Source organism: Ascaphus truei, chromosome 8 (assembly GCF_040206685.1).
Source record: "Ascaphus truei isolate aAscTru1 chromosome 8, aAscTru1.hap1, whole genome shotgun sequence".
NCBI lineage: Eukaryota > Metazoa > Chordata > Amphibia > Anura > Ascaphidae > Ascaphus > Ascaphus truei.
The window spans coordinates 50,350,800-50,486,690 of record NC_134490.1 but is presented as its reverse complement, the minus strand read 5'-3'; the positions used below and the strand labels follow the sequence as shown (position 1 = coordinate 50,486,690).

The window sequence follows — 135,891 nt, the reverse complement described above, 5'->3', positions numbered from 1 at the left end:
CGACATATCTGTGAATCAGGCTCATTTTGCTTCCTCCATTTTGTACAGATCTTTTTGTAACAGATTAAGGTATCAGATCTACCCGCAAGTTTCTTTACTGCCCTCCCCCTTTTTTACACTGATGGGGAGCAGGTCGTCCCCACTGTGTTAATTTCATCTCTGGGCACCCCCTGGTACCTGAGAAACATACTGGGAAAGGAGCCATTGGTGGAGTCCGCTCCAGTGGAAACAAAATGGCGGCTTACATCTCCCATGTTACCAACAGAAAGCTGATTGGTCCACATGACGCAGGGCTTTATATACCAGTAAGCAAACGGAACTGAAATGAAAGTGGCTCTGCTCTGGAGACCCCTTGCTCCTCCCCGCCCACTCCCTATGTAAAATAAAAAGGGAGAGCAAGGCATTGATTGCCACTGCACCGAGCCCCACGATTACAGAGGCCCTGCGCTCTTCCCCACAACAATTAAACTGATGGCGTTGCGTTGTCATGACAATGTGATGTTACACGGTGTCACAACATCACATGGCCCACGTTGCAATTACAATGTTATGCCACATGGTGCTGTGCTGCCATGACAACATGACATTGCGGTGTCACATGACGCTGCATCATCTGAGAAGGTGATGTCATGCCGGACAAGGTAAGAGGCCCTGCAAAAGCCCCAGCACGAGCCCCACAAAAGTCCCAGCTGGCCCTGCTCACTGATCTTATAAGCAAAAAAAGGCAGGCACCATCCATGCCAGTGAGATCCAGTGCACACAAATGGCTTCTAAATGTAATTAAAAAACAGTACAAATTAGCCACCTGCTTCCAATGAACATACAGTAAATAAAAATACCACTTGTGACAGGTCTGCAACCCTGCCTTTCCCCATTATCTCTTAGCATACACTACATCCACTGCAGCCAGGGATTCTGGATAATGACATGCAAATGAGCACTCTGTGTCACCTTGAACATGAACATACAGAATGACAGACATATAAACCCCAAATATAAAAGAATCAATCCTATGGGATCAAATAAATCCCAACATTTCTAAAAAGTGGGTAATGTCATTATAATTGGGAAGTATATTAAATATGGACTAATGAACCACAATATGGTCAAAACAAAACGATACTAAGCCCAAGACTGGAAAAGGCACAATATAAAGAACAACTAGAAATGGAACTTCAAAAAACAATACATTTGAGGTTAAAAGGTTCTAGCGTAACACGTATAAATAAAGGCCTGTGGATGCAATCAAGTGTAAATTGTGTAATAGACAGTTTTGAATGAACAAATAAATGTATAATACGCTGCATTTTGTCAGATAAAGAATGTAGATGAGCGGGGAAGGGCATGTAATCATATAGAAAAAGCATTTATTATTACTATTAATGGCAGGATTTATTTTCTTTGAAATTTCAAAAAAGATCCAAAAATACTTTTTAACTGAATCTTTTTAGTAAAATTGTCCAATTACGCCGGCGAATCTATTTAAAAAAATGAAATAGGTCTTATTTAAAGGCTTCATTGCTAAAAAAATAAATCTTTATTTATAGTTTTCATTAATCAATTTCTTTCCAAATATTCTACAATGAAAAAAAAACCCCCCACAATTTTCACAATGAATCAATGCCCATCTCGGAATATACAGTAGCCACTAGAACTTTCAACTACTATTCCTGCAATTTCTTCTCTAAATATGTGGGACTGCATCTTTAAGTCCTGGCACAATCTAACATTAATATAAAGCATTGCGAGAATAACAGAACGGGTTCTATAGCTTTTTACTGTAACTGCATGTTTATTTTCCTTTGTGAAGATTCCCGTCTCCGGGTGACCCGAGGCTTCTAGACAACAACACACCTTTTCATTTAATCTCTTTAAATCCCGTGAAACTGGGCCACCTTCAGTTCTTAACATTATTAAAAAAAACAATGAAGCACCAATGCCCTTCCAACAGAGAACAGTTATTGGATCGAGTCATTGAGTTTCTTCTAATAAGTAGGGGTCATTTCATCCAATCTTTTGGGCAAATCATGTTAAGCCTGCTGCTACCCTTCCATTCCAATGAGAATCCCAACATCCGTGATCAATTCACTACAATATAGCGCACTGGACTTTTGATAAGTTATTGGGCTGACTCCCTTGTGTACCTGGATAGTGGATAAGTATAGTGGATAAAGCAAACTACAGTATGCTGCAAAACAGAATTATGCGAATTGTACTTCCTCCTTCAGTGACCTAATTCTAAGACAAGGCAGCTGCAGGCTAACGTAAACCCCAGGCACTTCTAAGATATGAACAGAGTTAAGGGAATTTAGGCCTAAAACTAAAGGGAACCTTTGGATGTCTGGACATAGAGATAACCAGCGTTATTCTAAAGGGCTATGTATCTACTCACCCGAAAATAAGCAACTGTAGTCGGTTGGTTAACCGTTAAGGTACTGAATGATATTGAAACAGAACAGTGTTAGGACAATTTACAGCTGAATAAGTCATTTAAAATGGTTTAGCTTGACAGATTTCATACAGTAGCCAGTGGTTGGTGCACTTTTGTCATATCTAGCCTCTTCTCAATGCAAAGGTTCAACAACGTGCTATGAACATTCTTATTGTTTGTGCTCAATCACCATGTTCAAAGAAAAATATTTCAAGAGTTGTCAAACAAGCTTTCTTTGTGGCTCACTATAAGGAACAATGAGTTAGTCTCATTGAAACCAGAGTAAAAAAGAAAAGGCATAAGCTCAGAATTCAGTAACATCTTTATCACACAAATTAGTTCTGACCACATTCACCCTGCCTGCTGATAACCGATCTTTCTGCTGGGATCCCCCGTAGGGTGACACGTTTTTCCTGACCTTGACACAGAGCCATGATCAAGGAAATGTATATTTGAGCAGTTCTGGGCCTATCAGAGCAACTGAAAAAAAACTAGTGTACAGATGTAGTGAGACTTCATGTCCTTGGTGGCCCTGCCATGTAGAATTGATGCTGGTGGGGTCCCATTCAGAAGCGTGGACCCCCACCATAGCTCCATCGCTGCAGACACTGTCCCCAGCGCAGCTGACTTTTGCTTGTTTGTCCGCGAGGACAGTAATTCTCACTATATCTGCGGTTAATCCATTTAAGCATTTGTGATCTAGAACACGTATAATATATAATATTGATGCATAATATGGGAGCTTAACATTGTACCACCAAGGACATTAAGTCTCACTACATCTGTACACATTTGGGAAGACGTGTGTGTGTGCGTGTGCGCAATCAGTCTGATGTGATCCAAAGAAGGATTCCAGCTGCTTGGTTAACATTGCTCAGGTCTTTGTTAAGTTCAATTAAATATAATGGTGATAATTGATAAGGATGAAACTTTTTACATAAATATCTGCAAACAAAAAAACGTATGTATTTGGTCAAGGAACCCTAGAATTATATTGTGAATTTCTTAGGAATCGCAACCCTCTCTTTCCTCCCAGCATCCCTTTCTCCCCTCCGGTTGTCCCTCTTCCCTCCTTACACTCCCCCCTCTCACTCTTCCCCTCTTACACTCCCCCCCTTGCCCCCTCTCTTCCCATCTTACACTCCTCCCCTTTCCCCCCTCTCTTCCCCTCTTACACTCCACCCCTTGCCCCCCTCTCTTCCCCTCTTACACTCTACCCCTCTTACACTCCCCACCTCCCCCTCTCCTCCCCTGGTCCTGCTTATTTTTGCTACAGCACAAACATGTTCCCCATTTCGTCTTTAGCAGTGACATATTTGAAATATAAAAAGGGACTAGTTTGCCTTTCAAGAAAATAACAGAAAATCTTGAACTTTGTTATCCTACAGAACCTGAAAAGTCAATTTCCACTGTGAATGTTGTACCTGCTCTCTTTCTTGAACTCACGTGCATTATTCTACAAACCATGTTCACCTGTTAAAGGCGCAATCCATGCAATATCATGTCTTTAAAAAAAATCAGCTCTGTAGCATTAGATAAAAGGTAAAGAAAAAGGGATGTGCAGTGCTATTTAATAGTGACAAAAGTGATAAGGACTGTGCACTAAATATTGTTCACTTAACATCAAATAGTACAATGTATTATAATGGCTGCCAGACAGATGATCTGACTACCCTAGTCAGAAAATGAAACACTGTGCAAAAAATCTGATACTGTGACGGCCCCTACTAAGTACAATGTGGCAATGCAAATATAATTGAATTGAAATGTTACTAATACGACCATGTAATGTTCCGAATAGAGAATTCAGGCCACTTCAATGAGTGATTATAAACGGATGATGGTAACAGCACATAATAATAGTAATAATAATAATACATGGATGAGAACAGCATAACAAACACAGCGTGATACTGTATGATAATCACAAAAAAAGGCATGTGAGCTAGACACTACTGACCATATAACGGCTATCCAAGGTTTGAAAGACACTTTCAGCCATTTATATGGTCAATTCATATATTTTGCCGCAGATTATTTTATGTCTTTGCCAAAGATTTATACAAAGTGATGTGTTTTGTTCATCATAGGATGTAATTATCAATATATAGTAGTGTCTAATGACCCCTAGAGGTTTAGGAATCACAAGGATTAGAATGTGCACCAATGTTTTAATTGATTCACGTTTTCCCCATAAGCAATTGATTGAAGGGACTACTTAATAGAGAGACTCTCACACAAATACCAGCAAAGGTGTTTGTGAAATGCGTAGGGTTACAAATCAACAGTCCCATGCAACCGCATTTCATTCTGCACGAGTGCACAACATCCTCTTGGATACTATTCTCAGCTGACATTCGGCGAGCTGGAACTGGCTTCCACCATCACCCGTTCTCGCGAATTATGAACGGGGAGACAGCCAATCAGTGAGACGCCCGTGTGACGGGAGAAGGACACAGCAACGTTTTCGGCTATAGTGCAGGATACCTGCCTACACCAGCTGGTCTGGAACACCGTTCACCATCCAGGACTCCGGTTGCGATAGCCCTTGCCGAGAGGCTACTGCTCCCCATAAGATTTTTTTTCATTCCAAGGCGCATATCCTAACTGCATCCTGTAAATAGGATTTCAATTTCTGCCAAGCTTGTGGATTGGATGACCACCAAAGTGTATTTTTCATGTGATTGTTTTAAAATAGTTTTATTAAAGGTACTTTTTTCACTCCACTTCCTTGTATATTCCTGCCTCTGAGGCATACTCTTTTCTCTAGCTCACATGCCATTTTTGTGATTATCAAACAGTGTCACGCTATGTGTGTTATGCTCTTCTCGTTCCATGTGCTGTGACCATCATCCGTTTATAATCACGCATTGGAGTGGCCAGAATTCTCTATTCAGGTCATTACATGGTTGTATTAGAAACATTTCCATTCAATTATATGTGTATTGCCGCATTGTACTTAGTAGGCGCCATCACAGTCTCCGATTTTTTGCACATTAGATAAAACGTACTACGTTTTTTAAATTCAACTTTTAATGCCATTTTAATGAGTTTTAATATACTGAGCATTCTTTGATTTCTAGAACAAGGTTTAACACCTTTCTCCAGCAGTGCAAGTGCTTTGTAAAACTTCCCTGTTTGGGATAATTTGTTGCCAATATTCCCCGCAGTTTGATCTGCAAACTGTAACAATAGATAATGTTACCTTGGTAATTTACGGTAAGAATACATTGTAGCTGCTGAGTTACACTGACTGAAGGATTGATTGAAACTGAAAGGCGGCCATTTAGTGAACCCTGCGAAACAGCATCTTTGATGATCGATTACGGGAGAATTAATCGTGCGGCAGCTTAGGTAATTCGTTTTCTATAAAGGTAATCAAAGGCTGGAAATATTAAAACAAAAAAAGTAGTCTTTTTTTTAAAGTACCGCTTGGAATGCTCTTTAATCTGACATCAGTGGGCGAGCAACATTTTATAAATCTGATTCATAATGACTCTTACATCAGATTCAAAAGTGAATGTTTCATCAAGCTAAAATTCAGATTTAGTAGTAGTTCTGACGTTAGAGACATTTGAATAACTTTTGAGTGATACAACTTGCCCTCCCTCTGATGTCATTAGGATAGCTTAATGGAGCTTGGTTGTTACCACCTTATCCAAATAAAAAAGGAGATTTCTTTTACTGGTGCTGCCTTTTATTGCAGTAACATTATATTGAATTTCAACTGCCTCGGCATAAAACAAATCACTATTTGTTGTTTTGTAATAGCTATTGTGTAACATACATCTGTATACCATGCGAGATACCTCCCACACTCTCCCCTCGCCCAATAAAGATACCGGACACTTACTTTTTGGAAGGACAAGGCCACATCTTTATTACTTTATTAACATCAGTTGTCATGATAAGACCATTAAAATATTCAGTATTTTAATAACCCGGTAAACAAATGGTTTTGTGTTTATGTCTAAGTGGGGTTATCAGAGTGGGAACTGGTCCGGGATTGTGGGGTGAGCAAAACCATAGACCCACAACCCTTATTGACATTGGAAGGAAGCAGAGCATAGTTTTGTAATTTAAAGGGAACTTCAAAGTAATCTGGGCAGACAAAGAGGAACACAATGCCAGGATAACATTCCACATGTCTCGATTCAGGAACAGTGCCCGGGTATTTGGTGACCTAGGCGAACCTTCAGCCTTGTGACCTCCCCTCCCCAACCACACTGAACTGTCTTATTTAAAAAAAAATGTTATACCCCTATTGTCTCTCTCTCTCCCCCACCACATTCTCTCTCACACTTGCTCCTCATCCTCTCACTCACCCTACCTCTTCACCCTCCCTCTCACCCTTCCTGTTCATCTTCCCTCTCCCTCATCCTCTTTATCTGCCCTCCTTCCTCAGTCTCTATCTCAGCCTACCTCCTTACCTGGCTGTGGAGGTCCTCCCTGGCACCAGAAGTTGTCACTATATTTCAGGTCACAGAGGTCAGACATCTGGGGTGAGCTTTGCCCCCACCATCCTCTATCTCAGACCCCCTCCTCCGCACACTTCTTCCTTTGCTCTGCTTCCGTGAGTGCCACAACTGCCGCCATCACCCTACACAGCCACCCCCCAAAATATGCCATCCTAGGTCACGTAGTGGTTGCACCGGTCCCGGCTGTACAGGTTTACTAAAAATAAATATATCCTGTATCTGATATGCTTCAAAAGAATAACAACTATATCTTTGTGACAATTGCAATTAGATGGATTAAATGATACTAAAGAAACCATGTTATGAGGGTGTAAAGGGCAGATATTTGTTTGTCCCTCAACATTTTGAGTAGCCCTGGCACAACTAATCTCTACGTCTGCAGAAACTAACCTGAACGCAATAAGGCAGATTCCATCATTTTTGGAGTTATAGAAAGAAGGTTATAGGGTATTTTTTATACTCAGACATTTTCAATTAAAAAAACTATTTTCTCTCCCCAAGCCCTACAAATGTCATTAGAGAGTGATGAGGGGGAGTTAAGGATACACCCCAGAAGGTGGACTTATTCTTTTCCTAATGCAAGGGTTTTAGGATATCATGCTTTTGTGATATGAAATTAGAATTAATTAGGGTATGCTTTTGCCAATTATATATATGGATTCTCTTAGTTCCAACATCAAGTCTCTTTGAAAGAATCTGATATATTTATATGGTAATGTATTTAGACTTTCTGTTTACACTCATAAGGGGAAGGAAAATTAAATTCCTTCCTGACTCCAAATTATGGCAATCAGGACGTGACGTATGCGGAAGTGAAAGTGGCAGTGATCCAACCGGTCAAGTCTCCAGCGATCCACGGTTCTCTCCCTTGAACTTTGCTTGTTGCAAAATTTGAGTGCAATAGTTATATCTGTGAGTGTGCAATGTATCTTACTTTTATTGTATTACACTATTGTGAGCTCTCTTTTATTTCATGGAAGAAACACACACCAAGTGGCTTAAAGACATCCACCCAAAGGTACCTACCCCTGAGGGGTTATGCAAGGGCTCCCATAAGAAAGAGTTGGATGTCTGATACAGCAAGGCCCTGCTTCTCCGCGCCCCGCTTTTTGGTGATCCGCTGATACGGCAACACCAAGAAGGGGGCCACCATGTCTGCTCAGAGGTCGTGCTTGCGCAGAACGGTCTGTTGCCACCGGCGCGCATGCGCAGAATGTAGCTTGCACGCGCAGAACATAGGTCGCGCGCGCACAAGTGGGAAATTGCCGGGTTGCGCATGCGCACAAGGGGGGAAATTGCCGGGTTGCGCATGCGAACAGCTGAAAATCGCTGGTTCCGCTTTCCAGTGATTTTCACTATACAGCGGGCCCTTAGAACGGAACCCACCGTATGCCCGGGGCCCTGCTACGCCATTATTTATAGAAGAAATCTGTGAGTGAGACCAACACATTTATTTTCAAATTGTATCACATTTTATTACTGCTACACCATTATTTGTATTTTTTCATTTTTCATATATACCACGTGATTCACCAGAGCTCCCTTACCCTGGAATCAGATTACTCCCTGGATCAACATCCTTCCCATGTTTACTTATTTGGTATATCCCAAAATAACGTTCCTTTCTAAAAAGATGTCCAACCTTTTTTTGAATATATCTATTGTATCTGCCATCACAGTCTCCATGTGTAACGAATTCCACAATTTAACTGCCCTTACTGTAAAGAACCCTTTTCTTTATTCTGGGTGAAATCTCCTTTCCTCCAACCTTATCAAGGACCCCTTGTTATTTGTACTGCCCTTGGAATGAATCGTTCTTTTCAAAGCGCCTTGTACTGTCCCCGAATATATTTGTATATAGTTAGAATATCCCTCTTAGACGCCTCTATAATAATAATAATAATAATAATAATAATAACAACATGTTCATGTATAGCGCTGCAAGTTTTTTACATAGCGCTTTACAGAGACTTTTGCAGGCATAGGTCCCTGCCCTGTGGAGCTTACAATCTATGTTTTTGGTGCCTGAGGCACAGGGAGATAAAGTGACTTGCCCATGGTCACAAGGAGTCGACACCGGGAATTGAACCAGCCTCCCCTGCTTCAAACTCTCAATGCCAAATTTTACTTACTGAGCCGCACCTTCTCCACAATGTAAACAAATCTAAAATTTAGCTAGCCTCTCCTCATAAGTCAGATTTTCCATTCCCTTTATTAATTTGGTGGCTCTTCTCTGTACCTTTTCTAGTCCCATAATGTCTTTTTTATGGAGTGGTGCCCAAAATTGTACTCAATATTCAATGTGTGGTCTTACTAATACTTTGTACAGCGGCATAATTATGATTACTTCCCTTCCATCCATTGCCCCTTTAATGAAAGATAACATCTTGTTTGCCTCTCCCGCTACTGTATGCTTTGGGCACTGTTGCTAATCCTGCTGTCTACCAGCACTCCTAAATCCTTCTCCATCAAGAATTCACCTCAAATAAAGAGAACATTGAGGGACATTCACCCCTCAATAAGCCAGTGCTGCAGGGCTTTAAACCACTTAGTTAAAGAAAATACTGCTGTGTCCAGAGGGGCAGAGTATAGAGAGATTAATAACCCCTATTTGGGCTGTGGTCTGGCAGTGACTATCTGGGGATGTCTGGGGGAAGTCTGTGGACTCTCCCAGACCCCTTGAGTCTCGCACAATATGAGTCACAACACCTGGGGAACTCCGCAATGAAGTGACAAATAAAAATCAATAACTCACTGGAATCTTTAAAGTCCATCCGGTCTGCGGCGTGCTCCAAGCTGTGTAGTGGAAATTGCAGGCAAAGTATCCTCACTGGGGAGAAAAGACAGCGGTCACGGCCGCAGAGCAAATGAACAAGGCTGGACTGTGCTATAAAAATTCTTTATTATGCCATGGGAGAGTGGGAAGCACCCCCCGCAACTCTAATGCGTTTCAGCCACAAAGGGCCTTCCTCACTCTTTGAGAAAGGCCCTTTGTGGCTGAAACGCGTTAGAGTTGCGGGGGGTGCTTCCCTCTACTGTATCTCTTTTTAAATATCCATGGCATAATAAAGAATTTTTATAGCACAGTCCAGCCTTGTTCATTTGCTGCGCGGCCGTGACCGCTGTCTTTTCTCCCCGGTGAGGATACTTTGTCAAGAAGTCACCTCATTTTGCCCCATTTAATTCGCCTGTATATTCTTGTTTCTCGAATGCATGTTTTGATTCTGTTTATTTTATGAACCTGTTTGCATTTGCTATATTGTATGTTCTTGAAACGTTTAGTTTGCTGTAACTAAGCACTCTATTACTTTTGTAAATTACATTTTAGATTTAATAAGCATTGTCTTGGACTCTAATTGAATTTTGCACGTTATAAAGAGAGTAACTCCATTTTCAGACACATGTTGCTATAATAGGTTTTTGTGTGTCAATTACATTTGTTCCTAGTAAACAGGGGACCAAGGACCCCTAGAGGTAAGATCCTTTACATTTTCCTTGGTGGTGGCAGCGAGTTGAGGTATATTGTGACAGTTTGAGTGATGATATTACTAATTTTAGGGACCCTTCGGGAGATAAGTGGGTCTGCTGGATAGCTGTGTGTCACATACACAAGTCAAGTACTCACAGATGTGCCACTTGTGACATCAATATTAAATTCCTTATTCACCCCATACCAGGCTGGCTGATCAAAGTTTAGAGCTCAAAGGACAGTCACGAATTACCAACCAACCACTTTACTCCCTAGGCTCCCCAACCTGGCCGGCCAACCCCGCTGACAGCTGTGACAAATAAAATAACCAATTACAACACCCTGTAGACCATGAACTTTATGTTAATTTAGTTTCTTTTTTACATACAAACAAATAGAGAGACAATACAGCAAAACCCAACAAACGGGAAGGTGGGCATGCATGTTACTTCTCCGGAGGGGCCATGAGGTAAATCCTCACCTCACCTAAATCCCATCTCTAAGCTTATCCACTGTGAAAATTCGCTGGGTGTACCAACAGAGACGCTCGTCTGACTTCGTTGGGTGCACCAAGATGTCCACTGAATCAAAGCTAGCCTCCTCCTGGAACTGGCTGCACCTGCCCGGGAGCTGTAATAGCAGCCAGTTACTCCCAGCCTTTGCCTGAGCAAGGTATTCTACCCGTTGTACTCCCAGACTCGGTATGGTTCACTTGCTTTACATGTCTCCAGTCCTGTTCCGTTCCAGAGGAAGGGGATATGATCTAACATGCAGGAAAAAGAGCAGGGAGAGCCCAAGAGCCAGGGGTCCTGGATCATACCAATCAGCGAGTGGAACAGTTGCTAGGCAACAGGCTGAGAAGCCAACCAAGGAGTTACAAAGTTACAACATTAAACACTGGAGAGTGACAGCAGTAACAGAACAGGGAAAATACATACACGGGCCAGAACAAATAACACAAAATTCTTCTCCAGCAAAGCAACGGAATATGGACCCAGGAGAATCACGAGCTTGTTATCTAATGATGATGGATTTCTGGAATCCAATTTAACATAAAAGACATACTGAAGTCACTAGTTCTTGTTTGAAAACTCCTTCATATGTGTTTTTTTTATTTTCTGACCATGCATTGATATGAAATACTTAATTTACCATGGTGATGAGTAGTATAACAATTAGCATATTGCTCAGCTTCTGTAGCTATGTTGGATGAAGAAAAGAATACTGGCTATTCGCTTTGAGTGTTATGTACATTTCCTTTTTGCTTCCGCTATCTCTCTTCACTAATCTTCTCATGTCGGACACCTTACAAATGGCCTATTTTTTGCTTTTTGGCATTCAATTGACTCTGAAAGACATGATGTCGCTTTTAATATTTTGCCTAATAAGATTTAGACTAGCAGGGGAAGAATCCAAGTCTTTATCTCTGAGTTAAAATAATTCATGTCACTAAGAGTGTGATCAGGGATCTTGACTTAGAACCTTGCTAAGATTTATAAAGAAACCCTTACTCTGTTGTAAGGCACAAATAGTCAGAGCGCTAAAACTAATGTAGAGTAAAAAAACGCTACTATTTAATGCCAAACTATTTCCTGTCCCTTCGAGAAAGTGATCTGCTCTGCACAACTTCCTGAAGTACACTTGCTTTTCTCCGCTATTCAAAAAAAAAAACCTGTCCCTCCAACTTATTGTACTCAGAGGAATTTTGTCACCGTTTATAATCCTCAAAAGATTTTTGAAAAAGCACCCAAAGTTTCCCCGTCTTGAATAACATGATTGTTGGCAGCGAGGAATGTGCAAGTATCAGCCAAGTCTTTTGTACTAACCAGTAGTATTTTAGTCCCAGCTACACAAATATTATTACAAGATAGTTTCCAGTCAACATACAGTAGATCCTTTTTTTTGCTAAAAAGCTGGAAATAATGACAAAGCAATTAAGTGTTTCTTAATATGTCAAACAAAACAGATTTAGAAAGCAATTGGCTTTTATAGTTCCTTATGAAGAATGTCCTAGTATCAGGGTCCTCGGGAGGGGGGAGGCACCTTTGACATGGGCACCGTTTACTTCAGGAGTGGCTTACTCCAGTCTGCTAGAGTTACCAACAGGTCAGGTTTTCAGAATATCCCTGCACAGGTGGTGCAGTCTTCAACTGAGCCACTGATTGAGCCACGTGTGCTGAAGCAGGGATAATTCTGAAAACCTGACCTGTTGGTAGCTCTTGAGGATATGCATTGGCTACCCCAGGTTTTCATTGTAGGGTCCCCCAACTGGACATACTGTCCATCTTTTTTGCTTCCCTGAAATGCTTCAAGGGGTTAAGGGTTAGATTCAGATAAAAAGGAAAGCACTGGCTTTGTCAGTGCTCACTGCCAATTTTATTTATTAACCTATTCACTGAAGTCATATTGGCAGCAGTGGAGGTGCTTTTACCTTGGCGATATGCCAGCAATATTTTTAACATGGAGGATGCAAGAGAGCATAAAAATACATATAACCGGCGCCTATAATAATATAAAACCCATAAATCACCAGTGGTGAACTCTGACCAAACAAAAGTCCAGTCCAATTTGGTATCCAATCCGTATCCGGGATAGACCTTGAATGAAGTCTCACAGCACATACAAACAAATAAACACAAAGAGCAATCATAGTGTAACACTAACAAACATAGCATACTACCCCGGACACGGATTGGATATCATGGACTGGACTTTTGTTTGGTCAGAGTTCACCACTGGTGATTTATGGGTTTTATATTATTATAGGGGCCGGTTATATGTATTTTTCTGTTTAGTATTTTTTGATCTGTATCGGTCATTTTTTCCAGGCAGCCTAGTCCTTTATATAAAAGGTTTTTTGTAATCACTTTAGCATTATTATATACTAATATTATATATTTTCTAGCATTAGCGCTGTGAACACACACTTTTTCTTTTCTATGCAAGAGAGCATGCCAATGAGTAGGCAATGACAAATGACTTATTCACATGCTATTCATTAAATAAGGATATCTGGCAATACCAGACTACCATCAAAAAGTATTAACAATGAATTTCATCTACCCCAGGTTGCCATTAGGCCTATCTTACTTACAGTACATATATAATGGCCACTACAAAAATTAGAATTGATGATAAATATACATAATAATACGTTTGTAGAACATACTGTACCGGACTTTCTGGTTTCCGCGTGGAAGTCCCGGAAGTGCGCCCTGGCAGGGGGCTTTAGTATAATTGCTGGCACAAATAAAAAGGACTTATGCACCTGTAGTGGAGTTTGGAATAAACGTTATCAAAAAGGCTATTACACGGTGCCAAGTGGATGCTTGCAGATAACACATAATCTTATGGATATACTGAAAAACATCAAGAATCTTACATAAACACTTCTAAATAGATTTCATGTCCATCCCCCGGGTGCATCATTAGACTTTATTAAGGTATCAGACCTGAGACACTGACCATACGAGTCACATAAATGTATCCGTTGAGCCTTGAGTCTTTCCGTAGCATGACAAGAACTAGCTGGCCCTTCAGTAACTGCTGGAATACATAGGGAAGAATTAAGGTGTGTTGCAATAGGGCTACACATTCAATTCTGCTAGGGTATGTCACAAATTGTGTGTGCTACCCACTTGTGGAAGGACCTTCCCATGTGCCTCTTTTAAACAGTCCCAAACAACTGGGGTGTCTGACCTCCACTATCAACCAGTGTCATTCATAACATGCTTTCAGGGTAAATCAGGGAAAGGTCTTATGTGCTTGTGGCAAACCTGGTTGCTATCCTGGGCTTACTCAATTCGGTACAGCCAAAGTTGGCGGAAAAGGCCTAACTGGAACTCCAGTCTTTTAATCAGCTGTGTGTTCTCCTGTTGCACGGCTACTATTTTACTTCCTTATCATGCAACACTCTAGGCCCTTTTAGGTTCTCAAGTGCTCTCCTGTCTCCCACATCTTCTCTCTGAAAATCTTCCAGGGCTGCCTCCCCCCCAACGGCAGATGGACCATGCAATCTACCTGTTACTGGTTACATTTCAGCCACACACCCCTTCATTGCAGTGCTTTGCAGTTTGTTTCTGTCTCTCTCTCTGATGATGATGGCAGTGTGACGTCTGACAGCTTGCCAGCTTCCCTGATGACCTGGTGTTACCATGCAACCTGTCACAGTAGATTGCAATGCATTACAGCACTCACACGGTATCCAAGTTCTATTACAATATTAATATATTAACAGACCAGCCAAAGATCTAAATGTGTTTGCACATAAGCAAGCACTACATACATTCTTTAAAATAGAAGATAGAAATGCACTGACTGCTTTCGGCTTCCATAATCTTGACTGGCAGGACATAGAGAATTTGAATCAACTAAATTCACTACTAGAACATGACTGTGCACAACTAGAACCAGGTTCCTTCACTTCTCTTAAACCAAGGAGTCATTTCACTCCTAAAGACAAAGTGATAACACTGCGCACCAGATAGTGACAAATTGAGTGATAATTCAAAATATTTAGAAACAAGTGACATATAAATATAGTCTAATTCAAATGTGAATACTGGGTTGATAATATACCAACACAGACAAATACGTGAGTGTTTAAACAGGTGAAAATCAATATACTGTATAAAGAAAAGTAAACCCAGTTATGGGCACTCTCTCCCCTTACTGGGTGTATTATGACATTATTAAAAATAGCTTTATTAAATTAATCATTAAAATATATACATAGTGAAACAACAACGCAGAACTATATATCCTTCAACACCTGTTGTGGGTGTAAGGATTGTAGAATAATTGAGAATTGTAATTATTTATAAATATTTAACAGCCTGTGGTGCAATGACCAATAGTGAAAAATAGATGCCCCTTTAGTATGTATTGGGGTTTAGGATGTATGAACACCTGCCATTAACATCCTGATATATCAAATGTCAATCTAAATATATAAACCGTAGTTAAATCCAGGAGTGATATCTACGTTAGTACCAACTCCAAATAGAAGGTATTATGGTTAGACATAAAGTAGGTATAAAGTACTGTAACTTGTTATAGGTACTCGTATAATGATAGAACATATCACCTATAACATATATTTTGTATCCTGATGTATAAAACAGAGAGGAGTCATTTGTACTGAATTACAAACAAGTCTTCTTATTATGAGTCATACCCTAGTAGTCAGTAATTCAGGTAAACCACTGTGTTGCTAACACAGCTGTTACAGGGTTACTCTGGGTCAATACCCTATAGTGAGCTGGTTTAATCTCAACAGGTTCAAGACATCAGTGTAGTGCAGATAAGTTATGCATGTTATGCATGTACATCAGAGTAAATACAAACAGGCATGACATGTTATGGACATGTTACCACACTGGAAAAACAGCTGATCCCCACACCGAGTGACGGTTCCTGAGGGCTGTGACCAGGTTGGAGGTCCTAAGCATCCTCTCATTGGGCAGTCTGTTCCTGGTGTCTATCCACGCTCGAATCGGCGCCTCTTGTATCTCGAGCGCAGTGAAGGGATACTTCCACACTGACGGCCACGGCCGATTACACTTGCTAAGTTCAGGCAGCATCTAAAGCCGGCACTGGTCACGTCACTGGAATTGCGACTAACCAGCGAACAGTCAAAAGATAGATAGCTGCAAGCATAAGCAGCAGTAACAGTGTTTCTGGAGTCCCAAGTATACAGAGCTTGCCCTCAATTCCTACGCGTTTCGTAGATAGAATGTACTTCTTCAGGGAATGCTGGCTGTTCTTTTTAGTGCAATATATTTACTCTGTGGGTCCTTGCAATTGGACGAGCAAGGGGGGTGCGCTCAACCAACCACAAGAAGCAACCCGCAGCTGATTTAATCTTAGAACATGATAGTTAAAAAAATATACATTTTAATACAATAAATCTGCAAGAAATGTATACATAACATGCCACACTTGTTTGAATTTACTCCGATGTACTTGCATAACTTACCCGCTGCATATTAGCACATTATATTTGTTTTACTACACCATGAGTGTTGTGCGCTGTTTTTTGTTTTTCTTTTATTTCACTCTTAAGCTAGATATCAGCCCCTATATTGAAACCTTTGATGGCTTGGTCTCAAAATATTTTGAAGAACGGTCTAAATCACATTATAGATCTGTTGCAAACTTCACTCAAACTAACTGGAGGGCTCTAAATGAACTTAGTAATGATAGTAATGATAGCAATATAACAATTAAACCATCAGATAAAGGTGGAAATATTGTAGTGTTTAAAACTGAGGATTACTGTACCAATGAGAAAACATGAGACTCCTGGGACTGATACAGAGTTCTAACCAAAGACCCCACTTTGGAATTTATGAGAAATCTCAATAAAATCTTGAAGGAAAGACTGTCTAAAAAAGTCAAAATTTCCATAAACTGAAATCCATGACAGTAACTAACCCTACTATAACCACCTTGTATACAATTCGTAAGGTACATAAAAACACTAAGAGACCACCAGGACTTCCCATTGTCTCAGGAAGAAAATAAGCATATACCATATATCGACAAAGTACTTAGAAAGCTTGTCATTTCACTACCTTCATACGTAAGGGACACAAAGGATGTTCTGGTTAAACCAGAGGGTATCACTCTAGATGACAATACCCTGTTAGCCAGTTTAGATGCAGAGGCCCTATACACTGGGATTTAACACAAAGTAGGTATAGGAGCTGTAAATAATTATCTGCTCTCCAGAAGTCTTGATTACTGTGAACACAATTTTATCACTACTCTGCTACAGTTTATACCAACCCACAACTATTTTGTCTTTGACGGAAAATATTACCAACAAATTCAGGGTACTGCCATGGGCACAATGTGCGCTCTGATCAATGTCAATTTATACTTACGGAGGAAACTAGGGTTTTCACTAACCTTCTAAAGGAGTACACTAAATGAATTGACCTCTAGATTAGATACATCGATGACATTTTTTCAGATCTGGAGGGGGCACAAAAGACTTTTAAAATAACTTCATAAAATGACTTAACACCAATGACCACAATCTAAGATTAACATTGGAAATACAGTAAGCCATGTAACAATCAATTTTCTGGATCTGACAATTTCAAACAATACAGATGGTACCTTGGAGATCACTACCTTTTGAAAAACATCAGCCACAAACAACCATCTCCAGGCAGATAGCCACCACCCAAATCCTCTAATGAAGGGCATCCCAGTGTGTCAGTATCTCCACCGCAGACGAAACTGTTCAACAGAAATTGAATTTAAATATCAAGCAGACTAAATGCAAAAAAGATTCCTGGCACGGGGGTATAGTAGAAAGCTTCTGAAATTGCATATAAAAGAGTTGTAACTACATCTAGAGACACTCTCCTACAAACCACCAGTATCAACGCACAACCTCAGGAACAAAACATTAGATATATGGGCACATATAATGAAAGATGGAAGGAAATGAGAACAAGTCTACAGAAACCCTGGCACATCCAGCTCAACGACTAGGATCTAGCTGGCATCCTTAAAGTACATCCGTCTCTAGTATGGAAACGAGCCAGCAACGTCAAAGATCATGTGGTACAGAGCAATTCCCGTAAAAAAAAGAAACAGAAATCAAACAACAGGCTCACAAACCAGACCAAAGGACCTTTTAGACATGTAAAGCGTGCGAATACATGACAACAAGCAAAAAATTCAGCAACTGGAACAATTCTAAAACCTTCATTCAAAATCAATTCATTAACTATAAATCTACAGGCGTGCTCTACTTGACAACAGGTCGTCTCTAGCCGTGAATTATAACTGATGCTGTGCACATTACCATTTGTTGCAATTGAGACATTCAGCTGAAATTGAGCTTAAGACACTGCACAGACACATAATATAACAATTGGTCTATTTCTTCACCCGAGCCTTCACATACAGTACTGTACCTCACTCCTCCCACAAGTGAAAACGAGTCCGGCATCCTGGGTCACCTAAGCAACAGAACTCAATAAAAATCATCCTTCATAACTTTTACATGTATGTGGTCTCTACACTGGGCAGTTTGTTAAAGGGAAACTGCACTCAGTAAGGGTCCTTTGATACTCTACTTACATCTGGCATAATCATCCAGGGACTAAGCTACATCCAAATATACTGTATATGGATTCCTCAGACTTATTTCTACATCTGTGTGGTCTGTGTATGAAACAAACTGCCTAAGTGATACGGCACACAGCAAGGGCTCTTTGACACTCTAGTTACATCGGAATAATTAACCAGTGACTCCTATTAAGGGCTACTCCCTTTATCTAAAGACGTTGGCAGGGTTCAATATAGCTAGTCACTATTATTTGATAATTACATGGCGTAGCTCAACTATCGTGACCCTCATCGATATTTTATTATTCTTATACTTTTTTTTTGTATTGATGTATTATTACCCCCCCCTTTAATCACTGTAATTAGCACCTTCACTGATACTTTATATACAATGTGTATCAATTCGTAGATCTATTATGATTGTTTGGTGTTCCATACTTGCTTAGTATCAAAATTATCTAAGTGGGTTTGTCCCTATACAGATACAACAAGGTATGCACCGACCGATCCTAAAAAAAGCATATATTTTAAAGACTGTTCAGTGTTATACATTCACCTAATGCAATATTTATTTGTATGAGTTTGCTCTTTTAGAGGTAGAATTAGGAGAGCACCTATCCAAAAGGGTTTTCTCTCTTTCTCTCCACACCTTATTATTAGCTTCCACAGAAATGTAATCCTTGGGTGGCACCCTATCGGTTTAGAGCGAATTCAGTTATATATAGTACTGAGATATGTCCAAATTTCTTTTGAGAGTTAAGTGTTATGCTTCGTCAGCAGGAAAGGGGTTATTAGCAAAGACGCATGCCTTCACTCTTTTTGTACTGTTCATTTTGCCTTGCTCGCTTCAAATCTGGTATGTGGTGGTTTTTGTTAACTTTATTTTGAACCAGGAAAAAGCCCAGAAAAGAATATTTGCATGTGTGACTGAAGAAGTTTTATTTGCAAACTTATATACTAGGAATTCTGTATTTACATATCTTGATTTACCTTCATTTTTCCACTTACAGGCTCACTCAGATACCTGAATTACAGTAGCTGTACCATGTGTAGTATGTATGTGGTACTTGCATTGTGCAATGCATGCCAGAGCAAGGTTTCATTAATAAAAGCATCACCATGAGGACTTCTTCAGGTGCTACTCCGACACCATTCACGCCAGGCCAGATGCCCTAGCAGTGACTACAACTGCTTAAGTGTCACTTTGAGGAACCCAAGAAAGACTCTACAAGACCCTTCAACACTGCCATGATGGGAGACGATACTGCCTTTCAATCATGTATACCTTGATTCTCAGATAAATTAGGACAGCTGATGGGCCGCAGGAAGAGGAACCCTAAACCTTCTTGCCACTACTAGAAAACAGGTCAGCAAATCTCTGCAAACTATGGAATTGGCTGGCCCGAGGAACAGAAAGTCCCTCTGGTTATGACAGATGGGGATCATCTGAAAAGCCTTCAGTTCCTCCTTTGGAACCATTCCCAAGAGGGAAATCCTCAGACCCTGAAGTGCAGGAACCAAAAATGGACCAGCCATTCAGCTGAAAGCTAAATCCGGTTGACGATCAGTGAATTTTAAATTCCTGTCCTTAACTACACCTTTTACCTCCTTTAAGGGGATCAAGAATCACACTATAAACCTCTCCCTTAACAACACTACTACTGCCCTATCAGGGTTGCTCTCAATCCATCTAAACATCTTTCCCAAGTTCACTGGCGTCAGAGGCCCTTTCCCCCCAACTCTAAGACATTTGGTCACTGCCATTTCACCACGACCAAATGGCTGCCAATGCTTTGCCGCGACTCTCTCCGCCGCAAGCTACCGCCGGCCACTTGACCGTTGCCCGCTAAAGTATGTAAACCTCCTAAATGAAAACCCATACCCTAAAACCCTTAAATGAACCCCCTACCCTAACCAGTTATAAAACTTACCTAAGAAGCATCCGGCCGCAGAGAGAATTGGCTGTGGTGGAAGGTCCGCCTGTGCATAAGCAGCGGCAGCCATTTTGTCATGATGAAACGGCCATGGCTAAATGTCCCATTCAACTTACTTGCCAACCTCCCTTCCTCACTATACCCGGCAATCTTTTTTTCCCTAAAGAATTGGATTCTTGGTGATACCTTTAAAGTAGGAGCACTCATGCTTAAATCTGCATGTAGTGCCCCAGTGGCACTTGTCCTCATTAAAGAGTCAACACTCGACTTTACCCCAGGTGTCTGCCCAGTGCCCTGAAAGCTGCCAACGGCTGTCTGAAAGGGAGACGGCAGTTGTGGCATTATCAAAGACTACTACGTCCTTGCTCTTACATCCCCAAGACGTGACTATGGACCGCCATCCTCTCGTGGAACCCTTCTGACACACAAACCCTCAATGATGCTACCCCCTTACATCTCAGCCTGCCTATCCAAATACTCTGCTAAAAGCCCCTTCCATTATACCCATCACTTCTTTTATTATAACCGCCTCTCCTCCACTCTCATAACCTCCTCTCCCTCCCGTCTGTGTAGCACACAATCTCTGGAGTTCCCTACCACGCACCATCAAACACTTCCCCAGCTTTCAGCATTTTAAAAGCTTCCTGAATAAAAAAAGCATTTGTAACTTACACCCCCATGATATCCACACCCCTAAATTCCATTCTCAGGCCAACTCAGTCTCCCAATGAGCTGCCACTTTTTGGCTCAATTTAGCTCTTTATTTCCTCCAGATTGTAAACTGACACGAGCAGGGCCCTCATTCACTACCTGTCGCATCAGTTTGCATTCATTTCTATCAGTCTTTTTATGCCACTACTGTTCTAGCGTTGTACCGCGCTATGGAATATGTTGGTGCTTTCTAAATAAATAATAATAATCTTCATGGTGACAAAAAGGAAAAGCATAAGAATATTACTACTCTACGGACAGAAAACCTCTTTCCGTGCGATTCTATTCAAGCGGCGAGTTATTGAACAATAGCAATGTTATTTACCAAGACTTTTCTTTTGTCTGTGTTTTTCATTTATTATACACTACCAACAGGAAACAGGGAACATTTATTACTTACCTAACAGGGTGCTTTTAATGCCAAAGGAATATTTAGGCAAAGCAAGTGACAAGGAGTTATGTACAGTATATGCAAAGTCTGATTTTAATACCTGCTTTATTTCTACACAGCCTTACATACTGGTGCCCCCCCAAAACTATATGAGATGTCATCATGATTCCATTCTGACCCTACAGTATGTACCGATTTGGAGAGCAAATGTGTGACTGTCGGGGTGTCATTTTCTGCCTTAAAGTTACAGTATAAATAATCTGAAGTCGTTTTCAATTTGCAATGAGTGTTACTAGTTTACAAATAAAACAATATAGACATGATTTACAGCCACACACCCATTATTGTCCGAGATGGAGTTTCCAGCTCTCAGGCTGCCATTCTCAGACTTTTACACTTTACAAAAGGACGAACTCCACTTATTTTGTCCATTGGGAGTTTGTCAGTCCTGATGCAAACAAAATACAGAATACAGCAGAATTCCTGTTGCAAGTAATTGCTTACAAAAGACACAAGAAAAACACAGCGAGAAGTTGAAATTGACAAAAAACTGAGCATTATTCAGATCATACAACACACTGTAGATGTAATTGAACAGAAATCTATTATTATATTGCTGCCCAAGATTAGACAACATACCTTAGATATCTATGAATGTACTACAATATAACTGGCATTGTCCGTTGTGGAGCTATACTTAATACTCCAATATACGCTGATGGGTGCTTACCTCTAAAGTACATTAGGAAGTCCACCAAAATGTGCCATTTCTTGGGTCTACAATACTGTGTTGGCCCATTATTACCAAAGAGAATTCATAAATACTGGCAACTACTGCTTCCACAATGGCCACAACCATTGGAAACTTCTACCCTTCAAGTTTGAACATGTAAGGGTTTAAAGAGACAGAATCATTGCTACTGTAAGAAGAGATATAAAAGGGGATGCTTTGTGACCGAAGTAATATTTGTATTACTCCCTTTGCTTGTTCATTATAGGAGCACCTGGTGTGTTCCTTTATTTTGCATACTATGGCCTATTATACGGCTGTACTGTTGGGAATGACTTATCCATCACACAGCATATCCTATTAAAAGATAGTCGTGAAACTCCAGTCCATTTACAGGTGGTCACACCTGGTCGATCCTGGCGTCCCAAAGATGGATCCCATCTATGCATGTCAAGAAAACATATTGGAAGGGGGCACTCTAGCAGTGAGTGTAGCCAAACAGATTACTCTGTATTTATTGTAGCATCATCAGATCAGAAACATCCATGTAACGTTTCAGTACACCACGCCCTTTCTTTAGACATATGCACCCATCACCTTTACTACACTTTCTGCTCGCATGCCTCCTTCTCCTTTGGTTTCTTCACACCACACAGCATATATAGGAACAGATCACACTTCTGGTGATGGCGCTTAGTTTGTTTAAGTCAGCATCTTCATTTCTTCTTTACAGAAGGCTTTCCATGCAAGGACTTGATTTTTACAGCAAAGCATAAGTACTGGATTGTCCATCTTGAAAACGATTATAAAAGAGAATCCCTGAGCCCAGTATATAGCAGGAGCCAAGATACTTTCCTGAAAGACCACAATGATTGAGGCTTTTGGTTTTTGTCAGTTTTGGGTTTTGAGCTCCGTTTTAAGATAACATCACATTTTTACAGTCAGTCCCCATTTAACATTGTAATTAGCAAATACAACAAAAAAAAAGAGTTCCATGTGCTTTATAAATGTATGAATTGTGTAACTGTTATATAGTTAACACAAATTACATACAGAGAAGAGTTAAAATGCTAACTGGGAGTAAAGTGTCTAACAGACGCAGGCAGACGTTGTTCCAATACAGATTGGATTTATGTATTGATATATATTTCAAACTATAAGCACATAGAAGTGCCAAACACTCCCCTACCTATTCAATATGCTGTGATGCTGCTTTCCTGTGCTGGAGAAGAGTTTGGTCCATTTGAACGGAGCTGATCTATTCTCCGGCACTGGGAAGATGCTTCCCTGCATACTGAATAACAGTCTAATAAATTAGTAAAGTATAAATGAGCTGAAATATCTATACACATTCTTTCATGGGAGAATAAGCATCCAAAATGTCCTACTTTCTCAGTCACATAAGGGCTGTAACCTAGGGCCTCCCAGGTGTATTTACAGTACTTAATGATTGGCTGGGCTTTGAGGAAAAGTAATGAATAGACACAGATTTTGTCTCTTATAAAATATGAACCACAATGAAGTCATCGGTTTTCTAAGGAAAATGCACTATGTTCATTCTTGCTGCCCAAACCCCATATCCAGAGAGGCAGTGTAGTGTTAGTGTTGGATCAGGTGCTTCTTTTAGCCGAGAATGTGTTCCCTAGCCCTATTCATGTGTCATTCTCATTTAATGAGTGAGTTACTGTAACTGGTAACCTCTTCCAGCTCCACCATTTAAGACACATACTACATAATACTTTATTTGAATTTAAAAGTGTTATCACTATTCTAGCTTCAATTCAACTAAATCCATTGACTACAGTATGTACGAATACATTGCAGTGTTTAAGCTTATTGTACTGGAAGTGTCCCAATGCCCTTAGCGAGTTGTGTTCTAGCCTTTGAATTACATAAGCGGTTGTAAAGAATACGGATATTAACATCGGTTTTAATAAAACTACAAATGAGGGCTCGTGCATACCAGTTGGTATGTTTGAGATACCCCCAACATAACTCCAGCACCTGTCAACAAATCTGCAATGGACACAAGTATCAAACATCTACAACTCTAAAGAATTTGAGATTTTGTTACCTGCCTCTATATAAAAAGGTTCATGCTTCATCTTCCCTTTCATGTCAGTAAATATGATGCCCACATTACATTATATGCCCATACCTATGGTATGCCACATATCCAAAGACACAGTGATATAGGGCACAGATATGACATACACATTCATGGTGTAACATTTCAGCAGCAGTACTGCTAGGATGGACTGAGATGAGCAGCGATGTCATTTCCTGGTTTAGCCTCAATATCATTTCAACAGAACATATGTTTATGTATTTAGGGTAGATTTAGGCCTGTGTTGAAAAAGGATATCAGCTTGCCTTAAACCCCCATACACATATCTGACCTGGAATGGTCTACACAAGATACGGTTTAGAAATATAGTTCTTTTGTCAGCATGGAGACCACACATGGAATTTGCTTCTTTTCACTAAAGCAGGGGTCGTCAGACCATGATTCGAAGTCGGTGGCCACCATGTGATTTACGCGGGTCAGGATCTGCATGATCTCAAGTTGTTTCCCATGCTCGGTAAGAACATGGCAAAGAGCCTGCACAAACCAGGAGCCCCTTCCTGGATTCCTCCAAGAATAGTAACCTGCAAAGATAAAATAACTATTATTACACACTGAGCACAGTTCACGGTCTTTGTGTTTGCTTTGACACACCAAGAATACAATGCTATGATGACTTTGTATAGACGTGCATCAAAAGAGCTGTTCTTGACATGGTTTCGCCACTGGAACATTAGAACTGCTGTAGTATAAAGGGCTACCGAGTCAAATGAAACCTTCATTAACTCCTGACAGTGATTATAGTCCCTGATTTCCAGCATCTGACTAATGCCTTTAAACCTCCTAAAAATAAAAATCGCATCTTTTGCAGTAGATGATAGGATAAATGATACAACAGTGGGAGTATTTAATACAAAAAACTGAACGTGGCACAACTAGGGTGTGTTAGGGCTAACTTAATTTACATTTACTATGAGATGTAAATGGGTACCCAAAAGTGCATTCAATAGCCTTCGTCGCAGCTTTGTGCATCCTCCCTATGTGTCATCATGTTCATAGTGTCAAGGGGTCAGGGAGTGTTATCCATGGAGGAAACTATTTTACATTCAACAAGTGCAATACAATGATTTTAATACAGAAAATAACTCAAAACTGCATGGCTGTCAGTCTACAGAGGTCAACTCTTTGTGTCCGTGGGCAAGTCACTCGCTGTGCCTCAGGCACCAAAATTAGATTGTTAGCTGTTCAGGACAGGTACTCATTGAAGGTTATTCTTTAAAGTGCGATAACCATCATTCACACTTTAAAAAATAACTTCAACTGTGCCTGCAAAATACTAAGCGCAGTGCTGTGCAGATTGTTTGCATGATATGAAAAATGAAGTCGGGCAGAAATGTCTCTGAACACTATTTGCCCGGCGCCTTCCCTGCGTTGCTGAAAGTACACAACATTACCTGGCACAGTGGAATAAGCAAATAAGAAATCTGCTTCCACTGGAATCTTGTATCTGGGATTGGCATCGGTCTCCAGTGAATCATTTGCAGGTCCAGAGTCGGTCTGTATCCCTTCATCAAATTCTGAGCCTCTACAAGCCTAAAGCAATGCAAGTACTGTAGATCATTACCAGACCAACAAGGAAGTACTGTGACATTTCTCTCAGCAAACTTTAAAAGATTAGGTTGGCATGGTGTTGAATGAACACAGCAGGTTAATAAACTGTCCATGAAAATCCCATTTATTTAATGCAGGGGTGAGCAACACAAGTGTTCAAGGGCAACAAACAGGTCAGGTTTTCAGGATATCCCTGTTTCAGCACAGGTCATGCATTCTTCAACATAGCCACTGATTGAGCACCATGTTGAGGTCACCGGGATTGAGTTCACCGGTGCTGAAGCAGGGATATCCTTAAAAGTTGACCTGTTGGTGGCCCTTGAGGACTGGAGTTGCCTACCACTGCTCTCACGCATCATCAGTAATAGTTGCTCAACTAGACTATATATATTGATTAGCTGTATTGTTAAAGGGGGATTTACAAAGTAATGGGTTAAAAGGGAATTAAAACGCTTGCACATGCTTCTCGAGGAAACAAATACAATCTGGTATAATATGAACTGTCCCTTTAATTTTGTTAAATCTTACCTCAGCCACATATGCATCTACTTATAAAGTATATATTTGCATATTGTTTGATATTATCACTGCGCCAGTTATTTAGCCTGAGGCTGCAGGACAAAAATGTAAAAAATGATCAGAATTTAAATTGTGACACGAACATAAATAGGTAAGAGAATCTGTTATATAAATCCGAATTTACAGAACATATGCATTTTTCTGTTCTCTGTTTTACTACATTGCATGCCTTAAGTGTGATGGAAGTTGAAAAACCTGTTCTATGTTACAATTAGCATTGAGAATGAACCTGCAGTTGCAGTTAAAATACAAATAAATGTCCCGACTTTGATTCACAAGATAAACCAAGATATAACGATGTGGAAAATTGGCAACAAACCCTTCTACAAATTACCTGAATAAAGAACAGTTTGGGTTTCCCAACAAGGCTTTTACACTTGTCCCCCCTGAAAAACGATGTCAGTGTTTTTATAGCCATTGGCCCGTCTGTTCCATAGATGAGCCCTTCTTCGCCGTGGCTTAGAAGGATGCACGCAAAGCACGCACTATCGCTGTGGTTTTCTTGAGCCGCTGAAAAGAAAGCGAACATGCATTATACGTTCATTCATCAAGTTTAATATCTTTAACATGACCATGTGTAGGGTCACCACATGGAAATCTTTAGAACACAGGACGACGAAATCCAGTATGAAAGTGTGACATCATAATGAGGGATGAATGATTTGCGAACACTTTGCGCTGAATGGTATCTCCCGCGTGACCGCTATATTCTTTGGTTTTTATCCTCTCTGCGCTTGGCCGGGCGGGGAGAAGACGCGCAGTGAACTAGTAAGTGAACAAGTAGTGGTGGGAGAAAAAGTAACGCCTATAGGGGTGGGGGTCAGGATATTATTATGAGATGACCAGGCCGTGTCCTAACTTTATTATTTTAATCATTTAGTAAGGTAACATCTGTCGGAAAAGGGAACCATTAAACTCAGGTACAAATCTATTACGTTTTTTGTGACTGATCATTACATTAATTTTAAGGTCAGGCATTTCATGTCAAGGCGCTAACCTACGTGACAATGATGCGTCCCAACAGAGCTTTCCGGGACAACGGGACAGGTCTATGAAATGAAGAGACAATCCCGTATATACAGGATGTCTGGCAACCCTAACTTAGTGTACGATGGTTTTGGGAGGTCAACATACTGACAGGAAGCCAGCACACTGACACGGCCCCGGCACACTGACAGGGCCCCGGCACACTGACAGGGCCCCGGCACACTGACAGGGCCCCGGCACACTGACACTGCCCCGGCACACTGACAGGGCCCCGGCACACTGACAGGGCCCCGGCACACTGACAGGGCCCCGGCACACTGACAGGGCCCCGGCACACTGACAGGGCCCCGGCACACTGACAGGGCCCCGGCACACTGACACGGCATACATAGCTTTTTTTACCTCATGCCTTAATTCCACTTCCTTGAGGCAGGAAGCCAACCAATGTTCCCAGCCTATAGAACCACACTCCTAGAATTAATACAACAACCAGCCTTTGAAGGTATTATTACTGTAGTTTTGGTATGTCTATAAAAGAGTATTTGTTGTTTCAACCGTTAAACAACACTTTCCTGCTTCATCTCGTCTCGTGATCGCAGAGGTTTTTGAGTATACTAAAACTTGGAATAATATCTGTGTTATGTCTTTTTTTTTTTTTTTTAAACTTAATTTTTATTAAAAACTTTTAGGGAGAGGGGAGGAATGAAGAAAATAAAAAATGGGGGGGAGGGAAGGGTACAGAATTTTGATTGGGTAACTTTAAAAGGAATTTTGTTATTAAATAGAATCGTAACGCCTCTTTTTTTTGCTGGTGCATTCGAATGAAAAACCTGTTTGTATTGTTTATCAATGAATGAATGAAGGGATATTGTTCTTCTTAAAGTGTGTCTCTTGTAGGAGGATTACATCGCTCTTATATCTCTTATATTCTGTGGCCATTTTCCTCTTACAGGGTTCGTTAAGACCTTTGACATTATGTGATATAATTACTATTGCCATTTATACGGAAAGAGCAAATCTAACTTATTTCTCAGTGTGGTTATTAGTAAATTGGATGATTAGTGAAGAGGAATTCACTCTGTTTTGAATGTTCTGAATGTGATAGGGTAGTACCCTATTATATAGGAAAAAAAGCGGTTGGAAAGGAGAAAGAAAAAAAAAGGGGGGGGGGGAATGCAGAGCTTTTAGGACAATTATGTCCTGTAGCTCGATTGCCCTTGGATAAAATGTCTTTTTTTTTAATGTTTATTTTTTTTTTTTTTTTTTTTTAAATTGTATTGAAACAAGGGGTCTTTGGGGCTGAACCCTGTTAAATTTAGGCTACAGCGACCCCCTGCTTCTGGCGATACCTACATAGAGGGTGCCGGTAGCCAATCTGCTCGGCTAGCAGGGATCACATAATGGCCGCTTTTCAAAGCTTCCGCACCCTCCGGGCCAATAGGAAGCCGGTGACATCATCAGTGCGGCTTCCTATTGGCTCATGTGACGGGGGAGTTTTAAAAGCAGAGGGATACTGGCACCCCCTTCGGAGGTAAGTATCTCTCTAAGCAGGGAAATCTGGGGTAAGTATCTCTGTAAGCAGGAAATCAACTGCTGCAAACCTCTGGAAAAAAATAAAAACACATGACAAAAAAAAAGGCTTTGATTGCTCCTTTAAGAGAGCACCCGCTGCTTTGTGAGATATGTTAACCTTCCCTCCTCCCTCACCCCCTAATAGACAAAGAACCAAGAATATTTGACCGAAACTTCCTTCAGCAGTGAAGATGTTAAAAGATGAGCGGATTTATGGTTATATTGGGTCTGCGCAGCAGTGTTGATTTCACATTTTTAGCTTCAATATACTTTGCCTAGGAAAACGCTATGTATCCACATTGTTGCCAATTTCTCTTTGTTCTATTCCAGGGTTGGGCATTCCCATTCCTCAAGGGCCAGCAGCAGGTCAGGTTTCAGGCTATCCCTGCTTCAGTGAACAACAAACAGAGAAAAGAAACCTAGTTTGGGCATTCTAATATATCAAGTGGGTGAGGTATGGAGGATTTAATACAACTTTAATAAATCACTAAATAAAATATTGGAGATTAAAACGAGTATTAAATGCTGTGATCCTAAGGTCTGAACCTGTGATAGCAAGTTCTGGATCGGTAATGCGGATGGCAGAAACACTCAAAAAGAAGTGTCCTGCAATCAGAAAGGTGAGTAAAATACAAACACCTGTGTGAATAACCAGAGGTGTAGGACTCAACTGTTTAGGTAGGTCTCAGTGCACATATCCTGAATATATAATATATGAAAAAAAAGATATATATATATAGTAACCATACAAAAAGACCCTAGCTTGGTCTGCCGATAGCCAAGAACAGTGATTGAGGCACTGCGACTCCACAGTAGCTAGATAAATGTTACTGGAGGTAGGGTCAGTAATTGTGCGGTGTAATGATGTGTCAGGGTAATGTAGTTAGACCCAGGTTCCTAAAAGGATAATATATGTTAGGTAAATTCAAAACTGGGTATGTAGGGGTTAATATATTCCCCAGTGTAAGTAATGCACTGATACCTACTTAAAGCTGCAGTTCAGTCTTTTTTTTTTTTAATTTTTTTTTTTTACTTCAATAGTTTCATGTGTGCAATCTCTAATTACCTAAAGAACTGTATAGCTGCAGGTCAATTCGTTCTCCATGTATTGATAGGCGAAATTTGGTGACATAATTAGTGAAGGGATCTATCTTGTGAGTTTAGACAGCCAGAGTTACAACCTACTGGTTAGTGGGCTCCCTTGGACAATCCATTATAGGAGTCTTCTAACCAGTAGGTTGTAACTCTGTCTGTCTACACTCACAAGATAGTTGCACATTAGTGCACTCTACTTATGATCTTATCTTTATCTACCCTCATTAGCACTGACCCTTTATTGATCAGCTCTGACTAACAGAGCAGGTGTTGGGTCAGTGCCGTTTACCCTGGTTACCCCTATGAATTATGCTATACATTGTATTAAGTTCAAAGGTATACTTTAGATGTGAGGGTCACAGGCATACCACACATTGAGCTGTGCCTGTTGTGTTATTAGTGTAGCTTAAGTAGGTATCAGTGCCTTACTTGCCTAACATTTTTGGCTGGGGAATACATTAACCCCTACATACCCAGTTTTGAATTTACCTAAGATATATTATCCTTTTAGGAACCTGAGTCTAACTACATTACCCTGACACATCATTACACCGCACAATTACTGACCCTACCTCCATTAACATTTATCTAGCTACTGTGGAGTCGCAGTGCCTCAATCACTCTTCTTGGCTATCGGCAGACCAAGCTAGGGTCTTTTTGTATGGTTACTATATATATATATATATATATATATATATATATATATATATATATATATATATATTTTCATATATTATATATTCAGGATATGTGCACTGAGACCTACCTAAACAGTTGAGTCCTATACCTCTGGTTATTCACACAGGTGTTTGTATTTTACTCACCTTTCTGATTGCAGGACACTTCTTTTTGAGTGTTTCTGCCATCCGCATTACCGATCCAGAACTTGCTATCACAGGTTCAGACCTTAGGATCACAGCATTTAATACTCGTTTTAATCCCCAATATTTTATTTAGTGATTTATTAAAGTTGTTTTTAATCCTCCATACCTCACCCATTTGATGTATCAGAGTGCCCAAACTAGGTTTCTTTTCTCTGTTTGTTGTTCATTAATACTTACCTAGGGAGCACCTACATCACTATCACATATCTATCAACAGCTGTGGGGGTCCCCTATCTAGTATCTAATTATCCCTGCTTCAGCCCAGGTTGTTCCAGTCGAAGACTGAGTTGGGCACCCATGCGTGGGTGTCAGTGAAACTGTTTCAATGGAATGATGTGAAAAACGTTAGCCAAGTTTTTGAGACGCTTGGGCAGACCCTCACCGTTTTGCAGTAGTCTCTCCATGTCTTCGCAAGTCTTGTCGTTGTAAACGGTCACGTCAAAGTCCAAGCTTTTGAAGCATCGAAACAGATCTACAGCGTCCTTATCTGTGCCATTGCGTATACACATACCTAGCGGAGAACCAATGGAAGTAATCGAACTGTGAGATATTGCCCCAACTAATCCAATCAGAGCGTTAAACAGACGTCACATCAGTTGTACACCACTAGAATAATAGGACCATGGACAGCAAAAGGCAGACCACATGACCAGACATGAATCACATGACCAGCATGAATCACATGACCAGACATGGTTCACATGACCAGCAGGCATATTTATTTCAGGTACATTACTTTAAACAATACATAGACTCTGCTTGAATTGCACATTCATTCCTGTATGTTCCTTTGTGCTTTTAGCGAGAGTTTTAGCCATGTCTACCCTTTATGTAATACCCTGATTCATGGACTCTGACAGAAGCATTTTTCTGATGATTCTTTTAGTGTCAATCTAACAAAAAACAATTGTAAAGTTGGGGCAAATATGAAAGATGGGAGGAGGGGGAGCAGGAGAGAGGAGGGGGGGGGGGAGGAGAAAAAAGGGGAGGGCAGGAGAGAGGGGGGTGAGAAGAGAGGAGTAGGGGGAGTTGGAGGGGGTGGAGGGCAGGAGAGAGGGGGGAGAAAGAGGGCGAGGAGAAGAGAGGAAGAGGTGGAGGTTGGGGCAGGAGAGAGGGAGGGTGAGAGAAGAGGGGAGGGAGAGGAGAAGAGTGGAGGGGGACAGGAGAGAGGAGGTGGGAGTGGAAGAGAGAGAAGGATGGGAGGGTAGGAGTGAGGAGAAAGGGGAGGAGAGAGAATTGTGTACTGTGATTATGATGAAATCCCAACCTGCAAAGTATTGTGTTTGATTTGGAGAGTGGTGCCCTTATACATTACTGCTCATTCCCTTCCGGATGAAAACAAAGTTTACCTGTCTTTTGATCAAAGTTTTTGTTGTTTATGATAATGCACTTGCCAACCCTCCCATAATTCATCTTATACTGGAAAGTTGGTGTAACAATGCGGTAATGGTTACTGTTAGCCGGAGATTTCTCGGGCTGTTCCTGTCCATTCTTCTTTTTTCTGTGGCAAAAGAAACGAGGGACGTGACAACGTGAAAACGGCAAGACTGCCATTTGTTCGCAAAACAGCATTGTACAAAAATGTAAAGGCAAGACTATCCTGTTACAGCAAAACGGGAAAAGGGGCACAGCAGCCAACCACGTGAAAAACAAAGAGGGGAACAAAGGCTAACACAATTGGGACAACACCTTTATGAAACCAATATGTGTTCAGCAAATGTATCATCGCCGCATTTCTCCATGTAAGGAGCATGCAGCTGGCGAAGGGATTGGCCATACACATGTGAAAAACAGAAAGTGAATCCCTGCCCTTCTCTCTTTGGGGTAGCAATAAATGGGGAATATATATATCTATTGTAAAAATCGATACGATAAAGGAGACTTTTGGTTTACATCCATTGTGGATTCACTTTCTGTTTTTAACATGTGTTCAGGGTGCACAATTGTTGAATCCTCACAGGGTTCTTTAGAACCAAGATTCAAAAGCCTGTAAAATGTGTTCCACATGTATTGCAAAGTCTACTGTAGCATACTGTGGGGCAGGTGTATCCTGAAAACCTGACCTGTTGGTGGCCCCTGAGGACCGGAGCTGGCTACCCCTACTGCTGTGCTTCAGTGATTTCATAGCTTAGAGAATCTTCCCCTAGGTCTTTTTCTTTAATTTAAAAAGCAACCAATATGATTACCACTCACTTTATCGCTCACTTTGTCACTCACCCATGTTAAAAAGACATTCAGTACATCGGGTGCAAACACGACAATATGTTACAACATTTTTGTCCGAGCGAATTGCCAATTATTTTTTTTTGTACAGTCTGTAAATTATCGTTACGTGTATAATTCACCAAATATGAATAATGTTCTATGTCTTTTTGGTAGCAATACAGCATTCAAATGGTTGTAAAGAAAACAGAACAAGAAATACTGTACAGTATAACCAGCATAAATATGTACATGTATTACGTTCACGAGGTAGGTAAAGGTCTTCTTGATAAGGAGCGTCCAAAAGACTTTTTAAAAGAGTTCAACATTCCTAAAATAGAGTTTGAATCCAATAAACAAATATGGACCAGATCACGCACTTTGCCAAGTAAAGAGAGAAAACTGGTAGAGAAAGAACCCAAGTGCAGCACTCAGGCTCACAATCTGGTGATAAATGTAGTGGTTAAAACGTAATCTTTATTATGCAACCAAGATAAAATATTGGGTGTTAAAACGACGAGCTGAAGGTATGTGCTGGATCCAGATGCTGATAGCCGTATTGGCTCAGGATCCTTAAGTGCTAGTGCGTCAATAGGAAAATGCTAATACTACACTAGATAACAGTCCTTGTGAAGGATCTGTAGGTGAGTGGAGACGTGCAGGGAATTCTGGTGAACAAGATAGCATCAACTGTAAATCACTTAACAGACAAACTGGTAAACCATAAATAGGACGGTTGGATTTACAGTGGCCGGTATGATTCCTGTGGTATCCAGTTTATAATATATTGGATAAACCACAGTTCAACCAGCAAGTAACATGTTTGATCAGAGCTTAGCTTAATCCTCCATACGTGACTGTTTGTAATGGTGTAGGGAAATCTGCACCGTTACTATTGCTGACATGACCTCATATAACTTTTCAGGGAGTATGCAGCAATGATCTAGGTAAATCTGTATGTTACCTAGACCATCTTTGCTAGGTTTAGCTGCCGTGGTAAGTAGTATGGACCGATGGTAGTGTGTAAGGTCCTTTGGATTCAAGCCCCTGGGCATAAATTAGTATGTGGTTAGCTCTGCAGCCAGCACCAGTACTTTTGACCTCAAGTTACCTTGGGGTGACTCTTATGTTCAGAGAGTGTCCGCTATTCACCCTGTATGGTTAGAGGTGATCACATGTAGGTTCTTTAAGTGTCAAAAGAACCATACACTTATACATCATGTCAGCTAAGTAAAATTGGGTCATAGATGAGGCAGATGCTACTGATCAAAGGTAATGTACTGATAAGTAGCCCACTGACACTGCTATTGTAGAGAAACTCTTGTACTGTGGTAAGTATGCTAGCAGGAGTGTATAACATTGCAGGCTAATGAGACACAATATCTTTCAAAGCTTATCATGAGTACACAAATCTTGAGAGAATTCATGTGTCCGTCGGGGCACTTAAAAAACCTATATTGTGCAGGGGCAGAGAGCCGCACCAGCTCGCAGTGCGAGATAGTCAGGTGCGGTGGCGATCAGACTCTGCGCGTGCACGTCTGAAAACAGAGCCGACGCGCGCGTTTCACGAGAGACACTTTTTCAAGGCAGATTGGTAAGTAATGATATTTTTTATGATGGTCAGTTAATAAAAATTGTACCACAGATTTACAAGATCACTTTCACCATGCAATAATTATCCCTTTTGCATGCCAATAAATTGATCCTCAATTAAATACAAGCTATGTACGAGTATTTTTACTAAATTCACATGCTTCTTAGGTCGGTACATGCCAGCTCCACCCAGAAGTTCACCAAATCAGCGTACCGATGGAACGTAAATGGCATTACCAAGGCTGGCAAGTGTGTCAATATAAATGTTTTCGTCTTACTGGAAGAAAGCTGTGAGCAGGGTCTATATCTAAATACCTTAATGGGTATTCTTAAGAACTGTTTAAATTGAACCAAAACCCATTCTGTTTTGCCACAGTTTATGTGATTTGCACAGGTCTTGAAACACACTACAGTAGTTAGTTATGACAGTTCTCATGGAACAATAAGTTTGTTACTCATCTCGCCTGTCAGATTTGACATTTACATAATCTCGATAATCCATAGCTCACAATGGAGGAGATCTAATATTTCACATTTGTATTTAAGTTTATTCCTCTTAAAACCCGGGCAGTGTAAATGATGACGTCTTAAATGGTATGAGCTTGTTGTCTTCACTAAATTCCTGATGTCAGAAGTAGAACTACTCTTCACCTTCATGCATAATGAACCTCCTTAATGCAGTAGGGTTTAAGGTGCTATGGGCCAAAAAACACAATAGGACAATATAGAAAAAAATAATTAACATTTAGCCTAGTATGGAAGCTCTAAAACTATAACTAGTCTTGTCCACTGGTAAGAAAACTTGCCTGGTGGACACAATATGTCCATGGGTTAGACTGCCTCCGAAGTCCAAAGGAAAGCTGCCACATAATCAGGAGATGTCATTTGCGACTTTCTATTGGTGACCTGGCGCAGTATTTGAAGTTTGTCTCACACAGTGACAAAAAAAACTAAAATATTTTGGGAACAGAGGAGCCCCTGGAGGTCGGGGATCACGAATCGGCTCCCAACTCAGGTACAGTATAATAAATAAAAACGGGGACTGCAGCTGTTAAACAAGTTGACAAGTGTATGGCGTGCCTCAGTCATTGGTGGTCAATTATTGGCATGAAACGTTATATAGTGAATAGGCAGATACACACAGATATAAAGACATGTTACTTATAGTAACCTTGGAAACAGTTTTGTCCACAACCACTAATCACCAAGAAGAAAACATTAAAGCTGCACTAGGAATAAAAGCAGCAATGAAACAATTACGAGAAGGAAAACAGGAGCTCCAGGAATGGAAAACAGAGATCATACTGTATCTGGGAAGTATTATCATGCATTGGGATTGTGCTAAAATGTACGACAGAATCACTTTGTATTCAAAATATATATTTTATTCCAAAATAAAGCTGTAGGTTTTGAAGCAAGGAGAGGAACTAATGGTTCCTGTTATCACACTTCATCCAAATAAGTTCATTCTAGCATGTGCATGAAAATGTATGCATTACCATTAGATACAATTGGAAGATTCTCCATGGTTTCCATTTTGATGGTTTCCAGGGTCCTCCAGTTAGTTTGCCCACCACTGACCGAGCTGGAGACTAGTGAATGGACAGAGATTTCTTGGCATCATTGATACTCCTCTCACTCGACAGGTTAGAACATGCCCCATGAATGAGGTTTCTGAGCAAACCCATCTATTATTATAAAGCTTATTTGTCTTTGACACAAGGACATAAAAACACCATGAGCTACGTGTTAGTATTTAAAAAAAGGACTGAGCTGGATAAACATGTGTTTATAGAAATCAAATGTTGACTTTTCATAAAAGCAATATGTTGTTCTAAGGACCAAATCCACAAAGCTACGTTGAATCAGGGCTCAAACGAGACGTTGTCTAAAACAGCAATGGCCGTTATTTTCCCTGAGGTTAACGCACACCCATAATCAAAGGATATGCAAAAACAATGGCCGTTGTATATCTCATTAGCATAGGCATATGTATTATTGTAACACGACATTGCAATCTGCCGATAACGTCACATGAAGTATGTCAGCCATCCAGACCCAGGAAATAAAGGATTGAGGAGAGAGCTAAAGTACCCATTAACCTATATACCTCCCAAACACACATGGAGAGGTACTTGTGTGTATATATCATTTGTATGAACTTTACTGAAATAGGACGCTCTCCAGAAAAATCCATATTTCACAGCAGCATATTGAATAGGAGAATTATGTTAAAACACTTCTGCTCCGTCAGTGACATTTACCCAACTGTTTGTGCAGTTATCCTCTTTCTACTCTCCTACATGTCACAGTGATACTCAGTCATTTCCAATATACCTATCTATAAATATACACACAGCTAGTTCTCATAAAATGGCAGATAAAAAAATATATTCAATGGGAACGAGAGGATAAGGTCCAAGTAGCCACTTGTATAAATGCACTCAAGTGGAAAATAAGTTTTTCAAGATAAAACGTGACTTTTGATAATATATCTTTACAAAGGGGTTACCCAGGTGACAATGTACACCTATAACATATACACATAAAGAACAGAAAAAATTAAGTTGATCTTCATTAATAACACATGAAAATAATAAATCAATGTATAGTGTAAATGCTAAAGAATATATAAACAAGTGATCACTTTGTGGGCACCGGGCTGTGAGTTGGCAATTGACAAGGAAAGAAAAACAAAAAGGCTATAGAATAGTCCCTCAAATAAATTCACTTGACTGCACACCACAACAACGAAAATATAACGTTTATTTACCATATTGCTAAAACATCTATCACTAAACATAACATGTGTGAGTGGGGGTATATGGAATAAATGAGAAAGCGTCTACATTCAGTGTTACTGTATAGTCAGTAGATAATCTCTAAAAGAGTGTCTCTATATGCTCCGTAACTGTACTGTACATAGTGGTGCTTGGGTATGTCATGACATTCAAGCTAGGTGAGCTCTACAACATTAGATAGTACGCCTATATCTCGTATGGGGCCCCAACACTGGCTGTGGTTGGGAAGGAGTTAGTATGGACCTCACAGCAAGTCAATATGATAGCCCGATTTGTGAGTGAGGAACTGCAATTTCTTTTAGTGGCACCTATATCACTGCCAGAGTCATGTACTCTGAATATACCTGGCCTGCACCAAAAGGTGGAATTGATGGCTTAATCCATTATGGTCATTTGCTAATATCGTGGCATTAGTGAAGTCTTCCACTACCCTCACGGACTTAGCTAATTCCTGCTTGCTAGTCCCTAAAGTTCGGAACTCTAAATCACTGCCACTGCGATCTCAAATCAGACCCATCAACTTGTCAGAAAAGTTCGTAAAAATATCCCGACGTACGTTTCGCTCCAGCTATGGAGCTCTGTCTGGGGCAAATTGCACAGGCCTCTTAATCGGAGTTTAAATAGCGGAGCATTATAATGGCTACCAGAGACACTCCATTGTGAATCTTACACAGAATAGAGTACAGTGGCACTAATATGAGGTATTTTAAGTTGCTGGAGGTAAATTTACTGCACAGTGTGCAATAAAACCAGTGCAGTATTATAGTGGGTTGTGGATTCGTTGAACTAATGTAGTCACTTTGGGCTACACCTTGTGCGACTCACATGTCCTTTTCTGTGTTGTTCAGAACAGGACTGAATCCTTTTACTTATAGTCCCTCACGTCTGCGATTATGCATCATGATGATATGAAGAAATTGTTCCATGTGTCCACTACTCTTTCAGAGTATAAGCACTCGCACACATTTCCCGAGCCCACATCTAACGTCAGAGACTGTCTCAGCTGTTGCTTTATCTCTGAAAATGCCTTCAGTACCATACAGAAGGAAATTGAAAAACAACAATGACATTATTTGCAAGGTATGATACATTATTGAAGGAACTGGAGCAAAAAAAGCCACTGAATTATCAAAGAAAAAAAATGGATGGTTCTTTTTTTAATATAAATACTGTATGGTGCTATTATTTGCCACTGGAAGACTTGTATAAATCAATTTAGTTGGTTTTCAAGAATCCTGTGTGATACAATCTAAAGAAATAGTGATGTGTAACAATGCAACAGGAATGTGAAGGGTAATTATATCCGAAACACAGGGGTCCACAGGCTAAACATGACGTGGATCAGCTCCCGTTAAAATGTTACATTTCTGTAATAAAAATAAAATAAAAAAAACAGTAGGGGGATTGTTGCTCTAAATGACCTTGGCCCGTTTAGCTGAATACAGAGAGGACTGAAGGCATACAACTCTGAGGAGAGTCGGTGCTACCACTAGGCGACATAGGCGGTCGCCTATGGTGGCCTATTTTGGGGTGGGGGGACGGTGGAGGAAGCAGAGGAGGACGGCAGGTGGCAACGGACTGCGAGAGCAGAGCGGCACAGGAGGCGGCCGGGAAGGAGCGCACTGCTGCGGTCCAACCCAGAAGTGTTCATTGACTTTCGGTGTCTGCCACCAGTACAGTGCAGCTCCGCCCCGTCCATCATCCTGTGTCCTCCTGCAGGTTCGCCGAGGGTGGCGAAAAGCTTTGCACTGGCCATGACTCTGCTTAAGTACATTAGATGCTGCAATTAGTATGACATAAAAGGACATGTTCATACAATAACCAATTGAAGTATTGCAGCGGTTATTTTTGATATCACATAGACTGGATAAAGATACCATTATTAATTTTAAAAAATGGTTAAAGAATTAAGGAATATCTAGTGTTACTTTAGTACTGAATTTGAATACAACTAAATTCCTTCCTAACAAAACGTCACAAGTGACACTACACTGACACTGCAATATCAACATCATTCCTCCTTCTCTGGGCTTTTTTATCCCTATAGGCTAAGCCAGGGGTGGCCAACTCCAGCCCTCAAGGGCCACACACAGGTCAGGTTTTCAGGATATCCATGCCTCAGCACAGGTGGCTCAATCAGTCGCAGCTTAAGCACAGGTGACTCAATCTGTTGCTCAGTCTTCGACTGAGCCACCTATGCTGAAGCAGGGGCACGAGTGCCTCCTCCTGCACTGAAGAAGAATCGGAGTGTAATCCAGAAGTGCCAGGACGCGTGCGCACACGACCCGGTGCACCGGCGGCAAACGAAGGAGGGGAAATACAGGAAAAGACAGGAGAGGCACGGCAGAGAAAGCAGACACCAAACAACCTAAAAACAAAACGCAGAGTCCTAGTGAGGAATGCAGCACCAAAGAATGCGAGTGGGATTTACTCCCAAGGTTTATATGTTTTTTCCTTATTAAAATAATCTGCACCATAGGGGGGTGTTTGTTTGTGTTCTTCTCATTTCTACAGTGTCTCTCGGTCCCTTCTCTCTCTCTGTTAGGGGCTCTGTCCCTTTGCTCCTAATACAGGAGAGAAACAGGAATATTGCAGGATCCCAGGAAACAGCTGCATTTTCCAGCTTCCCATCTGGAGTTCAAAAGCAGGTGCAACCAATGGAAATACGCCCTTTATTAACACTTTCCCACTGCCCATTTGGCAGCAATGATTTTTGGGCTGTATATGTCAGTGACAGAGCGTATCCCATCATCTAAACCTCCAGCAGCACAAACACACGATGTTACTTTACCTGGGCTCCTGATTAAGTGGTACTCCACTCTGCATCTGGAGAGAGGGTATGCCTCCTGCACGCCGGCAGTGTTACAACTCTTCCCCAGTACTGCTAGGATCCCCACCATGCTCCGGGCTGCTGCAGAGAGAGTGTGGTCTCATGCTGTAACATTTAGCAGGCCCAAAGGACTGCCTGAGTCAGCAGTGTGCCACTCGACTTTTCTATGTGGCTATTCAATGCCTCCCCCGTCTCTGTCCTGCTGAGCTTATTCAGTCCTCACCTTTGCTGACAGAGGCGTAAAGCCAGAAACCCACCGAAAATTGGGGCAGTCCTACACTTAGTCTATATATACACACACACACACACACACACACACACACACACACACACACACACACACACACACACACACACACACACACACACACACACACACACACACACACACACACACAGTGCATCTATCAGAAAACTGCTAAATGAATAAAAAAATGATTCCATTTGTGTTTACCTGTTGCTATTCTTTTTACCACTTTTCCATGCACTAGACTCTGATTGGCATCTCCTTTATTGTGGACCATGTATTTTTCCTCCGTTCAGCACATGGTTTAGAGCAGGGGTGCGCCAACTTTACTCCTGCACCGGCTCTCCCCCCTTCTCGCACCCCTCCCCCTCCTTACCGTGTCTCCGGCATTCTCACGTCACAACGCCATGGCAATGCGGTGTCACGTGACCCCACGCAACGCATCACCAGAAGCCGCCGGAGCCAAGGTAAGGGAAGTTAGAGAGGCCTTCGCTGCTCCCCTGGCATTTAATTGAAATGCCTTCGGGAAGAGTGCAGGCCGCTGTAACCGCCACACCCCCCTCATAAAATCTCGTGCTCCCCAATTTGTGCACCCCTGGTTTAGAGGGTCATTTTATGAAGTCATGCCAGCTGTTTTTTTTATGAGATTTACATTTTTCAATTTAAAATGGTAAAAAAACGAATGTCTCACGCCTCACGCCTCACGCCCACTTGATGCACGATAGCCCCTATTCAATAGGAATGCGCCCATTTCCGGCCAGTCATGATGCGATCTGTTGCATTGGATCTTATTGAATAAGGGAAGATTGATATACAGTCTCTATAACCTGTAGTCACCTGGAAATCCTGTTTTAAAGCAGCAAATCACCTTACAATGCATCTTTTTTCTTTTCTGTTTCTAGTATTGAAGCAGGGGGTCTGCGGAGCTGAACGCCATTCATTTCAGCTCCATGGACCCCCTTCTTCCAGAGATACTTTCCTCCGTAGGGGGTGCCAGTATCTATGCAGGCAGAGAAATTGTGTGCCCAACATAATGTACCGTGTAGTGATCCGGTGCAGCTTCCTATTGATCCGTGTGAACAGGACTGTTAGACTCCGCAGGGATACCGGCACCCACTGTGTATCTCTGGAAGCAGGGGGTCCCCGGAGCTGACATTAATGGGGTTCAGCTCCGGAGACCCCTTGCTTCAATCCTAGAACAAAAAAGAAGCATGTAGCTGTGACGGTGAGGGGGTACCCAGGCCATTAATAAAGGTATTTGGCCCGGCAGGGTGCCCCTGAACCCTATGGGGGAATTGTGATTGTCAGCTCTTCAACCCAATCATGGCATGTAACTGCATGTGTAATAACGGGGTATGTGTGTTTTTACTGTTCCAGGAGTGCCAACCAGCGGAGATGTGCGGGCGTGAGTTTCAGGGGTGATTTTACGGTAACATTTTGTCAGGGTGTGTTTGGGTAGAAGGGGGACAGTGTTGCGGGTTACCCCAAAACATGTACTTAGGAATCCCCCCAGATTCCTGAGGAACACAGAACACCGGATAAAATCCTCCCTAGCAAGCAGTTTGCAGCTCACCGCCAAATCTCCCTGCTTCAGCACAGACGAGGACAGTAAGAACGGGCATGGAACTGAATTACATTACAGGTCCCGGTAGATGCCCAAACCCCAGAACCCAGTGTGGGGTTCAGTACATCTCTCACCAAGTATAAAGTGAAGAGAGTTAAAGGTGTTTTACGTTAAAGTGTAGAGTGTCAGTTCTGCGACCCAGTGATGGCTGTAATGCTGTAATTGTATTAAAAGCCGTCTGTGTGTCTCCCCCCAGGGATAAGGTGGCGAGAATCATATCATGTTTTAAATGTATGGGATATTGGAACGGTGTTTCCCTGTAAACCGCGCAAAGGGAAAAAGGGTTTTAAAAAGCAGCAGCTTACAGCACAGCGCATAGCGTTTAGCTAACTTCGGCTAGGAAGGTCCTAGATCGCTGAGTTTTGCTGTGAGTGCTGCTGGAGTAAAATTATTAAAAAGGTTATGCCGCAATTTTTATAACTGTATATAAAAACTGATGTATAAACGTCCTCAAGGGTTATGTTTTTGTAAAGTAATGTTCAGAGGAAGTCATTCAGTGTGGAAAAAACATCCATTTGCATAGGAAACAGAGGAAGCTACTCCACCCCTAAGCTTCAAAGGACCAGTTTCAAAGGCCGTCCAGGATATGAAGGTGTTAACCAAGTGCGCCAAGGGTATGGAAGTGTTAGACCCTGTGTTAGCAAGAAGGGGTGAAGGAAGAGACTTCAATAAGCCATCCTGCCAAATGGTTGCTCTGTCCAGACTTTCCGGCGCTGAGCCGCCAGGAGGTCTAGCATGACAAATGGGAAAAGATGGCGTTTGTCGCACATGCCCAGTTCCTATGCTGAAGATCCCAGTGCCAGGCTACACAGGGCTGGCAAACTCCAGGATAGGTGGGATAATTTATTCCCACGCAGAGATTGGCTGGCCAGGTTAGGTATAGGGAGTTTTAACCCTATAATAATCCGTGCAGCCCATCAGGAATCAGTTCCATCTAAGAGTCATCATGCGGTAACAGATTCACCTAAGATTTATCATGCAGTGAAAGATCCACCCTGTAATAAGACTTAACATCGTAACTAGTAACTGTATTTTTCGTTGTAATTGTAAATCAAGCTGTGTATGTTCATTCTGTAAATAAATTACAATTTATTTTATCTCTTGCTTTGGTCAATCAAAGGATCCGGGTATTTTAGTGTTAAAAGCATTGGTCTCCCGTGACAGTAGCGCAAAGTGTTTTGCTGCTTTAAATGTGAATATATAGTCATACATTGAATAATGTACATTGTTTCCATGTGTTCCTATGCTAGTTTTTGACTCCTTGGACTGATCCCAAATCCCTGCTGACTCCTCCGGAATTGATGGGATCAAGTGCTTTATATATCTGCCGTACACTGTGTTTTAGAAACTAAAAGAATATTTAAAAAAGCATGAGAGATTGAAAGAGTTACCCCAGCGGGTTGGACCTGCGGCGTTTGTCTCCTGTACAGCGTCCTGCTCCACGCAGCCTGTTTTCCTTGAGAAGTTGACTGCACCAGTTTGAGAAAGACAACTGCAGAGCTAGATGGCTGCAAATGTCTGTGTGGGTCTATGTGTGGGCTTTGCGCGTTTTGCTAACCTTGCGAAACGCATAGAGCCCACACACAGACATTTGCAGCCATTTAGCTCTGCAGCTGTGTTTTTCTCAAGCTCTGTGAAGCAGCCACTAGGCCCTCCAACACGAAAGTGACGTCATAAAGCCTGTCACGGGAGACCAGGTACTTACAATACACCTTTTTTTTTACCAGGATCATTTCATTGAGCAAAACCAAAATGTAAAATAAATCGCGTTTATTTCTTGGAAACAGACATACACACAGTTTATTACAATAATGACTGAGATGATTCTGCCTGACCAGGAGATCTGGTTCCCCCGACCAGCTCGTTAGATCTTTCTTCAGAGTTTTAATAAGGTTTGGGTAGTTCGCACTATAGATGTCCTCGTATGATCCTGTGACAAACACTCCCAAATATCTTATCATATCTGTCTTACATTTTATAGGGAATTTCGTTTTCAATTAGTTTTCTAGCTCATTGTATATATAGACTTATAGCTTCTGATTTGGTACGGTTGACTTTAAAATTTGAAAGGTTGCCGGATTCATCTAATGTATCGAACAGGCTTTTTAGGGATAATTCTGGATTAGTCAGAGAAAGTAAAATATAGTCCGCAAAAAGAGATATTTCACACATGCTTTTTTAAAGATTCTTCTGGTAATTGCATCTACTGTTGCCTACCATTATTCGCTCATATTATAAAGGTTTTTACACTATATGGGGATCCCCTTTCTGCTACACGATCCTTTGGATCACAGGAGGTTTGGAACGCCTCTCTGAAGAAAGAATCACCTACCCCTATAGTGGAACTCATTTCACCCATAAGGACTGACATCTCAGACCACAGGACTCGACTTAATTTATTTGTTTATGAAGTGTTCCTTTGTTTTAGTGCATATAGGTTCCTCTTTTCTATACCTGTACACTGTGTTTTGTTCGAAATTGGGACTTTTTCAAGCACTGGAAACAGACAGTAAGTGTTTACCTCAAACGGGGGTGGACTAAGATGAAATGATAGAGTGGGACCAACTATGTAAGGAGGAGACAAAAGACCTAAAGGACACGGATATAAAAAAACAACAACATTGAGTTCCTGTAAAAACAGCCCTTCCGTACCAATAATTTACTACAGAGGCAATTTACTAGTGTACATTGGCACCTACCCAAAGGAGCAATGACGCTGACTCTGATGACAATGATTCGGAGTGTGAAGCAGGGGAACTTGGTTTGATTCCCGGTGTCAGCTCCTTGTGACCTTGGGGAAGTCACTTTATCTCCCTGTGCCTCAGGCACCAAAATCACCAAAATCACCAAAATCATAGATTGAAAGCTCATCTGGGCAGGGGCTGTGTCTGTAACAATCCTATGTGCTGCGTACTGCGCGCTATACTGTAATATTGAAGCACTTTGCATCCTTTGTGTGAAAAGCACCATATGAAATAAATGCAAACACAGGTTGGGTAGCGCTAACTATATAAGGGAACAAACCCTATAGTGAGGGATAGCTCACATAGGGGGCTGCCTAAATACTAAAACTGACCCCCTGGTCAGATAACAAAGTGGAGAGAAAAAGAATAGTATTAAAAGGCGCCTAGTCAGGAAAGGATATATTCACCAACTGGAGGAGACCGATGTGGATTCCAGACGTACCAGATGTGCTTAAAAAGAATATAAAAGAACACAAAACATAGTGTAATACTGTATGAACATGAAACATATATGTGAACACAATAAATATATTATCAGCTGAGATCAAAATATGAGAAAAATTGACAACATTTAATAAATTGATTAAAAAACACTGGACATAAAAAACATATAAAAACAATTAATAAAATATTAAGTTGACAATTAATATTGGTATAGGACGATTAATAGGGGACTGATTCACTGCTGCACCAGATGGAGTGCCCACTTACCGGACGGAAGATAAAATCAGACGGTGGATATATCTGAGAGTATCCCCTCTCTCTTTCCAGCTCACACAGTTTTCACATCAGGATCGGAGCCAGGATGATGGTTGCACACGTTGGGCTGTGTGTGTTTTCCCTGGTCACACGCACTCATCCACAGCTATTGATAGGTGGAACGCAGTTGATGTATATAACTTTCACTGCTGTTACGCCGAGTCTGGGGCCAAGATGTCGGCTATACACGCTGAGCCGCGTGGGCCTCCCTCCTCCTGGCGTACCTTCCTCGTAGCTGTTGGTTTGCTGCGGCAGATTCGAGTTGGTTTGGGGTTGGGCTGACAGACAGCTGATTCGTCACGGCACTCGGGGGCAACTCGTGGTGTGCGGATTCAAGTCCCTGCAAGATTAACCCTACGCGTTTCGAGAGCGGGCTGCTCTCTTCCTCAGGGGTTCTAAAAATATGTCCCATAATGTCCTCTTTTATAGGTGTCCAGATAAGTCCAATAAACACCATAATTGGCTTGTTGCACATGCGCATTGCATATTGTGTGGAAAAAAGTCTATTGTTCACACATGCGCAGTGGGTCATAATAACGGAATACAAATACAAAAAATAAAATTAACGATCTCAGCTGAAAAACACAATATTACATACAAATAATTGTGAAATGTGTGTTGTGTGGGAGAGTAACCTGTATACAGCTATAAAACTATAGTGAATAAAAATGAAGAGTCTATACTAAAGCTATATAAGGAGCTGTTACTATGTGGGGAGATGTGTTATGATGTGATGTGATTTTATATATAAATGGTGAATTTGTATAAATATAGAACAAATGTGAAAAATCATGGTGTAATATAATAGTTACTAAATTAAGATGCTATATACTAATGTGCAAACATATGTTTCAAATCAATACTTAATATTAACTTAGTGTGAATTTCCAATACATGTGAATCATATATGTATATGAAAACTAAAAAAGGTGATATTTATTTCGTTAGTAAATTATTTATAAATTTATATGTGTTTCTTTAGTGATTCTACTTATTATAGGTGTGGTGTGTGACATAATGTGCCAAAAAAATATATATATATATTTCATACAATATTACATTTAAAATTTACATTAAAAAAGTTGTCTGAAATTTCATAAAGTTTAACAACCAGTACTTGCATTTCTAGAATACAATAATTTTGATACATCGTGATATATTATGTATATTGCTCCTTTAATGCAAGAATACAGAATAAGAAACAAAATGGACAAATAGTGACTTTGATTAATTTACCAAAAAGGACTTTAAGTCAAAGTCCACATTAAGGCCTAGTGGGGATAAGGTCTTTAGCTCGTATATCCAATACGACTCACGTCTCCCCAGTTGACTCACAGCGTTTCCACCTCTCCAATTTGGAGTAATGCTTTCAATAGCCGCACATTTCAAACCAGTAGGATCTTGATTGTGCACTTGTTGAAAATGATGTGATCACATCATTTTCAACAAGTGCACAATCAAGATCCTACTGGTTTGAAATGTGCGGCTATTGAAAGCATTACTCCAAATTGGAGAGGTGGAAACGCTGTGAGTCAACTGGGGAGACGTGAGTCGTATTGGATATACGAGCTAAAGACCTTATCCCCACTAGGCCTTAATGTGGACTTTGACTTAAAGTCCTTTTTGGTAAATTAATCAAAGTCACTATTTGTCCATTTTGTTTCTTATTCTGTATTCTTGCATTAAAGGAGCAATATACATAATATATCACGATGTATCAAAATTATTGTATTCTAGAAATGCAAGTACTGGTTGTTAAACTTTATGAAATTTCAGACAACTTTTTTAATGTAAATTTTAAATGTAATATTGTATGAAATATATATATATATTTTTTTGGCACATTATGTCACACACCACACCTATAATAAGTAGAATCACTAAAGAAACACATATAAATTTATAAATAATTTACTAACGAAATAAATATCACCTTTTTTAGTTTTCATATACATATATGATTCACATGTATTGGAAATTCACACTAAGTTAATATTAAGTATTGATTTGAAACATATGTTTGCACATTAGTATATAGCATCTTAATTTAGTAACTATTATATTACACCATGATTTTTCACATTTGTTCTATATTTATACAAATTCACCATTTATATATAAAATCACATCACATCATAACACATCTCCCCACATAGTAACAGCTCCTTATATAGCTTTAGTATAGACTCTTCATTTTTATTCACTATAGTTTTATAGCTGTATACAGGTTACTCTCCCACACAACACACATTTCACAATTATTTGTATGTAATATTGTGTTTTTCAGCTGAGATCGTTAATTTTATTTTTTGTATTTGTATTCCGTTATTATGACCCACTGCGCATGTGTGAACAATAGACTTTTTTCCACACAATATGCAATGCGCATGTGCAACAAGCCAATTATGGTGTTTATTGGACTTATCTGGACACCTATAAAAGAGGACATTATGGGACATATTTTTAGAACCCCTGAGGAAGAGAGCAGCCCGCTCTCGAAACGCGTAGGGTTAATCTTGCAGGGACTTGAATCCGCACACCACGAGTTGCCCCCGAGTGCCGTGACGAATCAGCTGTCTGTCAGCCCAACCCCAAACCAACTCGAATCTGCCGCAGCAAACCAACAGCTACGAGGAAGGTACGCCAGGAGGAGGGAGGCCCACGCGGCTCAGCGTGTATAGCCGACATCTTGGCCCCAGACTCGGCGTAACAGCAGTGAAAGTTATATACATCAACTGCGTTCCACCTATCAATAGCTGTGGATGAGTGCGTGTGACCAGGGAAAACACACACAGCCCAACGTGTGCAACCATCATCCTGGCTCCGATCCTGATGTGAAAACTGTGTGAGCTGGAAAGAGAGAGGGGATACTCTCAGATATATCCACCGTCTGATTTTATCTTCCGTCCGGTGAGTGGGCACTCCATCTGGTGCAGCAGTGAATCAGTCCCCTATTAATCGTCCTATACCAATATTAATTGTCAACTTAATATTTTATTAATTGTTTTTATATGTTTTTTATGTCCAGTGTTTTTTAATCAATTTATTAAATGTTGTCAATTTTTCTCATATTTTGATCTCAGCTGATAATATATTTATTGTGTTCACATATATGTTTCATGTTCATACAGTATTACACTATGTTTTGTGTTCTTTTATATTCTTTTTAAGCACATCTGGTACGTCTGGAATCCACATCGGTCTCCTCCAGTTGGTGAATATATCCTTTCCTGACTAGGCGCCTTTTAATACTATTCTTTTTCTCTCCACCATATGAAATAAAGTTATAATTATTATCCATCATTAGACGCCATTTAACTGACTAAACATTCACAACTGATAATGGCCTTTGCCCCTTAATGGGATCGCGGAGTCCCAAACTGGGCACTAGCCTTGCATGGCTAAATTGGTACTGTGAATGAATGCAGCAATTCTCACTAAATAGAAAACTAATCCCCCACCTTTTTTTTGTGCATGATTGGAACCCATCAGGTCCCCACGATACTTTACCTGTGATGTTACTTATTACTTCCTGTTTTTTAAAGGAGATTTAAATCACTGTCTAATAGGAATCTGCAACTGATGACGTTTGGATGAAGATTTTCAGCTATTTTTTCCCCTGGAGGTAGATTTAAACACGGTAACTTTGTTAGCAAGAATCTTGGGAAATATTCCCAAAATATTCCTAAAAATATTGCAACACTGAACCAGGGGACTAGGGAAGGTAGCTGCTTTAAAGTTACTTTTTAAAGGCATTCTCTTAGTGATTTTTTTTTTAAACTTTTTAAGATATTTAAGATATTTAAATGAAAAAAGATGTAATAACCCCCTCCTCACACATTGTTTCCGCTATCTGGTGCAGAACAATAAGTTGATTGACAAGAATAAGTAGAACAGGTTCTGAAATATCACATTTACTTCCTGCTCCAACGTTGTAAAAATCCCCTTGCCAAACCCGGCAATAGATTAACGCAACAAGTACAGGATTGAACTGGGGGGAGGCAGAGGTGTGGTGAGGTGGGGGGAGGGGGGGGGGGTTAGGGGGGGAAGGGGAAGAAACTGAATGTTATTTTGAGTAGGTGGGGACCCCTGGTTCCTAAGATACTTTCCAGTGAAGTTACCAGTGTATTTTTAAGCCTCAAGCAATGACATTATGGACTCCTATGGACAGAGATTTGGCAGCCATTTTGTTTTCCCTGTAGGGAGATTTAAACCTGGTTACTTCCCAGGGTTGCCATTACGGGTTTTGACTACGTATCTCCGGGCTACGGGTGTACCTAGTAAACCTTTGGGTGGCGGAGGTGGGCGGCGTCTCCTTGTATCCTCTGCGTCCTCCCGGCATCTCCCCCAGCAATTACAGCCAATATGGCAGTGCGGCATCAAAAGGTGCCGCGTTGCCATGCCAATGGGAACACCACATGACGTTACAGCATCACGTGACGCCCATTGCCATGACGAGACGCTACGTGACGGCATGCAGCGCCACATTGCCATGACGGCACGTAGCGCCTAGACACCCCGTTGTCATGGCAACTTGACGCCGCGTGATTATATATATATATATGTGTGTGTGTGTATGTGTGTTACTTCGAGGACTGGACAGCTTACAGAGACTGAGGTACAGTGCCTGTCATCTATAGCACGGATTGCTGGGACTTGTGGTCACTGGGGCCTTCCCTTCTGATTTCCTTTGGACGCTTGACATTCGGCCCCTGGACTACAACTCCCAGCAGGCAGCCAACAAACTACAATGACGTCACTTCCACTACTGCACATGTGCAGTCCCTCACTTCTGTTTCAGTTTCCATGACTTTCAGTTTCCAGACTTTTTTTCCCTATGAGATTTTGGTAGGTGCCAGTGCCAGCTAAGACATTTCACTTCAAAAATTCTCCGGGTTAGCCTTCAGTAGAAGGTGGCAACCCTGTTCCTTCCCCAATAAGTATCTTGGGAACTGAGAGGTTCTCTGAGCTGAAAATAGTAGACCCCCCCTCCTCCCCCCACACCCCAATTCCCATCCTGTAAATAAAATGAGGGGATGAAAAGAAAATAGAATAATGGGGATTCGGCTTCAGAAGGGCATTGACTGCAGCAGTGACTTCACTTGTACTTGTGAGTAGAACTAGCACCGGGTGGGAAACTCCAGTACTCAAAGGCCACTAACTGGTCAGGTTTTCAGGAAATCCCTGCTTCAGCATAGGAGGCTCAATCCGTGGCTCACTGAAGCCTGACCTGTTGGAGGCCCTGGAGTTTCCCACCCTGTGCTCGTCACACCTGCAGAAGGCAAAACAACAATACCGGCAATCAATAAATAAAGCAAAAACCTGCCATTTATCTTTACAGGTTACTGGAATAACTTAGCAGCAACCAAAGGTTTAGGCCAAGTCTGCCACCTGGTGGTATGGTTAAATAACACCGTGCTGGTTCTCCCAGAACTCACCACACTCCTGCAGTAACTGCTATTGACTTGAGTGGCAGGTAATGTGAGCTGTAATGTCAATAGCAGTTACTGCGTTTCAGTAAGGGATACGCAGTGAATCTCACCCTATCGGGGTTCCATACTAAAGTCTCCCTGCTGCAAAACGAGGGGGAAAACAATACAAAAGAACTAGAGGGAAAACTCCAATACCTTGCTATGGGATTCCTTTTCTTTTATATAGTGCTGTTTCTGCACTGGTTTTGACACCAGTTTTGCACCTGAAGACTATATAAATGGATCCCTGTAAATTAAATAGAATATCTATTGAATTATGTGCAGTGGGACACGTCTAAAATACTCCCCCCACCTACCACATTTATTTGTATGTTGAATCACTTTCATTTCTTTCTAAAATTACTTTGTCAAATTTCCTATTGTGGAGAATTGTTGATTACAGGTGTAACCCCCCTCTGGGATTACTATGCGCATTTAGGGGGTTAAGGGCCCTGAAGGGTTAATTGCATGGGTTGTTGCAGGGTAATGCCCCTCTCCCATATTAAGTTGCAAAGTGACTAGGCAGAGATCTAGCCACGCCCACCTTCTGAAAATAGATACTAAGTATACTTCTAGCCCCACCAACCTTGCAGGTGGTGCCACCTTGCAGGTGGTGCCACCTTGCAGGTGGTGCCACCTTGCAGGTGGTGCCACCTGGGTAAGGAAGACTTAGGCCGTGATTATACTAGAAATCGCTGGCGACGCCATGTAGCTTCAAAACAAAGCAATAGAATCCAATGTAAGCGCACTTACCAATCGCGACAGTAGCACCACGACGTACTGCAAAGCTTCTGTCTCTTGAAGAGATCTGAGAATTTTTTTCACAGACAACGGCCGCATCACGTGATTGCCTCGGGCCAATCACAGTGCATCTGAACAAACCAATCACACGCACACACACACACACACACAAGAAATTATCTGGCCATGTCTCCCTGCAGTAGTGCTACAAATCGCTTTGGCATGTGCACATGTAGCGCCGCTACGATGACATGACCGGATCTCTTTGCAGCTCTGCAGTTTCTGGTATAATTGAGGCCATAGGCCGTGATTATACTCCGCGTGATGGCGCTCGTAACAACAAGTTGCTGAATGCCTATGAGGCCACCCCTAGTGCACACGCACAACGGAGCGTAATGGCGCAAGCGCGTTTTGAAAAGACAACATTGTCTTTTCAAGCGACGGCCGCGTCACGTGAGCGGTTCAACCAATCATGGCGTACCAGCTTCGTGATATCATAGCCACGCCTCTGCATCGCCTGAATCACTATGTGCAGAAATCGCTTGAGCAGCACCATGCGCGTGTGCTCACGCACTCAAGCACGCACTATAATCTCAGCCTAAGCAATATCCTACCCTCTCCACTTGTATCCAGGGGGATTGTGACCTCACAGAAGGGGTATATAAGGGCCGCAGAAGCTTCTAGGCCCTTAGGTTCCTGGAGGACAAGAGGAGAGGAGACTCACTGTACATATCGTCTGTCCTTTAAATATGCTAAGTGGTTAGGAGGAGTGGTCACCTTTTATTATTTTCAGTTAGGGAAAGTGTCCCCTTCTGAAGACAGGGCCACATATGCCCAACAATGAGGATGTGCAGGATACCCATGCCAGGGGATTCCTCGAGAAGGGCCTGAGAGGATCTGTCTTAATACAGGCCCAAATAGCAGACTGGCAAGTCAAAGTAGGGACTAGGAGGAACCTGCACAGGATGATAGGATTTGGGGTCCTCCATAGAAGGTGCACCCTGCATAGAGTCCGGGTAGGCTGCTAGCAAACCTCATGCCCACATGCAAGGGATTGCTGATTATCCACCCAAATGTATGGAAAGGTGACCAGCAATATGCCTCCCTGGAGTGCTGCCTGAGCCCCCAGGGAAGAAGTATGAATGCCTACAATATTAAATAAAGAACTGTTTGTCTGAATAAGGTTCCTGGCACCCTTCATTCCATCAACTCTTACTACACCAGCCTGCACGGATACCAGTACCCTGAGAAAGGCAACCCAACCACAATGAGCACTTATGAGTGGTGTATATGTCCAATGATACAACCATTAAAGAGGAAGTATTACTCACACACCTATGGAACGACACCTGAACGAAACACTGGAATGGGACAGAAAATGAGATAGGAACACTCTCCTATTGCATCGGAGGATCGATTAAAAAAAAAAAAAATACAGATAGACTAGTCTTTGTAGAACAGTGAATCTGCCTCAGGTCACAGGAAGAGAAGGCCTTAAATATTGCTATCTACTCCACATACAGTATATACTTTATTCCAGAAATCAGCAAAGCAGACACCTACGTTTGCTTACAAGACTCTTGGGGATATTCTTGCACGGGCGGATGATTTAACTAAACATGGTTTCAATTAGTACAGCAAATGATATGCAAATGAGCGCAGCGTCACCTTTTACACCATGTCCACTTTAACATGCCGTATACGACAGGCATATGCGTATAGGGGTCCATGTTAAAGTGCTTGCAGACCTGCGAGACGTGAATGTGCTCACAAGTGGAATTTTTATTTGGTGTCCGTTTTCCGGTGGAGGGTTTTTGTCACTTTTTGACCCACCATAACTTATATAATGTGAAGTTATATAAAAATGACATGTTTTATTTGTTTTGACTTTTATGCATACAGTATGTTTTTTGATGTTGTTATTTTATTACTATTTTGTTGTGTATATGTCCTTTGGGATTTCTTTTTCAAAGGTGGTCTTTAGAACCCACATTTCTGCACGGTTATTTCACAGAAAATGGTCCTTCCACCTGGACCAACACGTTGGTAGAGATGAAATAAATCCCCAACTACAACTGTACTAGTCTCCTTCATTGCAGGTTCTATTATTTTATAAAGAGCGCAGGGACATTTGACTGTTACTTAGATTTCATAAACCCTCTCTAACACCCACAATTCCCACTGTCTATATTAACATTGATTCATCCTCACCATAAAGAAAAGGTAGCCATTGTATTGTTTATTTATTTTTTCTCCATAGGGTAGTGCCTCGAAGACAAATTGTCACCTGGATGTGGCGGTCACTGTGTGCCCATATAGTCACCTGGATGTGGCGGTCACTGTGTGCCCATATAGTCACCTGGATGTGGCGGTCACTGTGTGCCCATATAGTCACCTTGATGTGGCGGTCACTGTGTGCCCATATAGTCACCTGGATGTGGCGGTCACTGTGTGCCCATCAGTCACTTTGCTATTATTCTCCTAGCCGCTATTTACCTGGAGAATAATGAAGACCTCTGACTTCTGTCTGGCATCGCATCTACTGAATCACCAGGTTCTTCCTCATCTGAATGGTTACCTTCTATATTGGATTCAAAAACAGGATATCCCCTGCAGAGAAGGTTGAATGTGACCAATAAGAGGACCAAGTGCTATATATATCCCTCCCAAGCACACCTTTAGACAACACGTTGAGTGACACCTGTACTCAAAAAAGGGGCACACATGAGATACCTGCGAAACATACTACTGGGGGTAATTTGCATGCCATAATTCCCAGGGGTCTCAGGGGTGCACTGGTGTCTCTCCACATGTTGTTAACGAAAAGTGTGTTTGAGCGTATATATAAATAGCACTCACTCATAATGGCCACCGGCAGAATTGTATACATTCGAACAAATGTTTAAAGGCTTTTTTAAAGGTACGCGAATATTTGCATATGCCAATAAACGCCATATTATCAGTGAATTCAAATAATTTGCCCATATAGAAACCTGGATGTGGCAGTCACTGTGTGCCCATATAGTCACCTGGATGTGGCAGTCACTGTGTGCCCATGTTGTCACCTGGATGTGGCAGTCACTGTGTGCCCATGTTGTCACCTGGATGTGGCAGTCACTGTGTGTCCATATTGTCACCTGAATGTGGCTGTCACTCTGTGCCCATATTGTCACCTGATGTGGCAGTCACTGTGTGCCCATAATGTCACCTGGATGTGGCAGTCACTGTGTGTCCATATTGTCACCTGGATGTGGCAGTCACTGTGTGTCCATCTAGTAACCTGGATCTAGCGGTCACTGTGTGTCCATCTACTCACCGGGATGTGGCGATCACTGTGTGTCCATCTAGTCACCTGGATGTGGTGGTCACTGTGTGCCCATATAGTCACCTGGATGTGGCAGTCACTGTGTGCCCATGTTGTCACCTGGATGTGGCAGTCACTGTGTGCCCATATAGTCACCTGGATGTGGCAGTCACTGTGTGCCCATATTGTCACCTGGATGTGGCAGTCACTGTGTGCCCATATAGTCACCTGGATGTGGCAGTCACTGTGTGCCCATATTGTCACCTGGATGTGGCAGTCACTGTGTGTCCATATTGTCACCTGGATGTGGCGGTCACTGTGTGCCCATATAGTCACCTGGATGTGGCAGTCACTGTGTGCCCATATTGTCACCTGGATGTGGCAGTCACTGTGTGCCCATATAGTCACCTGGATGTGGCAGTCACTGTGTGCCCATATTGTCACCTGGATGTGGCAGTCACTGTGTGCCCATATTGTCACCTGGATGTGGCAGTCACTGTGTGCCCATATAGTCACCTGGATGTGGCGGTCACTGTGTGCCCATATAGTCACCTGCATGTGGCGGTCACTGTGTGCCCATATTGTCACCTGGATGTGGCAGTCACTGTGTGTCCATATTGTCACCTGGATGTGGCGGTCACTGTGTGCCCATATTGTCACCTGGATGTGGCGGTCACTGTGTGCCCATATAGTCACCTTGATGTGGCGGTCACTGTGTGCCCATATAGTCACCTGGATGTGGCGGTCACTGTGTGCCCATATAGTCACCTGGATGTGGCGGTCACTGTGTGCCCATATAGTCACCTTGATGTGGCGGTCACTGTGTGCCCATATAGTCACCTGGATGTGGCGGTCACTGTGTGCCCATATAGTCACCTGGATGTGGCGGTCACTGTGTGCCCATATAGTCACCTGGATGTGGCGGTCACTGTGTGCCCATCAGTCACTTTGCTATTATTCTCCTAGCCGCTATTTACCTGGAGAATAATGAAGACCTCTGACTTCTGTCTGGCTTCGCATCTACTGAATCACCAGGTTCTTCCTCATCTGAATGGTTACCTTCTATATTGGATTCGGGCACTAGAGCATCCTGCTGATCCGCCATCTAAAAGGAGCACAGAAACTAGCATGAAACCAGCCCACAACGTGCCATCACATATAATGGGGCCAGAAAATACAACAGTCTATTGATCTGGAACAAAATACAATACAATATGTGCATCAATACAATCTACACACTGACAAGTGATTAGTTAAGTTGCTGATCGATCCGTTCTCATGTGATCGATCGGCAAAGCTTCGTCTCGGGGCCCACTAAATGCATGTTGGGTCCTCTTCTGCTGAACTAACATCAAAAGTTCTGTGAGAAAGATCATGTGAAAAGGAAGACACTAGATTCAATTGGTTCACTGCTAGAGAAAGGGCAGGGCTCAAAAAGGTGAAGCTGTTTTGGAAGGGGAAGGGGATGTGACTTTGTAAATGGTTGCAATCGGAACAAAAATGCCTGTTACATTAGAATACATTAAAAATGTCTTTTGAATTTTTTTTTTTTAATGCAACAAGTATTTTCTCATAGTACAGAACGATTTATTTAAAAAACACACATGTAGGATATTGCTTGAACAGCAGCTTTAAGACTTAGGGGTGTATATAGTCTGCCATGTATTCACTTTGTGATGGTGAGATCATTAACTGCGAAATGTATTAAAGAATATTGAAACTGACCAAATATTACAGTTTACTAAAGAGAATAGATTCCTTTTTACTAAACGGCCTGTTAATAAAAACGGTTTAATTTCCTGAAAGACGGAGGCAGGAAACAAAGTGAACAAACAGAAAGTAACAACGTAAGCAAAGTGAGAAGTGATGAACATACACAGCAACCTCCAATATCAATTACACATGTCTGTTAACCCTCTCACTGCCAGTGGGGCCTGCTTTGCCAAGCTGCATTTCTGCTGCCCTTCCAACAGCAAAGACACTCCCACGTGGGGAGAGAATTTAGGCAGCAAATAGTCCTTACTACGGCAGTATGGGCTTTATGCATCAAAGCACAAATGTAAGCATAATGTATTTATTTAAACATGTCATGCTGAAAAATATCTACCTATTTGGGAGGGGAAGTGGCTACTACATCATGCGGCAGACACGGTGCCAGAACCCATTACATAGTAGCTACGTCCTAGGGTACTCAAAGGGTTAAAAATTCAAACAAACTTTTTTGGCCAACACACGTTTCTTAAACTCACACATTCAGTTGTGAGGCGAGGCAGCGCGACACAAACCTCAGCACCGGTGCGACTCAGGTCTCCGCGCCCATCTCATACAGACCTCTAATGAATAAATCGGGAAGCAGCTTCCTCGTGATAGAGAAGATTTTACACCAGGATTCACTAAGTTCTAATGTGGGGTTTTGCGCTGCTACCCCCTATTACCTGCCACTGGATCTCAGCACGGTGCCCAGAATCGAAACTTTGTGAATCTTCCCCTGTTCATTAGAATGGAGCAGAATTCTTCCCCAGCACTGGGAGAACGGGGTCACTGCGTATTGTATAGGGCCACTGTTTGTATTTACAGTGCAGTATGTATGTAGCACTCAGCACTTGAATTGGTTTATATAATTTACTAAAGTCTCCTGGGTGCAAACTGTGACAAAACCAGTACAAACATCCCCCCCATATTTATCACTGTAAAGGAAGTCCATTCAAAGCAATTGGCGTTTGGGGAGGACCACTTCTTGGTTTGGTTTTACATATGCTCATAAAACCGATTACTTCCTGACCTAAAGCAGCAATCTCCCACAAAACGTCATACAAAAATGGCCGCAGCGATCACTAAGACAAAGTTGCAGAACTATTGCGCCATCGTGTTCCTGGGAAAATATTCTTGTCTGGGGGATGCGAGGGTTAATTTAGCAGCATCTTTGAGGTTCATGGAAATGGGAGCAGAGTGATTGAATGACGGACGGTCCCTCCCCCCCCCCCCGAGCCATTTAAGGGGATCACAAGTACTCGCCCCAATGAATAATCATTCAGCACGTTTTGCTGCTTTAAACATTTCCATTTCCTCTTTCGTTTTCAAGAATCGAAGATTCACTTATAAGAAGATCCCGCCCCTTAATGTTTTAATAGCACAGGCATTATTTACATTTTCCTAAGTGGCGGTCCCCAGGGGTTTGTCCTAATGTCCCCAAAACATGGCATTTTCTTTAGACCGGCGCAGTACAAGTACTTTTATTAAAGGCAGGGGTGGGCAATTCCAGTCCTCAAGCGTCCCCAACAGGTCAGGTTTTCAGGATATCCCTGCTTCAGCTCAGGTGGCTCAGTCTTCGACTGCACCACCTGTGCTGAAGCAGGGATATCCTGAAAACCTGACCAGGTGGTGGTCCTTGAGGAGTGGAGTCCCCCACCTGATTTAAGGCATGTCAACCATAGGTAGCACTTAACCCCATACGGACAAACAGCAGACAGTCCATAAAGCAGCTGATCTAATGGAGCCTGAGCTATACCTTCAAGGTTTGAAGGGTTAACCCTTTCAGTGCTGAAGGGGCCATCTACACCCTCAGCACTGGAGACAATCAGGGAATAAGGCACCCAGAGTCTCCATGTAGGGTATGGTCCCTTTCTTTCCCACTAGAACCCACATTTCCTGCCACAGGAAGAGGTGCATAGTTACCATTTGTTGAGGGGTTGGCTCTTCTCTCTCAGACCTCTCGCTTGTCGAATGCTGCAAACTTTCATTTGTGAACTCCCGCCCTTCAAGGAAGCACAGAGAGGAGGCGGACGCTCCCTTTTTTCTCTCTTTCCCCCCAGCATACTTTAACAAAACCAACTTTATTGTAACTGCTGGGTAATCCCTGCGGACAAAGGAAACGCGTTATTCTCAACATGAAACAGGGTCAGGACTCAGGAGGGTGGAGCACTTATTCCCATATTATTATCTATATCAGGGGCTTTGAATTCCTAACTGTATCTGCAGCTTTAACCATTTGGCTGCCAGAGCAGAATACAGTGTGTCGCTATGCAAGGTGTTGATAGAAACTTTAGAGTGGAACTTGGCGGATTTCACCTATTTCGAATCGGCGATGATGTTTGCTTCCATACAGAAGTTTGCGTCAAATTCGATTACATAGTAGACGAGGTTGAAAAAAAAGATATGCGTCCATCAAGTTCAACCTATAATTAATGCTGTGGTGCGTTTTCAATTACTTTCACTATCAAAATTCAACTGAACTTGGAAAAAAAATTTAATTCTCAAGGCTGCTATTTTGCCCCTTTTTTTTAAAAAAAAAAAAGGCAAAATACAGACTTTTTAACAATTTGGTCCATTTTAGTAAAACATCAGGTTGCAAAAGTTAAATCTAATTTTCCACGATTTTTTCTTCAAAATTTGAACAGCTTTATCATAACTTAGGCGGCGCGAATCTCCGCAGGTTCGCTCATCTCTAGCAAACCTTTCTCCACATGACAGGTGCGGCTTCCATAGCCCGATCACACCGCCCGAGCCTCTTCTCTAGCCCATTCCCTTACCTGCTATCACCTCCGCTTGCAGTTCAGTCTGCTCATGCCAATCTCCCTCTGTTCACTCCTGCCTCTGCTTGACATGCGGGGGAGGGGTGGTGGAATGACATGGCGGTGGCGGACCCTAACGCCCGGGGGATTCTACTGTGCAGGTAAACTTGCGACTTCAGTCCCTCCACTCCACAGGCCACCAGTGCACGTGTCTGCTCTCCCCCTGCTCCGCTCGGCAAGGGGAGAGGAGGACAGGGGGGAATATTGAGTGGCACCGGCAATCAACGTGGGTCACCCAGCCATGGGATAACTACACTTGGGAACTTCTTTGTCCCTCTGGGGCACCACAATGTCTGGGGTTCTCCACAGGGGTTCATTTGGCCAGGACAGATGGCTGTCTGGAACCCCCAGCCCCTCTCCCTGCGCAGGCGCAAGTTTTTGAACCAAGGAGGTGTTCTTTGTCTCCAAGTCCTGGCTGTTAAATTGGCCCATTGATGACCCTCTTCTAATTGGCCAAGGGGTGGAGTTATGAATCACCATGGTGTGGACTGCCCTGATTGGCCTACTTCCTACTGGCAGGCTCCCTGACTGGTGCAGCCTCGCTCCATAGATTATAATGGGCTCAGAATCCCTTTAAGGAGCTTTCATAGCTCCAAAGATCAGTGTCACATTGGGAAAGACATTTCATAGTTACATAGTAGATGAGGTTAAAAAAAGACATACGTCCATCAAGTTCAACCTATGCTAAATTTAGACAAAAGATACTTTATCCTATATCTATACTTCCTTATTGATCCAGAAGAAGGCAAACAAAAAACCCCAAAGTGTCATATAATCCAATGAAATCACATAAGGGGAAAAATAAATTCCTTCCTGACTCCAAGAATTGGTAATCGGATTATTCCCTGGAACAACAGTCTTCCCATGTTTACTTATTTGGTATATCCCTGTGTAACAGGGGAGTAATCCCTGTTCAAGTAATGTGCATTTAATCTAGCAGTGTGGTGGTTAACTGCTGGTAGTCAATTAATAAACACCACCTGCCTGATTGCTTACAAAAGCCTGTCTGTTGAGACAGGAAGGGACTCCTTAGCTCTGAATGAGAGCTGACCTTTGGAGAGACAGAGGAGTGTTCTTGAGACTCCCAGGAGAGACTGACCAAGAGAACACACATCTCTGGAGCTGACCGGGCTTGAGCTCTGCCCAGCATAGCTAATTGCAAGATACCAAATAAGACTTCTAAACCTGGATGCTGATATTTTCTGTGCACACACGGGTGCGGTTCCAGGAGAGCAGAGAAGCTTACTCTATTGCAAGAAACAGATAAGACTTTCATAATTAAGAGACTGCTTATATCTGCTTATTTCATGCTATATGTTTTGGGGCTGCGAGACATGCTTGACTTAGGGCGTTGTGAATTAATTGCATGGTATTTTTACTAGAGATACTCCCAAGTGAATAGAAGCTTTGTTCCCCCTCCTGTGTTTGGATGATTTCCTGATAAAAAGGAAAAGGCACAATAAAGCCTATTATAATTTCACCTTATAAAAGCCTCCAATTGTGTACCTCTGTGAACGTCCATCTACATATGGTGTCCGAGGTGGGACAAGAGGTGTCTTTGTAGTTAAAAAGGACAAGAGATTTTTATGTGAATTTTTTAATGCTTTTTGCCTACAAGCAACTTAGAAAAAAAAACCTCATGCAGCAGAGATAAGAGTTAAAGGGACACACCACTGAAACCACACTGCACTGAAACTTACAAAACCACAGATGGACTCTTTGCCCCAATCCCTAGAGGAGAAAGACTGCTGAAGTAGCTAAATCTTATCTTGCCTATCACAAAGTGTAATATGGTAATTGAAATAGGGGTTTTGCCTTCCAGCCATAGTCAGGGTTCAAGAAGTGAGTCAGCCCTTAAAAAGGGATAGGTGTTTGTTGTTTTCAAAAGTTTCACTGAAGCAGTGAATACAGATGGTGACACATGAGTGGTACTGATTTTGCAAATAAAGGTTGCCACACTGCATAGGGCTACCAGCTGTGAATGGAGTATATGCAGAAAAGTGTGAAGATTGATACAAGACTGTGCTGAAGCAGGGGAATTTTTAGCAAACAAATGCTGAGTGTAAAATTGCCCTATAGGGGAAAAAGTGATTTCTGAACTGTGTAAAAGGTTTTTCAAAACCAATTGCTGAATGTTGAGTCACCCTGCCGGGAATGAAAGAAATAGTCCACTGCAAAGAATGTTTTTTTTTCTGCAAGTAAAAAAAAGTCTGCCTATATATATATCTTGGGAGCAAAAACAGACACCCAAAGTGTGAAGTGTGAATGCCATAATACCCAAAGATGAGACTGAAAATTACTGAACTCAGGCAGAAAACCAAATTCTGTTGCTGAAGCGGAGAGATTGCACCTAGCACGTAAATGGTGTAAAGCAAACAGAAGTTTTTCCTAGCAACTACACATTCAGTATACCTAATGAGAGTTTATACCTAGCAAGTAAATGGTGTAAAGCAAATAGACTTTTTTACCTAGCAACTACACATCTTGTATACCTGATGAGAGAAAATGCATGCACAGTACTGCTGATATTGTAAAACTTATCCAAGAAAGAAAAATTCTACAGAGATGCCTGTGAGAGCTACGACCTCTACAAGCAAAATATGCCCACCTGTAGGACTACCACAATTGGGGGTTCTAGCAAATACAGTGGCAACAGCTGCAATAGCGCCTCCTGAGGTCAGGAAGAAAATTACACCTGATAGCCTAAAAAAGGAGGACAAGATGCAGCGTTCCTGTAATGAACCCTACCCCACGGAAGAGTGACCCTTCCAGTCCAATAAAGAGGAAGACATCTCTTATGGGGAACCCGAACCGAGTCACACCCACAAAACACCCCAAGAATGTGGGGGGGGGGGGGGCCTGAACTCGGCACGAACAGAAAAGACCACTCCCTTTGATGATGAATATGATCAGCAGGAGACAGAGCGGGAGCGGCAGATCACCCAATATTTTTGTCAGCTAAAGCAACAGCAAGAAAAGCCTGGCGTATATAATGAAGCTGCTAAAATTTCAAATGAAGATGGAGACCCCAATATCCCTGAAGGGACGGTGTCATCCAAATCAAAAAGGCGGAAAAAGAAAAGCAGTTCTTCACTTACCGTGGAAGTAACAGACACGTCCGCAGATCCTGTGGAGGAAAAGGGGGACCGAGTTGCCCTGCAGCCTAGAGAAAATGGAGAATTGGTCCCGCGGTTAACTGAATATCCAGAGGGCCCAAGGCAGAAGTCATGTACCCCAAAGAAGTGTCTGTCCGGTGCCAACAGTGAGGAACCCTCAACCAGTCATCCCAGGGAAGCGGAGCCGGAACCAGTGAGTGACGATCCCTTGACAAGCCCTGAAGACGCCCTGAAAATTGCCAGGCGTGACTGTGATCTACTTCGAGAACAATTGAAACTTGAGAGAGCAGATAACACAGAGCTACAGAAAAATAACGTGAGGCAACAAAAAGATGTGCTCACAATTTACTCTTTAGCCAGGACAGAATTGGACGATCTCAAGACTGAGCTAGATACTGCAAAGGCTACTATTTCCGCCATGGATGAAAAGCAGAGCCAATCTGATAAAATAGTGGCTACGCTAAAGCGGAAGTATGAGGAGGCACTGAAGCAGATGACAGTCTTACTGTAAGAGGTTCACACTCTTCGTATAGAGCTGAATGCCTCAAAACAGGAGGTCAACAGTGTCCGGATAGAAGTGGACGTATCTCAGAAAGAGGTTCAGACACTCCGTGGACCACTTAATGCCTCACATCATGAGACCAACAGCTGCCGCACAGACCTGGAAGTTTCCAGAAAGGAACTACACAGTCTCACTGAGGAGCTGGACATTGCTAAAGAAACTATTGGTAATCTTGGTACAGCTCTCAAAGTCTCTCAGAAGGAGCTTCAGACCCTCAACCTAGAGAAGGAAGTCTCACGCCAGGAGATTGTCATTCTCAAAGCAGATGTGCGTAAATGGAAGGAGGACTGCAAAGAAGCCCTGAAGAATACAGAGACTGAAAAAGGAGAAAATTCAAGATTAATAAAAGAAAACTTAAAACTGAAAGAAGAAAATTTTCAGTTGACAGAAGAAGTCAAGGAAAAGTTTGAAGCAGAGCACGACTGCAGAACCAACTGCAAGGTCTGCGTACGCACCTCAAGAAGGCAAAGGAGAAGCAGCGAACTCTGCAGAATGACAATCTGCAGGCTGTTAAAGAAATTCAAGTGCTGCAGGAACGTCTGATGACCCAGTATGTCCCCGCAAAGCAGCATGAGAAACTGAAGGCTACCCTGAGCATCACCAAAGCAACGCTAAAAGCCAAGCTTAGAACCCAGGTGACACGACACAAAAGGGAGCACAAGAAGGTCCAGAAACTGAAACAAGTAACTGTGGCCCAAGCAAAGAAGTTCATAGTGCTTCACAATGCAATAAAAATGTGGAGGCAAGCTCAGAGAAAGCAAAGCATGCAGATAAATTCCCTGAGAAGAGACTTGTAAGACGTACTCAAAAAACAGGGATCTCTCGCGGATGAGATTACAGTCCTACAAGGACAAGTATTGACCCTGACTAAGCGTCAGTATCCCACAGCCTCAAAAACCCATGAAGACAAGGGTACAGTGAGAGCTGGGAATACCGCTCATCTGAAAGACAAGGTTGCAAAATTTGAACCACCTAAACAAGCACTAGCAAAACCTTCAGCCACCCAGCAGGCAACAAAAGAAGGTACACGTGCTGAATTAAAACCAGAAAAATCCTTAGCTGATGAAGCTGAAAAGATAGGACATTCTATGGAAGTGGGTGTGGAATTGCAACTTAATCTAAAAGGGGCTGAACTAGCAACCCCATTGAGTGGGAAAAGGGCAGAGCGACAGCTTCAAGAGCGGGAAACTCAAAGGGCTGTTTTTAAACGCTCTGCAACTGCTGCCATACAGTATGCCTACAATTAGATGAGCACTCGACGCGAGGGAAATCTCATGACCGCGCACATAGAAAAAATACTATACTTGGAGAAAGTCCTCCTTGAGTGACTGGGGGGTGCTGATCTCAAACACCTTCAGGAGGAGACACGAATAAACTGGATAAAGGGCTCCAATCCCAACAGGACTGAGGGTTCTCTTCCTCCATCCACTCTTATTCAAGTCACAGAGATATCTAGAATGAGAGTGGAAGGATGGGCTTTGGCCGTGGCAAGCCCGAGCTTCCCACAAACAGGGGATGTATGTAACAGGGGAGTAATCCCTGTTCAAGTAATGTGCCTTTAATCTAGCAGTGTGGTGGTTAACTGCTGGTAGTCAATTAATAAACACTACCTGCCTGATTGCTTACAAAAGCCTGTCTGTTGAGACAGGAAGGGACTCCTTAGCTCTGAATGAGAGCTGACCTTTGGAGAGACAGAGGAGTGTTCTTGAGACTTCCAGGAGAGACTGACCAAGAGAACACACATCTCTGGAGCTGACCGGGCTTGAGCTCTGCCCAGCATAGCTGATTGCAAGACACCAAATAAGACTTCTAAACCTGGATGCTGATATTTTCTGTGCACGCACGGGTGCGGTTCCAGGAGAGCAGAGAAGCTTACTCTACAGCAAGAAACAGATAAGACTTTCATAATTAAGAGACTGCTTATATCTGCTTATTTCATGTTATATGTTTTGGGGCTGCGAGACATGCTTGACTTAGGGAGTTGTGAATTAATTGCATGGTATTTTCACTAGAGATACTCCCATGTGAATAGAAGCTTTGTCCCCCCCCCCTGTGTTTGGATGATTTCCTGATAAAAAGGAAAAGGCACAATAAAGCCTATTATAATTTCACCTTATAAAAGCCTCCAATTGTGTACCTCTGTGAACGTCCGTGTACACCCTGTATATCTTTTCTTTCTAAAAAGATGTCCAACCTTTTTTTTTTAACAAATCTATTGTATCTGCCATTACAGTCTCCATGGGTAATGAATTCCACATTGTAACTGCCCTTACTGTAAAGAACCCTTTCCTCTGTTGCTGGTGAAATCTCCTTTCCTGCAACCTTAAGGGATGCCCCTGAGTCTTTTGTATTGCCCTTGGGATGAATAGTTCTTTTTGAAAGCTCCTTGTACTGTCCCCGAATATATTTGTATAAAGTTATCATATCCCCTCTTAGACGCCTCTTTTCTAATGTAAATAAATCTAATTTAGCTAGCCTCTCCTCATACGTTAGATTGTCCATCCCCTTTATTAATTTGGTGGCTCTTCTCTGCACTCTCTCTAGTTCATAATGTCTTTTCTAAGGAGTGGTGCCCAAAATTGTACTCAATATTCAAGGTGTGGTCTTACTAATGCTCTGTAAAGGGGCATAATTATGTTTACTTCCCTTCCATCCATTGCCTGTTTAATGCAAGATAAGATCTTGTTTGCCTTTGCAGCTACTGCATGACTTTGGGCACTATTGCTATGCCTGTTGTCTACAAGCACTCTAAAATCCTTCTCCATCAAAGATTCCCCCAATTTATCCCTGTTTAATTTGTAAGTCGCCTGTTTATTCTTGCTTCCCAAATGCATAACCTTACATTTATCTGTATTAAATCTCATCTGCCACTTACCTGCCCTAGTTTCCAGTCTCTCCAAGTCCTGGAGAGAAATTACATCCTGCTCTGATTTTATTACCTTACACAATTTAGTATCATCAGCAAAGATGGAGACTTTGCTCTCGATGCCAACCTCAATGTCATTAATAAACAAGTTAAAAAGTAGGGGTCCCAGTACCGATCCCTGAGGTACTCCACTCACAACCTTAGCCCAACCTGAAAAAGTTCCATTTATGACAACCCTTTGCTGTCTATCCTTCAACCAGTTTTCAATCTAGGTGCATATATTTTTACTGAGGGAAAAAGCCAATTTGCTTTATTTTTTTACACCAACCTCTTGTGGAACCGTATCAAAAGCCTTTGCAAAATCTAAGTAGACCACATCAAGTGCATTACCCTGGTCTAAATTCCTACTTACCTCCTCAAAGAAACAAATAAGGTTAGTTTGGCATGATCTATCCATTATAAATCCATGCTGAGTTTTACTAATAATTTTGTTTTCCATTAGGTATTACAGGTCTGTAATTCCCCGGATGTGATCTAGCTCCCTTTTTAAATATAGGCACCAATCTTGTGGTAATGAGCCTGTGCAAATTGAGTCCTTGAATATTAAATGTAATAGTTTGGCTATTACTGAATTTCACTCCTTGAGAACTCTTGAATGTATGCCATCGGGGCTAGGTGCCTTATTTACTTTAATTTTTTCAAGCTACCTATGAACTTCTTCCTCAGATAACCAATTGTTCATTAATATGGAGGTTGTGGCTTCCTCCTAGGGCACTACAATTGACATTGATTCTTCCCTGGTAAACAGAGGCAAATAATTTGGTTAATACCTCTGCTTTTCCCTTATCTCCAATAATCTGCCTGCCCATCTCACCATATAGTTTCTTTTCTAATTTTTTTGCTATTATGGTACTTAAAGAACTTTTTAGGGTTCCTCTTACTTTCTATTGCAATCCTTTTTTCATTATCAATTTTTGCTAATTTGACTGCCATTTTGCAATTTTTGTTACATTCCTTATAATTCCGATATGATGTCTCCGTCTCTTATGACTTAAAGAATCTAAACGCCTGCCTCTTCTTTTCCATTTCCTCCCCTACCTGTGTATTTAGCCACATTGGTTTTGACTTATTTCTTTTATACTTATTACCCAAGGGTATACACTGATGAGTGTTGTTTTCTAACAATGTTTTAAAGACTGCGCATTTATCTTCTACATTTTTCCCTGCAAAAAACATCATCCCAATGTATTACTTGTAGATTAGCCCTCAGTTTATTCAAATCTGCCTTTCTAAAGTTTAAGGTCTTTGTTGAACCCAAGTACTGTAATCTGTTTTTTTGATAATTTATTTCAAATGAGATCACTGTTACCCAAATGTTCCAGGTCTTAAATATTTGCTATTACTTCTACATTGGTTGATATTACCAAATTCAGTATTGCCCCCCTCATGGTTGGTTCCTCAATACTTTGGGTGATATAATTGTCTTTAAGCACCCCCATAAAACTGTTTCCTTTTGTTGTAATGCTAATCTCATTGCCCCAGTCTATGTCTAGATAATTAAAATCACCCATTATGCAGACATGACCTAGTTTTGATGCCTTCTCCATTTGCAAAAGTATTTTAGCTTCCTCAATCTCACAGATATTTGGTGGCTTATAGCATATCCCTACAAGCATTTTCTTTATACATTTACCTCCATTGCTAATTTCTATCCACACGGTCTCTACATTTTCATCATTCCCTTCATAAACATCTTCCCTTACAATAGGTTTTAGATCCGGTTTAACATACTGTATAAGCATACTCCACCTCCTCTTCTATTTGCTCGATCCTTCCGAGAAAGGGAATAACCCTCTAAATTATCTGCCCAGTTATGAGTTTCATCCCACCATGTTTCAGTTATGCCTATGATATCATACTGCTCTGCTGCAGCTATTAATTCAAGTTCCCCCATTTTATCTGTCAGGCTTCTTGAATTAGCATGCATGTATTTAAGGTTTTTTTTCAGCCTGTACTATTATCTTATCTGCTTCTTCCTTTTTGCGCCAACTTGGTTTAGTTATTAGAAGTTTTCCAGTATTATCTGTATTTACTATGAGTGTTTCGCTGCTTGTCAAACTAGCACTTGCCCCCATTCTATCTCCATAACCCCTTGTTTCCTCATCTATTCTATTTAGTTCGTTATCTGTTTCATTCCCCTCCATCCTAGTTTAAAATCTCCTCCAACCTTTTTAACATTCTCTCACCTAGCACAGAAGATCCATCTTCATTGAGGTTCAATCCATCCCTAGAATAAAGATGGCACCTCTCAGAAAAGAGTCCCAGTGCTCTAAAACCCCCAAACCCTCCATCCTACACCACTTTCTTAGCCATGCATTAACCTCCTTAATCTCTGTCTCCATGCAGTAGCGCTTGGCACTGGTAGTATTTCAGAAAATACTACCTTGGAGGTCCTTGCCTTAAGCTTTTTGCCTAGATCCCTGAAAGTATTCTTTAGGACCCTCCATCTTTCTCTAAATGTCATTGGTGCCAACATGTGCCAAGACCGCCGGGTCAATCCCAGCCCCTCCCAACAATCTCTCAAACTGTTCGGTTCATGCGTTCATGGCATCTACCTTCCTAATAATTGAGTCCCCTACCATCACAATCTGCTTTGGTATCTGAACCCTTTTGATTTCGAAGCTGTGATCTGCCTTTGGAAGCTGCTGGTTTCTGCAGTTGTCCCTGCACAAGCCCAAAGACTTTACCTGCACCCATGAACTTCTTGAAGTTTTATCAAAACCCTTTTTCTTCACCCCCCCCTCTTTTATTTGCTGTTGCTGACTGTATGTAACCTGTTTTGTGTACTGTACCCTTCTAGATTAAACCCCTTGTTTGATAGTGTCAGGACTTAGTGTTAGCCCACCTGATTTTTAGTAACTTGTGATGGACTGTATAGTGTGGTATTTGCTTAGGGTGCTTACTGGGAATTCTGTGACCCTGACAGTTTGCTTGGTTCCTATTATCCCCAGAAACCCCTGGGTAACAGTGCAGTTAGAAATGCTAGTCATTGAAGTGGGGTTGACTTATTGTGTGTCAGGGATTACCAGGAGTGGGTGGGTGTGTACCTTGGGTGGGTTCACTCATAGCCTGCTATGGTGGCAACGCTCACCCACTGGTGAGTTTAGACTAGGGCTGTTACTGTAGGTGCACTGTGGTTCGTTAACTTTCTGGGAGCTCTGGGTCTCCCTAGGTTAAGTGGAGATCAAGAAATTAAAAAAAACTTAAACCATTTGTAATAATTTCAAAATATTAAACAGAGTTAATGTAGCCATAGCATAGATACGGCCAGCGTCTCATATAAGTGGTGGATCTACAATAGTAAGATATATAATTACCTGCAACATAATTACAGTACAAAATATATTGTATTGAAGACCTGAGGAAGGTCACCAAAAAGTTGTAACTAGAGAACATTTCCAAGGTTAAAGAGGCAAATGCAACTCTACCCATTTGCAACAAATCCTTACTTCCCAGAGCTGGGGAGGAGATCAGCGCCATTCAAATGAATAGAAATCTTTACCAGTACAGGGAAGCGGATTCACAGTAAGAGATGTTTGAATGTCTTAAAATGGGCTTCGCCACATTTTTCACCGTTCTGCATTTTGAGACATTTTCTCAGGTCAGGTCACAAGTCACAGAGCACAAAATGTCACAGATTGTTACAATATTTAGGGAAAATGGCAGTATGTAAAGGGTTCAGAACATTTGGGGAGCGCAGATATCACCATGAAATGAAAAATAAAGACTACATAGTGTAATCAATTTCCTACTTATTCTTAATCTAGGATATCAGACAAATGGAAACTCGCCCTTTGCAGGATGTATTGAAGCCTTTCCCACTATATATATGTGGCATCGATATTACAGTTGAGGTAAGTATACAGAAGAAGAAAAAAGAAACCTTTTCTTCAAGAGGGTTGAGCAGCATCTTTTATCACATTATTTATCACTTAATATTGTGTTAATTATTTCACGAACACCATTATAATATGACTTATTGCACATTTTTATTTTTTATTGTATATGAGCACCGTTGCAACACTCTAAAATAAGGAGCACCGTAATACCACTTTTTTGACAGTATGTAAAGGGTGCCTGGCTCACAAACGTCAGCTAAAGTGTCACTCATCTCTGTAACAGTATATTATAAGGTACTAGGCAGAGGTGGCAAAGGTGTATCCCTACTGTACATACAGGTAGAACCAAACTTATGTGAATAATAGCTTAAAATGAGGTAGTTTGCCCATTTTTTTATTTAAAAATCAGACAAATACAAATAATTTAAATTGTTATTGAAAATCTGGGAAATGTCCATTGTTTTTACTTAAAACAGGCACCGTGACTGAATAATTAGGTTTATATAAATCACATTTCTACAGTAACTTCAGATAAATGTTTCTATAGGAAAGTGTCATAGTTTTTTTTTAATTTTTTTTAAAAACATACATTTTATTTAAAAGCTGAACTGCTGGTGGTACCGGTGGTATTAATATGTCCAGCATGTGGTTCATCACCATATTTAAGTGAATGCCATCAACACAGGGAGACCTGACACACAGATATAGTTTAAATGGTGTAGGACGTACACATCATCTCTCTGTCATTGGATAGCATGACAGTGACATAACTTAATTGCCATGCTTAATCTATTCTGTTCCTATGACATCAAGAGTTCCGGAGTCACAGTCCCTGACAGTGCAGTGGTGCTCTTAAAATAATTTGCCTGGCTTAGTTGATGATATCATAACCATTACTTTTAAAATGTTTTATTGCCATGAACAACATGACGACCCATATTTACTAAGCGGTGTTATGCCATAAAGCACCTGCATGTGCCAGAAACCTTAACCATTAGAGTGCTCACATGACATAACTGGTACATGATGGGCCCTGGCATGCCAAGGAGTTCGCCCAGTAAAAGACAAACTCAAGTCCAAAGCCTAAAATATGTTGTTTTTTTCCAGAGAAAAAGCCCTATTTCGCGGGCTGGATGTTGTTTGAATATAAATTCCCTGGTGAAATCTGCAAATATCCCTAGACGTTGGGCTAGTTTGAGCCTATTTTGCTAGAACTCGGACACGCTCCAGTGAAATCAGAACTTTATAAAGGTTATAGGGACATTTTTTAACTTATTGAAAAGGTATAGCGCAACAGGGCGAAGTGGATCTCGGCATGTGTGCCCATCTATAGCTGGGAGGTATCTTCTGGTGCTGTGTGGTGTCATCTGGTGCTGTGTGGTATCTTCTAGTGCTGGGTGGTGTCTTCTGGTGCTGATAGGTATTGTCTGGTGCTGGGAGGTTTCTTCTGGTGCTGGGAGGTTTCTTCTGGTGCTGTGTGATATCTTCTGGTGCTTGCTGGTATCTTCTGGTGCTGGGAGGTATCTGCTGGTGCTGGGTGGTATCTTCTGGTGCTTGGTGGTATCTTTTTGTGCTGGGTGGTATCTTCTGGTTCTGGGAGGTGTCTTCTGGTGCTGGGAGGTATCTTCCTGTGCTGGGAGGTGTCTTCTGGTGCTGGGAGGTGTCTTCTGGTGCTGGGTGGTATCGTCTGGAGCTGGGAGGTTTCTTCTGGTGCTGTGTGGTATCTTCTGGGTCTGTGTGATATCTTCTGGTGCTGGATGGTATCTTCTGGTGCTGAGGGTGTCTTCTGGTTTTGGGAGGTATCTTCTGGTTCTGGGTGGTATCTTCTAGTGCTGAGAGGTGTCTTCTGGTGCTGTGAGGTATCTTCTAGTGCTGGGAGGTGTCTTCTGTCTGGTGTTGTGAGGTATCTTCTACTGCGGGGAGGTGTCTTCTGGTGCTGGGTGGTATCTTCTGGTACTGGGTGGTGTCTTCTGGTTCTGGGAGGTTTCATCTGGTGCTGGGAGGTATCTTCTGGTGCTGGGAGGTGTCTTCTGGTTTTGGGTGGTATCTTCTTGTGCTGGGAGGTGTCTTCTGGTGCTGGGAGGTTTTGTTGTTGCTGGGAGATGTCTTTTGGTGCTGGGTGGTGTCTTCTGGTGCTTGCTAGTATCTTCTGGTGCTTGGAGGTATCTGCTGGTGCTGGGTGGTATCTTCTGGTGCTGGGAGGTGTCTTCTGGTGCTGGGAGGTATCTTCTGGTGCTGGCAGGTATCTTCTGGTGTTGCGTGGTCTCTTCTAGTGCTGGGAGGAGTCTTCTGGTGCTGGGAGGTGTCTTCTGGTGCTGGGAGGTGTCTTTTGGTGCTGGGTGGTGTCTTCTGGTGCTGGGTGGTATCTTTTGGTGTTGGTTGGTCTCTTCTAGTGCTGGGAGGAGTCTTCTGGTGCTGGGAGGTGTCTTCTGGTGCTGGGAGGTGTCTTCTGGTGCTGGGTGGTGTCTTCTGGTTCTGGGAGGTATCTTCTGGAGCTGGGAGGTATCTTCTGGTGCTGTGTGGTATCTTCTTTGCTGTGTGATATCGTCTGGTGCTGGATGGTATATTCTGGTGCTGGGGGTGTCTTCTGGTTCTGGGAGGTATCTTCTGGTGCTGGGATGTGTCTTCTGGTTCTGTGTGGTATCTTCTAGTGCTGGAGGTGTCTTCTGGTGCTGTGAGGTATCTTCTAGTGCTGGGAGGTGTCTTCTGTCTGGTGCTGTGAGGTATCTTCTAGTGCTGGGATGTGTCGTCTGGTGCTGGGTGGTATCGTCTGGTACTGGGTGGTATCTTCTGGTTCTGGGAGGTGTCGTCTGGTGCTGGGAGGTATCTTCTGGTGCTGGGGGTTCTCTTCTAGTGCTGGGAGGAGTCTTCTGATGCTGGGAGGTGTGTTCTGGTTTTGGGTGGTATCTTCTGGTGCTGGGAGGTGTCTTCTGGTGCTAGGTGGTATCTTCTGGTACTGGGTGGTGTCTTCTGGTTCTGGGAGGTGTCGTCTAGTGCTGGGAGGTATCTTCTGGTGCTGGGAGGTGTATTCTCGTGCTGGGTGGTGTCTTCTGGTGCAGGGTGGTGTCTTCTGGTGCTGGGTGGTGTTGTCTGGTGCAGGGAGGTATCTTCTGGTGCTGGGAGGAGTCTTCTGGTGCTTGGTGGTATTGTCTTGTGCTAAGAGGTATCGTCTGGTGCTGGGGGTATTGTTTGGTGCTGGGAGGTGTCTTCTGGTGCTGGGAGGTGTCTTCTGGTGCTGGCAGGTATCTTCTGGTGTTGGGTGGTCTCATCTAGTGCTGGGAGGAGTCTTCTGGTGCTGGGAGGTGTCTTATGGTGCTGGGAGGTGTCATTTGGTGCTGGGTGGTGTCTTCTGGTGCTGGGTGGTATCTTTTGGTGTTGGTTGGTCTCTTCTAGTGCTGGGAGGAGTCTTCTGGTGCTGGGAGGTGTCTTCTGGTGCTGGGAGGTGTCTTCTTGTGCTGGGTGGTATCTTCTGGTGCAGGGAGGTGTCTTATTACCATTATATATACACTTTTATTTCTCGTTATATCTTGCAGAAAAATCACTAAATTTCCGAGGAACCCCCCCCCCCCCCCTCCCAATTCCTGAGATGCTTACAGGTTTTTTTCCCGGTGTTCTTGCTATAAATTCAAAGATGGCCAGCAGTATGATCCAAGAGAAAGCTGCAACTTCATTACCCCAAAGGTGTTGCTGTTATTGGACAACGAGATCCACAAGATTTGTTGTCCATTTTGAATTCCCAAAAAGGAACGAAAAAACAGAAACTGAAAGTAAGTATCTGAAGAGGGGTCCCCGGAGCTAACAATAATGCGATTCAGGTCCATAGGACCCCCTGGTTTGAATTATTTCAAAATAGATTAAATAAAACAGTAGGTGGGATTGCTGCTTAAAAATCAAGGGGAGCACAAGTGATGTGAATGCAGGGGGGTCTTGGCTAAAGATTAACACAGATATTGCTATTTAGTGTATTACCTCCTTTGTTCATTATAACTAGAGATGTGCACATTGTTTCACAGCACTTTGCAAAATTGGTTTTCCGTGGAAACATTTTGCAAGCATTTTTACATTTTGCTAAAATTCACAACGACCCTGAAATCTGGCTTCACTGGAGAGGGAGAGATATTTCTGAAAATACACCTGAGATTCTTGGGTAATAAGCTAATTTGAATATGCAAATTGTATTGTTTCCCAGGCACCTCAGGTGTGTTTACACGTATCTTTCCACATGTTGTATAGAAGAGTGTTTTGGGAGGTATAAAAGTCAATGGCTACTTTGTGATAAAGTTCACGAACCACAGTTGATACAGCTTTACACATCCCCAATTATAACTAAATATTAGTGATATTACAGAAATACTAAATGACTGCACTTAAAGATGTTATTGCATGAAATTCTTTTAGGGCATTGGGTGACTTCACTCTCCTTTTTAGAAAAGCCAGTCATTGAGGAGTTCTCCGTCTGCCCTCTCCTCTCTTCCCCCCCCCCCCCCCCCGGTTCCCTTCTTCCGTCACTCCACATACACTTCCAGGATTGCAGAAATAGAAACTCTTCATAACTGGCAGCTTTAAAAGCCAATGCGATCTGACACTGGGCAGAAGGTCAGTCACAGTAGGCGAGTTGGATTTGGGATCGGGACGTTAATGTGAGCTGGTGTTTGCTGTCAACTGAACCAAGCTACTGGATCTGGATCTGCGGTTATATCAGCCTCTGTCACCTGCATAAGTTGTTGTGCCATTAACTATTGTGTGGTTGGCTTTCCTGTCCTGTTTTCAAAATGAATGTGCTACCTTGTGCCCGGTGTGGCTTTGGCGTTTACCCTGCAGAGAAGACTACCTGTATAGATCAGGTTAGTGAACAGGTCATTGGGATTTTGAGGGCTGTGTAATGTTTTTTAATTGAATTTCTTTTTTTTTTTAACATCACTGGTGTAATATTACAGATAAGTAAACATTTCTCATCGATAACATATTGTGTATGCAATGCCTTTAATTCTGAAGGGCTGTATATGTTTACTTCAGAGGCATTTATACATCCAGCTGTGGGGGTGCACATTGCTGTTGCTGTAATATGTCTGTCAGCCTACCCCCCCCCCCCCCCCCCTCACATAGGAGAAAGGAACAAAGGAACAATACAATTATAATGATACCATTACAGGTGACTTAACTGAGGTTTGGATTGCATTTACAAGCTGATGTATTAAAGACCAGCAGCATAAGAACATCAGTGTCAGCGGCTTAACCACTGTTTCCCACCTCCTCAATGGCACCAAAGTGTATCAACTGTCTTCTTTTCTATTTATCATGGAAAACGTGCAGGGAATGTCAAATCCTGAGGGTGGTCTTCTTTACGGAAACCAAGTCTTACTCTTGTGGGGATGGATACTAGATGAAGAAGATTGCCACTGTTTACTTTGGTACACAGTCGGCAAATACAATATAATGTTAAAAAAATTAATGCAGATAGCATAAAAACTGGAATTCTCCATCTTTTCTTGGTCGCTGACAACTCGGTTGGTTTATTTTAACGTAGAGATCTTCTAGATATCTCTTATCTGTCCTCCAAGGCCACCGGGCTGTGGCTGGCTGGTGATATCCAGTTCACTTGTCTTGTTTGTTTCTAGGTGAGATAACGCTCACTGCACTCTGCGATGAGCACAGTAGAAACGGAAGCAGAAGACTAACTCTTCTGTCCCCACATCGGGGAGTGCACATGTTACGGTGCTGAAAGGTTGAGGGACCTTTTTAATGTTGTGTTTTTTTAAAAGGCCCAAAGCCTACAGTATGGTGTTCAGTGTTCACCTGGCAACTGCTGCCACGTAGCTCTCTTTCTGTACTCCACCCAGCAGCTGAGAGCTGTTACCCTGGCACTGGCAGACTTCAAAGCATCTCATTAGAAAAAAGGTTGATTTTAATCTTCTCTGTTCTCTGTGGTTTACTAATATCAGGGAAAGGGGCTTAGTGCCATATTAATTTAGGTGTTGTGTTCATTGTTTTAGATTTAAAATACAGAAAAAGACAGATGAAAACTAAACAGTCACCCAAATGTATGGTATTGTGAAGAAATCTTAAAAAAATCAAAAGGGGAATGGCCGCTTTAGGATAAATAGGAAGCTCAATGGTTCAGTTTCGTCCTCACTTGTTACTAGTGGTTCGATGGCCACAATTTGAGAATCTCTAGCATAAAGAATTTAATGGAGTTGATATCATTAGTAAAATGTGCAACAATATATATGTGCTCAGATTAATTCCTTAAACTCACCTGTCAATAAACAACACATTTTGAAGACGGCCTTTGTCAGTAGTAGTTTTAAAGCTCACGTCTTTTTACCTCCACACTCTGGGGTTTATCCCTTTGCTTTGTATTTAAGAGAACTGGGAATTCCAGTATGCGCATGGTCTGAGCTAAAAAAACAGAACTGAACCGATCTGTGCTGAGAATTTGGAGTTAACTGACAAGCATGTGAGATGTTCTAGTCATTTATATACAAACTCCCTGAATAAGGAGCTTTGAGGTTAAAAAAATGTTTTTCTTTGGAATTTGCAAATCTTATGTTTATAAACACTTTTAAAGGGTTAAGTGAAAAAGATATACTATTAATGATGCATACAAATCACACTAACAAGGTATATCAGGCATTATTGCTTAACTTATTTTCCCTTCCTAGATATGGCACAAAGCTTGTTTCCACTGTGAGATTTGCAAGATGATACTTACTGTAAATAACTTTGTCAGCTACCAGAAGAAGCCGTACTGCCAGGCGTAAGTGCATATACTTCCTGCCAGTTAATGCTGTTTTCTTATTTGTTTATTCACTTCTCAAAGAAGTCTCTTACAGAGAATCCATACGTGAAATGCTTTCATATTACTGGTTCACTTGCAAACGTTATGGGAATTATTGCCAACGACAAGATGCTAAGAAAAGGATGTATAAATAAGATGACCCACGTTATATGGTGCATGACATCCTGTATGTAATAGCCATTACCATTGTGATTAGTTTACATATACAGCAGTGCTGATCATATACACTGTAACATAACATACTGTAGCTAACGTATAACAGTGCAAATATATCTTTATTCCATTCCCAATGAATGTGGTACTGATCTCCCAGAAGTCGTTTTCTATGTTTTATTCTTATGTATATTTAAGTAATAATTAATGCTTATGTCCCATAAATATTATGAATTTTCCAAGACCCGCTTTAAATCCCAAACTTGGTCACTGAAGTATTCTGTTTCTCGGTTTGGTACATCTTAAGCTCTCCATTAGCTGGTCTCCACTAGCTGGTCTATTTTTCAGGCCTATATTTGAAATCCTATTCAACATGTCCTTTTTTGTGAAATACATGTTAAAATTATATAGATTATGTTACTTGCTTTCACTTTATGGGGGGGGGGGGGGGAGGGGAGGATTCCTAAATCTCTGATAACGGGTATCAGTGCTCAATTGTTTTTAAAAACCATTCAAATAAAAGGCGGTAACCCCGATCAAGCTCCGATATTCCTTATAGGAGCTTTGTTATTCTACGTTGGGTGGAACTTGAACTTGATATGGAGGGGACAGATTATCAGTGGGGTTCTCAACATGGGGTCTGTGGTTATGATTGAAGGTATCAGACTCACTTGTATAGCTCAGTTAGGTTCTACCCAGTTTTACATGATCTGCCGCTCACTAGACTGTTGTTAAACCTTTGGCGACGCGGTAACAAACTGTATGAAAGAGAGATCCTTGTGGGAAAAAAAACTGGGATCTACTGATGTATGGTATTGTTTATTTTTCTGCACTGCAGACACAATCCCAAAAACAACACTTTTACCAGCGTTTACGAGACGCCTGTCAACATCCATGTGAAAAAACAGTCAGAAGCAGTAAGTGAGGTGAGTACTTACATTTTTCTCCATTAAATAGTGTACAGTATTTGGACCATACAGGTACAGTACAAATATAAAAAACGGTTCCAATCTCCTTTGCAATGGAACCCCTTTTAGTGTTAGAAGTACTATTATCACTGCAAAAGTACTGTGCTAATAAAATAAAAATAAAAAACACTGCATTAGGATGTTTAGAAAACAGGAATAAGACTTGTGGGCAATTCACCGTCTCAGCTTAAATAGCATAACCAAAAATGAATGTGTGGAAGTAACAGTGGAAAATCAAAGTACTGTATTTGGGGATCTCTGGGTAACTTTGGATGCTATCCAGTGATTTCTAGTGGATTTTTAATTGAATTTCTAAATATCAGGTTGAACTTGAAAGACATACTGTATGTCTTTTTTTCAACCTCATCTACTATGGAACTGAAAAAGTTTCAATACCTGTTTTTTTGTGATGACTATCAATTCACCAGTTTATCGCTGCCACAAAAGGCTGAACACCTGCCTGGTTTGAAATGGAAAATAATTTGCTCATTTGTTTTTTCCTGGGTCGGTATATAACTCTTTGCATGTCATGATATTAACTCTAATTCTGCTAAAGATCCTACTCACTCATTTAAAAAGAATCTAAATTTCTCTCGTACTAAATTCTATATAAGGTCATGGGTTCAATTCCTGACACACTACTTTTTACCTCCAGTGTACTTAGCATATTTATGCAATGGAAACGTTTAGTAAGACAATGAATTGCAAACATGTATTTAACATTAAAATGAGAGCTAGACACTTTTAGGGACTGCAGAATATACATATGTAAGTGGTTGGCTTTCTATATTTCTGAAACATGAATTAATAACAACGACCTGCATACAATGTCAGTATTTAGTACTATTAGTATTTTGACTGCCGTTATAATTACAGCCATACACCTGACTTCAAGGCCAGACACAATTTAATAAGACTTTGTGTTGAAACAATGCAGCCAGTCCCCCCTCTGGCTGGGTGAAGCCTTGTTCTGGAATGTGCCTGGGTATTACTTCACACTCTATTTCTGTTTCATGGTTGTGATTTGAGAGCTTGTTATGTGGAGGCTTAGTGACCATGTGTCTAATAATGCTTCCCTTCCACCAACAGCAGCACCTGTTCCTTTCAATCACAGGTCAGACTGAAAAGTTGACAAATAAAAATCAGATTACTTAACACAGAAGAGCTCAACTCCAGTCCTCAAGTCCCATCAACAGGTCAGGTTTTAAGGATACCCCTGCCATAGAACAGATGGCTCAATGATAATGACTGAGCCACTGATTGAGCCACCTGTTCTTATGCAGGTCTAGCTGACCTGATAGCTTAAAACCTGACCTGTTGGTGGGACTTGAGAACTGGAGTTGAGAACCACTGACTTAATATACTTATTTTGATATGTGTGCCATGTATGTACCCCTTTGTCAAAACGAATAAAACACAGAACACTTGTCAGCCATGAGTGGTACAGGAAAGAGTTAATGAACGAGTCACGTAATATTCACGTTGTCTCTTTTATTCACTTCCAATGGGTGGGACAATCAAAAAAATTTAGCAGGAGGGTTTCTCCATATATTTGCAGCTGGGAGATATTGATAAATGGGTTCCCCTTTCTCTTCCCCGAGTAACGTAGTACTCTTTCATCACCATTACATATTTAACCCTTTCACTGCTAGGGGGGACTGCCATGCAAAAGGGCTATAGGGACATAGTGACCAATATGCAAGTGTATTCTCACCTAAAAAGCAGTGGTCTGAAGATCATTACATGATCAGTCTTTATAGATGCATACACTTTGGATACTGTAGGTATGCTTGTAGAGAAGTCATGTAGCATATTCCTTTTGATTAAAGTAGTAGAGGAAGTTTAGCCTTGTAAATATATCAGTACTATTGAGTAAAGATGGGCAGAACCTGGTACATTTGTGTAATTTGTACATTCGCAGCATGAGACGATGTAAAACGTTGCAGTAAATCACCAACTGTGAGTATGTTACTTAGAGTGCCCCAACTTTCACAGATATGTAATGGAAATAAAAATGGTGATTGAATATTAACATATAATGTTGAATAGGGCAGAGAATATGAGCAAATGTTGTTAAATGTAGCAATTTGGGCAGAATTTTGTGCCTATTCACACACATATAAATGTAGGCGTGCTCAGTTTTTAATCTGTGAATCAACAAATTAAAAATTCGGCAAATTTCTATTAAAATTAGTTGGCAAAGTGAACTGAGACAGGGCCAAACATTTCTACCCATGAGTATGATCAAGTTTCAGTTGAGAAGCACAGCCATTGGGAATGAGTGGTGGCCAGTAGAGTTAGGCAATATACCAACATAACAGTAATATCCCCCCCACCCAAAAAAAAGTTGCTATTGAAATGTGTTATTATCACGGAATTGCTATCAACCATGGATTTTTTTTAAATTATGCTCTGTAAACGACATCGCTTTGTAGAGGCCAGCGGACGGATGTTCATTACGTCCTCTAGTGTTTCCACGCTTTGTAATTGTTGTCCTGCCATTGGGTTTTTGGCTAATTTTCCTGTTCTGTCGCCACGGAATCCAACACTCCCCATTTTTCATCCGGGCTTGTGACCGGCATTGGCTGGGTTATCAGCCATGGGAGTCGCTGATGGTTTACAGGCAGCTTGCAGTTTAAAGCTGCAGACCAAGCAATACTTATTTTGTTAGCTTTTAACCCTTTAACCGGCTCCTCTGGCAGTAATGGAGACCGAAATATAAATATTGTGACGTAGTGTTGTCTGATTCTGCTAAGTATTAAGAAAATATACATTCCTTTGCAGATTAAATATCGAGAAGAAGGAGAGCGATTCAAGTCTGTTTTTAATTGGGATATGACGTCCCGAGAGCTGGAGCAAGCTTGTAAAGTAGAAAAACTGATCAGCCAGGTATGCTCCTTGTGTTGAAATACCAATTGTTTATGTAAATTAGGAAAAGTTTCCCAACACAATATGTAAAAGATCATTCTCCTGTGAGTGGGACACCAATCTTTATGGAATTTCACATCATTGGGTTTATACCAGTGCTGAGCAATGTGATATACTCAAGGCATTTGCAGGCATTGAGCCTTCTAAAGGAATGTGCGTATGTATATATACGTAGGTATACTGTATATAGAGATTAAAATTGAAGAGGCTTTGCCTTTTGCCTTTTCCCTGGTGCACAGGCAGCAGGGGCATTGCTGACGCAGGTAGGAGTACCTCCCCATACCCTCCGGAAAGCTGTCTGATACGGTCCCGCTTCTCTTCTCATCCTAAGGACCTGTGATTAGCACAGGAGAGGAGCTGGGCAGTATGTAACAGCAGCTACGGGAGCAGGGAGAAGCTACAAACCACTTTTACAACATTCACACTCCCTTAGGAAAGCGGGGTTCTGGGATGTGCCGTGGTTGGGGGGGGGGGGGGTGCAGGTGAAGGAGCTTCCAGGCCTCCATTAGTTTGTACAGTATGTGCTTTATTTGCAGAAAGCTCATCAAACTGCTTATGAAGAAGGGAAATCTTGGTACTCTGATACGGTCCCAGACCCAGAGATGGTACGAGTTGCTCAGGCTCAGAAGACTCTCAGTGATGTAAGTCCATTCTTGATGATTGTTTTTTGCCTTTTCCCCCCCCCCCATGTCCAAACTCCTAGTTTCTAAGCCCATTCCTCCCTGTGGATAATCTTCTTCACTCATTGTAATCACCAGTGTAATCTTTCTCCAAAGCACTCCAGCAGTGAAAAAGTTGAGAGGCGTTAAGAACTAAAATGTGTGTCATGCCCCCTTGTCTCTTTCTAGTTGAAGTACACAGAGGAATATGAACAGCAGAAAGGCAAAGGCAGCTTCCCTGCTATGATCACACCTGCCTATCAATCGGCTAGGAAAGCCAATAACTTGGCGAGCAATGTAAGTTACTCAGTACACACGCTACTGACTGGCTGATAAAGTGAGTGCTCATGTGAAGCAGTATCCTTTGCTAAATAGAAGCACTTCACTTGACCTCTCTAGTTGTAGAGGTGCATATCCATTAATAATGCTACAGAGACCATTGTGATGGCACGTAGCTTATAGCTCTATGAAGTTAGCCTTTGAATGCCTCTCCCGTATGGAAGAAGGTAAAAAGATTAATAGTAAATCTATTACTGAAAGAGGTATGGGACAGATCTTTCAGCTCTTCATCTTTAATAGTAGTATATTCACTAGATCTGATGTAAAAGTTTCCCATGCAGTATCTTGTAACCAATCACAGTATAGACCAAGGGTGGCCAACTCCAGTCCTCAAGAGTCATCAACAGGTCAGGTTTTCAGGATATCCCTTCTTCAGCACAGGTGGCTCAATCAGTGGCTCAGTCAAAGACTGCACCACCTGTGCTGAAGCAGGGATATTCTGAAAACTTGGCCTGTAGGTAGATCTTAAGGACTGGAGTTGGCCACTCCTGCTATAGACTGTTTATGATGTGGTATTACTGGTTTAACATTTGCATTCATTACATGCCTGAGTAAAAGGGCCATAAATGGAGCACATCTTAGACTGCGTTTATAGTTAGGGCTACGGCGACGTGACCACGTGACGTCAGCCATCGCCATCCCTTTAGCATTTATAGGAGACAGGAGAGGGCGACTGGGGGGCGTGGTGGAGGCGTGGCAGTGAGTGGTTCACCCTCATTGGGTGAACCGCACACGTGCCGCAGATGTCACACGCCAATCGCTGAAGAAGTCAAAATCCTTTGACATCCAGCGACCGCGTGACATCTGCCGTCACGGTCGCGCTCACTATGGGCACCCGCGATGGACTGCATATACTGGCTACGGTGCTGCGCAATGTCGCAGTCGCCATAGCCAGTACTATACACGCAGCCTTACTGTGACCAGACATGCAAAAGCTCACACAAGTTCTCAAATCCGGCAAAATTGACTGTTTATTTGCAAACATAGATCGGGGAAAAACAATAATCAAAATATGCGAGGTTCATGGTAAATAAATGTGTGAAAGTTGTGGCATTTAGGGAAATTGAGACATTTTTATTTTACCTTATTTTCAGGACATGGTGGTAAAAAAATGTGTATCGCCCATTTTATAGCAATTGTAGCCTTTTAAAAAAAAAAATGTTACCAAAAATTACAAAGTTGCCATATAATTGCAGAACCGATTTGCGAACTATACTTGCCAACATTTGCACGTCTACCTTTTTTTTACTTTATTTGTAGTTTCTCTTGTATTTCATTTATTACCAGACACTGTATTCTTCCTGTTTAATCTCTTATCCATAGGGCAGGTTTCATGAAATTACAATTTAGTAGAAATAACAATGACTATTTTAGTAGAAATGACTTTGCCCATTACTGCTCCATCTTGATGATCAATCTGCACTTTGTACATATAACATAGCAGCACCTTGCGCACAGTGGGATAATGTGACTCACCTAATGAGACCTGTGCTTTATTCCCATCCTTCCAGGGAACACAGTCCAGTCAATCCCTTATTGTGAGATACAAGAGGAAAGCGACTGTTTATTTAACCAGGGAGTTGCTATTCTAGACACTACAGTGTTTGCCTTACCTACCTCACCTACTTCTCTTAATAGGTGGAATATAAGCGTGGACATGACGAACGTGTATCCCAGTATACCAGTGTGGTGGACACAAAAGACATTTTACATGCCAAGGCTGGCGGGCAGCTCCTGAGTGATGTAAGTATGAAGATGCCAGTGTTAGGCCGCGCTTATAGTCATGGCGATGCGACGTTGTGACGTCATCCGTTGCAGCAGCGGTTTTTTTGCCTATAGTGTAGGAGGCAATAGATGGCGACCGGGGTGTGTGGCCGTCTATTGCGGTTCACCCTCATTGGCTGAACCGCTCACGTGCCCGCTGATGTCACGCGGCGGTCGCAGAAAAATCAATTTGATTGACTTCCAGCGATCGCGACCAAGCCTTCGCACCATCGTGCTGTCATGGTCGCGCCAACAATAGGTGCACATGACGGGGTAAGTAAACTTGTTTTGACACGACGTCGCCGTCGCCAGGACTATAAGCGCGGCCTTACTTTTCCTCTGTGTCTCACATGCATTGTTCTAGAGCTAGTTCCAAAAGCCACATACCAAGACAGCACAAATTAAACATAATGTTCAGTGTGCTATATAAAATGAGCACATGGCACAGCAGTCTCTTCTGGTCACCATAGGCAGATCCCAGCTGGCACACACTGTTTTCTAGCGCCGCATAATAATGCAGATATAGACTTGCAATATTTGCACACAATAGTTGGATAACTGCATGAGATCATGTCTACAGCATACAACGTACAGACTGTAAGGAGTATTCAATTCCCAGATCGTCAAGCAAAATAATAATTTATACTCAATTTTTCTTTTAAATGGGTTGAATTTTCAGGTGAAGTACACTGGAGATTACGAGCAGCAGAGAGGAAAAGGCAGCTTTCCTGCACTGATAACTCCGGGGTATCTAATAGCCAAGAGGGCCAATGAGCTGGCTAGTGATGTAAGTGTGAATAATTATTACGGGTAATGGTGCAAGGAGGGACGTACAGCATTAAGGCGGTCTTGCTTTGCATTTAAGAAGCATTATAGAGTAATACAGCAGTGTCACAAGAATGACGTACTGTATGTAAGCTGATCCAGTACTTTTGTAATGCAAGTCCCTTCGATTTGAGATACATTTGCTTCATAAAGCGAAAGAGCTTGAACAAAATGCAATGACCATTTAATTTATTACACATTGATGAATGAGCCCGTTATACTCAGTAACATTCTTAATATGTCCATAAGAAAGCTTTCGGGTCAGGAAGGAATGATATTGTGGTCTACTGTAGGTATTGAGCTTCCTATATTTCGGGTTTGGTCCCAGCTCCAGCCACTACAACGACTCTATTCTTCTTCACCGCCTCGCTCACTCTCTCCCTTTAGAAGATTGTAGAAGTCTATGGGGAAGATGCAACAAGGTGAAAGGGCAAATAGAAGACAATTTTATGCTAGTATTTGTGTCAAATGTAAGAGTTTCCTTATGTGACTCAAGTTGTCAGCCAGAGAAGTTTACGACACATGGCAGATATTTTTTTGATGCAAATACAAGAAAGAAAAATGACACAGAGTTTAATACATCTCATTACAATCTGTGCATTATGTAATTCTTCTCTAACAATATTATTATTATCGGTTATTTGTAAAGCGCCAACATATTCCGCCGTACAATGGGGGGGCACAGAGATACATAAATAGAGTTACATACTAAATAAGGATAAACCTGCATAGACAGATACAGAAGGTAACGAGAGCCATGATCCTGAGAGCTTACAATCTAAACATTGATGCAAAGAGACGCAAGATGCAAACATCGCTCACTTTGCATCAGTTTTGCTCCAAATTTGCTTTGATATCTCCCCCTAACTGTGAAGTGTAAATTTGAATTTTAAAGACATAATATAAATATAATATAGTCTTACTGTCAATGAGGATCACTAGGAGATGCTTCTTCGCCGCTGGTCTGGGTTGGTATACTTTTTAAAAAGAGACATATTAGCAATTCTTCTAATTTTCCAAAATGAGAACTGACCAGCTGTTTATAAAGCTAGCAAATTCTGAGCCCATTTACAAAACAAAGAAGAAGAAGCAGGCACACGGTCTTACTCAAAAGGAGGTATAATATGCCATAAAGTCCAACGTTTCGGCAGTCAAATACTGCCTTTCTCACGGTGAAGGCCTTTGACTGCCGAAACGTTGGACTTTATGGCATATTAAACCTCCTTTTGAGTAAGGCCGTGTGCCTGCTTCTTCTTCTTTGTACTGGAACATTTGGGACTACAGGAGCTCCCCAGGACCAGCGCACCGGCAGCTAAGTACCCCACCTCTATTACCATTGATATTGAGTGCGTGTCTCATCCTCTGCCCATTTACAAAACAGCAGCAATAAATTCACCATGTCGAAGTCATTTCAAACTAACTGACTAAATCACCAATGTCCTATATACAGTACTGCAAAAAAAAACCAACAACACTTCCCTTAGGGCAGGACAGCTGGAAGCATGTTCTGCTAAACACCAGAATGTCACAACTGACACCGACACCACCTTGATTTAGTTGATACACATGATGGATAGATAGTTTTTTGTACGTAAACATGAAGATGAAAATGATCAGAATCTTCAATAAAGCTACAATCTGCCCCAGAAACAACATTTGACCCGTCTCATCTTTAGCCATTGGACTTTATTAGATCTTAAAGAACATCTTTTGCTGGTCCTTTTTAACCATGGTTAATGTTCCCCAGTGTTGTTCCCAAACGTATAAAAGGTGAGGAACATTGAAATACAACATATAAACTGTCACTGTTTCTACTTATCTCCGTGCCAGATAAAATACCATCAGCACTATCAAAAAGAGATCAAGGGGAAAGCCAGCCAGACAGCTGTGACAGATGCGGCTTTTAGAAAACAAAATGCAGATCCACTGGGCCAGGTATGTGACAACCACTGAGAGGGGAGCATTTCAGAGCACAGTTGCCAATCTTGTTCTGCGTTTTTGTTCCCTGTCATACTGAGAATGGCAATTCCCTTCCTGATTCTTCCCTTCATTTGCATAAATCGTAAAAACATCAAAGGGAGAAAAGTGCACCTCTGATAGCATCTTACAAGGCAAACAAAGCCTTATTGAAGGTATTTTGTGACATAAAATAATTCAACAATAATAACTTTTCCCTTAGCAACCTGTTCCTGGTAGAATTTAACCAGTACTCCACTTTCTGTAGATCCATCCATTGTCTTACAAGAAGTAATCCAAGGTCTTTGACCCTACACACATGACCTGGTCCTGGTTATTTTACCATTTTAATGCAGCCTAGACATATTGGAGTATCTGTGTTAATATATTATCTATTATACAAACATTACAGTAACCATATGTACATTTGTTGGACAATATATAAAAGGATAGGTGCTATAACTTAGCTTTATGCCCCAAATAAGCCATTTCTACCGAGAAGTATATTTGGCAGCCTGTACTAATAGTGTTCATGTGGTTTTAGTGGTTTATATCAGTGCTACAGTAGGTGCCCAAGTTGAAGGATCATAGATTGTATTGTGGTACTGTCTATTACAGATAGGGAATATTCCTTTTGCCAAACATTGCTTCGATGTATTTTACATTAGAAATATTATCAATACAAACCATTATAACTTGTGCTTATGTTATGAGATTCCAGTGATGACTTCGAATGAACAATTCTAGGTGCATGTTAACAGCATTGGCCATATCCTTGACCAGGGGTCAGACAATGTGGATTTTGCATATTTATTATATGACATCACCATTGTGTATTAACCTGTTACATTTTTTTATTTTATTTATTTATAAAATGTGTTACCAGGAAGTAATACATTGAGAGTTACCTCTCGTTTTCAAGTATGTCCTGAGCATAGAGCCAAGACAAATAATACATGGTTACAAATACAGTTACATAAATGAACAGGATACACATTATATACAAGACATTGCATGCACAGTTACAGATAATATATATTATAGGCGTATGTAACAGTTACAGACCAGATTCAAATGTGAGACAGCTTTAGTTTTGAAAGAACTTAGACTGATTGTGGCTGTGAGAGTATCCGGTTAGATTGTTCCAGTTTTGGGGTGCACAGTAAGAGAAGGAGCGGCCAGATACTTTACTGAACCTTGGAACCATGAACAGTCTTCTGGAGTCAGATCTCAGATGATAAGTGCTGCATGTGGTAGGGGTGAGGAGCTTACCCAGAAAGAATTTGAAGGCGAGACAGGAAAGATGAACTGTGCGCCTAGACTCAAGTGATGACCAATCTAGTTTTTGAGCATTTTGCAGTGGTGTGTGTTGTAGTTGCATTGGAGGACAAAATGGCATATTGAATTGTAGAGGGTATCAAGTTTGCTAAGGTGGGTTTGGGGTGCCGAGCCGTAAACTATGTCCCCATAGTCGATAATAGACATTAGTATCTGACCAGCAGACTTAGGGAGGATTTGTTCCTGTAAAGTACACCTAGTGTACTTCCCCTCTCTCCACACCTACCCCCCTTCCCCTCTCTCCTCCCTCCCCCTCTCTCCCCACACCCCTCTCTCCCCTGCTCCCCCTGCTCCCCTCCCCCTCTCTCCACCCATTCTCTCCTTCCCCCTTCTCTCCATTCTCTCCCCCCTGCACCCCTATCCTCCCCCCTTCCATCTCTCCCTCTCCCCTCCATTCTCTCATTCCCCCCTTCCCCTCTCTCCCCCATTCTCTCCTTCCACCCCTTCTCTCCATTCTCTCCCTCCTACACCCCTCTCCTCCCCCTTCCCCTCTCTCCCCCTTCCACCTCTCTCCGCTCAGCCTATACTGCCTCTCTCACTATTGGTCAGAGCAGGGTCATGTGACCTTGCTCTACGCTCCAAAATCAAATTGAACTGTCTCCCCAAGCACCAAGCTTGGGAGAGCTTACAGTATGTGCCCACGCACGAGTGCGTGAGCAGGGACATGAGGATTAATATTGCAAGAAGGTCAGCGATCGATGCAGCTGCAGCCGCTCCAAAACACTGGGACTCACCAGGTAAAAATTAAAAGCAGAGCTTTGTTGGATTACATTAAAAATGAGAACACTCAGGACAAATTAATGTAACCCAACAAAGCTCTGCTTTTAATTTTTACCTGGTGAGTCCAAGTGTTTTGGAGCGGCTGCTGCATCGATCGCTGACCTTCTTCCTGTTATTTTGGATCGTGCCCGCGCCGGGGAGTGACGTCACTTACCTTCGACCCATGTGACACGGGGAGAGGGAGTGAGAGCAACGGAGGACGGCTGCATCGTGAGTACCTGTACACTCCAGGCTGATCCCTACTACACTGCACTACATGCAACGGACCTTGGTCGGTCTCAGTTTGGCTAGCAGTTATCTCTCCAACACCCTCTCCCTCCTTACACTCCTTCATCTCCTACCATGCTCACACAGGCATACGCCATTAGGTACTTTGCCTTTGAGCTCTGCAGATGGTTTCTTCTACTTAATATTGCAAGAAGTAAACTCAGAAAGCGCCACCCACTCAGCGCTACTGTGGACGCAGCCTTAGGGTGGTGTTAGCATTGGTTCTGATCTGGAGCTCAGTCATTGCAGCTTTAAAAATGTTGCCTTTGTCCCAAATACCATTGTTACAGTCTTGTCAGTGTTTAATAACAGTTTGTTTTGGGAGATCCAATTTTCAAGTCTCAAAGTCAGACTGAAGTATGTGTTCAAGGTCGGAGAGGCTAAGGCTATGTGCATATAAGATTGTGTCATCTGCATACATGTGTATTGAAGCTCCCTTACAAGCTGTGGGAAGATCATTGATGAACACTGAGAAGAGTAGGGGCCCCAGAACAGAGACTTGCAGGACACCACAGGTGATATCCAAGGGGTTGGGGTTAGAACCTGAGATCTACACATGTTGGGATCTACCCGATAGGTAGGAATGAAACCAGTTTAAAGCATGCTTCCCTATTCCAGAGCACTGGAGTTTGTTAAGCAGGATAACATGATCAACTGTATCAAAAGCCTTTGCAGAATCTAGGAATGTTGCACCAGTGAGTTGTCCCCATTCCATTCCACACTGGATTTCATTGCAAACTTTTAGGAGAGTAGTTACAATAGCATGTTTGAGTTGAAAGCGAGATTGGAATTTGCTAGGGAAATTTGTCTTGGTATAGTAATCGCTTAGTTGGGAGTGAACACATTTTTCCATGACTTTGGATAGGATTGTGAGAAGAGAGATTGGCCTGTAGTTTGAGACAGTGTTTTTGACCCCACTTTTGAAGATTGGGACAACTCTGGCTTTTTTTCAGGTCTTAAAGATATGGCCTGCAGACAGAATAGAGTTGATTATGCAAGAATTGGTTTGGCAATGGCTGGGGCACCAAGTCTTAGGAACTTGGATTGCAGTAATTCAGGTCCACATTGGCTGCTTAGTTTTAATTTGAGGAGCGCTTGTGTAATCTCCTCTTCGGATACTGGAACAAATTGAAAATTGTGAGCAGTGTTGGTAGGGGGTGGGGCTATAGGGGTACTCACAGAGTGATGTTCATGTTTGTGGTTTGGGTTGCGTTCTGCTAACAAGTTAGTAGCACATCCCACAAAGTAATCATTGAATGCATTTGCAATGTAAGTGGGATTTGTCAGAGTAATATCCTGTTTGTGATATTACTTGGTTGTTGATGGCTAGAAGGCTGGGATATATTGTTGATAACATTTCAGATGTTAGCTGGGTTTGATCTATTCTTGTGAAGATTGTCAGAGTAATATTGTGATTTTGCAAGTCTTGTTTGCCTTGTGCACATATTCCGCAGGTATCTGGAGTAATTAAGATCCTTGGTAGTGCCAGTTACTTTGTAGCTTTCCCACAAGGCATTCCTGAAATGGTACAGTGCTTTAAGGTCAGTTGTAACCTACGGAAGGTGTCCTGCGTAATGGAGCATGGGTATCACAGAGTTTTAAGAACTCGGATTGGAAATAGTTGAGCGCAGAATCAGGGTCGGGAATTAAGTCGATTCTGTACCATGGGCAGTTGGTAAGGTCAGCCAGAAACCGTTCTGGGTTAAAGTTTCTAAATGTTTTAGTCAGGAGAACTTTAGGGCTTGATTGGAGTGGTTTAATTTTCCTTACACAGTACACTATTGCATGGTCACTGAAATTGCCAGGAAGGATGCCAGAGGATTGGATCCTGCTGGGGTTTGAGGAGAGGATCCAGTCTAGCAAGGAATGGTTGTGAGATTTCAGGTTTGTCCGTGTGGATTGGAAAATGAGTTGCGTTAGGTTAAGTGACTTGAGTTGCATCTGGATTCTGTGGTTTTTAGGGTCGAGCCAATTGTAGTTGAGATCCCCAAGAACTAGCAGCTCACTCTTCTCATGCAGAGAGGAAATGGAGCCCAGAAACTGGGTGATATCATTTAGGGACTGTAGAGGGGCTTTAGTGGGTCAGTAGATGCCAAAAACCAAGATAGGCTTAGAAAAGGGTAGGCAGATTTTGCCAACTAGGATTCAAAAGAGGGTAGGCTTGGGGGGCAATTTAACAGTGTATATTGTAAGGTGTCTGCAATATAAAATAACACCCCTCCTCCTCTCTTTGACCTATCTTTCCTAGAAATTGAATATCCCTGAATGGCGATATTTGCATCAGGGGTTTTAGGGGTTAGCCATGTTTCTGTGAGAACAATGGCTCTGGGTTTGTGCATAAGCCACCATGCCTTTAGTTCATGCAGTTTGGGCAGCAGGCTCCGGATATTTTTATGGGCGACAGATAGACCTTTTTGGAATTTGAAGGGGGTATTCTCAGGGGTATGGGACAGAGTTGAAAAGGGAGGGCCTGGGTTAAGTTCAATTTCACCTGCTAAAGAGAGTAACAGTATGAGTAGACATTTGAGTAGTTGTTTGCAAGTTGTAAATTTGTGATGTTTGCCATTAGAGTGAGCAGTGGTTGGTGTGCTGGTTTTCAGAGTTCTACACCAACATTCAGTAAATAATGCAAAGCTTTTGAGTAATCCAGGGTGTGTGGTGATGTTGGTTGTGGGCCAGGAGGGAGGAGTTTGTAAGGGATAGAGAGAGTAACATTTCCATGAGGCCACAAGAAATAAAAAAATGTTGAGGTACATACCAGGTTCATTATCACAGAGGTAGGTACTGTTGCATGGAGCTGTTGTGAGCCAAGTGAGTGTGTGCAGACTAAACAGCAGAGGTGTGCCTTTTCCTTGTCAACATGTTTTGCTGCTTTGCAAGGCTAGGGCCTATTAAGTTTTGCAGAGGGTTGAGGGGGTTGAGGGTAGTTGTGTGCAGTCAGTGTTGGGAGAGGCTGCAGTAAAATAAGATGTAAAGCCAGGGGTGGGGATGTGCAGGCTAACAAGCATCGGATCATAGTGTGGTCAGAGTAGCTCACCGTTTGTTGTCTTGTGTAGTGGAATTGCAAGAGATGCAGTCTTACTTAGTCAACCTCTAGTCTAACTATATATTCTCTCTTAAAGATGATCACTTTAAGATGCTTCTCTCTAAGATGCCAATGCATACTCTGCCAATGCATCCCTTATAGTGGTGTTACTTTTATACATCTAAGCAGTCATATGACCCCCTCCCCCCCCAATAAATCTGCCTGTTACAAGTTGGACAATTAGCAGCACACAGTTAAAAAAAAAAAAACTTTTCATATTCAAAACATAAAAGATTATTATTTATATCTTTAAGCATTGGTGTGCCACGTATATACATTCTTTATAGTATTAATAACCAGCAACACATTTTTTCAGGGAGGATATCCTTTTCCCATATCAGTCAGAGTATTCGTTTTATGGAAGTAACAACAATGTCCTATTTCTTCCCCGTAGGATTACACAGAGGAGGAGGAGTATAGGGGCAAAGGAAGTTTTCCTGCCATGATCACTCCAGCTTATCTCCATGCTAAAAAAGCCAATGACATTGCAAGTGATGTAAGTAGCCATATACTCTGTGTGTAATGTCCTGCCTAATTAAAATCCACAGTAAGCAGAACATGATTATCTCCTTGCTGCTGGAAAGGCTCATCTACACAATGCATCATACACACTTTCAGCAGGGAATTGGGTTATTGATGGATACACTGGGCTGAAGGAGTAGCTCAGTGAGTAAAGCCTCAGTGAGTAAAGGCTCAGTGAGTAAAGGCTCAGTGAGTAAAGACACTGACTGATAACAATGATACTGAGTTTTAATTACGGGAACCTGGTTCAATTCCCGGTGTTGGCTCCTTGTGACCTTGGGCAAGTCACTTTATCTCCCTGTGCAACAGGAAACAAAAACATAGATTGTAAGCTGATCTGGGCAGGAACCTGTGCCTGTAACATTCCTATGCGCTGCGTACCGCACACTATACTGTAATTGTGACGCGCTTTGAGTCCTTTGGGAGAAAAGCGCTATATGAAATAAAGTTAGCATTATTATCATCATTAGAAGCTATTTAACTGATTAAACACTCACAACTTTGAGTCCTATTGGGAGAAAAGTGCCATATGCAATAAATGTATTATTATTAATATTATTATTATTATTATTATTATTATTATTATTATTAATTGTCAGTGATGTGCTCTGAGTGGCAAATGTATCTTCTTGCAGTATATAAAGAAAACACATCAATATTAGGGATTCATATTCAGCACTTCTCCATAGCACAGAACATGCTTTAATATAAAATGGCTTACTGTACTGTACTCAAAATAAGTGGAAAGGTTTCTGACTTTATTATCATGTCTTTCAGATCAAGTATAAGAAAGATTACTTAAAAATGAAAGGAGCAGCTCACTATAACTCTCTGGCCACTGAAGACAACCTGAGCCTGAAACAAGCCCAGAGTGTTAACAAGCTGGTCAGTGAGGTAAGACTGAACTACACATGGCATGGTGATGTGAAGGACTCCCAGCAATGCCTTACTAATGCATTCACATACTCATCTATAGTTCATCTGGTAATTTTTCAACGACGTTGTCTATTTTCTTCTAACGACCAACAATATTCAGGATTCAGGAACTATTCTCTTGGGCTACTAGCATAACACCTATAATACATCAAGATTGGGATATTAGCCAAGTACAAAGCTCAGTTCAACATTTGCCCAGCACCTTATTTCACTCTAAGGGCTAAATTCTATATACGGCGAAGCAGTCATTTGGACTGTTTTCAACCATAAATCGTCATTGAAGTCTAAGAGGATTTTGTCCGAACACTGTCCCAATGGCGTCTTTGAGGTATATATAGAATTACCCCTAAAGTGGAGAAGCAGGCATATATTGACCCTATATTGATTGGTGCTTACTGCACCATTTAGTTATCCTCTTAACACACCCACCAATGAAAACCACTCTTTAGAATGTTTCATTCACACCAAGTTTTATGAACTCCATTGATTTGATATATTTTCAGTTTAATTCACATGTTTTGTTCTTAGTTTTTATTTTTCTAGATACTGATTGTACAAAAACCCTACATGTTAACTTCATTAAGTAGTGAGGCGCCAATCATTAATATCATTAACTTGCATTATTTCCTGTGCCTCAAAGTGTACTATCCTCACTGTTATTACTTTCCTTTCAATTACCAAACTCATCAAAATATAATGTACACGAATGTGGTTAAAGAACGCTATTTTTCTCATCTACATGGATGGTATTTTGAGTATCTCATGAATTCTTCATTCTGAATCAATGGCAGCATTACTTAAACTAGAAATGATAATTACCAATACATTGTGTGCAGTGTGTTGCATGAAACAAACTTTATAGTGGTAATGTCGTCATTTTTGGTCCAGTAAATAATGCCTTTAGAGGAGTTGATGTAAATGTGTCCCTAAGGGTGCTGCAATTTAATGGGTTGGGAAGCTAGTGTTGAGCCCACTAACATAGCAGAGTAGGAGAACTAGTCCTGGGACCTCTGCTACGGGGTCATTTGACACAGCCACCAGGACCACTGCTAATTCCAATAAGGGTCTCGTTCAATTTTTCTTTGACTACATTATGCAGGTGGAGTACAAGAAGGATCTGGAACACAGCAAAGGACACAGCATTAACTACTGTGAAACACCCCAGTTCAAGAATGTCAGCAACATCTCAAAATACACCAGTGATGTAAGCACCATTTGGACTCACATAACTCCCGATGCTGGGATCATTAAGGGAGTGTGTGTGTTTATTCCTGATAAGCCTGGGACCTCAGACAAGGTCCGCTCTGAGCTCTGATTAGAGCACTTTTAACAAAGCTTCCAAAGCACATTAAAAACCCTGACCATATTTTACAGAATGGCTTATGACTCGTCCCTTACGGGCCACACAACTATGGGGATTTACTTTATCTCGCATTTGCATTTCTTAATTAACGTTAAGTAATGGCACATAATCCCCGGTGACTACATTTGGGAGAATTATGGAGTTAAGTCCTCCTAATTTACTGCTTTAACACTGAAGTTCACATTTTGAAACAACTTTGTTTGCTAATTGCTGGCATTCCAAATGTGGAATAACGCGATTCGTCTGTAGTAAAATGTTAAATGCCGTTCCAACCCCAGCCCCAGCCCTGTGCTGCTCGTTGAAACCTTTCCGTGCTCAAGAGTTCTTCACAATAGTGTTAGAAGTGTCAAATATGTAGTTGCTAAAAAGTCTATTGACACACTGTTATGTGATGAGCTTTTATTAAAGGCAGCAGTGGCAATGCGATTAGCCTGAGTATTTACCACTGGTATTATTATTATTATTATTTTTCTCTACATTACTTTTCTAATGTTTTCCTTATAAAGAAGCTTTTGAAAGTATATTTGTTTAAGAGGTTAGCAACACAACACTGAGCAAGTAATTCCCACAGAGTAATCCCTTCCTGATCCCCCAACATTAAAGGGGTTAAGTTGTGACGAGTTTGACCTCTGACTGTGTCTAGAACTCACAATGCCTTGTTATTACAGCTAATCACACCGCCATTTTGAACGTATTCTAACTCAGTGCCTCGTGGTGCCTGACGGCACACATCCTTCTTCCATGGCCTGAGATGGTTTATCTGTCATGTTTAGAGGTTTTAGGAAGTCAAAATGGCCTCTCTCAAAAACTCTTGCTAGAGGCCAATCAACATCATGACTTCATTGTAATGTGACCAATGAATGCTGGTGTGGGCCAAACACCAGGCCTGTCCATTTGCTGCTTTTAAAGGCTATGTCAATCGACACATGTCTTTTGTGTTTAAAACCATTATCACAGATTGCAACTTTCACTGGCATGAGATATTGACCAGTTTAAGACAGTTAAGTGAAAAAATGACACTACAATCATTGATAGACGCCAGGTACTGACTGCTAAAGTAAAGATGTCGTCATAGGACAGATGTAGTTTCCACTTTAAATCCTACATTTGTTTTGCAGACATTTGTGACAATTCATAAAAATGTCACATTTAACAAAACCTATAGATACCTTGTAAATTATACACACCAATGCATAAACCATGTCACTGCTATAAAGCCTCCATGCTCGTCTCTTGGGCATTAAATAGGCTGAATGCCATAGAAATGTACATTTTACAAAGAAATCTGTGACCATCTGCTTTAACACGATAAGTAACTGCAAGATCTGCACACATTTATTTCATTACAAAAAGTGCAATAATACATTTTAAGCAAAGGTTGTTATAATATAACATATTGACATTTTGTATTTCCTTTATGTTCTAACATAGTCACTTTTGCTTTACATTTTCCTCACCTTTAAGAATTCAGCCTCGGAGGGTGCTAACCTTAAATGTTTTTTTTTCTACCTTATTCGCGAGAAGAGTTTTATATTAGAAGGATTTTTTAGAGAAGTTTCTGCATTTAATGCTTACCCAGGAGTTTATTGTGGCCCCACGGTAAGGGATTCATTTTATAAACGCCAAAGTGACCATTTGGTCTGATTTCGATCGAAAATCCCCATCGACCTCAATTGGGATTTTCATCAGAAACCATCAACTTCAAGGTATATATAATAAATCCCTGAAGGTTCAGAGATACAAAGCAACACACACTCCACCAGATTCTTCAAACTGCGCTATGGGTTAACTCAGCCAAACGGGCAGTAACTCTTATTCAAGTCAATGGGAGATGATGGTGTTTGGGTGCGTTAGCCCATAACAGAGCTTGATTTAATTTGGGGGACTCTATTAACATGGATGAGAGAGTTCTCATATACAGTATGTTCTAGGTTTACTGAAACAAGGAAACCAAAGCAGCGGATTAGCTATTCAAATTTGGCAAACGCTATGCCTCCCACGCCTTTAAAATCCCCACATCATTTTATCTGTATTGCATATTAGACAGGCATGTTTAGCGCGGTCCACCCCTTGATTGTACAGAGTAGGTAGATATAGGGTCTGTGTCAAGGTAACTACCTCCATTTTAAAGAACACCTGCTGCTTTTGATTGGTGCTCAGTCGTTTAAAAAGCTAAAAAAATTGCAACAGAGTTACCATTAAGATTCATGTATCAATACATGAAGCATGGAAACCACATGAAGAAGATGATAAAAAGAAATATCAGCAGAGGTTTAGGGTTTGAAGACGAGCGTTAACACCAGTTGCTACAAATGTGTTTCACAAATATATTCTCTTTTCATTCTTTGCACGTCCACAGCTGAAGTACAAAGAAAAGTACCTAAATCAGATGAAGGGTCATTATGAAGGTGTAGGCATGGACCGGCGGATGTTACATGCCATAAAAGCTGGAAGTCTTGCCAGCAATGTGAGTACATAATGGAACATCCACCCCAGAGATGTGAGAGGTAGATCGCTGAATCACGATATGCATTGGTTTGAGGGAACTTGTATCTCTGAGAAGCAAAGTTGTACATACTGTATATCAGCTAACTCTATATAGTACAAATACAATAAGATAGAATCTCTAACACAACTGGGGGGATAATGGGGACATGGCTCCTTACAATATTTAATGGACAGAAAAATTTAGATCAGAAGTTAAAAAGTAAATCTTAGATTACAGGCTTACCAGACAAGGTCCCACATATTGTTTTTCAAAGCCCCTCACTAGAGTATTGTCCGATGAAATGTTCGCTTAGCTTCATGAACCATGCAAAATGTGCTATTTGTTTAAACAAAAAATGTAAAGCATTGCAAATAAAATTCAACAAGCATTAAAAGGCAATGTTGCCCTTTATATACTGCCATTTTTATGGCAACATTGATTACATTCCGTTGGAGTGCTGTTTTTCTGGCAAAATGTTGCAAACCTGAGTAATTTTAATTTTTAGAAATTTAAACACAGTCTCACATATCTACTGATTATGTTTTTTTTGTGGTTTGTTTTGCAGATCGCCTACAAATCGGACTACAAACATGATGATGTGGATGTTGATTACTATTACCCAGCCACACTTGCTCCTTCTTACCAGACCACCAAAAAGTTGGTTCCACTGAAAGATGTAAGACCTTTATCTGGCTTCTTTGCCATACTCTCATGTCTTCTCACCAATGGCTCTGTGGATCCATATGGTCATGTTGGTTCTAAAAGAGTAGTAGAAATAATGTGCCTCTTTTAATATGTATGTATACCTTTATTCATATAGCGCTCACAGTGTACTCCGTGCTTTACAAAGACAATAAGCGCAACAAAGTCAGACAATAGGAAAGGAAATCCTTGCCCAGGAGAGCTTACAGTCTAAGTGGTATGTTGGGAAACTTGTAGAGACAGCAGGTGAGGGGGTAAGTGCATTAGATGGCAGTGTTTGGTCACAATTGTTAGTAGGAGTGACTGTGGGTGTGGGACAGTAGCCACGAGCCCAGGCATTTGGGATGCTTCATCTAAGAGGTAGATTTTCATGTTTGTCTTGAAGGTGTGTAGAGTACATGCTTGGCGTATACTGAGTGTGAGGGAGTTCCACAGGTAAGGGTAAGTGACGGAAAAGGGTTTAAAGCGAGAGAGAGCAGTAGTGAAAGGGGTGGAGAAGAGACAGTTATGAGTAGAGTGCAAGAGACGAGCAGGGGCATAACAAGAAATCAAAGCTGATATGTAGGAATGAGCAGATGAGGCGGAGTGGATAGATATATCTGCGTATCATCTGCATATCAAAAACAGAAGTGATCCTAGAAGGATCAAAGAATCCCCAAATTAAGCACTCAATACATCTACTGTATAGTGTTCAGTAAACTGGTCTGTAATAGTCCTTCCCATTAATATGGAATAGAGCAGTCCAATGACTGGTGTAACCTGCTGTTAAAATCCAAAAATAATTCAACTTTAATACATATAATTAATTATAAATACCAAAATGAAGTAGATACATAAAAAGTGAAGGAAAGTCTCATAAAAAATCCTCTTTGTGGTGTGGGCAATTGAGGTTATGGGAATATATATGTGTGATGGATAACATCACGAACGTCTCATAACCCAAGTTATGTAAGGTGAGTTATTGTGTTGCAAATGGCAAAGCAACAAGGGGTTAATCCCAATATCACACAGTATAACATGGATATACAAGTGGTAAGTATATTCAAGTTCTCATTCTATTTAGAATTGCTATCAGGTGCAAACTGTATAAGATTAAAGCCAGTAAATATAGTACACTCTATCAGTAACAGATCTGATAAACAGATTAAAGTTGCAAGTGTAAACCTATGATGATATGTATTAAAGTTGTATTATTTTGGGATTTTAACAGCTGGTTACACCAGTCATTGGACTGCTCTATTCCATATTAATGGGAAGGACTATTACAGTCCAGTTTACTGAACACTATACAGTAGATTTATTGAGTGCTTATTTTGGGGACTCTTTGATCCTTTTTTGATCACTTCTGTTTTTGCTTTGTTATTGTCTCCATTTGCACCTATATAATAATTTTTGTGATACTATTTACATTTGGGTCTAAACTGGCGAGCGGTTTCATATTTCTCTTAACAAGGAATATCATCTGCATAGATATGACACCTACGGCCAAAAGAGTTGGGGAGGTGATAGTGTGCAGGGCTGGTGCAAGGGTATACAGCACAGCACCCCCACACCCCATGATCTTTCAGATGTATTTTTATATTAGCTCCATTATCTATCATCCTACGCCTCCTCTTGCACCCTCATCCCACTCATCACCCCTCATCCTCCTCTTCCTCAATCACCCTCCTCCCCTTCTCCCCTTCCTCTCACCCTCACGGTGGGCAGCAGTGGGAGAAGAGAACAGAGGAGGAGGGTGTCAGGAAGTGGCAGGAGAGGAGGACTGAGGACCATGTGAGCAGAGCAGTGTGGCACAGGAGGATGGCCCGGGAGGAGCTGCACTGTAGCAGTGTCAGACACCGGAAGTCAGTAAAGACTTACGGGTCAGACCACTGCGGTGCGCTCTTCCCCGGCCGTCCTCCTGTGCTGCCCTGCTCCGCTCACATGGTCCGCAGTCCTCCTCTCCCGCCACCATCCTCTTCCTCCATCCTCTTCTCCCGCTGCCGCCCGCTGTCCCCCTCTCTACTGCCGCCGCCCCCCAAAATGTGCTGTCCTAGACGACCGCCTAAGTCACCTAGTGGTAGCACCGGCCCTGACAGTATGTACAGAGAGGAGAGGTTCCAGAACAGGGCCCCGAGGTAAAACCAATAGACAGATCAACAGGAGCCAGAAAATGTGCGATGCGAGAGGTAAGATGAGACCCAGGAAAGGGCTTTGTTGCGGATACCAAGGGAGCTTAGAATATGAAGGAGAAGAGAGTGATCGACAGTATCAAAAGCAGCAGAGAGATCGAGTAGGATTAGTATGGTAATGTGACCTTGGGATTTAGCTTCATGTACATCATTGGCTACTTCAGTGAGCACAGTCTCTGTTGAGTGAGCTGCACGAAAGCCAAATCGTAAACGGTCCAGGAGTGAATCGAGAAAGTTGATCATACGGGAAAGCACGAGACTTTCTAGCAATAATGTTTTTTTTATTTTGCCCCATTTACATAAGCAAGTAACATAGGTAGTGATGATATGAAGCAAGAAAAAGAGTTAGGAGATATTGTAAGTCATGCACAGATTTTAATAGTATATATCAATGTTAGCATGTATTTCCATCATTTATTTCTGATTACTTGGGAAGCCTTTCACATACTTTGTCTACGGTAATTGAAACCTGGTCTACAGAAGAAATATATACTGTACAGTCTGACACATCAAACACGACGTACAAACATGCATCACACTTACTCTGCTCCGGACGTCTCCCACTATCTCACTGCTCAGAACATAATCCCTGGTAGAATTTATTTTATTCACTGTTCTTTACCAAATTATACTCGTCTAATGCTACTGTATATGCTTCAAGTACATTGGAGTAATAACACCCGGGTGCCCGAACACAACACACATTCTATTTCTAGTTTGAGATACTGTACCAATACTCACATGAAAGTAGATATGCTGCATGCAAGTAATGTGCAGCCCTCACAATTTCTACACTATTCTTTTTGATTGGTGCCAGTCACAGCTTCTGTTTAATAGGAAGTAATAGTTAATAGGAAAGACTTTCCATAAAGAAGTACATTTTCTACTAATATTCACATGGGATCACAGGGGCATTAGGAACTAGCATGATGACCAGGAGTAATAATTTTGGAATGAGTACTCTTACTAGATTTCAGGTCTCCCATTCTGTAACTAATTATAAGTGGGTATTGATAGACAAGTACATTTTTAGGGCAGGGCAAGACAACTTTAATTGCATTCTGTGGTCCAAATCGGCCAGCTATTATTATTATTATTCATTTATAACGTAGCAACATATACCGTAGCGCAGTACTATAGAGTTTGAGGACGAAAACAATAAATTATCAAAAATTAACATACATTGGTATAGTAGGTAAGGAGGGCCCAGCCCCAAGAAGCTTACTATCTATGAGTGGGCACATAAGGTACAAGCGGATAAGAAGGTTGGTGTGTTTTGGAAAGCTGTATGTTATTTGAAGGAGTTGGCATTGGGGAAGCAGTAAGTGGGGATGTGCGGAGGTAAAGCTGCAAGAGCAGGTAAATGTGTGAGGGAGTTGGTGCTGGGGAAGCAGTAAATGGGAGTGTGGGGAGGTAGAGCTGCGAGAGCAGGTAAATGTGTGAGGGAGTTGGTGTTGGGGAAGCAGTAAGTGGGAGTGTGCGGAGGTAGAGCTGTGAGAGCAGGTAATGTGTGAGGGAGTTGGTGTTGGGGAAGCAGTAAGTGTGATTATCCAGAGGTAGAGCTATGAGAACAGGTAATGTGTGAAGTAGTTAGCGTTGGAGAAGCAGTAAGTGGGAGTGTGGAGAGATAGAGCTGTGAGAGCAGGTAATGTTTGAGGGAGTTGGTGTTGGGGAAGCAGTAAGTGCGATTATGCAGAGGTATAGAGCTGTGAGAGCACGTAATGTGTGAAGATGGAAATTCTTCAATATACATCAGAAATACTTTACCCAATAACAGAGCAACAGTAACATCAGGAACGGCTGCAAATGGCCGACACCCTTTGGCATCCCTTCGGCTGCCACCTTTGCTGTGACTGGGGTGTTATTTCTATTAGAGTCTGAGGTGAAGTGAAGACAGCTGAGCAGCAAACAGACACCCACAGCACAAAGATGCGGGGGGGGGAGGGGCAGGCGGGGGCTTGATAATCTCCAGGTCTTTTAAATTGTGTCTGTCTTTACCTAATAATGTTGACCCTGTCCGTGCTGGCTTAGTTGACAGGAGCATTGTAGGTGAAGCATAAGGGGGAAGACTTTCTTAGGGGAACGCCTTGGCTGACACTCGAGTGTTGTTTCTGATGTGAAGAAGAAAATTTAATTTATTACTTTATTAATGTAATAACTTCCTTCAATTATTATTTCCCCTGCAGGCAAACTACCGACAATGTATTGATAAGTTAAAATACAGCTCTGTAGCCAATACTCCACAAATTGTTCAAGCTAAAGTTAATGCCCAGCAGCTGAGTAATGTAAGTTCAAACTCCCAAACTGTTTGCTACTGTACCTGTGTTTTCTGCAGATAATGTGTCTCTGCTCTTTCCAATTCCCCATTCTCAGCAGTGTGTGCATGTGGCTGATAACAGAGGACTCCTGAAAAAAACACATCTCACTGTCTTCTAACACAGAGGTGCTCAACTCCAGTCCTCAAGACCCTATCCCCCACCCCCCTCCCAACAGGTCCGGTTTTAAGGATATCTTAGCTTCAGCACAGGTGGCACAATCACTTCCAGCTTCATCACAGGTTGCTCAATCAGTTCCTGCTTCAGCACAGGTGGCTCAATCAGTGGCTCAGTCGATTAAGCCACCTGTGCTGAAGCTGAGATATCCTTAAAACCTGACCTGGTGGGGGGTCTTGAGGACTGGAGTTGAGCATCCCTGTTCTAACAGTCACCTCCTTGGACCCCCAATACAATCCGTGGATGAAAACAGTCAAATGCAATTATCTGCACATACAGTACTACATTTCTCCATCCCTTCACAGCCAAATCACTAAGAGCAACCCTTTTGTTTTGGGTTAACTTTCACAATATTCTAGACTTCTCCACCTGAAAAAGCAGAATCTGAATCAATCTACACCCCACATGAGAGGCAAAGGTCTCAAATCGAGGCTCCTACTTAAGATAGATTACTAAATCTAAACATAGTGAAGGAAATTCACAATGATAAATACAGGTGGTCTTTAAGGGGCTAATAACAGCCAGAATTTTAAGAACTTATTATTGACTCGACAGATCTTGTAATGTAACATTTGAATTTCCTCTTTAAACTTATTTCAGTTAAATTATCGAGCTGCATATGAAAAATCTAAGACGCACTACACACTGACCCAAGATGTGCCTGAGCTTGTCAAAGCTAAGGCGAATGCTGTGCTCTTTAGTGAGGTAAGGACTGTGTCATTTTTCTTCAAAGCATGTTCACACTTATAATATAAGAGCCCCTTTATAAATATTGTGCTATCAGTACAGAACTCGGGATTCACTAAGCTCTGATAAGGAGTATCAAGCTGAACCCCGCTTTGACTTAAATAGCAGTAATTGTGAGATTGGGCTCCGATACCCCTTATCCAAAAGTAATGAATCTCCCCCACAATACCAAGCATAGAAAAAGGCAACAGTAACTGTGAACACAGTCAATTGCCACGTTTCCTCTGTGTGCTATGCACGTATAGTATCCCACATACACGGTGGGAGCAAAATTGTTATGTATAGGTAAAAAGCCCCTGTGAGTGAATCCTCTTCACCTTTAGAAGAAACTTAGAATGGAATTAGAATAGCAGCCAGGTTTAGATTTGCATCAGGTTATATAAAGTCTAATCGGGAACAGTTTAAAATGACAGAACATGGATTTTAATATATGTCCAATACATGACCTCTAATACAATGACAATGAGTGAATAAGTAATCTAAGATTCTGCATTTTCTACTCTTTTTCACAGAATAAGTACAAAGAAGGTTGGACAAAGTCCAAAGGTCACGGTTTTGAGATGAACCTAGATTCCATGTCAATACTTGCGGCCAAAGCTTCAGGAAACCTTGCAAGTGATGTAAGTAGAATATATCAACATATCTTAAGCCTCATTTATTCTCCTGTTTTAAGAGCAGTGTACTATTCGCTGAATAATCTGTCCAATGAAAATGCCTTCTAACCAACATCTGCTCTGTGTCACAAGATTAAATACAAAGAAGAATACGAAAAGGGCAAAGGTAAAGCGAATGCAACAAGTGACTCCAGGCTTCTTCACTCACTACAAGTGGCCAAGATGAGCAGTGAGGTAACTTCACTATATGACTATATTACTTCTATTCACCCATCACCCAAGTCATTTAAGTTGTATCCAAAACTTGTGCAGGAGTTCACGTCAACATATAATTGGTGGAGAAGTTTCCATTGGTATGATACATTAAGTATTGGAGCTCATAAAAGCTTCTATGCCATACTTTGAATACCTTAATTATAAGAGTGATCATGCATATCATGACACTAAAGATGTCATTGCATCTTGTTTTTAATTTGAGATCTCTGTATCCTAGATGTTCTCTTGGACAGGAACTTGTGTTAATGTCTAGTTTTATAGCTTATCCGTGTATTGTCTACTCGTTCTCTTATATGTATTTTTCTGTAGTCTATTTCTTTAAAACACGGCATGCATGATTGAGACCGTTTAAATAAACACAATGATAATTGTTCTCTAGATTGCCTATAAAAAAGGATTTCAGGAGAGTAAGTCCCAGTTCCATTTGCCATTGGATATGGTGAACATTACACATGCCAAGAAGGCTCAGGCTCTAGCCAGTGATCTGGATTACAGGAAGAAACTGCATGACTATTCTATGCTTCCAGAGGACATGAAGGTTAAGTGGGCCAAGAAAGCGTATGCCCTGCAGAGTGAGGTAACCGTTCGGTGTAAACCTAGGGTCTGTAAAATATTATTCTCTTCACAGTCTTTGATATAGAAACCAAATTAGTTTTTTTCTTATTGCTACTGTACATTAGTAACCTTAAAGGACTTCCTCTACCTGACTTCAGTAATTACGTGTTTATGAAATAAATGTTTTCGGTGGAAAACTGCACACATTTAACATACAGTTTATTACTGATACTGGTCTTTTGTGTGTGTGTAAAAAAAAAAAAGCAAGATTAGCATAGTTTTATGTGTGAGCCCCTCTTGATATCAGCCATGGTATAGTATGCTGGGTCTGTCAATTTAATTATCAGTTTATGGCCATTCACCTTGATAAAGGGCTTATAGCCTGAAACGCGTAGGTGTATTGTCTGTTTGTTTTTCGATCCATTAAACTTCATTTTTTATCGTGGGAACGCACCTCTGTATTCTTTACAAGCTAGCAGTGGACGTAGTGCTCCATCTTTTCTCCCTTCTTCTACATATGGCCAGTTAGTACTAAATATTTCTGACTGACTCACCCCAATTTCCCCACTCATAAAGCTGTCCTCCAGCTACAGTGAGGCACCCGTTAGAGTTGGGAGAGGCACTCCTTTTAGTTATTTAAAATGTTTGGTAGATTGATAACTCAAACATCGTATGGCAGGCCAGTAATTGGTAATGAACATTTGCTTTTATGTTTCACATTGTCCCATTGTCCTGCTGCATTGTACTGCTTAACATGTTACAGAAGGGTATAACCGTGATTCATTTTTGCTTCCCTGTTAGCTGCAGTACAAATCAGACCTAGCTTGGATGAAAGGAGTTGGATGGATTGCAGAAGGCAGCCTCAATGTGGAACAGGCCAAGAAAGCCGGGGATCTGCTTAGTGAGGTAAAACAAAGAAAATACATGTGTGCGAGAATTATTTATACGTGTGAAAGAAAGAAATGATATTTACTAAATGTGTGATTGTAGCATTACTCACTGAATACAGTAGCACTGAATGATAACACATCATGTATTGATCTACAAGCCATATAGGTTTACTAGCTCACTACTGTATGTACAGATGCAGCGGCCATTATTTTAACAAATCAGTATCGTTGTATACCTCGGAATACCCATGTCACGGTGAGGGATTGCTTCCAACCGTACCGCCTTAAGACGCGAGTGCAGGCGCGTGCAGAAAATGGCATTTTAGTGTTGTGGCTTTTAAACACCTGAAATTGACACAGTAGCACAGTACTGTACATATTACAATTCATTCATTTCATTGCATATAATTGCACACAATCCATAAAATTAAAATAAAGCAACCGTGATAAACACGTGTGCCTGGGGCGATTGGCCATGGTCATGCCGCGTGGTGTACAGCAGCACACATGAAAATGGCGCCGTGATTTCTTAAAATAATGGCCGCTGCATCTGTACATACATTAAATATTCCACCTGGTCAGTAAAAGAGCCTGTGGCATTAAGCACATCCTGTATTGTCCCATTTGCAGAAGGGCTTGGGGAATCAGAAAGCAGTTGAAGGCGTAGGAGGTTGTGAAGTTAGTAGGTCACTCTGGAGAAGCAAGTGGTTGAGTCCTTGACTTTCAGATGTAGGTTACTTTACACATCATAGTATGGGTTTCTCCTCCCTACACGTCAATATTAGCTCCTAATACCAAAGGAGAGAAGATGAGCCAAAGAGCCCTACTTGGCTTGTTCCTGCACATGCACTGAAGTTTCCCTCTTCTGCTATTGTACCTCTTCTTTTTTTTTTGTTTGTTTTTTTTTTGTTTTGTTTTGGTTTTTTTTTACAAAAGAATAAGATACAATCCTGCACTCTTTGCAGACGTAGCATGATTTAGAGGTGAATATTCATATAATACAACGTGATTTGTCAATATGTAACGGCAGACAGTGGAACATGTTGTGCAGAACATTATATTAATAGATGCTGGCTTTTTGTCATGTATTTGCACTATGCCAGCATAGGGTTACATAATGTGACATGTGTATACAATGTTGGAAACATGGCCCACCTTTATTCATTATTTAGAGTCACATTTAGTTTGAGCAGAGCATCACATTCTTCAACTATCCTTATACAGATTATTTTCCTATAACCTCACATTGCAGTTACAATACACTATTCTTACCCTGTAATCACTTGACAATTATCATTTATTTCTTGTGCCACATTCAAGTTTTCCAAATGGCATTTTTATTCTTAGGGAGTTTTTATCCCAATGGTAGAAAAAATCCTATATGTCATTTTTTTTTTATCAGAGCCCTTAATGTTAAAGTTGTACTCACGCTGGAATTAGAACATCATTCTATTCAAGCATATCTTGGTACTAGTCAGTAGGCTAAACACCTGGCTGCTACAGCAGCCTGCAGGGCACTGCAGCTATTAGGGGGTCAGTGTAATAATGTGGGTACAATATTTCCATTATTATATTCTTCCAGAAAAAATACCGTCAGAGAGCGGACACTATGAAGTTCACCAGCGTGGCAGACAGCGCCCACCTCAAACACGCCAAGAAGAGTCAAGAACTGCAGAGTGATGTGAGTCCTACATCGCTTCTCCCTGGATGTCGCATTAGAATTATCTTGACGATTGATGAGAACAGGTGCAGCGGGGGGCAGAGTAACTCGAGCAGCACAGAATATGTGCAGCCGCTTTAAATAGTCTGAAAGTTTTACTTCTAAGACTTGTTTTTAACTAGGAATCATTACCCAACAGTCTTATGGTCGGCAAATGGGGAACACATGCATAGGGAAGGACTGTTTAAAGACCCCAAAAAAGGGTTCTTTAGTTTGTTTCCATGAAACGTGCCTCTTTTTTCCTTTGGCTTCTGTGTGCTAATACACCGTATATCCGAATATATATTCTAAGCTTCTGCATACGTTATAACAGTCAGTAAACCTCCAGAAAATCTGTAAAATATTTGGGATGCTTCTGTAAGGTAAAACCAGCAAGTGGATTTAGAAAAGAGTGCGGGGATTACCCTTTCACTGCAAAAGAAATGGCATTGCAGCGAAGGGTTCAGTATTTATCTATTTGCAGCCTCTGTATGTGTAAACACAGGGTCAGAAGTTTATTTGTGTGTAGGTAGGTATCGGAGCTTCTCTTTTATTGGGGCTGTTGGAAGGTGGTGATGACATTAGGCTGATATTAATATAGTTGCTACAGTATATTAATACAATGAATGTGAGATTCATTGTTTAGGATCAGACACATTTGAACTCTTTAGAGCAGACGCTTCCAGGCAAATCTTAAGCAAACTGATGACAGCTGCTTCAGTTTCGTTGTGCGTCTGTTTGCATCAATGTATCAAGGTGTTTGCTCCAAGTTTTGCACTGTGTGCATCAGTTTGGGATTTTGGGGAGTGTCAATAGGAGGTGTTTGAGAGGAGTTACAAAGCGCACAGATTATAATGCGATGTATCTAACTCTGCATCTCCATGCGTCACTTTTTTATCTTGTATTTGTATAAAAAAAAACTTGCATCAAACGTAAGAAAACATTTCCCTACCTTTGACACAAATGCAAGAAGAGAATGGCACAATGTGTCAAAACAAACTTCTATTCCCACTTCCTATCTCCCCCTTTTGTGTCATTCTAATGCAGCATATGCCTGAATTGATACTCCCTAACATGACAAATACAGACTTTCCAAACAGTATACCCCACATATACAGTATTGGAGAGACTGTAACGGACGGATGAAAGTTAGTTTCCTTTTAAAAAAAAAACCGACAATGATGACAAAATGTCCGGGGCTGACTATGGCTGATGGTCGCTGTGGATTATTTCCCTTCCTTTTTGTGTTTTGGACAGCTCGCTTACAAGTCCGGAATGGAACAGCTTCTACATCACTACACTATGAGCAACGATGAGCCCATTTTCCGACAAGCCAGAACCAACGCTGCTAACCTGAGTGAGGTCCGTAATACTGGTTCCATGCCACTTCATCATAGTATTTTCTTTTTTATTTATGAAATGCTTTACCAGGAAGTAATACATTCAGAATTACCTTTCGTATGCCCCGGGCACATTTATCACTTTATATTAATAATTATCAGGATTCCTGAGTCCGACATTTTCTCCTGTATGAAACCCTCATTTACTTATCTCTGCATTTGTTAACGAAGTGACATTTGGCAGAGTTTTATGACACAACAATAAAAGAGGAAGTATAATGACACAAAATGTGATCGATCCCATTATAATGTCTCAGTTAACTCCCTATACCTAGAATCACCCCCCAAATTGCAAACAGCTGCTTGAAATGGAAAACAGGTCAAATAAAGAATACCTTAATACATTAAAAGTAACAGACACGTTTAATATGCCCATTTTACAGTAATTAGGGTATGTAACTCCTTATGGCCCCTATTAAATAGGCTGTGAAGCTACTTCCCAGAGCCGGAGAAGAGATCAGAGCCATTCAAATGAATGAGACTCCAGCACTGAGAGAAGCAGTGTCACAGGTTATTGATAAGGGTCTATATGAGATATGCAAGTGCTACTGTATAATACTAATACTGGTGTGTTATTTCTCTACTTAACAATAATCTATCTTTCAAAATGAAACCATGCAGACATTGTACAAGAGCAGCTGGGAGAAGCAGAAGCAGAAAGGATTTGAGCTGCGACTTGATGCCTTGTCCATTCTCACAGCCAAAGCAAAGAGAGATCTAGCAAGTGATGTGAGTTCTTGGTGCCTGAAGATGAGTACAGTACAGCCAAAACTCAGACAGAATGCAGGTCCATAGGTGTTCAGTGTTACAACATGCCTGGTACATTATTTCCCTAAGGAAGAAACTAGAAGCTAATCACATTTTGAAAAGGTTTATGATAAAAGTAAATGACAAGTAGAGCCTACATAAAAATGTAAGTCTGTTTTTCTGTAGATGAAAAACCATGAACCCAGCCATTAATGATGTTAATAAGTATTAAAGCTGTGCTATTGATACATGACAGGGTGAAATTAATTCTCCATCAATATGTTGAAATCCATGCTGCTTTACCGTAATTAGGCAGCTAGTTACAGTACATATTAATACTAGATATTGATTTATTGCACTTTTTTTTAAAATATAATTGTAGATAAAATACAAGGAAAGCTATGAAAATACAAAGGGTAAGATGATTGGTGCGCAAAGTGTGAAGGGAGATTCCCAAATGGCTCATTCCCTTCAAATGACCAAGATGCAGAGTAACCTGGAGTACAAAAGAAGAATTGAGGACTCAAAGACGCAATATCATGGAACCATGGATATGATGGACATGGCACATGCCACCATGGCCCAGGGATTAGCAACTGACCGTGGGTATAGGACGTCCCTGCATCGTTACAGTGCCCTGCCAACTGACATGAAAGTGCAATGGGCAAAGATGGCATATAATCTGCAAAGTGATGTAAGTTGAATGGGTGTATTCATTCTTTGAACGCTATGTCTAAAAATACTTAGTTTTATTTATTTAACCAACATTTTTATCGTAACATTCCACTTAAAACACTTTATTATTACACTTCCTGCTAAAATGTATCACATGCTACATCAAATCTGCGTTTCTCCATGACCAATACGGCTACCAGAACATTGAACCTAATTATGTTTTACGAGGGATATTGTTGGCAGATTGTATAGTGCTCAACATGAATCAAAGTGGCTGAGAGATTCGAAACCCCAAAAAGCTTACTCTCACTTTAGTATAATTTTTATTTTTTACTATTCAGTGCAGGCTCCCTCACACAGGGCAGGCCCCCTCTTCCAGGGCAGCCCCCCTCTTCCAGGGCAGGCTCCCTCACCCAGGACATGCTCCCTCACCCAGGACATGCTCCCTCACCCAGGGCAGGCCCCCTCTTCCAGGGCAGGCTCCCTCACCCAGGGCAAGTTCCCTCTTCCAGGACAGGCTCCCTGACACAGGGCAGGCCCCCTCACCCAGGGCAGGCCCACTCATCCAGGGCAGGCTCCCTCACCCAGGACATGCTCCCTCACCCAGGGCAGGCCCCCTCACCCAGAGCAAGCTCCCTCTTCCAGGACAGGCTCCCTGACCAGGGCAGGCCCACTCACCCAGGGCAGGCCCACTCATCCAGGGCAGGCTCCCTCACCCAGGACATGCTCCCTCACCCAGGGCAGGCCCCCTCACCCAGGGCAAGCTCCCTCTTCCAGGACAGGCTCCCTGACCAGGGCAGGCCCACTCACCCAGGGCAGGCCCACTCACCCAGGGCAGGCTCCCTCACCCAGGGCAGGCCCCCTCACCCAGGGCAGACCCCCTCACCCAGGGCAGGCCCAGTCACCCAGGGCAGGCTCCCTCACCCAGGGCAGGCCCCCTCTTCCAGGACAGGCTCCCTCACCCAGGGCAAGCTCCCTCTTCCAGGACAGGCTCCCTGACCAGGGCAGGCCCCCTCCTCCAGGACAGGCTTCCTCACCCAGGGCAGGCCCCCTCCCCGAGAGCAGGCTCATTCACCCAGGGCAGGCCCCCTCACCCAGCGCCCTTGCTGCTTCTTCTCTTTTTTGCAGAATCGATATAAAGCTGACCTGAAGTGGATGAAAGGAGCGGGCTGGATAACTGCTGGTTCATTGGATGTGGTTCAGGCAAAGAAAGCAGCTGAACTCATTAGTGAGGTGAGATACTTGCACTGCTCGTTACTAATGGCACGTGCAGGCTGTCATTTCTTCTCCTTGGGTTTTGCATGATAGGATTTGCATCCTTGTTGTACAAAAACCATTCATTTCCAAGATCAGTTGGTTCTTATTCTATGAATGGAATCTGAACCTGGACATTTGATGGGTTATTATGACAATTGGGCTCCACTGATTCCAATAAATGAAAGAGTTATATAGGTGGATGGTAATTGGGTCATATAAATGCTGGATTAACCCATTATCTGTAACCAGCCAGAGTTACTATTAACCTGAAAAAACAATGGGTTTTTCATGGTGGGTATATACATGATGAAATCAGCCCTTGGAACTAGGCCACAAAATGTCACCGTAACTAGAAACAACTATTTATTTTCATTTTAACTGGCAATAGAGATTGGCAAAAATGTCTTAGCGCTAACCTTAGTTGCAAAAAGTGGAAAGTCTTTTCAAGAGAATGCGATCAAACATAAAACATCTGAACCATGTAGGCAAATTAAATGTCTATGTAAACAGAGTAGTAATGTCTGTTCTTGAAACCATATATACTGTATAAATGGATGTAATCCCAGGGAAATGGAATAAGGGTGTAATTAAAGTGGGTGTGCATGTTGAAGATCGGACACCTGCCAGGGTAATGCGGGACTGAAACGCCGGCTGGAACCAATGTCTTGGCAGCGCCCAGAGTCGCAGAGCCTGCAGATCACTGGATAATAGGCGTTCTGCACATCACTGGGTAATGGGCGTCCTAGAACAGCCAAACACACAATAAAATCACAGAAATGTTGAGTTCATCCAGGAAGTATCGTTGACATTAACGTAGTACTCACATGTCTTGTGTGTCTTTGACAAAGCGCCAGTTTGGGCGTGAAACACATTGGGGGATATTTGTTCCTGTTTTTATCTCACGGCTCTTGCCTAAATAAATATTTATTTCTATTACAATTGCCATCTAGCCCTGATATTCTTGACTGTGCAATTGTGCATCATTCTGTTTTTCTACTTTTGCTTACCTCTAACCTTGTTCTACTGTTCTGCTCAACAGAAGGCATACAGGCAGCTGCCCTCTGCCTTCAAGTTTACCAGCATTAAGGATACACCGGAGATGATCCAGGCGAGAGTTAGCTATAACCAGGCAGTGGATGTAAGTTGGGAGTTTTAACATATTCAGACATATTGGACCTTCAAAGTACTGTAGTTAAGTTTGTGTCATTACTTTATGAATAACACATTATGGGTGTGTAGTCCTACAGATGTTGTGGTGTGTGACACAAGTCTTGGATTCTCTATAATTTAATAAATCAGGAATTACAGAAGATTAATTCACATCTTCAATCGCTAACCCTAAACAGAGTATACTCGCAGTACATAACCATTGACACATTATTTATCCTATAGGTTTTAGTACAAGTAGAATGCACCAGATGGCTATAACATTTACATCTATGAATGAAAATCATTTCTTGGGGTGAATAATACCACACAGATTATTTTTTTGGGGAGGGTCTTAATGGCTTCTTAAGAGTGCTAAGTCTTTAATAAAATAACTATGATTTTTTTTTTTACAGAGCAAATACAAAGAACACGGGGAGACCATTAAGCATCATTATACATCAATTACAGAGCTCCCAGAACTCCTGCAAGCAAAGCTAAATGCTTTAAATATTAGTGAGGTACGTCAGGTTACTGCCTGCACATCCAATGTTCTTACTGTGTGCAGTAGACAAAAGTACTTTCCACTATACTATATGTACAGTATGTTCTGTATATGTACTATATATGCTTTCTGACAACCATGTCCACACGTTTTGGCCATGCAACCTGGTGTAAATTTACATGGCATGGACCTTTCTATCCTATCTGGAGCAGTGGTTTCCAAACTTTTTTTTGTTAAGGAACCCTATCATTATATTGTGAAATTCGGTGGAACCCCAACCCCCTCTAATAGCGTGTCTGAGATCAGGTGCATTGTAAGGAACCCCAACCTCCTCTAATAGCGTGTCCGAGATCAGATGCATTGTAAGGAACCCCAACTCTCTCTAATTGCGTGTCTGAGATCAGATGCATTGTAAGGAACCCCAACCCTCTCTAATAGCGTGTCTGAGATTTGATGCATTGTAAGGAACTCCAACCCCCTCTAATGGCGTGTCCGAGATCAGATGCATTGTAAGGAACCCCAACCCTCTCTAATAGCGTGTCTGAGATCAGATGTATTGCAAGGAACCCCAACCCTCTCTAATACTGTGGCTGAGATGAGATGCATTGTAAGGAACCCCAACCCTATCTAGTAGCATGTCTGAGATCAGATGCATTGTAAATTGTTTTGTATTTGGTAAAATTTTCAAATGACCTAAAAATTGCAGGGAATCCTTTAGGGATGCTGAGGGAACCCAAGTGTTCCTAGGAACCTCTATTGAAAAACACTGATCTAGAGAGATGAAATATTGAATTATTACAATGTAGCTGCTCAATCTCCACAAAATGCAATGTTTGCCAGTGGGTTCCCTTTTCAACCATCTTTGCAGCTGATATTTTATTGTTCTTGATCTTGAATGACAGAGGTACGCGGTTCCCTGGTTTATTAAATAACCTTTGTCTGTGGAGATGATTATCTGCTTTTCAAGATGGTACAAGAAGGAAAAGAAGCGTCAGTGACCTAGTAGTATTGCATTGTATTATATAACTTTGTTTTTATAGTACAAGCAATGCATTCAGAGCGTTATGGAAATGTTATACATACAGAATACAGGGAAGAATAATACAAAAAGGGAGAAGTCTATCAAACATAAAAGTAAGACTTAGGAGAAAATATTCCCTGACCTGTAGAACTTGTAGGAGCTTTCATGGGGCCTCTTATCTGGTATGGCGTGGCATCTCCTCAGACGACGCAGCATCATGTGACAACACATTATAATGGCTATGTGGCGCCATTTGACATCGCGACACCATGATAACGAGATGCTGAAGGTGGAGATGCCGTTGGACAGGAACAGTTACAGAGGCCCCTGTGCTCTCACCCCGCCAATTGGCTTTATTATTGTGGGGAAGAGCGCAGGGTCGCTGTAACAGAGGGGCTCGGTACGATGGCACCGCCAACAAGGTGGCCCTCCACAGAGCCCAGATGTACATATTAAACATTTCAGTGGATGCTCTGCAGAAATAACTACTTTAGTGATACAGTACTTTATCTAGGAAGAAATAGCTGGAGAAGGTTGGCATCATTTCACTGTAAGCCCCCAAAACATAATTGGTATGAAACAGCAGTGAGAAAATACATGGGTCTTTATTGTTTCCCCTACAGACCCGATACAAGGAGTCATGGAACCGGCTGAGAGATGGGGGATACAAACTGAAACTAGATGCTATTCCCTTCCAGGCTGCTAAGGCTTCCAGTGAAATAATCAGTGATGTGAGTGGATAGCACTGATATGGAATGCATCACAAATAGCATGAGCATCTACATTCCCTATAAAGCCCTGGGGTAACAGTTCACGTGTTGGTTGTCAATAAGGAAGAATAAGTCTTGATAAGGCCTTAAAGTCATAAAATTGCAGAAATAATTGTTTTAGGCTACTATGGCACGCTAAACATGCCTATTAAACTGGTGGGCAAGGGGGGTGCAAGAAATCCGCAATATAATCAACTGTGTGTCCAATATGTTGTCTTGTTCTAGCGATCCACATTTAAAATTCCATGGAAGGTCTTCCATAGTCTTACTGTCACCTGATCTCTTGATCTATTACTCATTGATTTCTGTCTTGTTTTCAGCACAAGTACAAAGAGGCATTTGAGAGAACAAAAGGAAAGACAATTGGGCTGCGTAGATTGGAGGATGATATGAATATCGCTCATTCTGTTCATGCAGCTTCTTTGCTCAGTGACGTAAGTTGCTGCCTTTGTTAAGGGATACCAGCTAAAAATAAGGAACAGATCAATGTCACAGAAACAAAATTCACCTGCCTTCATTAGGAATTTTGTTTACTTTTTACATTTTTTTTGCAGCCTGGAAACTTTGATTTATAAACCCCAAATACATCATCTGCGGGTTTTAGATGCTTAATGTTGCCCATACATTGTATTTTTTTTATACTAGAGCTTTGCACTGAAATACTGTAATTTATTATTTCCTTGCTAATTAAGTTGCTGCTGTTCAAGTGAGCACCTCCTCTCATACAATTTTGGTGGACTGCAAATATAAATGAATTGTTTTTCCGGATCTGTTTGACAATTGTTAGGGAATTCATCTTTATTTGATTTTAGACTGGAAGACTAAATACGATTCCTAATTTCCAATAACCCCCAGTCTATCTGCTGCTCTACTTAGTGGGAGTGACCAGCTTATGTCTTCATCCAGGTGAAATACAAGCGCGGCTTTGAGAAGACAAAGTCTCAGTTCCACTTATCAATGGATATGGTGAACCTGGTGCATGCCAGGAAAGCTCAATCATTGGTCAGTGACCAGGACTACAGACACTTACTTCACCATTACACCGGCCATTCTGATGATATCAGACTGCTGTCTGCTAAGAAAGCTTATGAACTACAGAGCGAGGTACAGTAAATAGTGATGGAAAGTTAAAAAACGCAACAGGTGTACTGTACCGTAGACATCTCAGTGAGGCATACATTGATACATTCCACTAGTTTTTCTACTAAATGTTCCTAATGCGAACCAATGATATTACTCCACAATGCGATACTCCACATATTGCTTCTGACAAAAGGTATCTATAATGAAAGTATCCCGATACACTGACATATACTTCCCAATCCCATCCCAAGCTTAAGACCCTATTCTACATAAACTGATCAGGTAACTCTCCTTCACTAACAAAGAGGATATTTACCATCCGCATTGACTAACATTATCATTGTAATGTATTATATTTTAGGGTTTACCAATAGTGGACTGAAGTTAGCATTGGTAGAAAACAGCTTCTTTGATTTTGAGGAAGTGAATGATCACTGAAAAAGGCCTGCCAATGATGTTGTGTTGCTTTCCTTAGAAACTCTATAGGGCTGATCTAAACTTCATGAGAGGAGTGGGATGTATTATACCAGGTGCTCTGGAGATTGAAGAGCGAAAGAAAGCTTCCGATCTGATCAGCGAGGTAATGGATTTGCAGTTGCCCAGCCTTAGCCCTTGGTTTATAGAGGGTCTAGCAGTGTATATCCAACCTGCACAATGATGGGGGTGAAATGCAGAAGGGAGTTTCCATTCGATGACTAATGGTCACTGATGTTATGATTATTGTGTACACCCAGAGCTCAGTAGAAGAAGAGAGATATGATGTAGAAGTACTTATTTGGCCTTACTCTCACCCTTCTTTTGTAGAAGGATTAGACTGTAACTAGGCATATACCCATCCTAAGCAAAATAAATGCTGGATGAGGATGATGAATAGGAGGTAGTTTTATTCAGCAAGGTCAGAAAGAGGAAACTCCAGTATATGAGGTTCAAGATCTACTGTGCTTGTGCCCCACTATAGCTGAGCAACTAAATGAGATCAGATGATACAGTATGGGCGAAGGAAGTTTGGCTACCAGCTAGCTGAGCTACACCTTTATTGGAATGACATACTATTGGTTTTTTGCTTGTTTAAACTTAGAGCAAATATCGTCAGCAGCCACATTCCTTTAAGCACACAACAGTGACGGACTCTCTGGACCTACTTCATGCAAAATCCAGCAATAAAATAACTAATGAGGTAAGTCAAACATGATTGAGTTTACAAATGTTGCTGTGTGAAGTAGTGTCTAAGTATGTGTAGATTATAGATCATTAATTGACATCTCATTAGTTGTTGGCTTTCACATTTTATTGTTCTGTAACACATTTGCTCTTGGGTTTAATGGGTATAGATAAATGCATGCCGAACATTGCAATACCTGTGGGCTTGTGAACTAAGAAAACAACTTTACTATGTAATTAGCTTTATTAAACAAATGTAATCACAGCAAACATTTGACTCGAGAAGGGAACTGGACCCCAGCCAAGGTTGTTGAATGGGGGATAGGACGGGGTATCTGAAACATGTCACTGCCATTGGTTTATTTTGCTCCTTTGATACTGAAATAATGTTCTCAGGTGTTGAATAGGTAGCTTATAATAAGGAAAACATAGCTCAATTCTATCACCAGGTGCAGTTGTTTTTTCCACTCTTTGGAACCTGATAACTTTTTCTACGAAAGACTTTCCTATACAAAAAGAGGCACTGAGGATTAGGAGTGTTGTGTCTAGTTATGGGTATACCTCTTTTCCATGTTACTGTTGATCTTAGACCTAACATAGTTTCAGCTTTTCTGATTATGGAAAAGCTTCCAATGTGAACAACAATGGTGCATGGTGAACCTCTATGCCATAGAAGTGCACCAGTGTTGCACAAAAGCAACATTAGTACACAAATAAATCCATTGACTGACAATCACATTATTATTATTATTATTATTATTATTATTATTATTATTATTTAGTATGCTCAGCTCCTCACAATATTCACTTAAATAGACAGGAGGTGCTATTTGCAGGATTGACAGAAATAATAAAAAGTTGTTAAGTGAAACCTACCTTTCTACAAGATTGTTATATCAAGATATATTAATGTGTGTGTATATATATATATATATATATATATATATATATATATATATATATATATATATATATATATATATTAAAGAAGTAAACAAATGATTACCGTTATTTTCTAATACTATTGCCATCTTCCTTAGCGCTTGTACAAGGCAGCGGGAGAAGACAGTCTGCATCATTACACAACCATTATTGGATTACCAGAGCACACAAGGGCCAGACTAAATGCAGCCAACCTCAGTGATGTGAGTGATACCTTGTGGGTTTTACTTATTGATAATAGAAAGCTTCATGCTATTGCAACAACCCAGAACTTTTAAACAAACTGCTGGGCAGAAAATTTACATTGACAAAGAGATTTATTGTATATTTTTAGAAGTTAAAAGTATACCTATTTTATATGCCACCTTCATTTTATTATTGTTTTCTTACATGGGACTATAGTTTGAAATAGTGACATGCATGTATCAGAATGAGCATGTTCCTTTTTTTTATTTATTAAAAAATATTATCAGGAAAAATAAAATTGGATGTTACCTCTTGTCTTCAAGCTCAGAAGGTCCACAATTCAGATTTGTTTTTTCTTGTCGTGTGAGATTTGAAGTACAGTAGATGTACCCAGTCAATTTTTGAGCAAAAACGGGACATGGAGATATTTTTATTGTGTTGTTCTTTGTGTCACATTGCTTCAAATGTTATTCCATTCATTTATTTCATGTTTGCAGATAAAATACAGAGAGTCTTGGCTTAACCTGCGAGCTCAGGGTCACAAGCTGACAATGGAAGCTATTCCATTTCAGGCAGCCAAGTCCTCCGGAAATATTGCTAGTGATGTGAGTACAAAAACATGCTGACTTCTCAGTACTGTCCATAACTTCTGAAAACAAACAGGAATGATAGATTTTCATATAAAAATACCACCCCTGTGGACCATCAAAATAGTAATCGAAGTTTTGACACAAAGTTTTAGGTTTTAAACAAATGCTCCCCTGCAGTGTATATTGATGCTATACTGTAAATATAATTTTTTGCACAGCTTTTGGGCTATAAAATGGGCACTGGTTAATGGAAGTGGTCTTGAAGCTGGTGGTATCTTCTTATAATCCTGACTGATTTTTATAGAGACCCAACCAATGAAGCAGCCATGCTTCATATTCAATCACCAAAGACATGTTCTACTGAACTACAGGTAAACCTATAACTATCAGGGTCGCACTGAAGAGGAAAAAACTGTAAATTATTGAGTCTCTAGGTCATTAGACTTCTGATTTATGATTCTCTGTCTGGTTAATAAAAACCGCAGAAGTATCATAATGTAGTACCATAACTGTGGCAGAAGTCAACAGGATTGGCATGTGAAGGGACATTTAATCTAGAATATACCCCTTCGGAATGCCTGACTGTCAACTAAAATTATAGGCATTAGCACTCCAATGGGCAGGTGAGAATAGGTAAATAATAGTGTGAGGGAACCAAAGGGACACCTATCTCCCTTAAGGTAAATACTGAACAAAAAATAGTGGTAAGCCACACTCAGTATTGTAAAAATAATACGAGAGCCAGATAAAGATGCAAAAACGAAATTAACGCAAAATAAACATAAAACAGATATATGATACAGGCAACACAGGAGCTCAAACAAAGGAAAACAATAAAAAAATAACCAATGAAGCAAAGAAAAAGGACTAGATAAATGATTCAATGGGTTGATTAATGATGGTCCTTTTTTTACAGTACCAGTACAAACATAGCTATATAGCAGAGAAAGGGAAGCACATTGGCGCCCAGAGCATTCTGGATGACCCAAAGATGCTACACTGTCTTCGTATTGCCAAGTTACAGAGCGAGAAGCAGTACAAGAAGGAATTCAAGGAGCATAGGTCCCATTTCCATCTTTCCATGGACATGGTGCAGCTGGTCCATGCAAAGAGAGCCCAAGCTTTGGCCAGCGACCAAGATTACAAGATAAGGCTCCATGAATATACAGCTGTACCTGAAGACATGAAAATGCAGTGTGCAAGGAAGGCGCATGAGCTACAGAGTGAGGTGGGTAAATGAAACTACGTATAAATAGAAGTCTTTTTCTACACTGTTTGCGTGGGCTTCCAGCTAAAAGTGTGTGCAGACTAGGGAGACGTTTGTACAGAATCCATTTCAGTTGGCTAAAAAGAAATTGCAATTAATCCTTGGTATAAGTTTAGATTCATTAAAGAAAAGTGCATTGCAGGTGTTTGCCATGAAGATGTACAGTTACCTCTATAAATGGGCCTAATTTTGCAATCAGAGACATGTGAGATTAATGAAACTGCAATAGTATCAATTGGGACATTACCCTACGGAAACTATATAAATGACTTCAATGGGAGATGTTGGCACTATCGCAATTGGTTGAACAACCCCAATATTCTCCAGCAGAATGAGTTATATTTTATATAAACTCTATTCATAAGGCATATAAGTGCACTTTGTAATTTGTTTTAATGAGAGGAGCTGTTATTTGTTGCGTGTATATTAAAATAATATGTTTTAAGATCTATATGTCAAGACATCACTATTCTGCACATAACTAAGATTAAGCAATTGGTTTCAAATATAAGAAAACTTAACATCAAGCTTCTTCCTTCTGACACAGATACACATTTGAGAGCTGATAGAGTGTGACGTGCTGTAGACAATCTTGTTTTTGTTATTTTGAGATGTTTTCACGTATGTTTATTAGAGATTGCAGGTGATTTTGAGGAAATGATTAGCATTCCTATTATTAATTAAGGGCTCTCCAAATAATAAAACAAAGGGAATTCTTGATGCCCAGTAGAAACAAGCTAGTCCCGTGCTCTGATTCATGTTAATTCACTTGAGGGACTTCTCTTGTATCAAACATGATGTATTATTTACTCCCTTGTAGGGTGAACAAATGCAAATAGTTTCACTTGAAGGTTTGATGTGCATAGAAAATGGATAAGATGGAGCTGAAATATTAATACAGATCAAAGAAAGTCTTTATACTTCTAATCATCTTAGATTGAAAATATATCATGCAAAGCAGAATATCACACGCTTTAAATATAGTTAAAACATATGTTGCAGTGAGTTTCTCATTGCACTAAGCAGCACAACTTATACAGCAGCTTGATACTCTCTTGGTGAAATGGACTGGCTTCTTCATGCTGTATATACTGTATGCACAAGAAGACTGTTATGGTATCATATAATAAGTTTATATTCTTTAATTGCATTGTCAGAATAAGCAGCACTAAAGTACAACTACACAATATTAGCTTGACACTTTCCACATCTGAACTAAAGTTTGGTCTGCATGAATTATTACTACCATCGAATTACTTTCTCATGCACATTACACCTTCAAGGGCTAAATAAATATGTCACTTGAAGTTATTTCGTAACTATTTAGAGATCAATATTTATTCCCCATTTTTTCTTTGACTTTCTTTGCTGTACACCATGGAATATACCCCCTCTATTATTTAATGGCACTTTTTGGGTTATCAGTAAGAAAATATTCATCACCTGCAGTTGTTTTGTTATCATGGGTTTGTCCTCTGGGTGCTGTAAAAACAAAGAGCTTTGACAGCATTAAAAATAATCCTTTGCTTTTCCACAGTCCCGTTACAAATCGGACCTAAACTTTATGAGGGGAGTTGGCTGGCAAGCGGTGGGATCCCCACACATAGAAAGCGTAAAGAAAGCCGGAGAGCTTATCAGTGAGGTACTGCACTCCCACATCATGTGTATGGGTTATACATTGTTGCTGGATTCTTTGGGTGTTTTTTGTCTCGTGTCATGCAAGCACCCCAAAAATATATATATTAATGCAAATTGAGGGAGCATAACTATGTCCCCAGATGCTCCTAAAATCCAGGTGTTATTGAGAAATGCCAAATACCGCAATAACCAAAGGAAGTGATAGAGAGAGAGAACTGCAACACTTGATCACATCTATGGAATAATGTTATTCATATGCTCAGTAAGTATGCTCCATCTCTGCATGAGTTACTAGGCGTTATGCACCAGACTTGGTCTGAGGAACTGACAGAGCTCAAGCAAATGGAGCAGTAGGAATAGCTATATGCACACCTGCAGCAACTTTATTCAGCATGCTGTAATGCAGATGAAAATAATTATTATGAATATATATGCATCAAATCAGGACCTTGGAATTGCATACGAGGCAGTTCTTATATAACATGTCACATTGTATTGTGTGTTTTTTGTTTAACAACTGTTCATTAAGTAAAAATAGAGATACAGCATAAAAAATAAGGAAAAAATGCTTACGGCTCAAATAAGCATGGGTTCCCATAACCATTCGGAGGCGATGCCATCATTTATTATTCCACTAAAAGTTAGATCATATTTGGCCTCCAAAAATACAAAAATGTCACTAATTTTACTTGCGTATTTATGGGTTATAATGAGAGGGCTGTCGTATGGGGGGAAGGGATAATTTTAAATAATAATTCCTAGGGGGAAAAAGGCCCACTTTAAAAAAATTAAGTGTTTAGATTGTGTTGAGTTTTGAAAAGAACAGTGATTTGTGGATATACCTGTACTCGGTAAGGTGATTGGCAGATAAAAGGCCCACTAGAATATTTTTAGTGATGGTCTCCCAAACCTTGCATGTAATCTTTTTGTTTGGTATGTGCAGCGCAAGTACCGTCAGTATCCAGGCTCTATGGCTTTTACCGCGGTGGTCGACTCTCCTGGCCTGGTTCATGCTAAGAACAGCTACCTGCAATGCAGCGATGTAAGGAAAACCTGATGCAAATTTGTCTAAGCACTTTTCTCTGGTTGGCGACCTGCGTTCTATGTTCATCGCTTTTTATACTTTATTTTTCTTTCTTGGTCTTCTTTCTCTTCCTTTACCTTTCTTAGGCGCCTATTCATGAAGCTGCTTCTCCATCCCAGGGACGTTTCTGAACTCCATCAGCTGAATGGAGTTCAGAGTCTTCCATGACGAGGAGAAGTGGCTTCTATCATAGAGTCAAGCACATAATCCTGCTGCATAGGAAGGAATAAGCCACTTATTATTATTATTTCTTGCAGAGACTGTACAAATCTGGGGATTCAGAATCCATGCACCGATGCAGCTTACCGCCTGATCACCCTGACTTTCTCAGAGCTCGCATCAACGCATCTCAAATCAGCGATGTAAGTAGATTGCCGTATACATTTAGATCATTACTACCATGCACTGTGCTTTGTAGTACAATGCAGTAAGTATTCCTTTATATTGTATATTCTGAAAAACTGTAATACAAATCGGGGGGGAAAAACACATCCCAATAATGCTCTTTTTTAGTCTTTAACTAGCTGAGAGACCCGGCGTTGCCCGGGATGTGAACCGTGAGAGCGGGGGGGTTAATGCTGGGGGCCTGTGTAGGAGCTCCGTGCAGTGGGCTGAGGTGATGTGAGGAGCGGGGGGTTTAATGGCGGGTTGTGGCCTGTGGAGGAGCTCCGTGCAGTGGGCTGAGGTGAGGAGCGGGGGGGTTAATGGCGGGTTGCGGCCTGTGGAGGAGCTCCGTGCAGTGGGCTGAGGTGAGGAGCGGGGGGGTTAATGCTGGGGGCCTGTGTAGGAGCTCCGTGCAGTGGGCTGAGGTGAGGTGAGGAGCGGGGGGGTTAATGGCGGGTTGCGGCCTGTGGAGGAGCTCCGTGCAGTGGGCTGAGGTGAGGAGCGGGGGGGTTAATGCTGGGGGCCTGTGTAGGTGCTCCGTGCAGTGGGCTGAGGTGAGGAGCGGGGGGGTTAATGGCGGGTTGCGGGCTGTGTAGGAGCTCCGTGCAGTGGGCTGAGGTGAGGTGAGGAGCGGGGGGGTTAATGGCGGGTTGCGGCCTGTGGAGGAGCTCCGTGCAGTGGGCTGAGGTGAGGTGAGGAGCGGGGGGGTTAATGCTGGGGGCCTGTGTAGGAGCTCCGTGCAGTGGGCTGAGGTGAGGTGAGGAGCGGGGGGTTAATGCTGGGGGCCTGTGGAGGAGCTCCGTGCAGTGGGCTGAGGTGAGGTGAGGAGCGGGGGGGGTTAATGCTGGGGGCCTGTGGAGGAGCTCCGTGCAGTGGGCTGAGGTGAGGTGAGGAGCGGGGGGGTTAATGCTGGGGGCCTGTGGAGGAGCTCCGTGCAGTGGGCTGAGGTGAGGAGCGGGGGGTTAATGCTGGGGGCCTGTGTAGGAGCTCCGTGCAGTGGGCTGAGGTGAGGAGCGGGGGGTTAATGCTGGGGGCCTGTGTAGGAGCTCCGTGCAGTGGGCTGAGGTGAGGACCGGAGGGGGGGGAGGTTAATGGTGTGTTGCGGCCTCCGGAGGAGATGAGCGGGGTGGGGGGGGGAGTTAATGGTGTGTCGGTAGGCCTGGAGCAGACAGCGATGTGGGCTGGGGGGGGTGGGGGTGGTGTTTTGAAGAGGCGGTGTGTGGATGTGATCGTGCGGTGTATGTTTGCAGTGGTCAAATAAATATTTATGGAGGAAAGAGTCTGTACCTGATTGGTAGCAGGTGTGCAGGGTTTTGTCTGTTGAGAGTTGTGAAGCGTGGTCCCAAAAAAGTTTAAAATGTCTCAGAGGTGCAAATGTCTCAGAGCAGTGAGGGTTAGGTGCTGAGATTCCCAAAGCTCAGTGAGGGGTGGGAGAGTGTGTCAGTGGTGTAGCTCAGTGAGGGTTGTCACAGTGTGGCAGTGGTGTTGGCCGCAGACCAATGAGAGGTGTGCGGGGGCGGGCATGGTGCGGGGGCGGGCATGGCCTGAGGCGGAGTGACAGGCCAAAGGTGCAATGCGATTGTCCCTAGGGACCGGACATCCAGACATCCAGACATCCAGACATCCAGACATCCAGACAGGCATACAGTGCTTTCAATTATATATAGTAAGATAAACAAATGAGCGAGTTGCCATCACGACATTGCTTTCAAAGATGTAAAATGTGCATGAGTCACTTATCTTGTACTAGCTGAAAATACCCGGCGATGCTCGGGAATTCTAAGAAATCAAAACATACTGAGATTTATAAATGGATTATTACATTTTTTAGTTTCTTATTGAAAGAAAAGTATGTATTTTTATTCTAATGCTGTTGGGTAAACTATATTTTTCATCAGGCGCAAAAACATGCACATTATATTTCCAGTTCCCACTCTGGAGCATCCAACATAAAGTTTAACCAATGCATGCAAAGCATGGATTTTCTAAACTCAGTCCCGCTACTTACAATCTCCCCGAATTTGGTTAAAATCAGTGAAGTTTTGAAAGGTTCAGTCCACCATCTTGATTCAAAATGGCATCCAATTGTATCCAAACGTAGACAATATAGTGTCTGAATGCATAGCGAACCGACAAACAACTTTCCAAAATACATAGGCGATAAAAAGGCAGAAATTCAGCTACTTACTAGTTCATACCGCGTGGGAAAGCTCTTGCCATTTTGTGCTAATAATGATGAATTTCTAAGTTTATTCCGCCATCCCTTTTTGACAGAAAGCCTACAGGACGTTGTCGGAGCAGTCCAGGGCAGTTGGCTATGACCTCAGGCTAGACGCCATTCCTTTCCAAACAGCCAAGGCATCAAGAGAGATCGCTAGTGATGTAAGATTGGGTTTCTGAAACCATTATTGCATTTGGGAAGCAGTCTTTATCTTATTAAGGGAAGTGTTGTGCAAGAGGACAGTTCAGGTAATGTCAGTAATAATGTTAATACAGATATAAATCCAATCATGTGTTATGAACAACAATGGTGATAAGGACAGAAAATGTTACATAGCTGAGTGCTTATACACAGTGTTCGACAAACCTATAGTGGATTTAACCCCCGGGCGAGTAAATATTGGCCCAAGCAGCACACGTGTGGTACTAGGTGGCGAGTAGATTTTTTTGTCTGGCGAGTAGATTTTTTGGTGATTTGTCGACCACTGCTTATACATATAAGATGTTGGGTGCTTCAATGAATTAGGAGCTCCCTGCCAGTGTGCTGCTTTTTTATTCTATAGCTGAGTGCTTTCACTTTTTTGCACCAACGTGTACTGTATTTTTAACTCCTTCGCTGACAGAGAGGCAAGCAAGGCATTACTGGGCCCTCATGTGGCTAACAGGTTTAGAGGAAAAAGATAACCCGCCCTTCAATGATGTCCTTAGCATTGAGTTAGATTGCCCCATTTGTCGCTAAGTGAGTCTGAGTATCATAGAAACATAGAATGGGTTGGCAGATCAGAACCACTTGGCCCACCTTGTCTGACCATGTCGCTAGCTGCTGTAAAGCTTCAGACCCTATTTGATCAGTGGCTTTCTTTTGTATTGAGGATTTAGCCTTATACCTTTGCCAAGTATGTCTGAATTCCCTTACAGTTTTAGCCCCTTGCAATCTCTGCAACCATCTGATTCATGTGTGTTCCATGAATCTAACACTCTTTGGGTGATGAAGTACTTAGTCACATTTCCCCTTAGCTTGAGGGAATGACCTCTTTCTATATCTCTCCTCTTTCTTTGGAATATGCTTCCCTCCGGGACGTTGTTGAATTTATCTATAATAGTGATGTATCGGGTACAAGGGGCTGGGATCCGGTGCCGGGTAATTTACGTTCTGCTCCCTCAGTCCTCCTCTTGGAGAACAGCAGGAGCAGAGCAGCAGAAGACTTACCTGCAGCCGGCAGCGGAGGGTGAGGAGGACCATGGCGACATCGTGGGAGCAGCGGCAGATATCCTTGTGGCAGCAGAGGACGTCCTTGTTGAGCCAGTAGGAGCAGCGGAACACATCCTATCACTGCTGATGCTGTTGGGAGCCGGGGAACATGTGACCAGAGCAGGAGCATCACTATTGGACAGCCAGTTCCTCCCCAGTTGTCCAATAGTAACGCTCCTGCTCCGGTCACATGTTCCCAGGCTCCCACTGGCATCAACGGTGATAGAATGTGTTCTGCTGCTCCCACCGGCTCAACAATGACGACCTCTGCTGCCACCGCCACCAGGATGTCTGCCGCTGCTCCCACGATGTTGCCGTGGTCCTCCTCAACCTCCGCCGCCAGCTGCAGGTACTTTAATGCTACCCGGCCGAGTACCTGGTACCGGGCAAGGCAAAATTTCTATTTTTGCCTCGGTACCCGGTAATACAGAGGGCTCGGTACAACACTAATCTATATATTTGAACATTTCTATCATATCTCCCATCTCCCTTCTATCCTCCAAGTTGTACAATCTGAGGTCCTGTAGTCTATCCTGATAAAACTTATGCTGTAGATCATGCACATCTTAGTAGCCCTTTTCCAATTTATTTACTTCTTTCCGGAGATCTGATCTCCACAATTGAACACAGACCCCTCCACATCCTCCTCCCCCACCCCCCATCCTCCTCCTCCCCCTATCCCACTATGCTCCTTCTCCCCATCCCCCTCCCTCATCCCCCTCCCCCCTATCCTCACCCCCCCCCACCTGTGTTCCTGTGCAACCTTTCCCTGTGCAACCTTCGCCTACTTTGAAGTCACCTGAAATAATGACTCCCAGGTCCCTTAGTCTATAGTAGCTGACATTACAGTGCCATTAATCACGTATTCTGCCTTTGGATATTTGTGACCCAAGTGCATTATTTAGCATTTTTTGGCATTAAATTGTTGTTGCCTCACTGCTCCAATCTACCTAAATCCCTAGTTATTTTGTTTACCACCCTGGATCGTCAACCCAAGTACTAAGTTCATCTGTTGTGTTTAGTTCCGGTACAGAGAGGCCTTCCTTAGGGACAAAGGTCATCAGATTGGATTCCGCAGCGTTAACGATGACCCTAAAACGAAGCATGTCATGAGAGTCAGCAAACTGCAGAGCAACAACGTGTACAAGAAACTTTCAGAGGAGACCAGGTCACAAGTCAGGACTCACCTGGACCAGCCAGGGTTTATCCAGGCCAAGAAGAGCCAGCAGCAAGCCAGTGACATCAATTATAGACAGCACCTTCACCAGTATACGTGTGATCCCCAGCAGCTGACTCTGCAGCACGCCAAACAGGCGCACAGCCTGCAGAGTGATGTAAGGATTATTCAGTGCATGGTCCATGGCACAAAGACAAGTGACTGATTAGCACATAGTGACACACACACACACACACACACACACACACATATATATATACGGGGCCACTGACAAGGGGGAAGAGCCGGGACAACTGTCCCAGGCTGGCCGGCGCTGGCAGTTGGACCCGGCCAGAGGTTGGCTTCTGACTTCCCTGCCCTGCTGTCCCCCAGCAACAGGCCTTTCTCCTCCGATGTGGCCCAGCCTGCATATAAGCCCCACCCCTACACATGCGCAGCCCCCCTCCCCAATGTGTGTGTGTGTATTGGGGAGGCGGGTTATTTTGTGTATTGGGGGTGGGGGCTATTTTATGTATTGGGGGAGGTTGGGCTATTTTATTCATTGGAGAAGGTGGGGTTATTGGTATTGGGAGGGTGATTATTATGCATTTGTGGAGGGGGGTTGTGTTTTTGGGAGGGAGGGTTATATATATTGGGGGGGTGTTATGTGTATTGAGGGATGGATTATTATGTGTATTGGGGAGGGGGTTATGTGTATTGGGGGGGTTAGTGTGTGTATTGGGGTGGGGCAGGTTAGTGTAGGTATTGGGGGAGGGGAGTTATTGAGTGTGTGCGGGACAGAGTTAGGGGTGGAGGTGTAGGAGAGAGAGGTGGATGTGATTACATGATGATCCGAGCACATTCCACATGCTGATACACGTAAATATCCATTAGATCCAACACATTACATCTACACTCATTTACTTACTTTCCAGGTCAAATACAAATCCGATTTGAACTGGATGAAAGGAATCGGCTGGACTCCTCCAGGCTATTACAAAGTAGAACTTGCTCGGAGGGCTGCTGAGCTAGCGAACGCAGAGGACACGGATCCACGTCTCGCTTCCGAATCTGATCAATCAACAGTATGTAGCATATAACAAACTTACCTTATAGAATGACAGAGAATGAAGTGGGGGAGTCAGCATTCAGTCTGCATGGAAATATTACACATTTATGCTCGACTCTTTGGGGTATTAGGAGATTGTGCTAAACTAGTTGCCCTTTAATCTCACATAACAACTGAACTCTAAGAAGATGCCAAAATAAAAACTGATATTCTTTTATAAGCGCAAAGTTTCTGCGCAATTTCCCTTTTAATGGTCACGATTTTCAATCTGACCACTGGTACCAATTATTAAGAAGACTGTAAAAAAAATGTCATGAATCTAATTATTATGTGTCAGTTTACTTTCAATATAACGAACTTGTTTTTCTAGTCTAATAACACCAACTCAAACACAGGGGGTCCGGTCTGTGTAAAAATGTGATGTTAAAGCGGCAATCCCAGCATGCAATTGTTTTGGCGATTTTCTTTTTAACACACTCATTTCAGCTCCGGGGATCCCTTGCTTCCGGAGATACTTACCTCTGCAGTAGGTGCCGGTAGCCGCTCTGTTCGGCTAGAAGGGTTCATATTATGGTGGAGTTTCGAAGCTCACATGCCCTGCGGGCCAATAGGAAGCCGTGAGGTCATCAGTTTGGGTTCCTATTGGCCTGTGTGATGCAGGAACTATTAACCCCAGTAAGCACAGCCGGGGCTGCTACTGGCACCCCATATGGAGACCTGTATCTCTGGAAGCAGGGGGTCCCCGGAGCTGACATAAATGGGGTACAGCACCGGAGACCCCCTGCTTCAATCCGCTGTTAAAAAATATATATTTTTTAAATTGCCCCTTGACTTGCTCCTTTAAAACTAATAAAACTATATATTATCGTAATAACTTTTCTAAATGTGTATAGTGCTCACTGCAGTATATTCACTCCACATACTAATTGTCAATGAAACTGACAATAACATTATTTATGAATATATGTTACAAACACTGTCACAGTTCTCAACGTTCATGCATGCGCTAAAGCTTAGAACTTTTTAATACATTTAAAAATCACTGCCATACTGTAAGTTTAATTACATTTTATTTTATTGCTTTCAGGACCCGAGGTCTTTACAGCAAAACAGTGTAAACATGGACGCTTCTGAGATCCTCCAAGTGAAACGGAGAAAAATGTTACCCATAAAGAAATGAAAGCTGCTAAAATTAGGGCATTAAAAATGGAGTATTGCTGCCAGCATTTTTATTTCATAGATCATTAATAAATGCCCTATAATTGTTATCCAGGAGGCACAAGGTTGACTATACTGTACATTATCCCAGCCCAGATGCAGTGGTTTAGTTGGCTTGGTTAGTATATATAACTACCTTTCAACGGCTAATGCAGTGGTACACAAACTGGGGGGTTATCTGCAAGAGGCTCAGGGTTTACAGAGACCTTAAATTAAGTGCTGGGGAAGCGGCGAAGGCCTCTGTAAACTTCACTTACCATGGTTCAGCCGGCTTCTGGAGACACGTCGCCATGGCACCGTGGCGTCAAATGATGCCGCGGTGTCATGTGATGGCGCGTTGCTTTGGCAACGTGACATCATGACGTCCAGACGCACGGAGGGGAGGACAGCCGGCAGGGGGGCGCAAGGGGAAAAGATTGCGCTCCTCTGAGCTAATGTATCAATGACAAAAACTGCCTGGGCTTCCTATTGTCAACTCTTTGTGTTAGAGGCGATAATGCATTGAATTGCAAGGATAACAATGCCATCATTTTGTGTGGATACAAAGCGTAGTTACATTTATATGTAAATGTTACAATGTTTCAGTACTAGAGGACTGACAGGATCAGCGTTGTACTAGAAAACATTAACTAAAGATTTTCTCTCATCTGTAGAATGTTACACTGTTTGTATTGAATAAACTACTGAAGGTGACTCTTGACTTCCATAAAGTACTATTTTTTTTCAAACTACAGTATCAGACCAGCACTAAGCAAAAAGCCTTGCACGGTAACTAAGACTGGGGGCTCAATTCCAGTCCTCATGCCCCCCTCCCCCCCCCCCCCCCAGGGTCAGGTTTTCAGGATATCCCAGCTTCAGCACAGGTGGCTCAGAGGCTCAGTCAGCAAGGACTGATTGAGCGACCTGTGCTGAAGCAGGGAGTGATTGAGCCACCTGTGCTGAAGCTGGGATATCTGGAAAACCTGACCTGTTGAGGGGGGGGGGGGCGGTGGGCTTGAGGATTGGAGTTGAGCACCCCTGCCTGTTCAGGGGTAATCCCATACTGCATTATGTAGAGCAGGGGTGCCCAAACTTCTGTTGCTGCGCCCCCCTGATTGCTCTCCCCCAGTGCGGTGCCCCCCTTACCTTTGTGCCGCGGGGTCATGTGACATCATGTCATGTGAACATGCTGTGTCATTTGACGTTGCGTTGCCATGGCGATGTGTCACCGAAGCCAGCTGTATCACGGTAAGTTGAGTTGCAGTCCCCCGGCCTTTGATTTAAATGCTTTGAGGGAAGAGCGCGGGGCCTCTGCAATCGCTGCGCCCCCCCCCCCCCCCCCCCCCGCCGAAAAATCTCACGCCTCTCTGATGTGGAGACTTGTTTTAACTGGTCATATGGAAGGTATTCAATGGAAGTAATCCTATAAGTGGCAGACAGCTTTTAATTGCCGTTGCCCAGTGGCTAAGGCCTTTTCCTCTGAAATGCAGTGCAGGCTCTGTGTGAGCTTCAAATTGACACAAATTAGCCCTTATTCTGTAAGGTGTGAAAGCACAGGTGACGTGCTAAATGCATGAAAAGCCCCATTAAAGTCAATGCGACATCTCATGCCATAGCACATTATCTGCGCTATCACACCTTACAGAATAAAGGCCTACGCCTCAATCACTCGTTGAGCCGCTTGTATAGTGCCGCTTTCACTAGCACCTGTATAAGAATACTATGCTATTAATATTCGTCAGTGTTGCGATTCTGAACCTCCCTCCAGCCCAGCGGAAGTTTATTCTGGTGGGTTTGTCTTAACCATTTCAGTGCAAGAAAGTACTGAAATATGTCCTATATAATCCAAATTCTTAATTTCATCAGTTGACAGAAATGAGAATAGATGAGAGAAGAATTGGGAGTGTAGATAGTGTATACATACATACATACATACATACATACATACATACATACATACATACATACATACATACATACATACATACATACATACATACATACATACATACATACAGTTAGCTCAGACCTACCGCTATAACGGAATTTATTAGTGACACTATATAACTTTAAATACCTTTATGGAGTATGGTGCTAGGGAAAGGAAATTAGCCATACATTTATGGAAAATAAATCCACAAACCCTGCTCTCCCACCCAAACTGGCTTGCAATTTCTTAGGGGAATTCTACATTTTGATCCTTAGGCTGCGCTTATAGTGCCAGTGCCAGCGACGTCGCATCAAAACAAATGCATTTCCGCCGTTGCGTGCGCTTATAGTAAGCGCGACGCGACGGTGCGACGGCTTGGTCGCGATCACTGGAAGTCATCTCAATTTGATTATTCCAGCGACCGCAGCCTGACGTCACCGTCACGGGCACTATAAGCGTAGCCTAAGTCTTAAAAACAAGGGTGTCATTTAGTTGCATCTTTTGATAAAACAATTATTCAAGTCTGCTAACCCAGCCAAGGTAAAGTCAATTTTAGCAGATACCTACACTGAATGCATAATCTGTCTTATACAAGAATACTATATTATTAATATTCATCAAAGTTACAATTCTGAACCTCCCTGCAGCCCAGAGGAAGTTTATTCTGTTGGGTGGACTTAAATAACCATTTCAGTGCAAGAAAGAAATGAAATTTCCCTCTACACCAGATGAGAAGAGGCGAGAAGAAATGGGAGTGTAGATAGGGTAGAGAGAAGGAACAATACTGTACAGGTAGATAAATGAGCGAGAGAGAAGCAGGGCTATATACTGTAGGGATAGAATGTAACAGAAAGTACAATGACAGGGATGCATTGGGGTGGAGGGGAAGATCTAAATGAGGAGTCTTCAAGAAGAGAGAGGAGCCGGCCAGAGAAAGACCATGAGGTCACAGGAAACAGCCAAAGAAGGAGAAGTCACAACAAATAAACAGGAATGTAGTAAGCCATGGACAACTTCACTGCAAAACATCATCAAGAACATTGCTTTCAAGCAATGTGCAGACATACCAATGTCATCAATGTTTAGTTTTCTTCTGTCTGTGCTCATCGGCCTCTCATTAGGAGAAAGAGGTTTACAAGCCACAGCAATGATGTGCCACTCTGTGCGACAGTGCATGCTACTAGTGGTACTCCGAGCACTGACTGAGAACCACGGCTCCTTCTCTGCCATCTGTACAACATTACTACAATTCTCTGCTAAGCTTGAGATGAAAACTTGCCCAATGAGTTGAAATACTGATTTCTGCAGAAACCCCCATCAGTTTACATCTGACACTGGAGCTATAATAGAAATTTTATGGCTGGTAATTATAATTGTAATCATAGATTAAAAAAAGATGTTTTAAGCAAAAAATGTATCGTTTATTTACTGAAGAAGGGTATCTCTCTGATCAACGTGCTCTCTTGGGTTGTCTGCATTTCAATACCATCTGGAGCCTCAGTATTGCTACGTTGCCTCATAATATAATAACTGTATGTTTGGCAGGACACTATTACATTATTTTGCCATGCTTTCCAATTATTATAATACAAAAATATAGTTATAGCACATTACAATATACCTTTGTGGCACCCGAATATATATTGTTGTAGCACTCTACTATATATTGTTGAAACCCTCCACTGTATATTGTTGTAGCACGGCACTATGCATCTACAGTAAAATATCATAGCATGCAAAAAATACAAAAAGATGAAAGAGATACTAGATCCTGGTGCACAGAGAAGACCTCAATGTCACTAAATGTTCAACAATGTCCGAAGTCCAAGCACTGTGCTGAGTGAAGGTGAAAGAAACGGCGCTAGCTCTATTAGTGTGCACTTGTGTTATACAGTGAGTTAATAATAAAATCAAATGATTATAAAACTTTGTGACGTGATTAAATAACGTGCAAAACGATATAAATGAGTTCAAACCCCCTGCTCAAAACCCAGCTGGTGGGGACTGGTTTCATTAGTCCCACAAATCTTCACTCTCCAACTGCAATCCAGGGGGAGCATAAAGGGAAATAGAACAGAAAACAAACAACAATCTAAGTGCAGACAGTTTTTAAAAAGGGTGTATGAATTTATGTTCTGTCTTGGCTCCTATGTGTTGCCTACTTACAAGATGTAAGTCAAAAACGAGCGGTTTTAACACACAATGGTCTCTGCTAGGAGGATTTCTTAACCAGGTAGTGGGATCTCCAACTCTCAGCTCAGCAGCAGTGTATATGTAAAAGAAATGATACCATAGTGCAGACCAGTAACAATAAAAAACTCGACTTTATAGGGTAAAAATAAACACTTACAATAAAAACAAGTGGTTAAGGCATGTATCACACTGATTGTGATTGAGGAGAGAAAATGGTTAGCTCCAGGCTCACCCGCCTCCTCCGGTGTGACTGCGTGTGGACCATATATCCGGGAGCTCCCCCACTCTTATATATTTTTGAAGTACCACACTGTACAATCTGTGGTAAGAGATTAATTGTATATTTTTTTATATATCAATTGTGATTGTCATGCCCCCATAGTCCTGTCACGGGAAATATTCTCTCCCCCTAAAAAACATACCCATGCCCTTTAAACTCTTCCCTGGTGGGCTATATTATAATATAGATCACATTACAGAAATTAAGTCTGCCTTAAACCTGTCCCACTTGGAAACTATTCTAACTACACTACTATGAGCCTAAATTCTTAGTGCAAAGAAATAAAACATCATTCTAGCATCAATTATCTAATTGGACCACCCTTTCCCTCTAAACATAGAGAATTATTTGTTCCTTTTACCCCACATGGTGTGGTTAATGACAGGTTAAACCATGCCAAACCACATAAAGATATTTAGGATTCCACTCCTGTTGAAAAATGAGCTCCCTTATATATATGGATACAAAAATAGTGCAGACCAATCGATTTTACAAGTGTTTTATTGATTAATTAATTAAAAACCAATTATGGAAGGTATATAGAGAAAGTTTAGAGGAGGGGGCGGTACACTCCTGAGGAAGCCACACACCTGGCGAAACGCGTAGAGTGGTAGCCGCCCTGAGAGGAGAGAGGAGAGATCTGGGAGCTGACACTCACACAGCCGCGACCGGAAGTGACGCATCGGGACTAAGCGGAAGTGACGCATCGGAGCAAGCAAGGCGGGACCATCGACCGGTGAGAGAGCTGGAGTCCAAGTCCTCTGCAGCACCTGTATACACCCAGCAAAGGGAGCCGAATAGCCCACACAAGAGGGTATCTACGAGGGGACTAGACCGGCGAGACAGCGATCACCAGCGGAGGTGAAAGGTCACAGAGCGGTGGTCCACACGCAGTCACACCGGAGGAGGCGGGTGAGCCTGGAGCTAACCATTTTCTCTCCTCAATCACAATCAGTGTGATACATGCCTTAACCACTTGTTTTTATTGTAAGTGTTTATTTTTACCCTATAAAGTCGAGTTTTTTATTGTTACTGGTCTGCACTATGGTATCATTTCTTTTACATAT

The 135,891-nt window shown here is 41.8% G+C and overlaps 2 protein-coding genes and 1 long non-coding RNA gene across 7 annotated transcripts; 2 read left to right on the top strand and 1 right to left on the bottom strand.

The window, feature by feature from the left end:
- Positions 1–23,217: 23,217 nt before the first annotated feature.
- Positions 23,218–60,239, bottom strand: CASP7 (caspase 7). Of its 5 annotated transcripts, XM_075611938.1 has the most exons (9): positions 59,871–60,237; positions 59,017–59,197; positions 56,319–56,446; positions 54,534–54,647; positions 32,375–32,526; positions 31,408–31,536; positions 26,822–26,997; positions 25,752–25,890; positions 23,218–24,881 (listed from the first exon to the last, which is right to left on the bottom strand). In XM_075611938.1, the coding sequence occupies exons 2-9, from the start codon at positions 59,017–59,019 to the stop codon at positions 24,658–24,660; spliced, it is 1,065 nt and encodes a 354-aa protein (XP_075468053.1). In that variant the 5' UTR covers positions 59,020–59,197; positions 59,871–60,237; the 3' UTR covers positions 23,218–24,657. The 5 variants fall into 5 exon arrangements, with proteins under 5 accessions (XP_075468053.1, XP_075468056.1, XP_075468054.1 ...); XM_075611941.1 differs by lacking the exon at positions 54,534–54,647 and having other exon boundaries at positions 59,871–60,239; XM_075611939.1 differs by lacking the exons at positions 59,017–59,197; positions 59,871–60,237 and adding an exon at positions 57,777–58,208.
- Positions 40,749–74,186, top strand: LOC142501693 (uncharacterized). Its single transcript, XR_012803539.1, has 3 exons — positions 40,749–41,165; positions 70,284–70,370; positions 73,889–74,186. It is a non-coding gene; the product is annotated as an uncharacterized LOC142501693 (long non-coding RNA).
- Positions 74,187–74,920: 734 nt separating this feature from the next.
- On the top strand, positions 74,921–131,135 carry NRAP (nebulin related anchoring protein). Its single transcript, XM_075611936.1, has 42 exons — positions 74,921–75,199; positions 77,018–77,112; positions 78,146–78,233; positions 81,060–81,164; positions 81,740–81,844; positions 82,052–82,159; positions 83,840–83,944; positions 84,645–84,752; positions 86,621–86,725; positions 92,611–92,712; positions 93,516–93,632; positions 94,774–94,878; positions 97,397–97,504; positions 98,091–98,201; positions 102,585–102,683; positions 103,491–103,595; positions 104,150–104,257; positions 104,384–104,485; positions 104,907–105,104; positions 105,884–105,988; positions 107,555–107,653; positions 108,929–109,033; positions 109,693–109,800; positions 110,201–110,512; positions 111,622–111,726; positions 112,790–112,888; positions 113,313–113,417; positions 115,046–115,153; positions 115,513–115,626; positions 116,099–116,296; positions 116,751–116,855; positions 117,354–117,452; positions 118,477–118,581; positions 119,062–119,169; positions 120,071–120,382; positions 121,959–122,063; positions 123,003–123,101; positions 123,401–123,505; positions 125,802–125,909; positions 128,022–128,333; positions 129,091–129,240; positions 130,312–131,135. Exons 1-42 carry the CDS (start codon positions 75,128–75,130, stop codon positions 130,402–130,404), a joined length of 5,205 nt encoding a protein of 1,734 aa, XP_075468051.1. The 5' UTR covers positions 74,921–75,127; the 3' UTR covers positions 130,405–131,135.
- Positions 131,136–135,891: the final 4,756 nt, after the last annotated feature.

What these genes read in the sequence shown, in the direction of transcription:
- CASP7 (XM_075611938.1), bottom strand. An exon ending in AGGTCTTCATTATTCTCCAG is followed by an intron (nt 54,648 to 56,318) that starts GTAAATAGCGGC and finishes CCTTCTCTGCAG; the next exon opens with GGGATATCCTGTTTTTGAAT. An exon ending in AGGTCTTCATTATTCTCCAG is followed by an intron (nt 32,527 to 54,533) that starts GTAAATAGCGGC and finishes CTTTTGCCACAG; the next exon opens with AAAAAAGAAGAATGGACAGG.
- NRAP (XM_075611936.1), top strand. Translation starts at nt 75,128, where the DNA reads ATGAATGTGCTACCTTGTGCCCGGTGTGGCTTTGGCGTTTACCCTGCA. An exon ending in AAGAAGCCGTACTGCCAGGC is followed by an intron (nt 77,113 to 78,145) that starts GTAAGTGCATAT and finishes TCTGCACTGCAG; the next exon opens with ACACAATCCCAAAAACAACA. An exon ending in CGCATGAGCTACAGAGTGAG is followed by an intron (nt 120,383 to 121,958) that starts GTGGGTAAATGA and finishes GCTTTTCCACAG; the next exon opens with TCCCGTTACAAATCGGACCT.